General features: G+C 44.3%; 1 protein-coding gene and 1 long non-coding RNA gene across 2 annotated transcripts; both read left to right on the forward strand.

The window, feature by feature from the left end:
* The first annotated feature begins 72,950 nt into the window (after window positions 1-72,950).
* Window positions 72,951-90,384, forward strand: LOC145390679 (uncharacterized). Its single transcript, XM_080265471.1, has 2 exons — window positions 72,951-73,533; window positions 89,954-90,384. The coding sequence occupies exons 1-2, from the start codon at window positions 72,951-72,953 to the stop codon at window positions 90,382-90,384; spliced, it is 1,014 nt and encodes a 337-aa protein (XP_080121597.1).
* Window positions 90,385-110,598: 20,214 nt separating this feature from the next.
* Window positions 110,599-113,836, forward strand: LOC145390618 (uncharacterized). Its single transcript, XR_013895697.1, has 2 exons — window positions 110,599-110,646; window positions 113,428-113,836. It is a non-coding gene; the product is annotated as an uncharacterized LOC145390618 (long non-coding RNA).
* Window positions 113,837-123,201: the final 9,365 nt, after the last annotated feature.

A 123,201-nucleotide genomic window follows, 5' to 3' on the forward strand; every position in this document is an offset into this window, starting at 1 on the left:
AAAAAGTACCCATAATAGAGTCATCCTGATTACAAAGCAATATACAGTACATTTTACATTAAAACTATACTGTACATGCAGCATTCTGTATGTTCAGTGCAATACAGTATAACTACTGCATATATTGTACAGTATACTGGGTAATCTGCAGTTTTTTCAAGTTTTTCTTTATCAAAGTCAAAGACAGATGGATGTTATCTTGTGCACTGAAGACAGATGGATGCCATCTTCTGCGCTGAAGACAGATGGATGCCATCTTGTGGTGCACCAAAGACAGATGCCATCTTGTGCACTGAAGACAGTCAGATGCCATCTTGTGGTGTACCGAAGACAGATGGATGCCATCTTGTGGTGCACCAAAGACAGATGAATGCCATCTTGTGGTGCACCGAAGACAGAGCGATGTCATCTTGTGGTGTGCTGAAGACAGACAGATATCATCTTGTCTATCAATGTATCTTATGTCAGATACCTTAATCCCATAAGGGGTGGCCACAAACAAATCACCTCCATTTCACCCTGTCCTCTGCCATTTTCCTGCCCTCCTCCCAATTCACACTCTCCTCTCTCATATACCTCTCCACTCCATCCCTCCAACTCCATCCTTGGCCTTCCCCCTCCTTCTCACCCCCTCCATCTCACTCACATATACTCTCCTCATTAGTCTCTTGCTCTCCATTCTCTCCACATGGCCAAACCACCTCAATTTATTTCTCCTAATGCTTTTTATCTTGTCCACATCCACACCACAGTGCTCCTTCGCTTCTTCATTTGTCAGTCTGTCTCTCCATGTAACTCCATGTGCTCCTCTGAAGTAACTCATTTCCACCACTCTCATCCTTCACTTGCTGTCGTCCCTTCAACAAGGTCCAAGCTTCGCTTTGATCCATTAGAGTTGGAATCACAATACTACCATGCAGTGACTGTTTTACTGCTATGATCTTCCCTATTTCTTATCACTGCTTTCAAAGAGCCAACAACCTTCCTTTCCTGTTGAACCCTTTCATGCACTTCATCCTCCAAACTTCCATCCTTATTCGTCACACTACCCAAGTACTTTTGCTTTCACACTTTCCATTTCCTCATCATCCAACCTCACTATGCATTCAGTGACCTCATTTTTCTCAAAGGCCATAACTTTACTCTTCCCTGCATTCACCTTTAGCTCTGTTTCTTACATACTCTCTCAAACTCATTTGCCACACCTTGCAGTTCCCCTTCATCTTCACTTAGCAGTACACAGTAGTATCATCTGCAAGCAACAGCATAGGCAGTTTCCAGTTGCTGCCCTCTCTCATTAGGGCTGCTCCAACATCGACTACCCTAACTTGTATCCCTCTTACAGCCTCATCCATATACAGATTGAACAACCATGGAAACATGACACATCCCTGTTTCAATGTAGCATTCAGATAGATTAAATTCACTCAGTTCACCATTCACACACACTGCAGCCTTAGCATCCTCATACACACTCCTCATGGCATTCATCATCTTCCAGTTGACTCTATATATTCTTAATATTTTCCACATTCCTTGTCTCTCCTCTCTATCATAAACTTTCTCCAAATACATGAAGGCCACAATTTCTTTCCTCTCTTTAGAATCTTTTCTGCTAAAGACGTAAGGATGAATACCTGACCTGCACAACCTCTTCCCTTCCTTAAACCTCCCTGTTCTTCTCCAACTTATTCCTCTGTTTTTTCACTGACTCTGTCAATAAATATCCTACCATACATTTTTCCTATTACACAAAAAAGACAGATTCGCTTGTGATTATCACACACCTCTTTTTCCCTTTTTCCTTGGTCTATCTATCTATCTATTGCCAGACACCTCAATCCCATTTGGGGTGGCCACAAACAAATCGCCTCCACGTCGCCCTGTCCCCCGCCATTTCACTGCCCTGCTCCCAACTCACACCCCCCTCTCTCATATACCTCTCCACCCCATCCCTCCATCTCATCCTCGGCCTCCCCCTCCCTCTTCCCCCCTCCACCTCACTCACATACACTCTCTTCATCATTCTCTCACCCTCCATCCTCTCCACATGGCCAAACCACCTCAACGTGTTCCTCATAACGCTTCCTGCCACATCCACATCCACACCACAACACTCCGTTATATCCTCATTCATCAGCCTGTCTCTCCATGTGACTCCACAGGCTCCTCTTAAATAACTCATTTCCACTGCTCTCACTCTTGACTTGTGTCCTTCCAACAACGTCCAAGCTTCACTTCCATACGTTAGAGTTGGTATCACAATACTGTCATGTAGTAACTTTTTCACTTCCATGCTCACTTCCCTGTTTCTTATCACTGCTTTCATAGAACCAGCAACCTTTCTTCCCTGCTGTACCCTTTCAAGCACTTCACCCTCCAAACCTCCATCCATACTCATCACACTACCCAAGTACTTAAACGTACTCACATTTTCCAATTCCTCACCATCCAACCTTGCTGTACATTCACTGACTTCACCCTCTCTCAAAGACCATCACTTTACTCTTCCCTACATTCACCTTTAGATTGTTTCATACACACTCTCCCGAACTCATCCACCAAGCCTTGCAGCTCCCCTTCGTCTTCACTCAACAACACAGTATCATCTGCAAACAACGGTACAGGGAGTTTCCAAACACTATCCTCTCTCACCAGGGCCACTCCAACATCCTCTACTCTACCTTGTACCTCTTTTATTACCCCATCCATGTACAGATTGAACAACCATGGAGACATGACACATGCCTGTTTCAACCCAACCTTCAAAGAGAAAAATTCACTTAGTTCACCATTCACACGCACTGCAGCCTTAGCACCATCATACATACCCTCCACAGCATTCAACAACTTCCCATCTACTCCATATATTCTTAATACTTTCCACAATCCTTGTCTATCCACCCTGTCATATGCTTTCTCCAAATCCATGAAAGCCGCATACAACTTCTTTCCCTTCTCTAGAAACTTTTCCACTAAAGATCTAAGAATGAATATCTGATCTACACAACCTCTTCCCATCCTAAAGCCTCCCTGTTCTTCTCCAATTAATTCCTCTGTTCTTTCTCTAACTCTGTCAATAAGTATCCTACCATACACTTTTCCTATTATACTAAGAAGACAGATGCCCCTATGATTACCTCACACTTCTTTTTCCCCTTTTCCTTTGTGCAAGGGAATAATTATACCTGACTTCCAATCCTCCGTGACTCTACCTTCCTCCCAGGCCAATCTACACATCTTCCACATCCATTCTACTACTACAGTATCTCTTCCCCATGCTTCAGCATTTCACCACACACTCCATCGTTTCCTGGGGCTTTCCCCAATTTAACTTTCTTCATTGCTTCCACAACTTCTATCCTACTGATTTCTTCCTGTCTTCTCACCTCCCTCCTTCTCCCAGCCATTCCCCAGCCACTTATACTCGCATTACTTCCATCCTGTATGTTCAACAATTCCTTAAAGTGTTCTCTCCATCTGCCCACTTTTTCTCCCTTCTCCACTAGTAATCTACCATTATTATCTTTCACTCCCCTGCTAACTTCACTTCCACCCTGTCTTACTCTCTTCACCTCTTTCCAGAACATTTTCTTACAGTCCCCCCACTTTACACTCAAATTCCATCCAAATTCCTCAACCACTCTCTTCTTACTCTCTCTTACTAATCTGTTCACCTCTGTATTTCTACATATAACTCTCTCTTCCGCCTCTCAACTTCTTCCATGCCCCTATGGGGACTCAACCTTCCACTCAGGCCAATCTGCACATCTTCCATATCCATTCTGCTACTTTTCCTCACCCATGCTTCAACATTTCACCACACGCTTCATCAGTTCCTGGGGCTTTCCCCATTTTTCTTCATTGCTTCCATTACTTCCATCTTACTGATATCTTCCTCCCTTCCCATCTCCCTCCTTCTTCCAGCATTCCCCTGCCACTTATACTCACATTACAGTACAGTACTTTCATTCTCTGTGTTTAACAGTTACCTAAACTGTTCTCTCCATCTGCTATTTTTTTCTCCCTTCTCCACTGTCAGTCTGCCATTTTTATTTTTCACTCCCTCTCTAACTTCTTTATCACCCTGTCTAACTCTCCTATGGTGCGCAGAAAACGGACACCATCTTTTGTGGTATGCCGAAGACAGATGGATGTTATCTTCTGGTGCTTCAAAGACAGATGGACGACATCATTGTGGTGTGCCTAAGACAGATGGGTGCCATCTTGTGGTGTGCAGAAGTCAAAAGAACACCATTTTGTGGTATGCTGAAGAGAGATGGGCGCATTCTTAGACTGCCATTCTTGGCAAGAAATTACCCTTATCAGTTTGGCAAAAGGATTGAAAAAAGGCAGAATATAAGAGAGAAGCAGAGGAATGATCGGATGAATAAAATTTGGAGCAGATGAAGGAGGTGGAGGGTGTGTGCAAGATATTCACAGAAGAAATCCGTGCAGCATGTGAGGTTGTGTGTGGGGTGAAGAGAAAACGAAAGTGGGTGCAAGAAACAATGTGATGGAATGAAGAAAGTGAGACAAGCTGTGGTGCAAAAGAAGAAAGCATATAGTGAGTGGATGGGAAGCAGAGGCATGTAGGAAGTTCAGAGATGGAAAAAAGAGAGTTGTATGTGGAGAAGAAGAGAGAGGTGAAAAGATTAGTAAGAGAAAGTAAGAAGAAAGTGGATGAGGAATTTGGAAGAAGGTTGGGTATAAAGTGGAGGAGATGTAAAAAAATGTTCTGGAAGGAGGTAAGGAGAATCAGATAGGGTGATAAAGAAGTTGGTTGGGGAATGAAAGATAAAAATGGTAGACTGATAGTGGAAAAGGGAGAAAAAATGAGCAGATGGAGAGAACACTTTATGGAACTGTTAAGCATAGAGAATGAAGCTAATGCGAGAATCAGTGGCTGTGGAATGGCTGCGAGGAGGGTGGTGAGAAGAAAGAGATCAGTAGGATGGAAGCTGTGGAACCAATGAAGAAAGTCAAAATGGTGAAAGCCCCAGGAATTAATGGAGTGTGTGGTGAGATGCACGAGGGAGAGATAGTAGTAGAATGGATAGGGAAGATCTGCAGATTGGTCTGGGAGGTAGAGTCCCAGTTGAATGGAAATCACATATACAGTAATTATTTCCCTGTACAAAGGAAAAAGGGAAAAAGAAGTGTGTGGTAATCATAGAGGCATTTGTCTTCTTATTGTAATTGGAAAAGCATATGATAGGATACTTATTGACCGAGTTAGGGAAATAGCAGAAGAATTAGTTGGAGAAAAGCGGGGAGGTTTTACGAAGGGAGGAGGTGTAGATCAGGTATTCATCCTTAGGTCTGTAGTGGAAAAGCTTCTAGAGAAGGAAAAGAAGTTGTATGTGGCCTTTGTGGATCTGGAGAAAGCTTATGGCAGAGTGGATAGACGAGGAATACGGAAAATACTAAGAATATAATTATGGAGTAAATGGGAAGTTTTTGAATGTTATGAAGTGTATATATGAGGGTGCTAAGGCTGCAGTGGATGTGGATAGTGAACTGAATGAATTTTTCTATCTGAATGTTGGATTGACACATGTTTCATATCTCTGTGGTTGTTCAGTCTAAGTGGATGGGGTTATAAAAGAGATACAGGGTAGAGCAGTGGATGCTGGAGTGGCCCTAATGAGAGAGGGTAGCGTTTGGAAACTTCCTGTATTGTTGTTTGCTGGTGATACTGTATAATTATATGAAGACAAAGGGGAATTGCAAGGCTTGATGAATGAGTTTGGGAGAGTGCATAAGAAATGCAGTCTAAAGGTGAATCTAGGGAAGAGTAAAGTTAAGGCCTTCAAGAGAAATGAAGACACTGAATGTGCAATGAGGTTGGATGATGAGGAAATGGAAAGTGTGAGTACATTTAATTACATGGGTAGTGTGATGAGCAAGGATGGAAGTTTGGAAGATGAAGTGCCTGAAAGGGTACAACAAGGAAGAAAAGTTGCTGGTTCTTTGAAAACTGATAAGAAATAGGGAAGTGAGCATGGAAGCAAAAAAGTCACTGCATGATAGTTTTGTGATACCAACTCTAACATATGGAAGTGAAGCTTGGCCCTTGTTGGAAGGACGCAAGAGTGAGAGCAGTGGAAGTGTGTTGTATGAGAGGAGCATGTGGAGTTACATGGAGAGAGAGACTGACAAGTGAGGAAGTGAAGGAGCATTGTGGTTTGGATGTGGATGAGATAGAAAGCATTAGGAGAAATACATTGAGGGAGTTTGGCCATGTGGAGAGGATGGAGAGTGAGAGACTAAAGGCAGCGTTACAATGGACCAAAAGTGGCTATCATGCGAGCAGCTTTTGTAAGGCAAAACGATTAGCAGAGTTGAGTTATCACACTCGTGTGTTTTTGTGATCCGAAATGGCTAACAGTGTTGTCTGCCTTGGCACCTCATGGTCATGTGTAACCAAACTACCACTGAGTACCCACTCCCTTTTCCTCAGTTTCTGCAGAGCCACAAGGCAGCCTACTAGAGTTTTCCTTGCTGCTGGATTCATATCGAACAGTGGTTACAATCGGATTTCCACTTATTGTTTGGAAACGAAGCAGATAGCCTCCCGGGGCTGGCCACCAGAGTGTCCGAATACTGATTGAAATACCGGCCGTGGCAACTTAGGGCACCACTACACCCCCAGGAGGAGACTACGGAGGGGTATATGGCGTGCGCGCCATGTCCATGCAATATGGACATAAGTCCCACTGGGCCACGCGTCCCAATTCCTCAGAGTGCGCTTAGCGCGACCACCCCAGTCGGAGTGCACTACCTTTCGACTGAGCTAGCCCTCGCCAGGAACAGGGTGGAGCTGAAAATACAGCTCCAAGCAGCACCCCAGCGACAGCCGGTAGCCATGCAAACCAAGAGACGGCCTGTAGCCGCTCTGATTACAAGGAGATGGCCTGTAGCCGCTCTGATTACAAGGAGATGGCCTGTAGCCGCTCCAATAAAAAGGCGACGGCCTGTAGCCACGCCCTTGTGACGGCCGGTAGCCGCACACAAAAAAGGCAACGACCTGTAGCCGTGCCCCCCAAAAGGAGACGACCTGTAGCTACTCCGACAGGTGCTGCTCAAACTCCCTGCAGAACCTGTGATGGCGTGAAGCCGCACGTAGGGAGAGAACGGTACACCCCCTCTCCTGCAGTTGCCTTGGAGGGCATGACACCGGCGACGGCCTGTAGCTGCCCCAGTAGACAGGAGACGGCCTGTAGCCACTCTTCGTCTACACATCGCTCTCCATACAGGACTTCAGCGACGACCTGTAGCCGCGCCTACAGTCAAGCAATGACCCGTAGCCGCGCTTCATCTGGGGTCCCATCAGGGAGTCAGCCCCTGGTGATGGTTGGCAGCCGCACTGACAGCGAAGGGACAGCCTGTAGTTGCCCTCTGTCTGGTCTGTTGCTCAAGGGACCTCGGCGACGGCCAGTAGCCACGCCAGGGAGGGAAACCACCAAAGTCCCTCACCCCCTGTGACTCCACAACGTGAGGGCGACCTGCAATCAGCCCTGCCTACCGGTGGGGGTGCAGGTCATATCTCTGTCCACCCGGACTGAGGCAACTCCCAGGGGGAGGAATCCCACCCCGAGGACTGGTGGAGAGGCCTGGTGTTATCCCCAGGGTTATTCTCCATCCAGTTGGCCCCCGAGGAGGACCCCCACCTGACAGACTCCTGCCGGGAGCAACGCCACAGCCTCACCCTAACGTTGGTGCAACAGGAGGGAGACCGCAGCCAATGGACCCTTGAGAGCGCCCCCAGAACCCTGGGGTGAGACCTCTCCCCTCCCCAACGAAGGCGATGCCCTTTCCCCATCAGGCGCCTACGGGAGCGCCTCCAAAGCCTGTTTGGCCCTAGCCCTGAGGGCCAGACCCCAGTCCCCAGCCCCGACAGTGAGGCACCCTTCTCCATGCCCAACAATAGCCCTAGATGAGAGACAGTGCCCCTGCGAATTGTCACTTGGCCGTGGAACAAAGAGACTCCTGAAGGGACTCCACCTACTCCAGGCCGACAACTTAGAGTCCCCAGGCCTTCCCCCTTCCCCTCTGCCTGACCGATGATTGTGATACATAGTTCCCACAGACAGTGAGTGAGAGGCAAAGACTGTGCAGTGCAGATAAGCAGTGAATTCCAGTGCCAGTGATAAAGATGCTTGACAGTGCATACCCACCTTGTGCAGAATGAGATGCAAAACTCGGTGTTATAATAATAACTCTTGTGACAGTGCATATCCACCTTGTGTAAACCGAGAGGTAAAATCCAGTGACAATATATATACATCCTAAAACCAAGAAACGGCATCGGTGTGAGAATGAGGACTCTTGAACCATCCCGTGCACAGTAATACCTATATTTTACCCTCTCACTGTGAAACGAGCCTCACATACAAGGACTGTGAAAATTGTTTATTACCACTTTACCCAGACTGAGCCCATTGTCTATCTTGTATCCTGCGCGATACACGAAACCCATCTCCTAGCCTGTGTATTAACTTATTTAGCATATCGTGTGAATTGTCTTCCCGTTCTGTAGCAGAGAATTTGTTAACATATGTGTAAGGTTGTTGCCCTGTGTTTTTATGCCCTCTTCCTCTCATACTGTGTCTGAGCTCCGGTCTAGAAAGGGAACCCAGCTGCACCCTAAGCATTCTTAGGGCAGGAAGCTGACTTAAAAAATAACACTGGTGGACAGCGGTGGTTCTTGACCTGGGCATACACAGAGAGGAGCCAACAGGGAAATCGGTAAAATGGCAACGAAACTGCATGGACAATTACCCAAATTCGACCCAGAACAGTATGATATCCACACATACTGTATCTATCAATAGTTAAGCCGCTGCTGGATATTGGGTTAATGGACAATAGGCAGAAAATAATTGTCACCCTACCACTCCTGGGCAATGCAGCGGTCGACATTGCACCCAAAGTCATCCCTGCGCTAACATGGGCGAACGGCGAACTTTACAAAGTAATTCAAGCCATACCATCGCTAGGAAGGGTAGTGGCATTGTCACGGCTGGATGGTTTATATAATGCTGGGTGTTTTAGGGTCGGCTTCCCGTCCCTCTAACGCCTAGTGTGTGGCTGGGTTCTCCTTTCAAGACGAGAGCTTAGACAAATAAGAGAGAGGCAGGACACAAAAACTCAAGGCAACAACCTTACACGTGTATTGCTAAATTCTACAGTGGAACAGGTAGATGTCACAAGAGTAATTAAACTGAACAATTATAATCCTTAGGCCTAGATTATGGGTGTTAGTATCACGCAGGTTACTACTTGGGACAAGATCGGGTAAAGTGAATAGCACTACTGTATAATCAGGAGCCCTAGGGCAGTGAGGCCAAACACTATTACTTGGAGAAGTCTAGGTTTTGTCAATTGGGTGGAGTTCGTGGCACTGTTTTCACTGTTGGCAGTCTAACTGGTTTGTCCGTCGTGTAATTAATTATTGTTCTTACACTGGGCCTCCGGATTCTCTTAATGTGAGACTATATCACTATATGGTAGTGTGTTCACTTAGACAGATATTGATTCCACTCCCCTGCCGTATTCACTGTCTCACTGTTATCTTATTTATTCCACCTTACTACTGATGCTTTTCTCACTGACTTCCCATATTCTGATAATTCACCGTTCTGCCCTTGCTTCACTATATCACTGACACTGCTTTCACTGTCACTCCTGTCACTCACTTTCGGGACTGGGCGTAATGATGGTCAGGTCAAGGATGGCGGGAATGACCGAGCCTCACTACTGACGGGGCTGAGTTCCTCCAAGGGCTTCCATATTCAGGGGCCACGGGATCACGCGTAGGGGTGTCCTCTCTCGTCCGGGGCTGCTGGTGGTGAAGGGTCCCGCTCTCTCGAGGCTTGGGGTGGGAGTCGGGCCCTCTGGGCTGGGGTCGAACAGCTGCCTGAACCTCTCACTCAGGCTCCTGACGGAGGACGAGGGTCTCCGGCGTTGGGGTGTAGGGATGTCCCGCCCAGGGGTCCTGGGGGCAGTCTGGAGGTCCTGTGGGCTGCGGTCTCCGGTGGTCAGGGACGCCATCAGGAGTGGGCTGCGGCATCAGCCTATACCGGGGTCCATCAGGCGAGTCCTCTCAGGAACTGGCTGTAGTGAGAAGAGCCCAGTGGTGGTCACAGGGCCTCTCCAGTAGTCCTCCAGGCTGGGGTCTCCCTCTGGATCATAGTCTTATGGGTAGGAGTCAGTACCTGACAGAGGAGCAGCTACCGGCCATCTCCTGCTGTAGGGCCCGGCTACTGCCCGTGGCCTTCTAGGGGAGCAGCTACCGGCCATCGCTAAGGCCCGGCTACTGGCCATGGCCTGGGAGAGGGAGAGGCTATGGGGCTGGCTCAAGGGCACCTTCAGAGCGGCTACTGGCAATCTCCTGACGAAGGCGGGAGCGACTACTGGCTGTCTCCTTATTACCTTTGGAGCGACTACCGGCCGTCTCCTGCAGGAGGGTCGAGCGGTTACAGGCTGTCTCTGTTAGGGCACCTTCAGAGCAGCTACTGTCCATCTCCTTATTACCTCCAGAGCAGCTACCAGTCGTCTCCTGTAGGAGGGTCAAGTGGCTACAGGCCGTCTCTTTAAGGGCACCTTCAGAGCGGCTACCGGCCGTTTCCTGCAGGAGGGTCGAGCGGCTACAGGCTGTCTCTGTTAGGGCACCTTCAGAGCGGCTACTGTCTGTCTCCTTATTACCTCCAGAGCAGCTACCAGCTGTCTCCTGTAGGAGGGTCGAGTGGCTACAGGCCGTCTCTTTAAGGGCACCTTTAGAGCGGCTACCAGCCATCTCCTTATTACCTCCAGAGTGGCTACCGGCCGTCTCCTGTAGGAAGGTCAAGCGACTACAGGCTGTCTCTTTAACCTGTCGCGTGCCAATGCTGTTTTAAAACGGTCTGACATAATGCTGTGGCCAGTGCCAGTGCCGTTTTAAAATGGTCTAAAATAAAAAACATCACTGTGACTGCATTTTTCAAGATTCGCTGGTAAAAATTGGCATGCATGTAAGGTGACTGTTCCTCTACCATCCTTCAGGCTGTCAAGGCCATACACTCACTCCCCCTCTCATGCTGGCTCTGTCTCACTCTGCCTGTGTGCCTCACCCAGTGCTGTACATAGTGAAGGCATTTTGTAAATATTTTCATGTAAGTGTAAGTTGTAAATATTTTCTTGTAAGTGTAAGGACTATATAGTGAAGTCAAGTTGTAAATACCTTCTTGTAAGTGCCAGGACTGTATGTAATGAAATCAGGTTGTACCTGTCTTCATGTAAGTGTAAGATAATGCATTCTATCTATCTATCTATTGCCAGATGCCTCAATCCCGTTTGGGGTGGCCACAAACAAATCACCTCCACATAGCCCTGTCCCCCGCCATTTCACTGCCCTGCTCCCAACTCACACCCCCCTCACTCATATACCTCTCCACCCCATCCCTCCATCTCATCCTTGGCCTCCCCCTTCCTCTTCCCCCCTCCACCTCACTCACATACACTCTCTTCGTCAGTCTCTCACCCTCCATCCTCTCCACATGGCCAAACCACCTCAACGTGTTCCTCATAATGCTTCCTATCACATCCACATCCACACCACAACGCTCCTTTATATCCTCATTCGTCAGCCTGTCTCTCCATGTGACTCCACGGGCTCCTCTTAAATAACTCATTTCCACTGCTTTCACTCTTGACTTGTGTCCTTCCAACAACGTCCAAGCTTCACTTCCATACATAAGAGTTGGTATCACAATACTGTCATGTAGTAACTTTTTCACTTCCATGCTCACTTCCCTGTTTCTTATCACTGCTTTCCAGTGCTGGGCAGGTGTGCAAACACTTGCGCAAAGAGCAATTGCACACCCTTGCGCTCCGGTGATATCGTTTGCACATTGCGCACCTCACGAGACCATGCGCAATTTTGCTCCTGTGCACATGAAAAGGCAGGTGCGCAATCGCAAACTTAGTTTTGCTTGCACAACTAAATTTGCGCTTCCGCACCTGCCTTGTGCACCTGCCCTGTGGATTGCACACTGCGCAATCCAAGGGGCACGTGGTCTTCCAGGGGACACGTGGTGGGAGCTTCCCGCATGGCTGGACAAGGGATGGGGGAGGCTTGTTTCTTATCCTTGGGCCGGGGCGGGTCTTGAGGGTGGGTTGGTGCTTGGTGAGGGGAGGTGGGAGGGAAGGGGGTAGTAGCATTAATATGCTTCAACAGATAATGTATTTTTAATATTTTTAAATTATTATTAGTAAATGATAATAAATATACATTATTTATCAAGATTAGCATATGCAATTCCTTACAAAAACCATTAAAACATATTATTGAAATCAAATATCCGCAAAAGTAGATGAGACCTACCCCCATTTCCCCCCAAAGTCAGTAGGTCTCATAAAAAATTGCGTGAAAATTTCTATAGCTAAATTATGCCATTTCTGATGGTATCTGGCAATTCAACTATGCCCCGCGTGTTGAGTCCTACAAACTGTGGAGCTCAGTGTGCCCTCAGGCAGCGCCAGGGGAGGTTAATTGCCGCTGGTCCTGACCCACCCTGACCCTGATTTTTTCGTTCTCGCATTGCTGTCGCCCCTCCATGGTTCCAGTGGTGCAAGATGGTTGGCAAACAGTGTTCTGACGTTGAAAAAGCAAGGATTTTGACTCTGAGAGAGGAAAATGTGAGCATAAGGGAGATTTGTCGGCGTACTGGCCGGAGTAAAGCAACCGTAATGCGTCTGCTTGCAGCGGCTCGTGACTTGCCTCCCACCACCATCCCCCAGTTTAAGAAACGCACTGGACGCCGAAGGAAGACCACCCTGCTAACAGACAGACTCCTGAAGCTAGCTGTGACTAGGAACCCACGTCTGACTGCAAAAGAATTGAAATCAATGTATCCCCAGCTTCTCCAGGACGTTGCTATCAGAACCATTCAACACCGCCTAAAACACCACCTGGGCATTCCATCACGCGTTGCAGCTCGCAAGCCTCTCTTGACTGATAATATGCGACGCAAACGCCTTCGTTTTGCTAGGCAACACAAGGACTGGACCACAGAGCAGTGGCGAAAAGTCCTGTTTAGTGATGAAAGCAGTTTCCAGATCATCACAACACACCGAACACGTGTCAGGAGGCCGGTGCAGAGGAACAGGTACGACCCACGCTACACTCTCAAGACAGTTAAACACAGTGCTTCAGTGATGATGTGGGGGTGTTTTAGTGGGTGTAAGGGGCTGGTTCAATTTATTTCCTACCAAAACATGTCACCATGAATGCAGAACGCTATGAAAAAGTTCTGCATGATCTGATGCTACCTGTTTATGATGAACATGATGTCAGTGTGTTCATGCATGATGGAGCTCCCTGCCACACCGCTAAACGAGTGGGTAGATTTTTACTGAGTAATGATGTTGAAGTGATGAGTTGGCCTGGGAATAGCCCAGACCTCAACCCAATTGAAAATGCGTGGAAAGTGATGAAATACAAAGTGCGTGAAAAGCAGGTGTCCTCCCTACCTCGCCTCATGGAGGTGATACGCGAAGTGTGGGACACACAGATGGATCTAGAATATTTTCAATCACTCGCCGACAGCATGCCAAAGAGAATGAAGGATGTGCTGAAGGCAAAGGGAGAAATGACAGCCTATTAGGGTGAGTTTTTGTTTGGTTTGCCTTTTATTTCTATTTTTTATTAATATTTTTTGTCAGGCTGCAGGCATTTTAAAGGGCTAAGTCAAGTAGGTCTCATCTACTTCTGCACCCACTGTAATAATTCGTCCCTCTTCTCTCTCTTATTCTCCATTCTTTCCTTCCCCTCTCTCTTATTCTCCATTCTCTCCCTCCTCTGTCGGAGAGAGACAGAGAGAGTTGATGATACAGTAATCACGTGATCTTTGCCAATGCCTTGGTAAATAAAGGCTGTTTTTCCCGGACAATGACTTACTGTGCCTCAGTCACCGCGGGTGGTGGGCAGGTTGCTACTTTAGTAAGTTATTTAATTATACCAATATATATTTTACAATAATTCCCACAAATATATGCAAATGATTTGTGCCTGCGCTTTGCGACATTGCACAAGCTAAGTATTAGATTGCGCACTTGCACAAATTACTAATTATAGAAAATAATAATAAAAAATAAAAAGTAAGTAGGTATGCTGTTTTATTTAAATATCTCAATATTTTTTGGTAATTCCCAAAAATATATGCAAATCATTTGCGCTTGCGCTTTGCGACATTGCACAAGCTAAATATTTGTCAGATTGCGCATTTGCGCTTGCGCAAGGTCCTTCTTCATTTGCGCTGCCCACCACTGCTGCATTCAAAGAGCCAGCAACCTTTCTTCCCTGCTGTACCCTTTCAAGCACTTCACCCTCCAAACCTCCATCCTTACTCATCACACTACCCAAGTACTTAAATGTACTCACATTTTCCAATTCCTCACCATCCAACCTCGCTGTACATTCACTGACTTCACCTCTCTCAAAGACCATCACTTTACTCTTCCCTACATTTACATTTAGATTCCGTTTCTTACACACACTCCCAAACTCATCCACCAAGCCTTGCAGCTCCCTTTCGTCTTCACTCAACAACACAGGATCATCTGCAAACAACAGTACAGGGAGTTTCCAATCACTATCCTCTCTCACCTGGGCCACTCCAACATTCACAACCCAGTGAGAAAGACACGCAAATTGTGATAGATGCTGAAGTAATAAGTGATCAGAAAAGTGTACTGAACATTGCTATACCTTCCCAGCATAAATACCTGAGTGTACGTGACATAGAAAACGGCTTTCTCTCACATACGTGGTGAGTGTGTGAGAGCAGCTATACCTGTACACGAGTATGCAGGACTCAATAAAACCGATTTCCGACCCTCGGTGAGCATTTTAATGGCGAAATTCGTTGTTTGCACGTCAAAATCTATTATTTTAGCCAAAAAAAAAAAAAAAAAGGTCGAAAAATGGCCGGCACTGGGGTGACCCAGAGGGCTAGAAATAGCCGGCACGTGGCGGGTTAAGGGCACCTTCAGAGCAGCTTCTGGCCGTCTCCTGACAAAGGCAGGAGCAGCTACCGGTCGTCTCCTTATTACCTCCGGAGCGGCTGCAGGCCATCTCCTGTAGGAGGGTTGAGCGGCTACCGGCCATTGCAGGGGTGCTGACTGGAGCTAGAGTACTAGCCCCACCCCATGGTTGTCGGTTGTTGGCTCGCCCAGAAGGTAGTCTCTTTTTTCCTGCTATGGTGGCGGCAGGCAAGTTCCGGGTCATAGGAGCGTGCATCCCGGGCAGACTTATGTCCCTGTCACCCGGAGTCAATTCTCGCTCTATTCACCCCTCCGTAGGCTCCTTCTGGGGGTGTTGGGCTGTCACCCGTAAGACTATTCAGCAATTTACCAGCATCTTCTGGGAAAAAGTCACGTCCCTGTGACTGGAGGTTGTAAACTTTTGTGTTGTGGGTGTGGTAGACTGGCTGCAGGGGTTGGAGGAGGGCGTGCCAGGCGGTGGTGGTGGGGTTTTCATCCAGCTGAGCATCACAGGTGGTGAAGAGGGTGGATGGGTTGATGGAGGAGAGGAGGAGTCGTAGGAGGTGGAGGGGTCCACGGACTCGGTGTTTACATCTGAAGGGCAGCGCCTATATGGCTCGGCAAATCTTCACGTCAGTGGGTCTTGTCTCCCTTGGAGAGCTGCGCTGAAGGCAGGAAACTGCTGGGGTACGCTGGGTTTTGCTACGGGGTAATGCAATGTGGTGTCTCTGGGGAGTGTAGGTGGAGGGGATTTGTGCCTGGTGTAGCATGTTAAGGAAGTGAGGGCGGTTCGGTGGTGAGCTGGTTGGCGTGAAGGTTGGGGCGTATTGGGCAGGTGGGCGGGATAGGTGGGCGGAGCGTGTAATGGTAATTTTGAGTGTGGGCGGTTTGTTGGGTGTGTGGTGTGGGCTAGGTTTGGTTGTGTGTGGTGGTGAGGTTGATAGTGTGTGTGGGGGTGGGGTTGATAGTGTGTGTGGGGGTGGGGGCGAGGTGGCAGCGCTGGATGTGGGGGATGGGGGAGGGCGGCGGTGAGGGGGTGGGAGGAAGGTCGGGCATTTGCGGTGCTGGTGAGTTGGTAGGTGAGGTGCGATGTGGAGTGACGGATGGTTGAGTGGGTGGAGACAAGGGGGGGGGAGTTAGGTAGAGAAGGCGAGGGTGAGATGTAGCAGTCATAGGAGTTAGGGGTAGAGTTGGTGGCAGTGAGGTTGGGGTTGGGGAGGTGGTAGTGTGTCTTGCTGGTGGGCATGAAAGTCGACCAGAGCAGTTGATGGCGGGTTTTAGGGTGGGGGTGGGTGGTGAGGTGGGTGTGTGGCCCTTTGGCTGCGTGTGGTGTGGCGGTTGAGGTGGTGCGCCAGGGTGGGGTAGTTGCGGGCAGCGCTCCGGTGGTAGGCGTGGGCAAGGCGGTGGGGCTTGAGGTGGGTGGTGTGTGAGGGTGCTCTGGTACTGGCGGTTGGTAGCGGAGGTGAGGTGGCATTAGGCGTGGAGGGCGAAGGGGCTGGAGGTGAGGTGGTGGGAGGCTGGGTGTGGAAAAGAATTCGTGGCAGTGGTGTTGTGAGGTATTGGTGGTGAGAAGGGAGTGCGGTCTTGTGGTGCCATCCTGGTGTTTGGTGGTGGGGTGGCTTGGGTGGTGGCAGGGTTCTGTGCTCGCAGTGTGGGGTGGGTGGTGGGTGCGAAGCAAGGGGATGGTGTGGGGTGGGCGGTGGGTGCAAAGCCAGAGAATGATGTGAGTGTGAGGGCGGTGGTGGGCAGTGTGCAGTGCTGGAACCGTGGTAACTTGGTTGGAAGTGGTTGTATTGGCGGCGGTGGTGGGGTGGCAGGAACTGAGGAATGGGGTGTGGCGGGTTGTGTGTGTTGTCGGGGGCGAGGTAAGGCGGGGTGAGGTATGGGCGGTGAGGCATCTGGTGAGGTTATTGGGGATGAGTTGGGGGTCCGTGGGGATGGTGAGGTTGAGGGTGGGGTAGGGAAGGTGAACGAGAAAGAGGAGGTGGGTGAGGGTGGGTCAGAGAAAGAGGTGGGTAAAAGAGAAGAGATAGAGGGAAGAATGTGGAAGGAAACGTGCTGTTTCCCCCTGTCGTAGACTGGGGGGGGGGGATGTGAGGCGGCCCCCGCTAGGATGGGGGTGTGTGGGGGAGGTGGTGAGCGCCTTCTGTGCTTTTTTTCCTTCAGTTTTTGTTTCCCCTAAGCTCGGGGCAATTGGATTATGGTGGGGCGGCTTGTAGGCGCCCTCGGTTCGTTCTGCTGCGCCAGGCAGCTTTTAGCTGCTTGCGGATGTCATGAATGGGGCATTCTTGGCTGCAAGCAGAAAATTCCCATGGGTCAATCGCGATAATGTCCGTGGGAAACTGATCGATTGCGCCGATGTGTTGAGAGGTGGAATGGATGGCTAGAAGGCGCCTCGTTACTTGGATATCTTTATCCAGGTCTCCCGTAGGGTCGTGCATAATAAAATGTTTTTTGATGAAACTGGGGAGGATCCTGATAAGTGTGTGAAACATGAGTTGTTCCCGGGTTTCGTTATCTGTCTCCCGGTAGGCAGTGGTGACCAGGCGCCTGGCCTGGATTAGTGTCATCTAAGTTACCATCAAAAGTTAGGCTATTCAACTGGGATACAGATACCACTTTGCCTAGTGATAGGGTGATGGCCTGAATCAGAGTTTTGTGAAATTCTGCCAGGTGAGCCCTGGGACGATCTTGGGTGCGATATTGGCTGCCGCTTTACCCAGTAGCGGGAGTGTAACCGCGAATTTTTGCTTGCCATCTTTGAACCCGATGTCTAGCAAAAGTTTAATAATTGCCAGGTATGTGTGAACATCATACTATTCTGGGTCGAATTTAGGCAATTGCACATGAGGTTTGGTTGCCATTTTGCTGGTATTTCCTGATTACCACTCTCGTATGCCCGGGTCAAGAACCACCGCTGTCCACCAATGTAATGCTGGGTGTTTTAGGGTCAACTTCCCATCCTTCTAACGCCTAGTGTGTAGCTGGGTTCTCTTTTCTAAACCAGAGCTTAGACAAATAAGAGAGAGGCAAGACACAAAAACTCAAGGCAACAACCTTAAACGTGTATTGCTAAATTCTACAGTGAAATAGGTAGATGTCACAAGAGTATTTATACTGAACAATTATAATCCTTAGGCCTAGATTATGGGTGTTAGTATCACGCAGGATACTACTTGGGACAAGATCGGGTAAAGTGAATAGCACTACTGTATAATCAGGAGCCCTAGGGCAGTGAGGCCAAACGCTATTACTTGAGGAAGTCTAGGTTTTGTCAATTGGGTGGAGTTCGTGGCACTGTTTTCACTGTTGGCAGTCTAACTGGTTTGTCCGTCATGTCGTTAATTGTTGTTCTTACACTGGGGCCTCCGTATTCTCTTAATGTGAGGCTATGTCATTGTATGGTAGTGTGTTCACTTAGACAGACATTGATTCCATTGCCCTGCCGTATTCACTGTCTCACTGTTAATTTATTTATTCCACCTTACTACTGATGCTTTTCTCACTGAGTTCCCATACTTTGATAATTCACTGTTCTGCCCTTGCTTCACTATATCACTGACACTGTGCTTTCACTGTCACTCACTTTCGGGACTGGGCTTAATGACGGTCAGGTACAAGGGTGGAGGGAACGACCAAGCCTCACTGTTGACGGTGCTGAATTCTGCCAGGGGCCTCTGCATTCAGGGTCCACGGGATCACGTGTAGGGGTGTCCTCTCTCGTCCGGGGCTGCTGGTGGTGAAGGGTCCTGCTCAGGTCTGGCCCTCTGGGTTGAGGCCGAACAGCTGCCTGAACCTCTCACTCAGACTCCTGATGGAGGACGAGGGTCTCCAGTGTCGGGGTGTAGGGATGTCCCGCTTGGGGGTCCTGGTGGCAGTCTGGAGGTCCCGTGGGCTGCGGTCTCCAGTGGTCGGGGACGCCGTCAGGATTGGGCTGCGGCATTGGCCTACGCCAGAGTCCATCAGGCAAGTCCTCTCAGGAACCGGCTGTAATGAGAAGAGCCCGGTGGTGGTCACAGGGCCTCTCCAGTAGTCCTCCAGGCTGGGGTTTCCCTCTGGATCGTAGTCTCATGGGTAGGAGTCAGCACCTGAAGGAGGAGTGGCTACCGGCTGTCTCCTGCAGTAGGGCCCAGCTACTGGCCGTGGCCTGGGGGAGGGAGTGGCTACAGGCCAACTTGAGGGCACCTTCGGAGTGGCTACCGGCCATCTCCTGATGAAGGTGGAAGCCGCTACCGGCTGTCTCCTTATTACCTCCAGAGCTGCTGCAGGCCATCTCCTGTAGAAGGGCTGAGCGGCTACCAGCCGTCTCGGGTGCTGACTGGAGCTAGAGTAATAGCCCACCCCGTGGTTGTTGGTGGTCGGCTCGCCCGGAAGGTAGTCTCTTTCCTGCTATGGTGGCAGCGGGCGAGTTCCGGGTCATAGGGGCACGCGGTCCGGGCGGACTTATGTCCCTGTCACCCGGAGTCAAGTCACACTCTATTCACCCCTCTGTAGGCTCCTTCTGGGGATATTGGGCTGTCCCCTGTAAGACTATTCAGCATTTTAGTTTAACTTACGACGGAAGCTTGGACACTCTTATCCAGGCTATGCGGCTCGTCACCGCCACGTACCCGGAAGCAGACACAGGAACCCGGGAACTGCTTATGTTTAACATACTCCTCAGGATCCTCCCCAGTTTCATCAAAGAACATTTTATAATACATGACCCAACAGGAGACCTGGATAAAGGTATCCATATAATGAGGTGCCTTCTAGCCATCCACTCCACCCCTCAACACATCGGCACAATTAATCAATTCCCCACAAATATCATCGCTATTAACCTGTAGGAATTTTCTGCTTGCAGCAATGGATGCCCTATCCATGACATCCGTGAGTAGCTAAAAGCTGCCCAGCGTGGGAAAACAACCCAAGGGTGCCTACAAGCCTCCTGATCATATGACGAAGATGCCGAGGAGGGAAACAGAGCCTGATGAAAAAGACACAGAGCTCGGTACAGATGGCGCCCCACACCGTCCCCGCACCTTCCCATACTGATGGGGGCCACCTCACAAAAACATCGTCCCCCAGTCTACGACAGGGGGAAATGTCATGTTTTATTTCAATCTTCTCCCACAATATCTTCTGTCTTTCCTTCCCCTATTCCTAACCGTCCCACCTCACGCACGACTTTCTCCACTACCATCGCCTCCTCCCTTCCTGTCCTCCCTCAACACAAAGCCTGCCTCCCCCTAAACAGGCCCCCCTAGAACCCATACCTTATCCTCCCCTAACCTACTTCCAAAAACCATCTCCTGTTTACGGCCTCCCACTTATCACCCCGCACCACCCACCTCACACGCTGCCTCCCGGCCATGCCACATCCGCTCTCCCACCCAGCACATTTCACCACCACTCACCTTCCCCACGAACACAACTAACTCATACGCCTGCTCTGCCACACCCTCCTCCCCCTCACTTTCACCCATCTCTCTTTCCTCGGTCACCTCCCCTACCCCACCCTTAACCTCACCACCCCCACAGACCGCCAACTCATCTCCAATAACCTCACCAGACGCCTCATTGCCCACCACCACGTCACCGCCACAGGACCAACCACACAACCAAGAGATTCCCCACCCAACCACGGGCACCTCACCACACCTCCAACACCACACACCACCTGCCACACCCTGCACCTCAGCTCCTGCCATCCCACCACTGCCACCAATACAACCACCCTACCCAGGGGCCCCAGATCCACCCCCAGCCACTCCACCACGTTTCCAGCACTGCAGACCACCTGCCACCACCCCCATACCCGCACCATCCCCTCGCCCACCGCCCACCCCACACCATGAGCACAGCCCCCTGCCGCCACCTGCGCCACTCCATCACCAAACATCTGGACAACAACACAAGGTCGCACTTCCCACTCACCACCGGCTCCTTCACCGTCCACACCTCACGCCACCTCACATCCCATCTCACCGCCACCACAACTCCCTTCCCCCAGCCAACCCCCCACTCCCTCACCATCACCTCCCTCGACCCCCGCACCTCACACCAACTCACTTGCTACCCCGCCACCACCACGCCGCCTGAGCATGCCAAGACCACCCACAACTGACACACACCCACACGCCCACACTTCCCCCTCACCACCCACACCTCACGCCACCACGCCCGCCGCCTCACCACCACCGATGATTTATTCCCACAGCCAGCCCCCCACCACCTCACCTCCAGTCCCTTCACCTTCCACACCTCACACCACCTCACCACTGCCTCAAATTCATCCCCCCAGCCAGCCCCTACCACCTCATCCGCAGCCCCTTCACCCCACACACCTCACACCACCTCACCCGCCATCTCACCATCACCACCCACCCCCAGCACCAGAGTGCCCTTGCACCCCCACACACCACCCCCTGCCGCCTCCACCCCCACGTCAACTTCCCCCGTCATTGTCCCACGTTCCCCCATCACCACCAGGCCCACACCTCAAACACCATCACCCAACACCACCCACCCTACCCCAACACCCTGGACAGCCACAGCACCACGAGGCCGCACTCCCACCTCGCTACCCATGCCCACCTTGAAAATCACCACCACTCGCTTTGGTCGCCTCTCATGCCCTTCCATCAGATACACCACCATCCCCTCCACGGTTGCCAGCATTCGGCTGAGACCCACAGGAGAGCAACCTCCTACAGCCATGAGGATACGGAGCGCAACCTGGGCACCGACCTTCGGGAGGATGCACCGCATCCGCGGGCCCCATCACCTCCTCCAACTCCTTCACACTGCCTCCCAACCCTCCACCTCACCTGCATCCCTCACCACGATGAAAACTTGGTGACTATACAGTGGACCACCCTCCTCAAACATCTGACTCCAGCCCACAACACCAGCACCACCAAAACCTATTACCTCCAGTCATGGGGACGTGACTTTTCCCACCATGACGGTGGTGAAATAGTAACAGCTGAGGGCATCACAACACCCTCAGGAGGTGACAAAGGAGGGGTAAGTAGGGCACGTGCAACGTCCGTGCTATATGGACGTAAGTCCAATAAAGCTGCGTATCCCTATTCCCTGGAATGCACCCGGCATGAACACCTCTGTCCGGGTGCAATAAACTCACACCAGACCAGCCTGCATCAGGATTGGGGTGGAGCTGAAAACCCAGCTCCAAGCAGCACCCCAGCGACAGCCTGTAGCTGCTCCAAGTGCTGCTGAACCCCCCTGCAGAACCTGTGATGGCCTGCAGCCGCACGTGGGGAGGGAACGGTACGCCCCCTCTCCTTCTGCAGTTGCCTCAAAGGGCATGACACCAGTGACGGCCTGTAGCCGCTCCTCGCCTACACGTGGCCCTTCATACGGGACTCCAGCAACGGCCTGTAGCTGTGCCCATAGACAAGCAATTGCCTGTAGCCGTGCTTTGTCTGCTGTCCCATCAGGAAGTCGGGCCCCAGTGACGGCTGGTAGCTGCACCGACAGGGAAGGGACAGCCTGTAGCCGTCCTCCTCCTGTTGCCCAAGGGACCTCGGTGACGGCCTGTAGCCATGCCAGGGAGGGACGCTACAAAAGTCCCTCACCCCCTGTGACTTTACAACATAAGGGCGACCTACATTCAGCCCTGCCCACTGGTGCTGGTGTAGGTTGTCCCTCCACCCACCAGGATCATGGGAACCTCCAGGAGGAGAACTTCCAACTCAAGGACTGATGGAGAGGCCCTGTGTTGTCCTTGGGGTTGTACTCCATACAGTCAGTGCCAGGGGAAGACCCACGCCTAACGGACTCCTGTCGGGAGTGACATTGCAGCCCTACCCTGACAGCAGAGCAGCAGGAAGGAGACCGCAGCTGATGGACCCTCAACGACAACTCCAGGACCCCGGGGTGAGACTTCTCCCCGCCCCAATGAAGGCAACGCCCTTCCCCCACCAGGCGCCTGCGGGAGCACCTACAGAGACTGTTTGGCCCTAACCCTGACGGCCAGACCCCAGTCCCTAGCCCCGATAGTGAGGGGCCCTTCACCACGCCCATTCATAGTCCACGACAAGAGGCGACGCCCCTGCAAGTTGTCCCGTGGCATTGGGACGAAGGGACTCCTGAAGGGACTCCGCCAATGCCAGGCCAACACTTGTAAGTCCCCAGGCTTCCCTTCCCCCTTGCCCACTGACCAGTGATGGTGACACATAAAGTCAACAGAGCGGAAGTGAGAAACGAGACACAGAGACTGTGCGTATCAACTCAGTGCAAGTGAGAGGTAAAGTTCAGTGCCAGAATAAAAACTCTTGTGTCAGTACATAACCACTTTGTGTAAATAGGAGGTAAAGTTCAGTGTCGGAATAAGGACTCTTGTGACAGTGCATGTCCACCTTGTGCAAAGCGAGAGGTAAAACTCAGTCTCTGACTAAGAACTCTTGTGACAGTGTATATCCATTCTATACAAGTGGGAGACTAAGTCAGTGACGGAATAAGGACTCTTGATCTACTCTGTGCCCATTAAAAACCATACCTCACCCTCTCACTGTTAAACAGGGCACAAATGTAAGGACTGTGAAACTGTGTATCACCCATTTACCCAAATCGAGTATACTGTCCGTCTTGTATTCTGCGCATTACACACAACCCATTTCCCATCCTGTGTATTGACTTTGTATAGGGTATCTTGTGGATTGTCTGCCCGTTCTGTAGCTAAGAATTTGCTAATATACGTGTAAGGCTGTTGCTCTGTGTTTTTTTGCCCTAGCTGTTCCTCTCATACTGTGTCTAAGTTCCGGTCAAGAAAGGGAACCCAGCTACTGGAACACCTTAGGCGTTATTAGGACGGGAAGCCGACCTAAAAACGCCTAGCATAACAGTTAGTATATTTGTATTGATTAGGTTTGGTCACTGGCCGTTGTGTATACCGTTGTACCAATCTTTGTATCTTGTTCTGTGTTTTGTTATGCTAGGCGTTTCTGGGTCGGCTTCCCGTCCTAAGAACGCCTAGGGTGTAGTTGGGTTCCCTTTCTAGACCGGAGCTTAGATACAGTATGAGAGGAAGAGGGCATAAAAACACAGGGCAACAACTTTACACGTATATTGACAAATTCTTTGCTATGAAACAGGAAGACAGATTACACAATATGCTAAACAAAATTAGTACATAGGCTGGCAGGTGGGTTTCAAGTATCACACAGGATACTAGATAGACAGGAGTCTTAGTCTGTGTAAGAAGGCAATAGACAACTTTCACAGTCCCTGCACAGGAGGCTAGTTTCCAGTGGGAAGGCAAAATATAGGTTTTACTAGTTCAGGGATATGTACTCTGGCACTGACTCTAGTTCCGGTGTCACAATGGTTATATGTGTAGTGTCACTTATTTCGGTTTGTTGATTCATACAGGGTGGATGTGCACTGTCACAGAGTTATAATATTGATGCAGAGTTTTGCCTCTCGTCTTGCTCAGAATGAATATGCACTGTCTCAGGTATTTTTCCTCACTTTACTGGATCTCACTATTCACTTACATAGCACAGTCAGTGCCTCTCACTGTTGGTTTGTGGGAGCCATGTATCGCCGTCACTGTTAGGTAATGTTACTGGTTGGGCAAAGGGGAAGGGGGAGGCCTGGGGACTCACAGTCATCAGTCTAGGGTAGGTGGAGTCCCATCAGGAGTCCATTCATCCCGCGGCCAGGGGACCACTCGCAGGGGCGTTGTCTCTTGTCGAGGGTTTGGGCTGGACGTGGTAAAGGGACCCTCACTGTCTGGGCTGGCGACTGGGGTTTGGCCCTTAGGACTCTGGCCAAACAGATTCTGGAAGCACTCCCTCAGGCGCCTGGTGGAGGAAGGGTGTCGCCTTCATTGAGGAGGGATGAGGTCTCGTCCTGGGGTCCTGGGGGCGCCCTCAGAGACCCAGGTTGCCACCACACCTCCACGAGGAGACTACAGAGGGGTAGACAGAGCGCGCAGCATGTCCAGTCAATACGGACACAAGTTCACCCAGGCCGCGCACCCCTATTCCCCGGAGTGCAGCCAACGAGACCACCCCAGTCCGAGTGCACTACCTTTCGGGCAAGCTAGCCCTCACCAGGATCAGGGTGGAGCCCACCCTTCAGCTCCAGGCAGCACCCCAGCGACGGCCCAAAGCCATGCAAACCAAGAGACGGCCCATAGCCGCTCTGCTAATAAGGTGATGGCCCATAGCCACTCCAACCAAAAGGCCATGGCCTATAGCCGGGCCCCAGTGACGGCCAAAAACCACACTCAAAAAAGGCCATGGCCAGACTGGCAAAGAGGAGACGGCCCATAGCCGCTCCATCAGGTGCTGCCTATGCCCCCTGCAGAGCCTGTGATGACCCAAAGCCAGATAAGGGGAGAGACAGGTATACCCCTTTCCTTCTCCAGTTGCCTCGGAAGGTACGACAAAGGCGACGGCCCATAGCTGAGCCCACAGGCAGGGGATGGCCCATAGCCGCTCCTAGTCTGCATGTCGCCCTCCATACAGGACTTTGGCGACGGCCTATTGCTGCGCCGACAACCAAGCGACAGCCCATAGCCGCACTTTGTCTGTGTTCCTGTCACAGAGTTGCGCCCCGCTGACAGCCCAAAGCTGTACCGATAGCGAAGGGATGGCCCATAGCTGCCTTCCGTCTGTTTCCCAAGGGAACCCAGTGACAGGCCATGGCCGCACCGGGGAGGGACACCTAAGTCTCTCGCCCCCTGTGACTCCGCAGTGCTCAGGCGACCTGCAGTCAGCCCTGCCTACCGGCAGGAGCACAGGCCACCCCTCTGTTCACCCAGACCAAGGCAACCTCGAAGAGGAGGACTTCCACCGCAAGGACTATTGGAAAGGACTGGTGCTATCTCCAGGGCTCTTCTCCATCCAGTCGGCCCCCAAGGAGGACCTCCACCTGACGGACTCCAGCCGGGTGCGATGCTGTAGCCCCAACTTGACGGCAACTCCACGGGAAGGAGACCGCAGCCAACGGGCCTCTGCAGGCACCCCCAGGACCCCGGGGTGAGACCTCACCCCTCCCCGACGAAGGCGACGCCCTTCCTCCACCAGGCGCCTGAGGGAGTGCTTCCAGGACCTGGTTGGCCAGAGTCCTAAGGGCCAGACCCCAGTCGCCAGCCCCGACAGTGAGGGGCCCTTTACCACTTCCAGCCCAAACCCTTGACGAGAGACAACGCCCCTGCGAGTGGTCCCGTAGCTGTGGGACTCCTGAAGGGACTCTGCCTACCCCAGGCCGACGACTGTGAGTCCCCATGCCTCCCCCCTTCCCCTTTGCCCGATCAGTGACATTACCTAACAGTGACAGTGATACATGGCTCTTATAGACTGACAGTGAGAGGCCAGGACTGTGCAGTGTAAGTGAATAGTGGGATTCAGTCAAGTAAGGAAAAACACCTGAAACAGTGCATATCTGTTCAGCGTAAGGCAAGAGGCAAAAACTCTGTGTCGCTATTACAACTCTGTATCAGTGTACATCCACCCTGTGTGAATCAAGAAACCGAAATAACATCACGCATATAACCATCATGAAACAGGAACCAGAGTCAGTGTCAGAGTAAATTCCCCTGAACTAGTAAAACCTATATTTTGCCTTCCCACTGGAAACGAGCCTCTTGTGCAGGGACTGTAAAAGTTGTGTATTGCTACCACCCCGACCCAGACTATCCTGTGCGATACTCCAAACCCACCTACCAGCCTACAGTATTTATTAATTTTGATTAGCATATTGTGTAAACTGTCTTCCTGTTCCATAGCAAAGAATTTGTCTTATATGCACGCCTCTGCTGCCAGACCCCCCACCCCGCTAAGGAGTTGCAGCCCCACCCCCACTCCAGGAGGACACCACGGCGAGCCAGGTGAGTGCGGGACTGGCCCAGAGCAAGACGGGCGCCGGGGCGCCCCTACCTTGTGTCCCTCTTCCCCGCGCTGGGGCGCCCCTACCTTGTGTCCCTCTTCTCCGTGCCGGGGCGCCCCTACCTTGTGTCCCTCTTCTCCTCAACCGACCCAACTGCGACATTGCAGGAATGCGACACTACTTCTTGGCCGAAGCAGCCCTCACCAGGATCGGGGTGGGACTGCTCCAGATACAGTCCCAGGCAACACCGCGGTAACGGCCACTGTACATACCGGGGAGGGAACGGCCACTGTATGTCCCTCAGCTGCAGCCACATCTGGAGACTGCCTCGGTGTGCTAGCTATTGAGCACACACCGACAGGCAAAGGCAGGAGGAGTGGAACCGCAACGACGGCCACTGTATGTGTCGGGGAGGGAACGGCCACTGTACGTCCCTCGTCCACCTTCTCCTCCTCCTACGGGAGTAGCCCCACGTTAATGGCCACTGTAGGTACTGGGGAGGGAACAGCCACTGTACGTCCCTCAGCTACTTCCCGTTGGGCAGGCAGACTCACAGCAATGGCCACTGTATGTGCTGGGGAGGGAAAGGCCACTGTACATCCCTCATCTGCCTCTTCCCCCTTCGGGAGCAGCGCTGCGGTAACGGCCACTGTACGTACCGGGGAAGGAACGGCCACTGTACGTCCTTCTGCTGCTGCCCTTAGAGACTGTGGAACCGCAACAACGGCCATTGTACGTGTTGGGGAAGGGACGGCCACTGTACACCCTTCATCTGCAGTCTCGAGGGTTCTTGCAGAGGGTAAGGCCCCTTGCGTGGCCAGCTCACTACCTCTCGGCTGCGTGGGACGCCCTTCTCTCTCTCCCTCCAGGTTTGGTTCCCCAGAGGTGCTGCCATTCCAGGAGTGGTGGTGAGGCCCTGTCCCCGAAGGCCGGGTTCCTGCCTTACGGCCTGTCCCTGGACGACCCTGGCCCCTGACGGATGCCCCGCAAGAGAGGTGCCGCAGCCAGCCCCTGACGGCACCCCACCCTGTAGGCAACCATAGCACCAGGCCTCCCAGGGCCAGTCTGCGGACCCCAAGGAAGGACCGCTCAGGCCTCACTCCTCATCGGCCCTCTGCCCGGAGTAAGAAGCAGCAGGCCCGACTCCTGACACTGTTCAGCCCCAGTCCCGAGGGCCACTTACCAGGTTGAGGCCCCCAGGCGGAAGGGCCTCCCTGCACCCCAGACCGGACACGCGCCCGGGCGGTGACGCCCCCGAGAGCTGTGCCGTGCCTCCTACAGGATAGTTCTCCCGAGGGGCCCCCTCCCACTCCCGGGCGCCACCTCTGTTAACCCCGGGCATAAGCAGTCCAGTGACGACACCTTCCACCTCCCGAGTCGTGTCAGAGACTTAGTGAAAGTGACAGCTGGTGAATGTGAACAGTAAGACAGAAACAATACACTAGAAAGTGACGATCAGTGAATATGAACAGTGAGACAGAAACTACACCAGAAGGGAAGGTGAACAGTGAGACAAAAGTAATATACCAAGATTCCTACCCTAACTGACCCAAAGTAGTGTGTCTATACCTAAGCCCTACGGAACCAGGGAAATGTATCAGTGGCGGCCCGAGACTAAGAACAGTCCATAGAGACAGAACATGTAAAGTGTCGCCGCGGCTAAGTGACATTCCCGCGCGCCGTGACTCAGGTGCAGACATTGCGCCTTATGTGATATGTATGGGTAGTACTGATTAACCTGGCGCTTTACTCCATCCATATGTAGCGTACCCTGACGTTTGTATTAAATGGCAATTGTGCGTTAACTCTAACGCCTATACTGTGCCCTTGTGACCTGACATATATATGTGCATTGAAGGAAGTTGTATAATCTGTCACTTTGCCCCTTCCATATTCAGCGTATCCTTGTTTATGTACTGTAAGGAGTTTAGATTAAGACAATAGATGTGTTAAGATATACTGCCGAGTTTTTATGCCCTGTTCCTTTGTGAGTGTTCTACTTCCGGTCTAGAAAGAGGACCCCGCTCAGTCGCTGGTGTCTTTGGGAAGAGAGGTCAGACTAAAAACACCCAGCAGAACATTGTCAATACACGTGTAAGGTTGCTGCCCTGTGTGTTTATGCCCTGTTCCTTTCCGATCTAGAAAGGGAACCCAGCTACACTCGAGGCGTTCCTGGGACGGGAAGCCGACCCTACACAAACATGGAAAAAAAAAAAAAAAAAAAAAAAAAAATCTTTTATGAATGTTGTGTACTGGACGTAGTTGCTGTTATCTAGTTCACAGCAAGATGTTTTAGGCACTGTGATAATGTATTATTTGTGCGAGAATTTTGGGTGGGTCAAGCATACAGCGGCCTCCCAGCATAGAGTGACCCTATGACCTCCCCCCCCCCAGTTCCTACGTCACTGTTGAATGTATCATCAAATTAAATTTGTTCATCAGAGATACAGTGCTTAAAATATCATTCATAATTATTGACTATACAAAATTTAGGGTTTGGTGGGAGATTAGTGGTAATACGTGGGGTTTTAGCGTTTTTTTTTTTCCTTGTTTTCTGCTACATTCAAGCGAGTCAGGAATTCAGGATAATTTGGTATGAGAAGTTGTGAACACTGGCTGCCAGGTTGAAGGAGAGAGGGCGCAAGAGGTTTGAAGTGAAGCATTGTTTAGTTTTACTGATTGTCAACATATTCTGCTTTAACAAGCGTAGATCATTTTATGCGTAGTTGAACAGAGGCTTCTGCTATACCTGTATGAAAACTACGATGATTATATTGGAAATGAACGCCACGTGAACTCAGACATGTTCTATCTATCTAGCTATTGCCAGACTCAGTCATGTTATGATGTGAAATTTGTGCGTTGGTACCAAAGTCGAATATGGAAGTCATTGTGAACATACGTTTTACCTCAGGCATCGGAAGCACGTTACCAGATTCAGTTCCCTCTTATAATCGTATATTTTTCTGGTTATTCTTGGGGTGGTAAGTGAACATTTCACGTTAAATTTCTTTACTTATTGTTTTTAGCCATATTCCTTATGCATCCAACATGGTCTCGGTCGCATATTTCCGTTCTGTATGGATAGTCTAACCACAGGGAACCCTCAGCCAGGAGGACACTCGCCCAGTCGTTTCAAAACTAACCATGGGTTCTCGATTTTTTTTTTTTTTTTTTTTTACGTGTCCGACTCTGGGCAAAGGCTCAGGGCCTATTTCTTGGGGGCAGTCACCTATCCCAAGGCCCAGTAGTCCTCCTACACCTCCACATGTCACCACTTCGGTGCTAACACCCACCGTCCAGATTGAATACATGCTAGGGCTGTCTCATACAGGACTGGTGTATTGGTATTAGCGGGGGTATTTTTACGACATGTCGGCGGGTCATCTGGTAGATCAGGAAAGTCTGCCTTTTAGGAAATTCAAATCCTTAAACTGTTCCCTGCCCCAGCCGGGATTCGATCCTGGGTCCATTAGGACTGCAGGCTGCCCCTCTACCGATTCAGCCACCGCAGTGTCTTCTGTCATCCACTCACTTGATGTAGTGCTGCCTACTTCTTCCTTAGCCTTTATCATTATTTTTCTGTGCCTGCCCTCTTCTCTTCCTATTTCCCCCATCTTTCATGTCACTTTTTATTGTTTTTTTTCCTTTACAGGTGGCTTTACATTGAGTGACAAGCCAAATGATTTCCTGTAAGCCAAGAAACCAATTGCAATGCTGGGTGGTAACCATATAATCAAACCATACGTGCTTCCTACGTATCAGCAAGTGGGTTGGTGGAGGGTTAGTGCCCCTTTCCGTAAAACAAATAACTCAAATCGAATGGCCACCCCTTACAGGATTATGGAGTCTGGCAGTAGATAGATATTTGTTTTGCTGGCCAAATTAGCATAAGAACCTAGTTTAACCTAACCATACCTAGCCTAACCTATCCCACTAGTCTCAAGCTGATTGGCTGAGGTGGCTGGCTGTGGTATTGACTCTGAGACTAATACCGGTACCTACCGATCGGAAATATGCATCCATTCACCACTTAGTACCGTACCATTTTCTATCCCGATATTTTCATCTTCCCTAACCATACCAAACAAGTAAGTTTTAGCAGTCCACACGACACATGACAAAAAGGGGAAAAATAAGTGAGCAGAGAAAATTAATATTTTTTACCACAATTAAAATAGTCAGGAAAAATACAGAAAACCTGGAGAAATAGTAGTTGAATTGGTAAGGCCCTTCTGCTGCTTAAAATAAAATGTGCATTTCCCAAAATCATTAATTTTTAGGAGAGGACGTAATCTGACTTAAGCTTTTATTTTTTCATGGACAATTTATTAATTGCACTGAAAGTCAATGGAAATATCACAGGTTTGAACAATACCAGTTACCAAGGACCAAGTTGACGCTTTTAGGTTAAGTTAGGTCCAGTTGGAAGTTTGTTTTAACTTGATCCATTATTTTTTATTTATTTATTTATTTTTGAGTGAAACTGTATAAGAGTTCCCTTGCATAGAACTTACAGTTTTGTATATGTGTGGCTTAGTTTAAGCAACAAAATGACTTTACCAGATTGATCCTTATTTCTGCATCGTGCGTTCTGTATTTTACTGATTATCACTTGATGGGCTTTATCATTCTGTTTCTGTTGTCTGCCCTCTGCTCTCCCTAATTCTCCCATCTTTCATGTCACTTTTTACTCTTCCCTCTTCAGGTGGCTTTACATTGAATAATGCCTAATGGTTTCCCATAAACCAGGAAACCATTTACACAGCTGGGTGGTAAATATATAACCAACTCACACATGTTCCCTATGCGTTAACAAGTGGGTTGGTGGAGGGTTAGTGCCCCTTCCTGTAAAACACCTAACTCAAAGTCAAGTGGCCACCTATTAACCCCAAAAGTACGGTACTAAGCTTGACGATCGAAATTTTTTCACAATTTCTTAACCCGCCCTGTGCCGGTGCCGTTTTAAAATGGCATTATGCAACTGCGCCCTCAGTGCCAGTGCCGTTTTAAAACGTGATTTTTTTTCCAAAAATAATGGAGAGAACAATTTTCAAACTAGGCTCGCAAAAATTGGTGAGGATGTACGTCAACTCTTCCACCACCTTGCCACAGGTGCTCAGGCCTATAGACCCATGTGCTGAGTGATCGCCCTTGCTCAGCCTCACTCTGCTTGTACCACTCATAATGTACAATCATGTCTCGCCGTGGTCTCTCTGACAAGGAGATTCAAGAGCTCATGAAGGTGCCCTACAGTGGCAAAAGCGACATTGATGACGACGTTCGAGATAAGGATTACATGCAACCGGAAGATCAAAGTACTAGTGAGGAGAATATACCCACACCAAGGAAATACAGGTACCGTAAACTGGGGTGAATTCGGACGATTTTTTCATTTTTTTATGCCATGTAATCTAGTTTTTAATTTAATCCAAGATCTTAAGTATTGTATGTGGGGCTGGTCCACTAGAGTATCGAATCATAGCAGTAAAAAATTTAAAATGTTTCATATATAATTATAGCAAATATAGTAATGAGTGTCCGAATTTGTATTCAGACTTTGGTGAATTCGGACACACTGTATAAATTCGTACATAAATAGAAAATGAATGCAGATGACTACCCTGGGTTCCCAGTTTAGTCTCGGCTGTATATGGAGCCATTTCGGACGTTCTGGGGCTTTTAACCCCTTAAACGCAGCTGTGTACAGTCGATCCCCCCCGAGTGGCGGGGTTGTATCGCGGTCTGAGTACCTGTAGGAAAATATTCGCCAAAAATCAGAGATTAACCCTAGAACATTATACTTGGTATGGCAGATAGTACTTACATTCAGCTTTCTCCAGAGACAGGTGTTGAGCCTTCGTGGACTACCCAAGGACTTGTGGAGACTTGCAAAGTTGGGTAACCAAATCTTCACTTTCACACCTCCAGCAACCCGGTTTCCCCTCTACCACAGCCTCATTCTGTCACAGTAAACTTTATACTACAACATAAAGGTAGTTAGGAATCCGTATTTGTACAATAAGCACTGAAAATAAAGCTAAAATCAACGGAGCGTACGGCCGACATGCACTGTGGCGGCGGTCTTCCCGTCACTCAACAAACATTTCCATTTTCATAGCCAAAAACATGTATACTACATTATTTTCAATCATATTACTTCCCAAAAGCTCACCACGGCGCGCTTTTTATTCTGCCTTACGTCCGCCACTTTATTCTCGTTCCTGTCGGCCGCTTGCACTGACTGGGAAGAGCTAGAACTCGCCATAATCTCACTTTGAAAGCCTGCAGTAAACTGACGCTAAACAGGGGCAAACCGTGAGAAAAAAAGCTAGTGTTACAACTGGGGAAACAAGCGTTTCCTAGTAGCATAAACTGCTTGTGAGAGGAGATCGCAGATTTACAGTTCTGAGCGCTCAGAACGCTGCCATGTATCACAGCCAGGCTGGCCGGGCCGTGGTGGGGGGGGGACGGGGGGAAAACGCGATATTTGGCAACAACTGAGGTCAGTAGTACAAAGGTAAAGTATGCTAGTTGTAGCTAGAGGGTGGTGGTACTGATAGACAATACCAGCTGGAGCCTGCTTGCCCGCGGTTATTCAAAATTTACTCAAATCGCAAACGCGACGATCCGCGTTTAAGGGGTTAAAAAACATGTTCTTTCAGTACAAAAATAATGTCACTCCCTGACAAAATAAGCTGATGACTATAATGAGATACAAACACAACAGCAATTTGATTTTTTTCCTTGGTTTTAATAAAACATATTAGAACACATGTAGATAATATAAATCTAGCTACAAACCGTAGTACAGTAATCCCGCATTTTTTGCGGATTTTTTGTCTACGGTTTTGCCCTCTCGCGGATTTTCTTAGCATTAATAAGTTCAACAAAAATATCCTTGAATATACAGAAAAAAAAAAAAATTGAAATTCCCGCAGCTTAACTCACGCCACCCTCTGTCCCTTTCCCGTGGCCCCTCTGCCAGTGTTACCATATCTAGCATAATTTTATTCTTTTAGCATAATTTTGATCAAATTTTCGAGTCTGGAATATTTTTTAGCATATTAGAAGTTTTAGAATCATTCTAGCATAATTTAGAATGGAATGGAATATTTTTAGAATAATTTTATAAAAGCTACAAATCAGAGAGAGAGAGAGAGAGAGAGACGAATAAGGTAAGATGTTTGAATAGTTGGTTACTTTCAGTTTGGGCTTGGTTGGGTTGGATTAGGTTAGGTTAGATTAGGTTAGGTTGGGTTAGGTTGGATTAGGTTAGGTTAGGTTAGGTTGGATTAGGCTAGGTTAGGTTAGGTTGGATTAGGCTAGGTTAGGTTAGGTTGGATTAGGTTAGGTTAGGTTTTAGGTTAGGTTAGGATAAGTTTGAGCTTTGTACTTTACCCATGAAACCTAGGTTTTTCCGATGGATTTTGGTATGATTCATTCGATTTTCAGCTTCATTTCAGTCGGAAATGACCATTTTCTGTTTCCCCCCCTCCCTATAACCCCCGATTCCCCAAAGATCCCTCATTATTTCAGGGGGATGGGGGGGGGTCATATCTCAAAATCTGGTTATTTCCGACGGAAATGATGCTCAAAATCGAACGAATCACATCAGAATCCATCAGAAAAACGTAAGTTTCGTGGGAAAAAGCAGTATGGGTAGATACCGATATTTATCCTCTTACTGTATGTAGGTTCATTTTAATATTTTCATAGTAAACAATACATAATTAATATGTTGCATGAATAGGTATAGAATTTTATCATTTAGCTTCAAGTTAGCATAATTCATTTTTTACTTGGAACAAATATGCTCAATCTAGCATAATTTTTTCATTGCCCTAGCATAATTTCGTTGTTTGGATATGGCAACACTGCTCTCTGCCCCGCATTCTTCAGTCAACGCCTGCCTGCCTTAAGTGGCTGTTGTGGTTGTAACCACACTTTGATATGAGCCTCTTGCCTCCCACTTGCTTTCCACATGGCCCCAGGACGTAAGCCAGCCTCACCAAAGGCTAATAATACAATTAGTAAGAACTCCAGAGTGACAAAACGATCAAGTTATGACCTTAGCAGAGAAAATTGTGTTACTGGACAAGCTAAGAAACGACCGTGCGAGTGTTTGCTATCACCAGTTAATGCATCTTTTTATTTTGTACTGTTTTGTTAATAAATGTGTAGATAATTGTGTATTACAGTACGGTGTTTACGTTTTTCCTTCATAATGGAGTATGTGCTTTCAATCTTGTAAGAAGGTATTTCGGGATGAGTATGGAGGTTTCGGGACAATTCGCAGTCACAACAAACACAAAACAATTTGCCTTCATTAATGAAGATAGCTATGGGTGACGCTAGAATATAATTCAAAGGCGACTACAACGAGGAAGAAACAAGTTAATTATTGACTAAAGGAGCAACTAATAAATAATATCCAGAACCTACGCTACTGAACATAGACTTTGCTGGATCCCCCTGAAATATAGTTATTAAAGTATTGATTAATTAATAATAAGTATATTGATGAAAGTATTGATTAGTATATTTATAGAATGGCGGGGAATCGTCTAGGGTGCGAATTGTTCTGAAGGGGAATCGTCCATGTTTTGACGGGGAATTGTCTGACGGCGAATTGTCTCGCAGTCAGTATGGACATGGAGCATGTGATTGGTAGCATGGTGGACACAAGTGCAAGTTTTCAATTGTTAATAGAGTATTCGCGGAATTGATTTTTCGCGGGGGTTACAAGAATGTAACTACCGCGAAATATGCGGGATTACTGTACTGTATATACTTAACAATCATTTCTGACTAATAAAATCGTTTTTGGAAGACTAATGGAAAATTAGTTAAAGGTGATTTTTAGCATGATTATTTGGCTTTACCAATTTTTTAATTGCTTTTTTCGGTGCGATAAGGACCTTGATCTCCAGTTCCTTTCTTAAATGTTCGAGTCATTGGGTGACCTTGCTTAAACAGGTAGTACCATAAAGGCTCAAGAGTATACCTGTAAATGACACACATGAACCCAGTTACACACAATATCCACATCTGGCAAATTATAGGCAATTGTACGATGTAAAATGTGTTATTTTTTCATTCATACTCCCCCTGTCCGAATTGACTCCAATTTGCAATAAAATTTTTAAAATTTCATTAAATGCCCAATTAAGAGATTAATTGAGAAGATAATGCCAATTACTTTGCATTTTCACACTACTCATGAAAATACATCTGGGCATTGAAGATTTTCCTGCATATATTCATTAATATTTCTGCCAAAGAAAGTTTGCCAATGTTACAGATTTTATTCTTTTTATATCTGTTTGCTTTTTAGTATACATTTCTTATGTGTCACGTGATATATTAAATATCTTTCTACATAAAAGTACAGTAAAGAATTACAAACACTTGGGTGCAAACAGATTTCTAGTATGTTTATTCATTAATTGTTAATTAACTTAAATAACTTTTTATTGCAATAATATCCGAATTCGCCCCGAGTCCAAATTCACCCCAGTTTATGGTATGTGGGGTATGCTAGCACCCGAGGGATGAGGCCATCAGCACGTCATGGCCTAGCCCTACGTGATGAGGAGGAGGATTCAGATGAGAATGGTGAGGCTTCTAGTATTCCTGGGTGGCTGGGGAAGCCGAGGATTTCCCCAAGTAGGGTTGGAAGTGTTAGGAGGAAGAGAAGGAGATTTGGGAATATTCCACTGGCTGGGGACGCGGTTGAGTCATCTCGCCTGCGCTATCCCTCGCACCCACATGACCTAGCCCGCTGTAGCACCTCAGGACAAAGTGTTCCCCCATTCCCTGCACCCAGCACATCCACAGAAAGTGTTCCCCAATTGCCCACACCCAGCACATCTCATGAAAGTGTTCCTCCTCTTGCTACATTTCCCAGCACATCGAGGGAAAGTGTTCCCCTATCCCCCACACTTCCCAGCACCTCCAGTGAGACTTTTCCCTCCTTCCCCACACTTCCCTATGCTTCCCCACGGCCCTTGGATGAGGGAGGTGATGATGGTGATGAGGAACTGATGTGGGAGTGACTTTGTTCCAGAAGTACACCCATTCACATACGAGCATGTTGCTGGGTTTACTGTACCTGAACTAACCCCAACTTCAAGTAGGCTGGATTTCTTCATAAATTTCTTTGATGTGGACTTTGTATTGAGAATTGTTGCCCTAACTAATGCCTTTGTTGTCTTTGAGTGTGCAGGGGCGTTTTCGATCACCTACGTGAGAAATTTTGTACCTCCTTTTCTCCCTACAGAAACCTCGTCATAGACGAGAGTCTTGTGCTATGGAGAGGTAATAGTGCCTTCAGGCAATATATCCCCAGCAAAAGGCACAGGTTTGGTTTCAAAATCGTCGTGATGTGCCACTGTAAGACTGGGTATGTGCAGGACATAGTCCTGTACACAGGTGTTCAGACAGACATCGTCGAATATCGCACCTTGGGACTGTCTGGAGCTGTGGTGAAGACGATGATCGATGAGTACCTTCATCATGGGCACGTCCTGTACCTGGACAACTGGTACACAAGCCCCCTTCTGGCCAGGTACCTTCACCTTCAGGAGACAGGTCTGTGTGGCACTGTGAAAAGAGCCGCAAGCACATGGTGAAGGTGGGGAGGAAGCTGCAAAGGAAGGAGGTTGTATTTTACAAGGCCAATAAATCCTTGCAACAGCCTGATATCACAACAGAGAAGTCTTCCTCCTCTTGTTTGTACACAAGCCACTCGTTCACCGCACCAACAGCATCGACTACAAGACAGAAGGGCGACGCCATGTCTGGAAACCAGAACCTGTCCTGACCTACAATGTGAATATGCGACAGGTAGGTCAGTAGGACGCAATGATTTCCAGCGTGGATTGTGCCAGGCCTACGATGATGTGGTACAAGAAACTATTCTTCCACCTCCTGGATATCACAGTCCTAAATGCTCACCTGCTTCACGCTCAGGTAACCGGCGTAAAGGAGACCTTTGAGGGCTATATTTGTGAGCTGGTGCAGGAAATACTGGGGGAATACTCAGAGGAAAGCACTGCCGCTCGCCACTGCCACACTGCTGCAACACCTATCCGCCTTACCGGTTGCCACTTCCCCACGATCATCCCTCCCAGTGAGACTCGTTAGAATTCGCAGCCACTCACTCAATGTAGTGCTGCTCTCGGGTGTCTGCCCTGTCCTCTCCTCCATCCTTCTTTCCTTCCATCTTCTATCTTTCTTTCCTTCATTCTTTCCTGGTCTTTCTGCCTACGGGTGACTTTACACTCCATCTTCTGTCTTTCATTCCTTCATTGTTTCCTCTTCCTTCTCCCCATGGGTGACTCTACACTGAGTGACAAGCCAAATGGTTTCCTGTACACCGGGAAGCTATTTACGCTGGGTGGTAACCATATAACCAAATTTTGGCGCCTGGTGGTTTAGTGGGTAATTATTGTGCTCCAATCGGATTGAGCCGGTGAAGGTTTATTTTTAAGGGGTGGATGGGGTTTATTGCTCATGTAATGCCTGTCAGGGATGAGTGAGGTTAGTCACTTTCATCTTAAATGTCAGGACCAACTGCCTAGCCCTGGGCTCCTACAGTCCTCATGGGGCAACATAGGATTGGATGATGGATAGATGGATAGGTGTCATGGCACAAATAGCACCGCAAGACCGCTTACTCAGCGGAAGGACTCTAGGTATATGTGTGCACAATGCAACCTTGGTCTGTGCATCTATCTGTGCTTTGAGGAGTATCACAGTCTTCAAAACTATTGAGTAAGACAGTGAAAGACTTGTAAATATTTTCTCATAAGTGTAAGGACTGTATGTAGTGAAGTAACGATGTTATTGTAAGTGTAAGACGATGTATTCACAGTGAGACACTCAGAAATAATCTTGCAGTGTCTGTGCATACTGAAGGCATGTTGTAAATAATTTACCGTAAGTGTAAGTGCAGTGCATGGTGAAATAAAGTTGTACGTAAGTTACCGTAAATGTAAGACAATGGATGCACAGTGAGAGAGATAGGTGACAGGTGTTGCAGTACTAAGTGATTTATATGGGAAAAAAAAAGATGTTTTCTGTATGAAATCCAGTGAAACAAAAAAATTTATGCGTATGAAGTGAATTGGAAAGTGTAAAAAACATTCCTAGACCTTCCCAGAGTAATGTTGGCCAGATTACCTAAGTTTACCTTCATAGAAAATGAGGTTTTCTCTCACCTTTGCTGCTGCTGTTCTGGGAAACCACACCTGAGGGGCAGACTGGGGACTTCCAGAAAACGCACTTATAGCCTCTGGTGAGTCTTTTAATGATCATATTCGTTTTTTTCACATCAAACTCTATCATATTAGCCTTAGAAAAAAAAAAAAAAAAAAAAAAATCAAAAATTGGCTGGCACTGGCGTGCCATTTCATGTTTGGAGTGTCCGGCATGCGGCGGGTTAAATGGACAAGGAATGTCAATTGTGCAACTTCACAAAAATCTGGCTGCAGCTTGTTCCACCCTGGCTGTGGCATAGATAGCTTCTGACCAAGCAGAAGTAAGTGTTAGACATGTGGGAGGGAGGATCCAGGTCTGTACGCAGGTGGTGGGGGGGTGTACCCTGCACCCCCCTCTCGCCACATCCCTCTACCCACTATGTTGCTACTGCCCTACCTCCCTCTGTTCTTACCACCCCTACCACACTCTACTCATGTGTCCTCCACCCCTCCGAGGTGGATACCCCCCCATGTCTTCCCCCCCATTCATCTGGGGGGAGGGTATTTCCCCCAACCCTCCCTCCACATCCCTGTACTCCACTGGGGCCCTTCCTTTGTGTCTTGTGGTGGTCTCCACCCATCCCTCCATCCTTGTACACACCCTCCTGGCCCTATCACCCCCTTCATCTAGCAAGGAGTATCTTTACTTCCTCGGCCTCAAATATTTTGCTTAATTTTTATGTTTTATGGCGCATGTTTTCAATCATTACCTGTACTTGATATGAGTCTTTGCATACAGATATGCACATCACAATTACTTTGTTCTATTTGTTTGTTTTTTGGGGAGGTGGAGAGAAAATCATTGTTACCTGTCTACTTTACCTGCCTATGGATATAAGCTAAATGTGTACCTGTCAAAGATTATAGTGTAGTTTCTTCATTCTTATGTATTTCTTTGTGCATTTTGTGTCTAAACGTATGGTAATGCTCCATATCACGTACAGTATTTATAGTTTGAGCTGTACCTGCGGGAAAAGTTAGTAAAAACATTTTAGGTTATTTTGCTGTTACAAATAATGATAGTTATTTATATTTGCACCTTTTTTTTCAGACATACATAAATATTTCTATCTATCTATAGCCTGACGCCCTAATCCCGCAAAGGGTGGCCATAGACAAAATGCCTCCAAGTTGCTCTGTCACCCACCATTTGACTACCTTCCCCCAACTCACCTCCCCCTCCCTCATGTACCTCTCAACTCCATCCCTCCACCTCATCCTCGGTCAACCCTTCCCTCTCCCTCCCTCCACCTCACCTACATACACCTTCTTAGTCAGTCTTTCATTCTCCATTCTCTTCCCATGTCCAAACCACCTCAGTGTATTTCTCCTAATCTTCTCAACCACATCCAGATCCACCCCACAACGTTCCTTCACTTCTTCATTCGTCAACCTGTCCCTCCACGTCACTCCACATGCTCTTCTCAAGTAACTCATTTCCACTGCTCTCACTCTTGACTTGTTCCCCTCTTGCAAGGTCCATGCCTCCCTTCCATACGTCAGGGTAGGGATCACAATACTATCATGCAGTGACTTCTTAACTTCCATTTCTCGTCACTGCTTTCAGTGTACCAACAACCTTCCTTCCCTGCTGTACCCATTCACGCACTTCATCCCCCAAAGTTCCATCCTTACTCATCACACTACCCAAGTACTTGAATGCACTCACATTCTCCATATCCTCACCATCCAACCTCACTGCACACTCTGTGACTTCATTCCTCTCAAACACCATAACTTTACTTTTGTTTACATTAACTTTCAGATTCCTCCTCCTCCACATTGTCCCAAATTCATTCACCAAACCTTGCAACTCCCATTCATCTTCACTCAACAATATTGTATCATCAGCAAACAGCAACACCGGAAGCTTCCAAATCTCACCCTCATTCATTAGAGCCACCCCCACATCCACTGCCCTACCCTGCACCTCCTTTACAACCCACTCGAAAAAGAAATTTTATTTTTCCGAGCTAGATTTGACAGCTCAGAGGGGAGGGAAGGGGGGACGGGAATGGGGGGAGGGGAGGGAAGGTTAGGTGAGAGGAAGGGAGGGAAGAGTAGGAGAGGGGAGGGGAGGGGAGGGAAGGAGAGGGAGGGGATGGGTGGTATGGGGAGGGGAGAGGAGGGAAGGGTAATTTTTACTATGTCGTTTTTTGTGGGGTTTGTGACCATTTTATTTTTTTCTAAGGACTTTACAATGGTTTATATCATCCATACACACCAAAAAATGTTGATTTTTGTGTTTCTTGTGGGATCAAAATGGGTGCGAGCGGCATATTTTCTTTCTCGCCCAGGACGCAACGAGTAGCTGTTATCGAATTTGACGCGCCATAGCTCAGTAACTATTGGGTCTAGGAGGATGGGGTTTGCATTTTCAGGTGTTTAAATGCAAGCTCTATAAATTGGGCATAAAACTTTTAACCTTTGAGAAAGTAGAATAATAGGCTTGTTTTTGTGTCCTGGAAGGTACTCGAGGCTGGAGAATTGCATACCAGAGGGGTTAAAGGATTGTGGCATCGGGCTAGAGATAATTATACTGTAGATAGATTTTTTTATTGTAAGTGAGGTACATAATTGTTATGTGATGATTTTGATCCTGTAATTTTTATTCATGTCTTAGAACTTTGATTTCCTATAATTTTTATTCATGATTTTTTTTTTTTTTTTTTTTTAAATCTAACATACTGTTGTTTCTTGAATGTAACGGAGGAATGAATTTTGGTTCCAAATTGACCCATTGCCCAGTGTAGGATGCCACTGCTTGTCATCAAACCTAACTTTGTGCCCTTGAGTAACATGTTATTTTTGCTGAATTTGGGTGTCATGAATGACTTATACAATATTTTGTAACATAGCTGAATTATATTTTCACAGAATCGGTGTCATAAACGAATTTATAGTTATGAAAGATACCCCCTCTGATAAAATTTTTTAGCATTTATGAATGGGAGCTCCTACACTCTGTCCTTCATTTGATTTTCCATTTCAGCATGTTTGGTTAAGTTACCATTAGTTAGATTGGGTTAGGTCTGGTAATGTTGAGTTAGACAGTTATTTTGGGTTCGAATAGGTTATGTTTTAGATGTAACTGCAGGAGAGTTCCTTTGAATTAAAGTTATTATAATTTTTTTTTTTTTTAGTAAACTAACCATAACATACCAGTAATTAGGGGGGCAGGGTGGCTTATTGGTAGAGCGCGTGACTCAAGACCAAAGGGCCGAGAGTTCGCACCCCATCCAGGTAGCTTCCTTGCTGGGAGAGGTAGCATTCTCCTGTCACCTAGCGGGGCTATATGATCTATCAAGGTCTAGCTCAGGGAATTCATTTCCCCTTTAAAAAAAGAAAGAAGTACCAGTAATTATCAGTATAGTAGCTAGCTTTAAAAAGGTGAAGGAAATGCATAGTTTTGAAGATAGTAACTGGCGCTCACCATCCACTCACTCGATGTAGTGCTGCCCTTGGGTGTCTGCCCTTTCCTCTCCTCCATCTGTCTTTCCTTCGATCTTCTTCTGTCTTTCTTTCATTCTCTTCTCTTCCTTCTGCCTGTGGGTGACTCTACAATAAATGACAAGCCAAATGGTTTCCTGTACACCAGGATACCATTTACTATCCTGGGTGGTAACCATATAACCAAATTTTGGCACCTGGTGGTTTAGTGGGTAATTATGGCACTCCAATCGGATTGCGCTGGTGGAGGTTTATATCCAAGGAGTGGTTGGGGTTTATTGCTCATGTAATGCCACTCAGTGATGAATGAGGCTGGTTACTCTAATCTTAAATGTCAGGACCAACTTGCCTAGCCCCAGGCTTCTATGCTCTTCATGGGGCAACGTAGGATTGGATGATGATGAACTATAAAACCACCAGTTTTATATGCAAACAATGGCAAGTAGCCACCCATCATATCAAACTTCTAAGTTGATTCAGCTCCATAGTCAGTGTCACTAATCATTCATCCCTACTAACCCAACCTAATATAACCTAACCAAACATATCAACGACCTAATCCAATCAAACCTAATTTGGTAATCCTAAAGGGGATGTAGACCACCTTTTAAAGATTTGTTTTTACTTTCCTTTGAACTCATTCAGTGACTTGTAGAGGTGTACAGAAGTGCATTTTTGAGTATGAAGAGGATCTGTCAAGAAACAAGGAAAATGTAAAAATACAGGGTGGGGCCGAAACACCCGATGATTTTTAAACTTATTATTAAACCAGTGTGTTATTAAAAACAATAATGTTATAGGCCCAGAAAGATTCAGAGATGTATGGAGTTTAAGTTGATGTGTTAGCTAGTTTTGGAAATAATGCCCACAAAATGGCATCTCTCATTTTCCACACATTGTTGCATTCTACCTAGAAGGGAACACATCACCCATTGTAGGATGTTCTGTGGAATGTCTTATGTGGCCATACTGCTTCAGTATGCAGATGTTGGCTGGACTTGTTAGATATCCCCAGAGGAAGAAATCAGGTGCTGAAAGTTTCAGCTGAACGAGTGGGCCAGTTGATGTCACCAAACTGTGAGATGCGGCGTCTGGGGAACATCTGTTGTAGTGTGCATGCAACTTCAAGCTGTGAGAGCTGTGGTTGCATCTTGTTGAAACCAAAGCTTACATCTTTCATGCAGTGGAATATCATCAATAAATCCACATAAGAAATCAGCCAGCATTGCACTGTATTGCTCACTATTGACAGTCACATTTACACTGTCCTCATTTTGGAAAAAGAATGGCCCAGTAACTCTGTTGGATGTCATACCACACCAAACTGTGACCTATGCACTGTAGAGTGGTTTATAGTAAAGCTCGTAAGGTTTGTTCTCAGTTATGCTTGTTTACAAACCCACTCAGATGAAAGTGAGCTTCATCTGACATCAAGAGAAAATCAAGTGTAGCTGAATCATCATTCACCATCTCTAAAAATATATTGCAAAACTATATTCTTGCTGCTTTATCTCCCTTGCTCAGTTCATGGACAACCTGAATTTTGTATGGATGAGTTTTAAATCACAATGCAGGATCCGACATAGGCTCGGAGAACTAATCCCAAGTACCAGGGAATGGCATTGAGTTGATCTTGCTGGGCTTCTGTGGACGGGGTCTTGGACATGGATCACATTCTCGTGTGTACGAACTGATTGACAGCAGTCAGGAGGATTTAAGTCTCGCACAGAACCACCTTCACATCGTTTCCTTACCCACAAGAACACAGTGTACCGAGAAGGTGAGATTCGTGTGTTATGATGTCTCCGAAATGCCCGCTGTGTAGCTGTTGCTGAGTTTGCTTTGATGAATGTTTCTGCCGCAACAACATTTTCCTGTACAGACCAGTGATCCATGCTGACTAAACTCCAAGTAGTGAACTGTGAGATCGTCAACACGCCACCAGCAAACCAAACCTGTAATGGAAGCAACAATATTTTACTAACCGTCAAGTGTTCCTGCCCCATTCTGTATAATAAATAGGTTAGGATAAGTTTGTTTAGGTTAGCATAAAATTAGTTAAGTTAGGATAAATAAGGCTGGGTTATGAAAATTTGCATTAGGTTTGGATAGAAAGGCATGATAAGAGTAATTTCATTCAAAAAGGACGTTCTAAGATGGCTTCTGTCAGTCCATTCGCACACCACAAGATGGTGTCTGTTTGTAAACAAATATACTCGCTAGCCAGTCACTTTATGCCTTCTTCTTTCGTTCCACAGCTTGTTCCACCATGCTGTCCCTTGCACACCCCTGCATCTCCTCCTCACTCCACAAACCACCTCACACGCTGCGTCTATCTCTTCTGTGAATATCTTACTTACATCTTCCACCTCTTCCATCTGCTCTAACTCATACCTTCCCCAATCCACTATGCTCTTATACTCTACAATTTTCTCATTATCTTGCAACTTCACTCTTCTCACTGGGGCTGTTTCCTCCTGTCTTCCCCTTCGTCCCTTCACCCATTTTCTTTGCGCCTTACCTTGGTCATCACTAAGTGATGGTTCAAGATTCCATTCCCCACCCTCTACACACTCTTGCATCCAACACTTGCCTTCTCATTCGCTCATCCACACACACATAGTCTATCATTGCCTTTCGTTCAACAAGTTCACCATCCATCCTCCTCGTGGCTCTCCATGTATACCTGTGGATCATCTTATGCCGAAAGTAGGTGTTAGCTATTGCTAACCTCTTACCAGCACAGATGTCCACCAAAGGACTACCATTCCCATCTACTTCAGTTGGCACACCCTATTGACCAACCACTCCATCCACTCATACATTCCCAACTTTGCCATTCATGTCTCCAATCAAAAACACTCTCTTGCTCCTCTCAAACTTGTCCATACATGCTTCTACAGATGCCCAAAACTCATCTTTCACTCTTGCCACTCGGTCCTCTGTCGGCGCATACACATAAACAGTCACCCATGCATGTATACCTGCTCTCATCCTCATCCATACAGTTCTTGCACCCACTGTTCCATACTCTCTTATATTCTCCTTCCACTTATTGCTTATCATCAGACATACTCCCTCTCTTGCCCTCTCACTCTCATTAACTCCCACACATATTACTAAACCGTATTCCCATTCTCTCACCTTTCACCTTTCCATTTAGTTTCAAGCAACCCACATACATCCACTCTTGCATCCTCAAGCACCTGAACACTCTCTCTCTCTCTTTCACTTCAACATTCACTCCTCTCACATTCCAAGACCCCACCCTCAGAATGTCCTTGGTCCGTTCCTTAGTCGTCAGCATGTGGTCCGTCCTGGTCCAAGGTGCTTTATTCGCTTGTTTAGTTATTTCTCTTTACGGGATGGGGCACTAACCCACCACCAACCCTTTTAGTTGCCTCATACGACAAGCAGGGATACTGGTGGAGTATACATAAAAATTTTTGGAAAAAAAAGAAAAAAAGAAAAGAAAAACATCCTACCTTTACACCACTGTATGTACAGTACCCTTCCTAATTTTGGTTCTGTTTTCCAGTCATTCTGCCATATTAAGACATCAAAACACACATAGGATTATCCATATTAATGCTGAACACCAAGCAAACATATGAAGAAAAAACACTGAAAACCAAAAACACCCAACCTATACACTACTGTATGTACAGCATCCCTCCTAATTTTGGCAATGTTTTCTGGTCATTCTACCATATTGAGACATTAAAACACACATAGAATTATCCATGTTAATGCTAAACATCAAGAAAACAATGCATAACCAACAAAACTCCACAAAAAACTGACAACAGTTTGAAAATCTATTGTCTGTGACAAGTGATTGCTCCTGAGGCTCAAAAAAGAAAAGAAAAAAAAATGCACGGCTAAATATGCCACCGGAAATTGGTTATATTGATATAAATGGTATTCTGTCATCTTCGTTTGTGTTTACACTATAAGGTAAGCTAATAAAAACTCATAAAATTGGTAAGTAAAAGTACAGAAATGCAGCGAGCATAAAGTGTTCAGGATTATAATTTACCTTCATATAATTTCCCACCATCTTAGTGCAAAATTTTGCCAGGACCTTCCAAGAGTAAAGCATATATCTATAGTAGATGCAGAATTTCATGAGCTTTCTCACGGGTTTTGTAGAATTTCGATATGACCAATAGTAGTCAGATCACGAAGGACTTTGAAAACTCATGAGTCAGTGTTATCACCATGGAGGAGGGTAAGGACTGAGGGAGTGAGGGGGGAGCCTGGAGGGTATGGAGGAGGAACTGGATGGGGGATGTAGCGAGTTTGTGGGCAGGATTCTCCTCTTTCTGTCAACAGGCGGATGGATGCTTTTACCGTACATTTACTCATGGCTTGCTGTCTGATAGACACTGAGCGCTCATGCAGAAACACAATTCATCTCCCTCTTCTGTCAACAGGCAGACAGATGCTTTTACCATACATTTACTCATGGCTTGCTGTCTGTTAGACACTGAGCGGCCATGCGGAAACGCAACTCACCATGATCAGGGGACTTTGGACATTCGGTAGAGAGGCAGGTGGCCACTGTCGCCGAACATTTACTCATGACCTGTGGTCTGTTTTCAGTGGTGGTGGTGGTTGGGAAAGACAACCCGGTGGCCGTGCAATATTGGATATTGGGTGGGTATGCATACGGACGTTTTGACACCGCGTGCGGGTTATGGTCATATTACTTGGATACTGGAGTTCGTTGAGAGTGATAGGACGAGCGCGTGACGTTGACCATTAAGTACAGGGGTGGACGGACATTTTAGCTCTAGTTGTGGGTTACGGACTACTTCCCCCTCACAGCTTGAGCCCGGCGGCCATGACACCGAATGTTTGAATGTATCTGCTAGACGGCCAAATTTCTTGGGGACTTTTATGTCCAGATAATAGCAAGGAAATTCAGATGATCATTTAATGAAGCCAAGGTCCAGCATCTGGATAATGAGCACATTTGGATACTGAGTGTCTGGATAAATGAGGGACTACTGGATATGTACACAGCAACTTATTGTGCTCTCGTGTTCTGGAACTTGATTCTTCTGAATTCTTTACTCTCTGGCTTCAGCTTTCCAGTCATTCCCTGACTAAATATATCTGTGCTGTTTACTTATTCCCTAATTCTACTGACTATGAAAAATTCCTTGACTGTCTTCTACAATGGAACACATCCTATCCATTTCTCCTTTCTCTGATATCTCCATTCTAGGAGATTTCAACATTCACCACCACCTTTGGCTCTCCTCTCCTTTCACTGATCCTCCTGGTGAACAAGTCTAAGTTTTTTCTATCCTTAATGACTTATTGCAGCTTGTACAACACCCTACCCGTATCCCTGACTGTCTTGGAGAGAGTTTCAGCATACTTCACCACTTCCTTACAACTAATCCTTCTGCTTATGCTGTTAATCTTTCCTCTCAGTTGGGCTCTTCCGATCATAACCTTATTACAGTACCTTAACCTGCTCGAGAAAGACCTGTGGACCCTCCAAAGAAATGTCGGTTGTAGCACTTTGGAGCAGCTGATTGAAAGACCCTCAGGCAGTACTGTACTTCTTTGATTTTCCCTGGAATGATTATTGCTTCCATGGTCGGGAGCCATCTGAGTGTGCCTTGTGCACTACGGAGGTTATTCTCTTGGGCATGGAAACGTGCATTCCCTTCTTATATCCTTTGACTAATGCAAAAAAAGCCTTGGTTTAATCATGCTTGTTTTAATGTTGTCCACAACAAGGAGGGGGCCTATAAAAGGTACCGGAGCTGACCCACCCCTGAATCACATCTTTTTTATGTTTCCGCCTGGAATTGTGCTAAGTCTGTTCTTCACTCTGCTAAAAGTAATTTAATCCATACTAAATGCTCTCAACTCTCCAATTCAAATTCTTCCTGCTCCTTCTAGCACCTTGCCAAAAACCTTTCTAACAACTTTATCTCATCATCGTTTCCTCCTCTCTTTACTCTGATGGCTCTGTAGCTATTTCTTCCACTGATAAAGCAGATCTCTTCTCAGACTTTCTCCTGCAATTCCACCTTAGATGATTCTGGTGCTGTTCCTCCATGACTTCCTCCGTGTGACTTCCTCATGGCTTAAATCAAAACTTCATTAGCTGATGTATTTTCTTCCATCACTGGCTTCAGTACTAGCAGGGCATATGGGCCTGATGGGGACCCTCCTGTTGTCCTCAAGAACTGTACTTCTGTACTTACACCCTGCCCAGGTAAAGACTTTCATCTTTGTCTATCAACTTGTACCTTTCCTTCTTGCTGAACGTTTGCCCTCATTCAGCCTGTCCCAAAGAAGGGTGACCATTCCCAACCATCTAACCATTGCCCAGTTGCTTTAACATCCTGTGTCTTAAAAATATTGAGTCTTTTCTTAGAAAAATTTTAAAGCATCTTTCATTTCACAGCCTTCTTTCTGATCATCAGTATGGGTTCTGTCAGAGGTGCTCCACTGGCAGTCGTCTCACCTGTCTCTCAGACTTCTGGTCATCCTCCTATCGGGACTTTGGTGAAAGCTTTGCCATTGCAATTGACATCTCAGAGGCTTTTGATTGAGTCTGGCATAAACTGCCCTTTTACGCTTTATATCCTATCTGTGCCTTCATTCATAGCTTCCTTTCTGGTCATTCTATAGCTGCTGTTGTAGACAGCCACTGTTCTTCTTTTAGATCTATCAACAATGGTGTTCCTCAGGGCTTTGTCCTATCACCAACTCTCTTCCTTTTATTCATCAATGACCTTGTAAGCTGTTCATCTAACCCTATCCACTCATATGCTGATGATTCTACCTTTGCCCTTTCCATTCTTTTCTTGCAGCATCCTTCTCAGCTGTTACTTCAACAAACAGAGGATGAGGCTATGGCACACGTAATGTCTGACTTAGTTCTTATCTCTGACTGGGGTAAAAGTAATCTTCTTGTTTTTAATGCATCAAAGACTCAGTTCTGACACCTATCAACTCGACAAAATCTTCCACAGGAGTACCCACTAATGTTTAATAATATCCAGATCAATCCTGCATAATTTTTAACCCCTAAAACGCAGGGCGTCGCGTTTGCGACGCTCGCCGAAAAGGACATAACGGCGGATCGTCGCATTTGCGATTTGAGTTAATTTTGAATAAACGCGGGTAAGGACGTTCCAGCTGGTATTGTCTATCAATACCACCACCCTTTAGCTACAATTAGCATACTTTACTTTTGTACTACTGACCTCTGTTGTTGTCAAGTATCGCGTTTCCCCCCCCCCCCACGGCCCTGCCAGCCTGGCTGTGATACATGGCAGCGCTCTGACTGCTCAGAACTGTAAATCTGCACTCTCCTCTCACAAGCAGTTTATGCTAATAGGAAACGCTTGTTTCCCCAGTTGTCACACTAGCTTTTTTTCGCAGAGTTTGCCCCTGTTTAGCGTCAGTTTACCGCAGGCTTTCAAAGTGACATTATGGCAAGTTCTAGCTCTTCCGAGTCAGTGTGAGCAGTCGACAGGAACGAGAATAAAGTGACGGGCGTAAGGCAGAATAAAAAGCGTGCTGCGGTGATCTTCTGGGAAGTAATATGATTGAAAATAATGTAGTATACGTGTTTTTAGCCGTGAAAATAGAAATGTTTGTTGAGTGACGGGAAGACCGCCGCCGCGCTGCATGTCGGCCGTACGCTTCGTTGATTTTAGCCTTATTTTCAGTGCTTATTGTACAAATACGGATTCCAAACTACCTGTATGTTGTAGTATAAAGTTTACTGTGACAGAATGAGGCTGTGGTAGAGGGGAAACTGGGTTGCTGGAGGTGTGAAAGTGAAGATTTTGTTACCCAACTTTGCAAGTCTCCACAAGTCCTTGGGTAGTCCACGAAGGCTCAACACCGGTCTCTGGAGAAAGCTGAATGTAAGTACTATCTGGCATACCAAGTATAATGTTCTAGGGTTAATCTCTGATTTTTGGCTAAGATTTTCCTACAGGTACTCGGACCGCGATCGAATGCCGCCACCTGGGGGGGGGGTCGGCTGTCCATTGGCCGCGTATTAGGGGTTAAACATACTTGGGGTTTAATTCTCTGCTCCCAAGAGATTAGTTGTGCTGAGCTGACTGTGTACATTCTTTACCCCTGCACAGTTGTTGACTTCATACACGGGTTTTATTTGCCCCTGTGCTGAGCACAACTCTTGTGTTGGGAGGCTTCCCACACACAGCTTTTCTCAACTAGGTGGAGTCAAAGGCTTTTCATTTCATTAACTCTCCTTCTCTTACTGGCTGTCATCAACCTGTCTCTTCGCCGCATTGTTGCATCTTCATCTTTTTCCTGTCGCTACTTCAGTGGTCACTGCTCATCTGAGCTGTCTGCTTGCATCCCTCCACTTCTACAATGGGCCCATAGGACCCATCTAGCAACAAACTCTTATCCCTTGTCTGTCCAGCTTTTTAATGCTGGAGTTAACCATTACTCCTAGTTCTTAATTAATGGAGCAGGTCAACTCTGGAATTGACTCCCTCTGTCTGTATTTCCTACTTCCTATGATCTCCAGTCTTTCAGATGCTGTGTGTCCAGGCATCTCGAAATGAACGGATCTTGAAATTGGCTCTCTGTTGTATTGTTTTCCTTTTTTCTTGGAAGGAACGATTCCTTCTTCCTTGTATGAACAAGGTAAATAAATAAAAATCCTCTTTAATTTAACCTAACCTAACAAACTAGAATATCTTGGGGATGAGTGATATATCCATTCCCCTCTGTGGGAAATCACTGCCTATGTCACTAATCCTAACATCGTGCTCTTCATTAACTTTACTCTCACAGAAGTTGGATGTCATGAATGAGCTATGCAAACAAATGATATTTCTGCAGAATCTGTCATAAGTGAATTTACAGTTATAGTATGAAAAATAACTCATCATGAAATTTTCAAAATTTGATAATGGAAGCTCTCCTGCAGTTTATCCATATTTTGCTTGGCAAGACAGTTATTTTGGTTAGGTTAGGTTGTTTAGCCTAGGTAAAGCTAGGCTATGAATATGTATTGTTAGGTTAGTAATGATTTCCTGTAAACCAGGAAAGCATTCACAGCGCTGGGTGGTAACCGTATAACCAACCAACACGCGTTCCCTACGTGACAACAAGTTGGCTGGCGGATGATTAGTCCCCCTCTCCAGTACACAACTAACTAAAAATACGAACAAGAAGCCTTGGACCAGGACTGACCAAATGGTGACTAAGGACTGAACAAAGGGCATGGTATGGATAGCTACATGGAATGTAAGGGGTGCAAATGATGAGGTGAAAGTAAGATAGATTGTCCAGATGCTTGAGGTTGCAAAAGTGGATGTATGTGGATTAACTGAAACTAAATGGAGAGATAAGAGAATGGGAGTATGGATAGGGTATATGCGTGGGAGTAGGTGAAAATGAGAGGGCAAAGGAAGGAGTGTGTATTGTTATGAGTAACAGATGGAAGGAGAATATAAGAGAGTATAGATCAGTTGGCTCAAGGATTGTGTGGGCAAGATTGAAAGTTGGACTATAAATGTGGGCAATTGTGTGCATGTATGCCCCAACGCAAGATTGTTCAAGCAGAGTGAGAGAAGAGTTCTGGACAAATGTGGAAAAGTTTGAAAGGAATGAGAGAGTGTTTTTGATTGGAGATATGAATGGAGAAGTAGGGAATGTGAAGATGGATAGAGTAGTTGGTGAGTGGGGTGTGCCTGCAGAGATGGATGAGAATGGTAGTGCTTTAGTGGACTTTTGTGCCGGGAGGGGGTTGGTGATTGCCAGTACCTTCTTCAGGCACAATATGATCCATAGGTATATGTGGTGAGTGATAAGGGTGGGTGGTGAACTGAGCGAACAGAAGGCAATGACTGATTATGTGTGTGTGTGGATGAAGAATGAGAAAGTGTGGACGGTATTAGATGCAACAGTATATAGAGGTTGGGGGAGTGGACTTTTGGATCACCACTTAGTGGTAGTCAGAATCAAAGTCCAAATGAAATGGAGAAATGAAGCAGAGAAGGACAGGAGGAAGTAATTCATACAAGGAGGGTGGAAAGGTTGCAAGAGGATGGATAAAAGACAAAATATAAGAGGGAAGTGGAGGAGCAATTGGGTAAATATGGATTGGAGCAGATGGGGGACATGGAAGATGTGTGCAAGATATTCACAGAAGAAATCTGCACAGCATGTGAGGTGGTGTGTGGGGTGAAGAGAAGACGAAAGGGGGTGCAGGGAACAGCATGGTGGAATGAAGAGGTGAGAGAGGCTCTGGCACAAAAGAAGAAAACATATAGTGAGTGGATGAGAAAGAAGGGTAGGGAAAAAGTTGAGAGACAGAAGAGAGAGTTATATGTAGAGAGGTGAAAAGATTAGTAAGAGAGTAAGAAGAGAGTGGATGAGGAATTTGGAAAGAACTTGAGTGTAAAGTGGAAGGAATGTAAGAAAATGTTCTGGAAAGAGGTAAAGAGAGTTAGACAGGTTGCCAAAGAAGTTAGTTGGGGAGTGAAAGATAAAAAGGGTATATCACTAATGGAGAAGGAAGAAAAAGTGAGCAGATGGAGAGAACACTTTAAGGAATTGTTGAACATAGACAATGAAAGTAATGCAAGTATAAGTGGCTGGGGAATGGCTGGGAGAAGGAGGGATGTGAGAAGAGAGGAAATAGTCATTAGGATGGAAGTCATGGATGCAGTAAAGAAAGTTAAAATAGGTAAAACCCCAGGAATTGATGGAGTGTGTGGTGAAATGCTGAAGTATGAGGGAGAGATAGTAGTGGAATGGATGTGGAAGATGTGCAGATTGGCCTGGGAGGAAGGTAGAGTCCTGAAGATTGGAAAATAGGTATAATTATTCCCCAGTACAAAGGAAAAGGGGAAAGAGAAGTGTGTGGTAATCACAGGGGCATTCGTCTTCTTAGTGTAATAAGAAAAGTATATGGTAGGATACTTATTGATAGAGTTAGGGAAATAACAGAGGAATTAGTTGGAGAACAGGGAGGCTTTAGGAAGGGAAGAGGTTGTGTAGGTCAGATGTTCATTCGTAGATCTTTAGTGGAAAAGTTTCTAGAGAAGGGAAAGAAGTTGTATGCAGCCTTCATGGATTTGCAGAAAGCATATGACAGGGTGGATAGACAAGAGTTGTGGAAAGTATTAGGAATATATGAAGTAGATGGGAAGTTGTTGAAGGCCATGAAGAGATGTATGAGAGTGCAAAGGCTGCAATGCATGTGGATAGTGAACTGAGTTAAATTTTTTTATTTGAAGGTTGGATTGAAACAGGGATGTGTCATGGCTCCATGGTTGTTCAATCTGTATATGGATGGGGTTATAAAAGAGATACAAGGTAAAGCAGTGGATGTTGGAGCGGCCCTAGTGAGAGAGGGCAATGTTTGGAAACTCTCTGTACTCATGTTTGCAGATGGTACTGTGTTGTTAAGTGAAGATGAAGGGGAGCTGCAAGGCTTGGTGGATGAGTTTGTGAGAGTGTGTAAGAAACGGAATCTAAAGGTGAATGTAGGGAAGAGTAAAGTGATGGTGTTTGAGGAAGGTGAAGTCAGTGAATGTACAGTGAGGTTGGATGATGAGGAAATGGAAAATGTGAGTACTTTTAAGTACTTGGGGAGTGTGATGAGTCAGGATGGAAGTTTGGAGGGTGAAGTGCTTGAAAGGGTACAACAAGGAAGAAAGGTTGCTGGCTCCTTGAAAGCAGTGATAAGAAACAGGGAAGTGAAAAAGTTACTACATGTCAGTATTGTGATACCAACTCTAACGTATGGAAGTGAAGCTTGGACCTTGTTGGGGGGACAGAAGTCAAGAGTGAGAGCAGTGAAATGAGTTATTTGAGAGGAGCATGTGGAGTCACAGGGATAGACAGTCCGACAAATGAGGAAGTGAAGGAGTGTTGTGGTGTGGATGTGGATGTGATAGGAAGCGTTAGGAGAAACACAATGAGGTGGTTTGGCCATGTGGAGAGAGAGAGAGAGAGAGAGAGAGAGACTGATGAGGAGAATGTATGTGAGTGAGGTGGAGGGGGGGGAGAGGGAGGGGGAGGCCGAGGATGAGATTGAGGGATGGAGTGGAGAGGTATATGAGACAGGGGGGGTGTGAGCTGGAAACAGGGCAATGAAATGGCAGGGGACAGGGTGACATGGAGGCAATTTGTTTGTGGCCATCCCTTACGGGATTAAGGCGTCTGGCAATGGATAGATAGATAGGTTAATAATAAATTTTGGTACAATTGAGTAAGCTTGAGAAAGTGTGCCATTATGCCAAAGAAACAGACAGTAGTAAGTCAGAATGTACAGGTAAGCCCTTAATTCACACGAACTTTTTTCATGCGATTTCAGTTATCCACGAATTTTTCATACAATAATTAAAATATAAAATTATAGTATTCAAATAAATAATTTTAATATACAAGAGAAATAAATAAAATATAAAAATGCCTACCTGCTGCCTGTGTGCATACATATGTGTGTGTGTGTGTGTGTGTGGGAGGTCGGTCTACCATGCACTTTGAATCCAACGGTTGAAATATGCGTGACTTGCGAATCGTTATTTGTGGCTTATTTTTCTGCCTTCCAGTGATTGCTTGCCTTATCTGCCAACATGGGGCCTAAGCATAGTGCTAGTGATGCATGTGGTAACACACCAAAACGGACTAGTAAAGTGATGTTGCTGACAGAGAAAGTTAAAGTGTTGGACAAACTTAATGGAGGAATGTTGGCGACAATTCTCCGTCAGGACGATTCCCCGTCATTTATTTACATACCAGTTTATTTAGCAAGTACAGTACACTAGTTTTTTACTTATATGAGTTATAAAATCCCCCTGAAAATTAGTTACTAAAGTATTAATTAATCAATAATAAGTATATTTATAGAATGACAGGAAATCGTCCATGTTTTGATGGTGAATTGACTTCTTGGTGAATTGTCTTGGAACCGTGTGTTTGGGGTGAGTCAACTGTTCTTACAATAAAGAAGGCAGAATGTAGCATACGGGAGGCAGTGAGGGCTAGTGTACCAGACTGTGCTGAAGTGTCTCCACCTACGCCTGTGAACTGGCTGGGAACCGTATGTTTGGGGTGAATGAGTCAACTGTTTGGACAATAAAGAAGGCAGAATGTAGCATATGGGAGGAATGAGGGCTTGTGCACCAGACTGTTGAAGTGTCTCCACCTATGCCTATGCTTGTCAGGTTTCTGTGTTAATTTTCTTACAATTTTGTTGTTTTTCATACTTTATGCTAGTTTATAAGGTGTATGTAGTGTATAAACAGTATTATTCAGATGTAATATACTTAGTAGACATGCATAATTATGTGCACACAAGGGCAGAACATATATGCGTAGTTACCACATACGCGAAGGGTCTGGGAACGTACCGGTAACCCTCGCTTGAATTAAGGGCTTACCTGTATATTGATAAAAAGAATGATGAAAAAAAGGAGGATTTTTTTTTTCCTTTGTTTTATCCATCTTTTGTCATATTTTATTTTTTCCGATTTCTTTAAGGCATTTCAGTCAGTTTTGCGACCAGATTGCAAATTACTCCTACTCCTTCATGGGCATGAAGTCATATAAAAAATAAAATAATCAATATCGAAGTGGATGAGAATGGAACGGGGAGAAATGGCTAAATTGTCAACAATGGATGGGAGTACAGATGAGATTAGGAGTGCTGACTAGTGTTGGACATTGGCAGTACTGATAGATGATACAAGCCACCACTTGAAAGCCCGGTGAATTCAAAATAACACAGAATCACAAAAGTGATGCCCCGTGGTGTGATCCCTTGCTCCCAAGCGTCACGAAAGTGACGCCCTGCGGTTAAGGGGTTAACCCCTAAAACGCAACCATGGACAGCCGACCCCCCTCCGGGTGGCGGGGTTGGATCGCGGTCTGAGTACCTGTAGGAAAATATTAGCCAAAAATCAGAGATTAACCCTAAAACATTATACTTGGTATGGCAGATAGTACTTACATTCAGCTTTCTCCAGAGACAGGTGTTTAGCCTTCGTGGACTACCCAAGGACTTGTGGAGACTTGCAAAGTTGGGTAACAAAATTTCACTTTCACACCTCCAGCAACCTGGTTTCCCTTCTACCACAGCCTCATTCTGTCACAGTAAACTTTATACTACAACATACAGGTAGTTTGGAATCCGTATTTGTACAATAAGCACTGAAAATAAGGCTAAAATCAACGAAGCGTAAGGCCGACATGCAGCGCGGCGGCGGTCTTACCGTCACTCAACAAACATTTCCATTTTCACAGCTAAAAACACATATACTACATTATTTTCAATCATAGTACTTCTCAAAAGACCACCGCGGCGCGGTTTTATTCTGCCTTATGCCTGTCACTTTACTCTCGTTCCTGTCGGCCGCTCGCACTGACTCGGAAGAGCTAGAACTCGCCATAATGTCACTTTGAAAGCCTGCGGTAAACTGACGCTAAACAGGGGCAAACTCTGCGAAAAAAAGCTAGTGTGACAACTGGGGAAACAAGCGTTTCCTATTAGCATAAACTGCTTGTGAGAGGAGAGTGCAGATTTACAGTTCTGAGCAGTCAGTGCGCTGCCATATATCACAGCCAGGCTGGCCGGGCCGTTGTGGGGGGGGGGAGGGGGGAAAAAAACGTGATACTTGGCAACAACGGAGGTCAGTAGTACAAAGGTCAAGTATGCTAATTGTAGCTAAAGGGTGGTGATACTGATAGACAGTACCAGCTGGAACATCCTTGCCCGCATTTATTCAAAATCAACTCAAATCGCAAACACGACGATCCCCCGTTATGTCCTTTTTGGCGATCGTCGCAAAAGCGACGCTCCGGGTTTAAAGGGTTAAGGGCTGGACAGAACTGAGGGCCATTGCTTCGTAACCAGAGTTCATGAAGATTTCTTAGGCAGAAAAATATTTTACCCTGGAGCCAATGCCAGTGGCTCGCAGGAACCAGACAGTGGAGAGAGGAAATTAACTAAATGAAAGTAAAATTCAGAGGGTTTGGACAGACAAAGTAGAAGGGAAAGAAAGAGAGCAAAAAGAATGTAGATAAAAGTGTCCCTTTTAGTCGCCTCTTACGATAAGCAGGGAATACTGGGGAAGTATTCTATTCCCCCTTCCCCCTTCCCTAGGGGGGTGCTGCCCAAAAGTTTCAGTAATTTGAATAGAGGGATCCAACCGTTTGCAGTTTTGCCTTTTGCCACTAGGAAGAGTCAGCAGCACCCGTTGCACGTCAGTGTGGCCCCGGCCATGTCTGTGAGCGGACGTGTTGTTGAGCTATGCCTACTATTGTAATGTGGTGTGTAGGTGGTTTGATGGTTTTGCTGTGGTGGACTTCGTGGAACAAAGAACCTGCATCAAGTTCTGCTTTAAGATGACGACTGCAGAAACCTACCGGTTGCCTCAGCAAGCCTTTGGTGATAAAGCCACATCCCAAAGCAGAACATTTCTCTGGTACAAGCGGTTCAAGGAAAGACAAATGTCCGTCGAAGACGATGACCGTTCTGGATGACCGCCAACGGCAACAACACCAGAAAACGTCGGAAATGTTCGTCACGCTGTCATTGCAGATCATAGACAAACTATCCATGATGATTGTGATATCGTTGGACTGTCATACGGGAGCTTTCAACACACATTTTGTTGGACGTGTTGGGCATGAGACACAGCACTGCAAATTTGTGCGAAGACTGCTGAATGACGAGCAGAAGGCACATAGCGTTGCAGTTTGCAGGGAGCTCAAGAATCTGGTCAGAGATAATGCCACCTTCATCTCCAGGGTCATAACTGGTGATGAATCATAGGTTTATGGTTATGACCCAGAGACAAAGCAGCAGTCATTACAATGGAAGTCTCCCAATTCACTGATGCTGAAAAAAGCACCTCAAGTTCGCAGCAATGTCAAGTCGATTTTGATAATTTTCTTTGATATCCAAGGAATTCATCCCACCTGGTCAGTCTGTCAGCGGAAAGTTTTACTGTGAAGTTTTGCAGCATCTAAGGGAGAACATCCACTGCCAATGTCCAGAACAGTGGAATAACAAGGACTGGGTCCTGCATCATGACAACACCCCCACTCACACACCAATTGTTGTCCGGCAGGTCCTGGTTTCCACTAACACAATAGTCATTCCCCACCCACCCTGTTCGCCTGACCTTGCCCCCTGCTACTTCTTCCTGTTCCCCAAGCTGAAATTATGACTGAAAAGGCGTCGATTTGACTCGATTGAGGAGATCCAGACAGAATCGCAGGAGGTGCTTAAGACCATCATGCCTGAAGCCTTCCAGGGATGCATGGACTCATGGAAAAAACACTGGGACCACTGTATACATGCCCAAGGGGACTACTTCGAAGGTGACAGTGAGAACTAGGAGGTAAGGTAATTTATTTTCCTACAGTACACTCAACCCTTGATTTCCCGGACTAAAAAGGGGAGAGACCAGTCTGGGATACCCAAAAATCCAGGAATCACAAACGTCCAGCCCCACATACCATTCACCGGACTATTACCATACTTTGTCCTAATTCTCCAATATTGTCCGGCAATTATTCCAATATTCTAGAGCATTCTGGAGTGTAGGCTATGTATACCAACATAACTAACACAGTTTCATTCATTCATTCATTCATTGCCAGACGCCATGTATCCCAGACGGGGTGGCCAAGGGCTTAGAGTTAATTGTTTTACAGGGAGGGGCACTAATCCTCCACCAACCCCACTTGACACGTAGGGATGCCAACAGCATCTGGTGTTCCCAGGCGGTCACCCATCCAAGTACTAACCAGACCCAACTAACACAGTACATAAAATAATAACACTGACACAGTAACAATAATAATAACTGACAATAGTGGTATTTTGCTAGTTACAACCCTGAGAATGGTTGGTTAGACAGTTGTTGATGAGAATGTGGAGGGTATGATAGAAGATCAGAAAGCTGAGGAAAAAAATGAAAATGAAAAAGGAATGGAGCACCACAAGGTGAGCTAACCACTCGTCAGCCGAGTGAGATACAACATGCATTCATTGAATGTGATCTTGATCTTGGACCGAATCGGCAGTTTTAATTGGAAAATATTTTAATCTTTATCACCATATAGGTTTGCGCAGCTAATTATTTGAAAATCAGTCAAAAATTTGTGCTTAATTTAATTATTAATATGTAATCAGGATTCAGGGTGAAAACTTCTTAAAGTTAGCTTAAGTGTTTGCCTCTAGCCTAACAACTTGCCTTGACGGACTTGTGTTTTGTATAAATATCGATTTACAATGCAGGTTCAACTTGTTGTACTCAAATATTTATGCAAAATAGAAGTCTGTCAAGGTGTGATGACGATCTGAAAGGGAAATATCTGGTAACATGGCGCATTTTAGCTCTGAAACCTAATTATTAAATTGTTATGTACAGTACAATTTTTTTTAATGGATTTCAGATATTTAGGTGTGTATGAGCCACTGTGGTGAAAAAAATTAAAATATTTTCTAGTGAAAAGTTCCAATTCGATATTTAGTCGCACGGAGTCTGGTGAGCTAAGTGAGTAGGATTGGATCCCATTGACTTTGTTCATAAGAAATATATATTTTTTTAATACTTATGAATTTTATTGAGTCCAAGCCTTCCTTAAATTACACTGTGTTATACAATAAACTATTTATAGTGGCATTTGAGAAAGGTAAGAGGCAAATGGGATATTGCCACAAGTTAGAACTGGTGGGGTGAAGCAGGTTGATGGCCAAGATGCATTTTATGTATGAAAATATCTTCCTGTGTGTGTTACAAATGGCCTTTATCGAGTCAAAACCTTGCTATATTATACTGTGTTGTGCAGCAGACTGGATATTTTTTATTTTTTTTATTTGTTTTATAAATAACAGAATGGAGGAAGGAAAAACAAATGAGTAAAAAAAAAAATAATCCATACACCAGATTACTGGTGTCCTCTGTTCATAAAATATCTGTAACAGTTAGACTTGAACAGTTGTGAGTTGAAATTTGGAGGGAAACATATCTGGGGTAGCGAGTTCCAGAGAGATGCAGTTCGGGGAATGAAAGAATTCTGATAGGCAGAAGTTCTGCAATATGGCTGAGTGACATTCCAGTCATGAGCGCTACCAGATGCCCGTGTAGCACGAGGGAAGGCATGGAGAGGTGGCACCATGGACGCAACTTCGTCTGAGCATTTGCCAAAAAAATATCTGTAAAATAATGCAAGGGAGGCAACATTCCTTCTTACTTGCAGGGGAGGTAGTTTTATATGTAATGGCAGGGTTGTTAATGATTCTAACAGCTTTGTTCTGAACTTTGTCTAGTTGTCTTAATGCAACCTCTCCACAACCATTCCACAAGGGTGAGCAATATTCAAGCTGAGAGCGCACATGACTCTTATAAATTATAGCTAACTGCTCATCGGCGAAGAATTTACGGACTCTGTACAATAATCCAAGTTTCTTTGAGGCGGTTTTAGCAAGTGATCTGACATGAGAGGTCCAGCTGAGGGCACTGTTAAGTGAGACGCCAAGGATTTCAATACTTTTGGAGATGGGAATATTAGTAGCAGTGAAGGTACTGTACGAATCTGGCAATCTCTGTCTATTAGTAAACTATATACACTATTTAGTTTAACTAACATTAAAAGAGACAAGGTTGTTTTGTCCCCATTCACTGATTGTAGATAGATCTTGATTTATGGAGATGGCTGTACTGAGTTGAGAGGTAGAGATATTCGACTTTGTAAATGGATGTCTGAGTGTGAATGAACTATGTAGAGTCATCTGCATATCAGTGAATGAGATTGTGGGTGACAGATAAGAGATCATTAATATGAACCAGAAATTGGGTTGGCACCAGGACTAATCCCTGCTGCACGCCGGGGTTAATTGAGTGGAAATTGGAATGTACATCATCTACTATTACTCTTATTTTCCTGTCACTAAGATATGAAGAAATCAAGGGAACAAAAGACGTTAGTCCATAGCAAGGGAGTTTGGACAGTAGGGAACGGTGCCATACTCTGTTGAAAGCTTTAGAGATATCAAGAGCTACTGCATGAGTTTCTCCAAAAAGATCAATTGATTGATGGATGGTATGAGTTAAGAGATTGAGTATGTCCATGGTGGATCTTTCGTGGTGAAAACCATATTATTTATCACTAATTAAGTAGTTGGATTCAAGATGTTTAACAATGTGCTTATTAATTAAAGTTTCAAATACCAACCCATACGTGCTTCCTACGTGTCAACAAGTGGGTTGGTGGAGGGTTAGTGCCCCTCCCCGTAAAACAAATAACTCAAAGTCTAATGGCCACCCCTTGTGGGATTATGGCGTCTGGCAATATAGAGAGAGAGAAATACCTTACCAAGAGATGATGTGACAGCAATTGGTCTGTAATTGGAGGGGTCAGGCGAACTTCCTTTCTTCGGAACTGGGTGGATATTGGCTTCTTTCCATGAATTTGGGAATAAAGAAGTACGTATGCATAGTTTTATATGAGACAATAGGACTTTTGAGGATCCTGGACTTGTATGGGCTTTTGTCCGGGATTTGATAATATTGTCTGGCCTCAGCCCCTGTCCAGGAAATCCGAAAACCGGGAAATAGGGGTATGGGAAATTGAGTGTATTCAAATTACTGGAACTTTTGGGTAGCATCTCATGTAATACTGTACTGTACATTGATAAACATGTCTTTTATTTACCTAATTGTGGTGAATGTAGCTGAAGTGGTGAGGTAGTCTGAACTGGTTCTGGCTTTATCAAACTTTTCCAATATATAAGAATTTAGTCTGGTAGCTCCTTGATTCTGATAAAAGTGGTTTCAAGTCAGTTGAAGTCTGCTATATTGAGGTTTTACTACTGTAATACTATTATGAAAAATCATCCATATATGAGCATTCTGCATTGCCCGCAGAATAAAAATGGAAATTAAAATTTCTGGTGGTATGTAGTATCTGTGCATTACTGTGAGTGCTCCTGTTACTATTATCCATGGATTGTGCAATTGCCTTATTTCATCCCACTCCGTGGTGCACAAAAAATGAAGGAAAAAAAATATATTTTTTTTTACTTTACGTAAAACAAATAACTCAAATGGCCACCCCTTATGGGATTATGGCATCTGGCAATAGATAGATAGATAGATAGTTTTTGTTTATTATAAACTTGAAGATAAACATCCAGGGCATCATCCGGTTAAAAAAAAAAAAAAAAGCTCTTTCTCTGTTTTTGCTTAGGGCCATGCGTATGTTTACATACGAGAGTAGTGAAAAAATGAGAAAAAATTTAATAAATGTTCTGTTTTGTCTTTGTTTACTATAAAACTTGAAGATAAACATCCAGGGCATCATCTGGTGAAAAGAAAAAAAAATTCTCTCTCTCTCTTTCTCTCCGTCTTTGCATAGCGCCATGCGTAAGTTTGTGTAGGGGTCGAGTTGCTTAAGGTGATGCACGGCCAGCACAGCCTTTGCTGTGGCTTGCAGCATGATACCCCCCAGCCTGAGCTGTGGCTCGCAATCCATGGGTTAAGCAGACTCATCAACCACAGACAAACAGTCACCACTGCAGGGCCATACCCTGCAGTGACATGAGAAAAAGATGGGAAAAAACGGCTACACGAGAATAATGCAGTGGGCACGCAAAACATAATGGTAAAATGGAATAAAACTTTGTACAGTACAGTAAGCTAGAATAAAATCGACGTCAACATTCACGAGTCGACCTTCCCACATTAGTCTTACCCAGGATCTCCTGCTTCTCCAGGATCAGCACTACCCTATTCCTTTTCCCAGGTGGAGGGGCCATCATCACACACACCCTAGGAAGAGGCATGCAAGGAATATCAAGGCCTGAAGTAGGTAGGGAACAGTTACAAATGCCACCACGTGCGCCGCCATAACAACTGTCCGAGAGGAGCTGTTCACTAAATGATCAGTGCACTTGAGCTGAAGATGATCAAGGGGGTCTCTGGCAGATGCTGGGTGACCTACCCAACCAGACACAGCGGCGCCACTGGATTATTCCTGACCGGCTGGATGAAGATATTTGCACGGCCATAAAATTCACCCAGACGCAAGCGTTTTGTCTGGACAAAATGGAAAACTGTACGAATAATGGTTTCGAACAGCCAAATCACAGTGTCCTGGTAATGGATTGTCTGGGTAATGGCTATCTGGATAATGGAGGGATTACTGTATTCTTCCATATTCATAACCAAGCCGTGCAGTGCCCTTTTGTCTTCACTTAACAATACATTATTGTCTGCAATAACAGAACAGGAAGTTTCCAAATGCTGCCCTCTCTCATTAGATCTGCTCCAACATTCTCCGCCCTACCTTGTATCTGCTGTATAATTCCAGCCGTATACAGATTGAACAACCATGGAGACATGACATATCCCTGTTTCAATCTTACATTCAGATAGAAAAATTCAATCAGTTCACCATCTACATGCACTGGAGCCTTAATGTCCTCATACATACTCTTCATGGCTTTCAGCAGCTTCCCATTACTCCATGATTATATGCATAATATTTTCCACTTTCCTTGTCTATCCACTCTGTTGTGTGCTTTCTCAAAATCCGTGAAAACTGCATACAACTCCTTTCCTTTTTCAAGAAACTTTTCCACTAAAGACCATAGGTTGAATTTCTGATCTGCACAACCTCTTCCCATCCTGAAACCTCTCTGTTCTTCTCCACAAATTCCTCTGTTATTTCCCAACCTCTGTCAGTAAGTATTCTGTCACATACAGGTGGTCCCTCTTTTACAAACGATTGACTTACGAATTTTCGACATATACTTTCAGTACAGTATTCAATAAGTTACATGAGTTATTTAACACTTTATTATAAAATAGGCTTTGTGTTAATGATTTGGCCCAACTGTTGGCTAATGTAAATGCTCTAAGCACATTTAAAAGGCTTGGTAGACTTGACTAGGCTATGATGTTCAGTTAGTTAGGTGTATTAAATGTACAGTAATCCCTGTACTATCCAATGTAATAGAGCCAAAGGCTTGTCCAGGAAGTGGGTTTGTCTGGATAGTGGGCCCCTGCCTCCTGGACTGGTACTTATGGACCCTAACCGAGCCTAACTTTGAAAGCCACCTAAATAACTCCCTACCTGACATGCATAGCACCTATTTAAGACCCTATTCACACCAATAATGGACATAAAGCAAAATAAATGAAAAGGAACAAGAGAATGAGGAATTAGAAGTGAGTATGGAAAATATTTAGCAGTGTACAGGGTACTTACAGCACGTCAGTGGCTGCTGCCTCTATGGCTCTGGCAGTGGTGAAAATGCTCTTGAAGCACGTACAGTAATCCAGTGTTGTCTATCTATCTATCTATTGCCAGATGGCACAGTCCCGTAAGGGGTAGCCATTTGACTTTGAGTTATTTGTTTTACGGGGAGGGGCACTAACCCTTCACCAACCCACTTGTTGACACTTAGGGAGCACGTATGGTTTGGTTATATGGTTACCACCCAGCGTTGTAAAAGGTTTCTTGGCTTACAGGAAACCATTTGGCTTGTCACTCATTGTAAAGCCACCTGTAAAGGAAAGAAAAGCAATAAGAAGTGACAGGAAAGATGGGAGAAATATGTAGAGAGGAGGGCAGGCACAGAAAAAGAATGATAAAGGCTAAGGAAGAAGTAGGCAGCACTCCATCAAGTGAGTGGATGATGGTCATCACCACCTACCACCAAAACCCTAATATCTGCCAAACTATAACAGCCAGAGAAAAAATTAAAGATACATAAGACTCTCTTCCTCTTTCAAATGAAAGTATCCCCACATCCCTAGGTGGTCCCATTGATGAGTAAGGATAAGTTAAAGTTCAAAGGGTAGTGGGAAGATGCTTGCGGCTATACCCATCAACCACTGTGAGTTATGATTGTTTAACACTGCACATTCTGTTCTTAATTGCGCCACACCAGTTTCAACTGCCACTTTGCACTCCACGCTTAATCCTTTGCACTCTAAATTCTAATTTCTTAACACTGCATAACACTGTAAATACCCATGTGGTCTAGTGGTGAGGTATTTGCAGTTTATTCACAAAACGAGCACGTGTGGCATCCATTGCGATGAACATCAACTCACGATGGTTATGCGGTAACTGGTGAGGGGGAGGATGGAAAGGGTGAAGGGGCTGTGAATAAACACAGCTGTTCGGCACTGCGCGCCAATTTCAAATTGTGGGTTGGAAAAAATTCAGATTTTGGGGGGATTTTCATCTTTTTTGGGCCATTTTTGGGTTCCGAAGGTCCAGGCCCTCAATGTCTGGTAAGTGAGGAGCCCGGATAATGGGCGTCCGGATATTACAGGGATTATTGTATTTTTTACTTATGACCAGTTCCACTTATGCATGATTATCACAAACTACTTCTTCCCTTTTTCATTTGTACAGGGGAATAATTATACCTGACTTCCAGTCCAATCCTCTGGGACTCAACCTTCCTCCCAGACCAATCTGTACATCTTCCTTATCCATTCTATTACAGTAAACATTGTTATATGTCGTCACATTATCTGGCCCAATGCAATATCTGGCACAGCCATCTTGGCTCTATTCAAGCAATATCTGGTGATTTTTCTGCAACAATCAGCGCTGAAACAGGACATGACCGGCAGTCTAATGCAAAATCCGGTTGTTGAGGTGTCCCATCCGGCTTGTAAGCGGTAGCCAACCAGCGCCAGGGGAAATCCCGAAACTCAGGAGCCACTGAAAACACTTGTTATGCACCAGCCATCAGCATTCGTTGTGAGTGTGGCTTCTCTGGCTAGCCAAGAATACATTTAAAGCGTGATTATCGAGGTTCGGATTGTCTAGGTTTCGGCATATCCGTATTGTGATCGAATGGTTCAGTGGTATGGTAGTACATAAATTTATCTGTATGATACCTCCAGTTTAAACAGCAAGCATCTGGTTGCTTGCAAGTGAGCCACGGATAAATGAGTGTGAGTCTACCCCCCCCCTGCACCTCCTGCTCACAACTTGATCACAAGGGTGGCAGGGTGGATTTTAGTTAGGCGACTGATAACTTAACCTATCTTAACCTAACCCAGCCTAACTACAGTACCTAATAATTTAACCTAACCTAACCAAACTTCTATCTATCTATCTATCTATATAGCCCGACGCCCTAATCCCGCAAAGGGTGGCCGCAGACAAAACGCCTCCAAGTCACTCTGTCACCCACCATTTGACTACCCTCCCCCCAACTCACCCCCCCTCCCTCATATACCTCTCAACTCCATCCCTCCACCTCATCCTCGGTCAACCCCTCCCTCTCCCTCCCTCCACCTCACCTACATACACCCTCTTAGTCAGTCTTTCATTCTCCATCCTCTCCACATGTCCAAACCACCTCAGTGTATTTCTCCTAATCTTTTCAACCACATCCACATCTACCCCACAACGTTCCTTCACTTCTTCATTCATCAACCTGTCCCTCCACGTCACTCCACATGCTCCTCTCAAGTAACTCATTTCCACTGCTCGCACTCTTGACTTGTTCCCCTCTAGCAAGGTCCACGCCTCTCTTCCATACGTCAGGGTAGGGATCACAATACCATCATGCAGTGACTTCTTAACTTCCATACTCACCTCCCTATTTCTCATCACTGCTTTCAGTGTGCCAACAACCTTCCTTCCCTGCTGTACCCTTTCACGTACTTCATCCCCCAAAGTTCCATCTTTACTCATCACACTACCCAAGTACTTGAATGCACTCACATTCTCCATATCCTCACCATCCAACCTCACTGCACACTCTGTGACTTCATTCCTCTCAAACACCATAACTTTACTTTTGTTTACATTAACTTTCATCTTCCTCCTCCTACACACTGTCCCAAATTCATTCACCAAACCTTGCAACTCCCATTCATCTTCACTCAACAATACTGTATCATTAGCAAACAGCAACACCGGAAGCTTCCAAATCTCACCCTCATTCATTAGGGCCACCCCCACATCCACTGCCCTACCTTGTACCTCCTTTACAACCCCATCCATATATATATTAAACAGCCATGGAGACATTACACACCCCTGTTTCGGTCCCACATTGAGATCAAAGAACTCACTCAGCTCACCATCCACTCGCACCGTAGCCCTAGCTCCCTCGTACATACTCTTCACAGCACTCAACAATTTCCCCTCCACTCCATATATTCTTAATACCTTCCACATACCTTTCCTATCTATTCTGTCATAAGCTTTCTCCAAGTCTATGAAGGCAGCGTACACTTTCCTTCCCTTCTCTAGATACTTCTCCACTAAACATCTTAGAACAAATATCTGATCTACACACCCTTTTCCCTTCCTAAATCCCCCTTGTTCTTCTCCAACTAGCTCCTCTGTCATATGCCTAACCCTATCAATGAGTATTCTACCATATATTTTACCAGTCACACTAAGAAGGCAAATACCCCTATGGTTACCACATACTTCTCTCTCCCCTTTTCCTTTGTACAGAGGAACAATTATACCTGATTTCCAGTCCTCTGGAACCCTTCCCTCTTCCCAAGCCAATCTACACAACTTCCATATCCACTCCACAACAATCTCACCCCCATACCTAAGCATTTCACCACACACTCCATCAATTCCTGGGGCCTTTCCCAGCTTAATCTTCTTCATCGCTTCCACTACTTCCGACCTACTGATCTCTTCCTCCCTCCTCTCATCTCTTCTTCTCCCAGCCATTCCCCAACCACTTATACTCACACTGCTCTCACTCTCTACATTCAACAAATCCTCAAAGTGCTCCTTCCATCTCCTCAATTTCTCTCTCTTCTCCACCAACAATCTATTATTCCTATCTTTCACTCCCCTACTATTTCCCCTTTCACACTGCCTTACTTTCTTTACCTCCTTCCAAAACAATTTCTTACTCTCCCTCCATTTCACACTCAGATTCCTCCCAAACTCTTCATCCACTTTCTTCTTACTCTCCTTCACCAGTCTCTTAACCTCCCTTCTCCTGCTCACATATACCTCTCTCTTCTCTCTCTCATCTTCTCCCCTACCTCTACTCGCCAACCATTCATCATATGCCTTCTTCTTTTGTTCCACAGCTCGTTTCACCTCATCATTCCACCATGCTGTCCCTTGCACACCCTTGCATCTCCTCCTCACTCCACAAACCGCCTCACACGCTGCGCTTATCTCTTCCGTGAATATCTTACAAACGTCTTCCACCCCTTCCATCTGCTCTAGCTCATACCTTCCCAATCTTTCTTCCACTATGCTCTTATACTCTGTCCTCTTCTCACTATCTTGCAATTTCTCCACTCTTTTCACAGGATCTGCTTCCTCCTGTCTTCCCCTTCGCCTCCTGAACCACTTTCTTTGCAGCTCTACCTTGGCCATCACTAAGTGATGGTCCGAGACTCCATTCCCCCACCCTCTCCACACCCTTGCATCCAACACTTGTCTTCTCATTCGCTCATCCACACACACGTAGTCTATCATTGCCTTTCGTTCAACAAGTTCACCATCCATCCTCCTCATTACTCTCCATGTATACCGGTGGATCATCTTATGACGAAAGTAGGTGTTGGCTATTGCCAACCCCTTACCAGCACAGATGTCCACCAAAGCACTACCATTCCCATCTACTTCAGCTGGCACACCCCACTGACCAACCACTCCATCCACTCGTACATTCCCAACTTTGCTATTCATGTCTCCAATCAACAGCACTCTCTCGCTCCTCTCAAACTTGTCCATACATGCTTCTACTCTCGCCCAAAACTCATCTTTCACTCTTGCCACTCGATCCTCTGTTGGAGCATACACACATACAATCGCCCATGCTTGTATACCTACTTTCATCCTCACCCATACAATCCTTGCACCCACTGTTCCATACTCTCTTATATTCTCCTCCCACTTCTTGCTTATCATCAGACATACTCCCTCTCTTGCCCTCTCATTCTCACTGACTCCCGCACATATACCTACACCGTATTCCCATTCTCTCATCCTTTCACCTTTCCATTCAGTTTTAGTCAATCCACATATATCCACTTTTGCATCCTCAAGCACCTGGACAATCTCTCTCTCTCTTTCACTTCCATTCAGGAAATTGGGAAATGAAATCCATCTTTGTGTACATTGAGTTTCTTCCATTGTGCTGGAAACAATTGTAGGTATGACTTAAGGAACATGACGATAGTAACGGAGGAAATTTTTCAGCAAGAAAAAGTAATCAACGATACTTAAAATAATCAGAAAAATACAGAAATACATTTACAGGTAAACAAATTAGTCTAACAATACTTGTGTTTTGTTTCTGTTGGATTTATCGTGATTTAGGACGATTCGGGCACCCCATTATAATTGGGCTATCTCCGTACAGCTGTACTCTCATTCTTGCCTATGGATGTTGTAGAGTCAAGACGTGTCTGTGCACTCCTGCTCTTCTCACTGTGCGGTTGCAAAACCCTGGTGCATTGACAAAATCTGTGGTGTTCAATGTTCAAGCTACTATACTCTTTTGTGTTGAAAAGCTAATGGCTGGTCACTGCTCATGTCGTAGTGCTCTGTTGTTATTGTTAAACTGTGGTACCCTTGTGCTGTACTGTGTACTCTACCATTTATGAGTGCAAACCCCCCTGTGGTGTTTCTTCCTATCGATGCCAGCACTTGGTGAACACTGTGCATACAGTGATACACTGTGTACAGTACTGTAGTACTGTACTGTATCATTACTGTATTGTTTTTTATGCATAATTTTTGTCTTCTACTCATGGTAAAATTTTTGGGATTGAGGGTTGAGATGGATAGAATCACAATATCTGGCTCTGAGCTGAATGTTGCACTAGATATGCAGTATCCGGCATTTCACTCTAACTGGCATAGGGCTTACAGTGGATAATTGAGAGTTTACTCTACTATCCCTTTCTCATGCCTCAGCATTTCACCACACACTCCATCATTTTCAGGGATTTTCCCCATTTTGAGTTTCTTTATTGCTTCCTCAATTTCGGTCTTGCTGATCTCTTCCACCTTTCTCATCTCCCTCCTTCCCCCAGCCATTTATACTCACATTACTTTCATTCTTTTTGTTCAACAATTCCTTAAGGTGTTCACTCCATCTGCTTATCTTTTCTTCCTTCTCCACTAACATTCTGCCACATTTATCTTTTACTCTTCTACTACCTTCTTCATCACCCTGGCAAATTGTCTTTACCTCCTTCCAGAACATTTTCTTACATTCCCTTCATTTTACACTCAAATTCCTTCCAAACTCGTCATCCACTCTCTTTTTACTCTCATATACTAGTTTATTCACCTCTCTCTTCTTCTTTATGTATAACTCTCTTCCGTCTCTCAACTTCCTCCATGCCTCTGCTTCCCATCCATTCACTATATGCTTCCTTCTTTTGTGCCACAGTTTGTCTCACCTCTTCATTCCACCATGCTGTTCCTTGCACCCCCTTTCGTCTTCTCATTTCCCCACACTCCACCTCACACGCTGCACAAATTTCTTTTGTGAATACCTTGGACTCACCTTCCACCTCACCCATCTGCTACATATCATATTGACCCCTGTCACTTCTTCGTGTGTATTATATACTGCCTTTTTTCATCCTCTTGCAACCATCCTACCTTCTTTATATGAGCTGCTTCCTCCTGTCATTCTCCCTATTTATCCAAAACATTTGTACCATGACTTTCATCACCACCAAATGGTGGTAAGAAAGTCCATTCCCCTAACCTTTCTATGCTCTTGCATCCAACACATAGCTTCTTATTCTCTCATCCAGACACACATAATCAGTCATTGTTTCTGTTCATTCAGTTCACCACCCATCCTTCTCATTCATTCATTCATTCATTGCTAGACGCCATGTATCCCAGACGGGGTGGCCAATGGCTTAGAGTTAATGTTTTACAGGGAGGGGCACTAATCCTCCACCAACCCCACTTGACACGTAGGGATGCCAACAGCATCTGGTGTTCCCAGGCGGTCACCCATCCAAGTACTAACCAGACCCAACGTTGCTTATTCTCATCACTCGTCATTTATACCTGGGGATTATTTTGTGCCTGAAGAGGGGTATTGGCCATCACCAATCCCCTCCTGCACAAATTTCCACAAGAGCACCACCATTCCAACTACTGCAGGCACACTCCTCTCACCAACTACTCCATCCATGTTCCCGGGCCTTCCTTAGGGACTCGGTGCTGTTCGGCCAGACTGCCTAGGGAACAACAGCTACTACTAATACCACTACTTCATCCACCTTCATATTCCTTACTTTCTTTCTCATATCTCAAATAAAAAACGCTCTCACTCCTTTCAAATTTTCCAGACATGTTTCCAAATTTGCCCAGAGCTCTTCTTCCACTCTGCTGACATGGTTTTCTGTTGGTGCATGTACACACACAGTTGCCCATGTTTTTATTCCTACTTTCAATCAGCCACACAATCTATAAACCAACTGATCCATAGTCTCTTATATTCTCCTTCCATCTCTTGCACACAACAATACATTCACCCTCTTATGCTCCTTCATTGTCACCTACTGACGCACATATACCAAATCCACATTCCCACTCTCTCACACTTCTACCTCTCCATTTAGGCTCAATCATTCCACCTATGTCCACATTTGCATCTTCATGCACCTGGACAATCTCTTTCTCTTCATCATCAGTTTTGCTTCATACGGGTTAGGTTTCAAACCCTTGTACCCATTCCATCTCTCCACTTCCTGAACCTTTCCTCTGCCTCCTTCTCATTCCCCACAATCAACACTTAATTCATCAGCAGTCAACATTTCCCATTCGAGTCCAGTTGCTATGCGTTATTATTGTTTTATTGTGTGTGTGTGTGTGTGTGTGTGTGTGCACCTTAATGTCAAGGTTTGAGTGGATTTTTTATCTTTTTTTTTTTTTTCTTCTTTCCTGCAGAGACAGCTTCTGGTGCAGCCTAACCTGTTGGTACCCCAAAGTCACTGTTAAGACATTAAAGAGTCAAGGAAGTGAAGTGCAGTAAAATGAACTTCTGTATTTAAAGTGAAAGCCAAAACTACATTAGTGAAATCAGCACAGTATTTGCCAGTAAGTAGGTACAGTGATAACAGAGAACAAGACATTACCAAAAATAAAGTAGAAAAGCCTTAAAAAGTAAAACTGAGTTAAGAACTGTATATACTTGTACAGTGATAGGTTATGGACGGCGGCACTGTGGAGATAAGCGCAGAAGTGAAGATAAGAATTCCATGGTAGTATTAAACTCATCAGTTTATTTTAAAATTGTGAACACTGAACCCTGTAAGATTTATTAAATCAAAGTGCACTGCTATAAGAGCCATTACCTGCAAAATCTGAACAAAGATGAGTTCCCAGCCTGCAAAAATGATCAAGTTTGGCAGAGATGAGAAGGACCAAATTGTTATTAAAGACCTTAATGCTGGGAGAATGGAGATTAAAGCAGAGAAAAGTGACATGGACTGGAATGAGAAGAAAGACATGGATGCAAGCAAGCACCAGCCTTCTCAGTTGGAGAGTGTGAAACAAGAGGTGAAGGAGGAGGACATTGAGGAGACTGAACAGTTTGTGTTTTTTGAGTGTGAAAGGGTTCAAACCCTACAATTAGAAAATGGTGGAGAACACGCTGTCATGGAAAATTCAAGGCTAAAGGAAGAAGACTTTAAGGATACTGTTGATCTTAAATATGAAAATGAATTTTTCTATGAAGAAGAAGTTAGTGGAAATATAATAATTCGTGAAAGACATAATGACAGGTTAATAATAGGCACAGATGAGAAAATAAAGCAGGTGAAGAAAGCAGGGAGCAAGCATAAAAGTGATAGCCCTCAAAATGGAGATTGTAAGAGAACAAAGCATCAAAAGGACCAAGAGAAAGACAAAGTATGTGAGAGCAGACCATCACAAACACAGTCATTAGCAGGAAAAGGTAAGAAATTTTTATGCTGTATCTGCACACTGACTAAAATTTGTCCACCTTATCTTGGCATTAATGTCCTATAACAGCCAACTTTCTGTAGTTCAGTGTCCGAATAAACACGATACAGCTCTGTATCCTGTCCATACCACTTCATCATGACCAGCATTATATTTCAGTTCAAACACGTGTTATATCTTGACTTCAAGGTAGAGAGATGCCAGTTTTAGGCCAAGTAAAACTAGATAGAGTTTATTAAAGCTTGACGTGACCTTATTACTTCTCTGTTTCCTTTAAGTTGTACCACTGGACACTTCACAGTAATTCCTGAAACTTGCCCATATTCTGGTCCATAATGAAAGTTCCCTTTCTACTTCTGTGTAAAGTATGTCTTTATTGTATTGTACCAAATAAGTAGATCATGCAGTCAAGTTTTTCAGCCATGGATAAGGCATGAACCATATAAATAAAGTCAAAATTAGCATAGGTATATACTGTATTCTTAAGGAAAAATTACATTACAGCCAACCTCCAGTTTATGGTGTGTGTGTGTGTGTGTGTGTGTGTGTGTGTGTGTGTGTGTGTGTGTGTGTGTGTGTGTGCAAAGCAGTGCACCCTACGCATGATGCCTGAAGTGGCTGTTTTATTGTCAGCGTCATAATGCATTAATTTCCTGCTGCACGGTGTTGATAGTTATATACTTTTAACCTGTCACATCCCGAGCTATTTCACACCTGTGACACCCCCCAATCCCGAGGTATTTTTGATTTTTTTTTTTTTTTTTTTTTTTTTTGGCTAAAACCTCCGCTTTTGGTGAGAAACATCGAAAATTCATAGAGAAATCGCTCACCTGAGTTTTAAAATGCGCGATCCAGGTAGCAGTACCTCCTTACTGGGTTTTCTAACAGGCTGGCTCCAAAGAAAACAAGTTCTGTGGGAGGGTAACTATTTCACACCACTTATAAACGGTATTTATTTATTTACTTGGTACGAATTTATATGTAGTACGAGAGTATATTGGTTTTCAAACAGTATTATAGGCATTATAAGCATTGTTTCACTCACTAACTCATCACCATACCTGACCTTTTTTTGCCACATTACCTGATCATTTCTGACTGTTTCTTCCTCTATTGCTATGTAAACTTTGTCTTCCCATTGTCATCGATTGGGGAATCACTCTGGCCCTGAATGTCTTTATTGGCCAGGTCACTGGTAACAGGTGAATTTGCCGAGACAATGGCGTGCAGGGGGGGGGGGGAGGTTATGCGGTGTAAGGCATTGTCCCTGCTTGGCATCTTGTAGAGGAATAGAGGAAGGTGTCCCGTGTATACATATGAAAAATCACGCGCGAAAATAGAAAACAGTGCAAATTATGAACCTTGCAATTGCGCAACGTACCAGTACGTTGTCAGGACTGGCAAATGCAAAATGTTGCAATGTACCCATACGTCGACGGGACGCCTTGGGTTAACATTCTAGTGTTCTGTGTTTGTATTAGTAGTGGGACCAAGAGTGTTAAGCATGATATCAGCTTGAGATGTAAATGCCAGTTATGAATGACGGGTGGATTGGAGGGTTTGGTATGGGTATGGGAGAGGGTAGTGGGTTGGGTCGGGGTATGGGGGAAGGTCGGGGGTTGGGTAGGGGTATGGGGGAGGGTTGGGGGTTGGGTAGGGGTATGGGGGAGGGTTGGGGGTTGGGTAGGGGTAATGGGGAGGGTAGGGAGCTGGGATAGTGGCAGGTGGAGCTCGTTTTGTCCCCCTCTCCCCTTTTCCCTGGGTATGCAGGGGTAGGAAGGGGACACCCCTGGGCAGATATTAGTGATTGTGAGTGGACTGGGAGTAACGGTTAACTCTTGCATTAGAGAGTTGAACAGAAAAGGGATGAGAGTTTGTTGCTAGACGGGTGCTATGCACCTGTCGTAGAGGTGGAGGGAGCAAGCAGACAGGTCAGAGGAGCAGTGACCATGAAGTAGCAATAGAAAAGAGATAAAGATGCAACAGTGCGGTGAAGAGACAGAGGTTGAAGGAACCCAGTAAGAGGAGGAGAGTTAATGAGATGAAAAGCCTTTGACTCCACCTTATTGAGAAGAGCTGTATGTGGGGAGCCTCCCCACACGTTAAGAGTTTTACTCTACACAGGGGCGAATAAAACCCATGCATAAAGTCAACAGCTGTGCAGGGGTAAAGAAGATATGGAGTTGGCTTAGCACACCCAGTCTCTTGGAAGCAGATTTATAAGAGATGCAATACGATTTTTCCAAGATAAGCCCCGAGTGAATGAAACCCCAAGTATGGTACAATATAGGGGTGGATCAGTCAGAAAGATTGCTGGAATATAAGTTGGTATAAGTTGTTTTGGCAGGGTAGGATAGATGAATATGGGGATGTGGGTGTGTTGGTTAGGGAGAAATGGGTGGAATAAGTCATGAATGTTATGAGAGTAAGTGATAGGATAATGGTAGTGAAAATTTTGTTCAGTGGGGTGATGTTTGCAATCATATCAACATATGCTGCACAGGCAGACTAAGGGTGAGGCAGAGAAGGATAGATTTGGGGATGACTTAATACGCATAGTAAGTGGTTTTAGGGATGATGAGATTGTATAATTAGGGAGGGATTTAAATGGTCATATAGGTGAAGCAGCTCAAGATATGAAGGAATACATTGGGGATGTGCATGTGGTACGAGAAATGAGGAAGGGGAAAGGATACTCAAGTTTGGAGATGCAGTGAACATATTTGTGTGCAACATACATTTTAGGGAAAGAGAGAGTAGGTTGCTTACGTATGAGTCTTGGGGAAATAGCAGTCAGATAAACTATTTCCTGGTCAGGAGGGCTGATAGGAGGTTAGTGAGGGATGTTAAAGTTATAGGGAGCAAGGAGTGTGTGCAGCAACATAAGTTATTGATATGTGACATGGTGCATAACCGTTTCTTGTCGGGTGACATGTCAACATGCCACTGAGGAAATATCTGTAGCTGTCGGGTGTCATGTATACGTTTTCTGGACCGTAGATATTTGCGTGCCAGCACTGGGGCCCCAATAGTGGTTCAATATCAGGAGATGGCAAGACTGAGGTGTTGCCATCATGGGAGGACTTATTTTATTGTCTATTATTTTTGTCACACGAAAAGTATATCAAGGCATTCCATACGAGATGTTTTGCTGCCGCGGCATCTTACTTGGATCTGATGGAAGCAATGTCTGATGACTCAGATTATGTTGTCAGTTGAGAGTGAGAGTGAAAATGAAAGTCCTATATAAAAAAAAAAAAAAAAAAAAAAAAGCTTGGAGTTCATCATTATATTGAGTGGCATATGTCTGGCAGTGGAGGAGCTCCAACACCACAGGTTTTCACAGCTCACAACACAGGTAATTATTATTATTATTATTTTTTTATATTATGTTAGACATCATTTTACTCAGGAAGTTAGGCTGTGGTCTATATTTTGGTGTGGAATATTTCATCAAAACAATTATTTATAAACCTTTTCCAATGATGTCACAGAATCACGTGACTTTTGTTTACAACTCCATAGTGGACGTCAGACTTCTTGCAGTAATGGCTGTCCAGACAGGGCTGTCCGAGATGGAGCTGTCAGAAATATGCTGAAATCTTGATTGGTGCCATCAAGAACTATACAGGAAGAAGATAAAGTGTTTGGGGCTGGATCCATACACCATATCCAGGGAGAATATCACTAGTTTCAAGGATTGGTTACCAAAATCAGATCTCGGGTACAGCGATCTCAACCATTATTTCGTAAACACCCCATCAAAGTTCACGGAGGCATCCCTCAAGGCAAATAGACATATCATATTGCATATGTGTAATATAGGTGGCTGGATTTGACGTACAGTACACATTAATTGTCTTTGATAAGTGGGGCCAAGGGGGAGATTGGGAATCTAGTATGTGATGAATGGAATAGGTTACCCAGCAATGTAGTTACTGTCCCCTCTTCAGAAAGTTTCAAAAATGGGCTGAATAAGCATATAACAGGTATAGGTTTCTTATATAAATTGTCATTCTTGTAGTCACATGTCTTTGAGAGCAGACTAACTTGAGCCTGCTTGGGCTATTGTAGGCAGAGTGGATTATTCACACTCTTGTGGAAGCTGCCAAACATGGGCTGTTGTAGGCAAGGTAGATTAGTCACACTCTTGTGGTAGCTGTCTTTCATGGGTCTATTGGCCTACTGCAGTTATCCTCGCTTCTCAGTCTTTAAGTTAGGACCCAGGTTATTGATGCGTTGCTGGTGTTATTCAGGGGCAGCCTTGCATTTATTCAGTATGTGCCATCAAAGCGTCACAGATTTGGCCTCAAATTCTTTGTGCTTTGTGACTGTAAAACTGGATATGTGCTGGATGTAATAGTTTACTCGGCAACAGATGTTGATATACCTAGCAATGATCCTCATGGATTCTCTGCATCAGTAGTGAAAGTGCTGATGGAAAGGTATTTCAACAAGCACCACATCTGTATACCGACAATTATTACACAGCCCCGGCGTTGACAAAGTATTTGCTTGACCATGGTACTGGGTCCAGTGGAACTGTTAGGGCCAACAGAAAGATTTTCCCAGTATTTCTGGCAAATACTGAGAAAGGAACCCTTCTGACAAAGAAATGTGGGAACATGTTAGCCCTTCTCTGGTATGACAAGAGATGGGTTAACATGTTGTCTACAGTTCATAAGGCTGTGCTGGAGAAAACTGGTAAAACAGACTACAGGACCAGGGAACCCGTGGTAAAGCCAGTTGCAGTCAACGATTACATTATCAACATACGGCTGGTTGATAAATCGGATATGTAAATTGGTGACGTAGATTGCCTACGTAAGTCCTGCAGGTGGTGCAAGAAGGCATTCTTACACCTTCTTGATATCGCTGTCCTGAACAGTTTCATACTGTTCAAGGAACTTGTAGGGAAACCTCTCTCTCTACAAGAGTTTGAGAGAGAGCTGGCAAGTGAACCCCTTGAGCAATATACAACTGCTCAGGTGACAGGAGCTAGGTGGGGGACAGCAGCACCAGTGGACAGGCTCAGCTGTGCTGAGTATTTCTGTCGGCACAAGTTGTGGAGATCGGGAGAATAGCAGCAGGTCGTCTGGCATACATGCGTTGCCACGTCTGCCACACAACCAAACGCCGTTCCCCAGCACAAAAAGAGACCTCGTACCAATGTGCAGAATGCAAGGTCCCCTTATGCCCCAAATGCTTCTCATAGTATCACTCCGAGCGTGAGCACTGAGCCTGTGTGTGGGGAAGTGTGTACGGTAATGCACATAAATGAGTGAAAAGTGTGATATTATGAGTGAAGTATAGTAAGTGCTAAGATGTAAGTCATTTATAATAAGTTCTGCAAGTGCATATAAGTGATTTATAGTAAGTGCAGTACAGAAATTGATACTGTGTATTGGATATTGGTTAGAAAACTATTGGAAATACTTTCCATTTGCCTATGTGTTACCCGAAAGAAAACCACTTGTGAGTGGGCCACAAAGAGCAATACCTGCTTGGCTGTACCTAAATTATTTCACTTAGTACTCAGGGAGATTGTGCCAAATATGAGCATCAATGTATCTGTGATGTGAAGTACAAGTAATGTAAGTTGTGTAAAACATTTATATGATTTTCACTATAACCTTGATTAGTACAAAACAGTCTGATTTACAGTACAAATAATTACCTCATACTCTACGATAATGCGTGGATGAGCAACAGCATTTACTTGTCAAAGTGTAATTAACCATAATTGTGATGTACAGTTCAGTTCTAAGTGTCTTAGTAAAGGAGAAATATTCCTTATGGAAGACATGAGTACAGAAAAACGACGAGATATTTCCTTTCCCACACACCTATGGGGCATAAAGGCATGATGGAGCGGGTGGTAAATCCTTGGGTGAGCCACATGAACCGGGTGATGACTCATTTTCACGGCGGTGAGTAAGGAGTAGAAAAAATGAGTGGATTCTTCCGCATTCCATCCAAGGACGCATGGTCAGTGTTACAATCACCACTACAGGCAGTGCTGCCAATGCTAGCCGGCTGGGCCAAGGCCACTGCCAATGGCACGCGCTCGGAGCCGCGTGCCAAAACATGAAAAACCACTCGTCTTCAACTCATCCTTACTTATCAGTGGGACCACCTAGAGACCTCGGGATACCATCATTGGAAAGAGGAAGAGTTGGTGAGTCTTATGAACTTTGATTCTCTAGCTATTACAGTTTCTCAGATACAGTAGAACCTCGGTCCTCGAACACAATCCGTTCTGGAAGGCTGTTCCAGGACCGAATTGGTCGAGGACCGAACTAATTTTCCTCATAAGAAATAATGTAAATCATTTTAATCCGGTCCAAGACCCCAGATGCTTACCTATTTAAGTTTCAGCACTGGTACCAGTGCTTTCCTTTACGAGGTGACTGTATATTTCTCTTGCCTTTTCACAAATTATATACTCACTAACACTGTCTCCTGCTAACTGTTTCTCATTGATGAAGATAAGCAATAATTTTTCCACTTCTTCAATTATTTTCGGCACTACTTTCCTCTTTTCACTGCCAGTAGCCGTACTGGATGAACTTGCTTTCTTTGGAGCCATTATTAGGGGCTAATACTGCACTGAATCAAGAAAAATGTGAAGCACAGCAGGATGACCACGTTGACAAACAACAAAGGTGGACGCGTGACTGTCGGTCGGCCAGCTTCCCTTCGTTTGGCTACGTTCAGGTTGGTCGAGGTCCAATATTTTGGTCGACCTCTGGAGCAAAAATTTCTTGAATTTTTGGTTGAGGTCCGATTTGTTCGACATGTGAGACGTTCGAGGACCGAGGTTCCACTGTATAAGGGTTTGAAGTAAGGGTATTTTTCCCAAAATATCGGAAATTGCCCATAGGGAGGAGTGTGCAGTGGCCGGGAACCCCCCGGTGGCTGAGGGTTAAAGGAAATGAAATGTCTCCGAGAGTGTATAACCACATTATACTCCTCCATGGACTCAAGGTCTAATAACCCATCAGGTGGCAGAGGGAAGTCCTCAACCACATAGAATGTAGCAGGTAATACAGGAGATCATTTACCTGCCCTCAGTGTCAATGGTACCTGGCCTACAATCTTCATTTTTCTCCTGTCACACCTGTGAAAATCACATCGGGTGCTGATAACGTTCAATTTGTATGAGGCATCAGATGTCTGGGTCTTTCTAGCGCATTACTAGAAATAATGTTTGCACATGCCCTGGTGTCAACTATCAAAGACACCTGGCCCTTCCCTATAATCCAAGGAATGGACAGTAGATCCACTTTTTTTATAGCTACCACACATTCATCGATGGGTTGTATGATTCTTTGAGTTACTTCTGCGTGCAGCTCTGAGCCTTCCCCGAATTAGCCTTGTTACTCAGTTGTTCCCTATTGGCAAGAACAATGGGGGAATAGTCCGATGAATGAGGACACTGCCTGTGTGTGACACACCATCTTTGTACCTCTGGCTTTGTAGCCTTGGCTTGGTAAGGCTGTGGTGGACTAGTACAGTAAGACCTCACTATAACGGACTAATTGGGGCCCAAACCTTTCCGAAAAATGCGAAATTCCGCTAAAAGCGACATCTGGACTTCCCCCTGCTAATCCAGACTTTTTCCGATATATCAGACATTAGTCTGGATTGCATGAACAGTTTTTAAACTGTTTTGACCACCATTGTGGTACTGTACTGTGTTATAACTTCACTACATTAATCAGATGGTGTAATACAGTAATCTCTCCACTATCCGACGTAATAGAGCCAAAGCACGTCTGGAAAGTGGTCCTGTCTGAATAGTGGGCACCAGCCTCCTGGATTGGTACTTATAGACTCTAACCCAGCCTGACTTTGAAAGCCACCTAAATAACTCCCTACTGGACATGCATAGCACCTATTTAAACCTATTTAAGACCCTATTCACACCAATAATGGACATAAAGCATGAAATAAATGAAAAGAAACCAAAGAATGAGGAATTAGAAGTGACTGTACCTCAGCCAGGGTACTTACATCACGTTTGTGGCTGCCTTTCTAAGGTTTTGGCAGTGGTGAAAATGCTCTTGAAGCACGTACAGTACAGGTAACTTGCACGGAACACGATCTCACGGAACGCGCTCGCAATTATACACGGTAAGGGCTGGGATACATATAAGACAACGTAAGATTAGAAACCATTATGAAAACTACAAATTAACGCAGGAGAGGCCTTTGAAAGATCAAATCCTCGAACGTCACCGCAGCGCGCGGTTTGTTTTGATTACGTGACGATCTAGGCGGGAAATTATTCAGTGAGTGAGACATTCCCGAGTGTCACGAATCAATTCGCGACATTTCCCTTTTGTGAGAAGCCACGAACTATTAGTGGAAAACTCACTGTTTTTCGTTCAGTTAACCGCTCATTCGGACGGAAGCTTTGTCAAATCAGTTTTTCATTGTCATACGTGATCGTCTCTGTGTGAGACATTAGCGCTTCCGATGAGCGATTGTTTTGGGCGCGTTTCGCTCACTCGACCGTTAGAAAATACGGCTTAGTGCTCCGCCTTTCTTTCCCACGATCTGAAGTGAGTCTTGTGTTTGCTGTGACGGAGAAAGGTTCTGTGCTCAGAAGTGGAGAGGTCAGCTAGCACCCCAAGCTCCACTAGTACAGTTAATCCCAGTACTCCCACCCCCCACTCCTCGGGTGATACATAGTATTCATCGACTGGTATTTCCTTTGTGTATTTCCTAGTTTTAAGAGTTTAGTTAAGGTGTTTTTCCTAGGCGTAAGTATTTAGCTATTGCGTGAGTGAGTGAGTGCGTCTCATTTAATTGATTTGAATTGTAACGTTAAATTTATTTTTTGTGATTAATAAATTTAACAGTTCCTTTCTTGAGCTTAATGTAAGTAAACTCTTGTTTCATTTCTCCATAATTAAGCTTATTTCCCATATAGCTCCTAGCTTGCATAAACGTTTGCTTTCATAACTGGTACTTAGACCAGTCTTGTTGTATTAATTTAAAATCCGTTGTGCCAGGAGTTAATGCATCAGCAAGAACCTGATGTTATTATTATTAGTATTAGTTATTTATTGTCAGGGGTGATGTAACTTTCTCCAGAGGCTAACAGTACAGTAATTCAGCAATTGTGAGTAATTAGTCTCTGCTGTGTACTGTTGAGAAAGTTTATAAATTCTCGTTCTCAGAGAATCGTGCTAAGCCAGCGTATAGTAATCGTTGCTTGATGTAGCAAGACAATCATTGTCTCTGCTCTTCAATATTATTGAATATTATTATCAATTTAAATAATATTTAAGCATTTTCAAAATTACCGTGATAATATAAAAACCCCGTGACACCGAGTACAGTAGCACAGTATTTGTAAGTTAAATATTTACAGTACTATACTGTTCTGGTAAGTTTATGTTCAACTTAAAGTACTATTAAATAACGTTAAAGCAAGAAATAAAGTCTTATAACCAGTTTACCTGATAGGCGTCAGAATATTGCCTTTTTTATTCAGAATATTGCCTTTTTTATTTGTTCGTTCTCGTATGTACTGTACTTGTAAGCACTTAAATAAAGTTAAATCATTAAATAAAGCCTTGTAACCAGTTAACCCGAATTATATGATTACCCATGATCAGCGTCGGAATTTGCCTTTTTTGTTTGTTCGTTAAACTCTTACTGTACTGCTTTTCTACAGTACTGTATTTGTAAGTTAAATATTTACTGTTCTGGTATGTACTTGTAAGCAATTAAAGCATTAAATAAAGCCTTGTAACCAGTTAACCTGATTTATATGATTACCCATGATCGGCGTCGGAATATTGCCTTTTTTGTTTGTTCGTTAAAGACTTATAACAAGAGAAAAATACATTTTTGTCTTGGTATCTTTACCTATTTGCTCAGGTTTGCTGTAATGGTTTGGATCATTTGATGCAGTGCAGCTTGTAGAAAACTGTGAAAACTTTCAGGAAGTGAACGAAAATCTGGGACATGAGACTGACCTTGACTTCACCCTCTCATGTATCATCTGTTAGTTCACCACCAGCTATCGTGATGAGTGGATGTACGATTTTTTCGCTCGTGGCCATGCCTAACCACACATAGTTACACCCATTATCTCGACCCAGACAAAAAATACAATCTTTTTCCTCCCTTGCAAAACACGAACAACCACCTTGTTTACGAGACAGCAATATATATTGCGAAAATAAGGTAAAATGATAAAGATGAACGTAAAATGATCGAGAAAGATGAACATGTTATGACGGAAGAAGTACGTTTTCCCTGTCTGTAAACGTATTTATTTCTGCTTTGTATCTGTATTCGTAATAATTAGACTTATTGTTAGTTCTGAAACTGCATTACGATTCTATTTTTAGCCATTCTCGTGGTGTGGGAGCTGGAAGTTGTGACACAACTTTCTTATTGCTAATCGGACTGACCCTCCACTTTATTCTTCCGTGGCAGAGTCTAGCCTTGGAGGACGTGCAGTTTTCTCATTTAGGACTGAAAATTCAACTCTTTCGTTCCCTTTTCCAAGCATGGGCACAACGATAACGTAAAAAATAACTTGAAACTACCATAAACATATATCAAAAAGGTGAAAATATATTCATAACATTTTTTTTTTCCAGCCATTCCTAACAGATTATGCACTGAAATCATTCGATATCACAGTACTGCATTTCTAAGTTAAATATGTACTGTTCTGGTATGTACTTGTAAGTTAAAGCACTGGTACCAGTTAACCTGATTTATATGATTACCTATGATCGGCATCGGAATGTTTCCTTGTGTTTACGTACAGTATTTGTGTGTTGAAGTTTTGCTCTGGAGTACTGTATTTGTGAGTTATAACATTAAATAAACCTTCTAACCATTTAAAGTGCTTTCTAGTGATTACCAGTGACAGATAACAGCAAAACAACACATTTGGGGGGTCTAGGGAGCAAAATACGAAGTAGTTTAAATATACGCGATTTCGCACCTAACACGGCACGGTAGGAACGAAACCCACATGTTCCGTGCGAGTTACCTGTAATCCAGTGTTGTGCTGCACTTAATTCTTTGCACCGTGCGTTATAATTGTGTAACACTGCACATTGTTCTTAACTGCACCACTGCAGTTCTAAATGCCAGATAAACTGCCAATTTCCACTCCACAGTTGATCCTTTGCACTCTAAGTTCAAATTTCTTAACACTGCACAACACTGTAAATTCTCATGTGGTCTAGAGGCGAGGTATTGCAGTATATTCACTGTTTATTCACAAAAAACGAGCACGTGTGGCTTCCACACTTGCGATAAGCATCTACTGTATTCACAGTCGAAGTTTTTTTTTTTTTTTTTTTTTTTTATGTGTCCGACTCTGGGCATAGGCTTCACAGCCTGCTATCAAGGCCCAGCAGTCCTCCTACATACCATACACCTCTACATGTCACCACTTCGGCGCTAACACCCACCGTCCATATTGAATACATGCTAGGGCTATTTCATACAGGACTGGTGTATTGGTATTAGCGGGGGTATTTTTACGACATGTCGGCGGGTCTTCTGGTAGATTAGTAAAGCCTGATTTAATGAAATTCAAATCCTTAAACTGTTCCCTGCCCCAGCCGGGATTCGAACCTGGGTCCGTTAAGACTGCAGGCCACCTCTTTACCGATTGAGCCACCGCCTCCCCCAGTTAGGGAGTAACTGTTGATGTCGGAGAAACAGAGTTGCCAGATCGCAACGGCCACATTACCAATCTCCTCAACTTTCATTACCAAATTTAACTTTTCATTATCAAATCGTAAAGCTAGCATTTATTCTTCACTAATTATATATACAAGTGGAAATACATGTAATCACTCTCCTTATACTTAACAGCATGTTGATTATTTTCACGCTATGTAGGGTAGCAGATTAATCAGAGAGAGCAAACAATCCACCTTCTCCATGCTGTATCCTCATACATGTGAAAAATCTGTTTGGTAATGCATTATTCTGATTCATTACCAAACGAATTTTTCATTACCAAATTGGCCCACATTTTGCATTGAAAAATAACAAACGGCAACCTTGACAGGGAAGGGGGGAGGGGGGGAAGGAAGGGGTGAAGGGGCCATGGTGTAAGGAGCTGTTTGGTGCCGTGCAGCAATTTCAAATTACGGGTGGGAAAAAATTAGGATTTTTTTGGTATTTTATTTTTTTGGCCATTTTTTGGTTCCGATGGTCCAGGCCCACAATGTCTGGTAAGTGTGGATGTCCGGAAAGTGGGCGTCCAGAAAGTAGAGGGATTACTTTATAATAATATTGTACTGTACACTGATAAAGATGTCTAGTATTTACCTTATTGTGGTGAACATAGATGTAGTGGTCAGGCAGTCCTGACTGCTTCTGGCTTTATTGGACTTTTTCCGATGTATAGGAATTCAGTCCGGTAGCTTCTCGAGTCCGATAAAAGTGAATTCCGGTCTATCGAAGCCCGTTCTGTCGAGGTTTTACTGTACTTGGTTGTTTGTTGCCTGACTGCTTTTCAGTACTAGACTCAGATGTGGCAGTCGGGTTGGCCTTGGCTGCCTGGTGTGCCATCTTTTTACCTGCCAACACTTTTTATCTATATGACCAGCCTTCTTGCACACAGTACAGAATTTATCAACAGGGTTTTGTTACTCTGTGTGCAAGACTAAGACAGTTTTACCGCCCATTTCCTCTGCCTTCACCTTTAACTTGAAGTTTAAGTCATGAAGGGCTATTGCAGGAGGTCTTTTCGTCTTCCTAAGTACCTTATCCTGCCTAGCACGGGCCAACCCACCCCTGAATCACATCATCTTTACTTTTCTGCCCGGAATTGTGCTAAGTCTGTTCTTCGCTCTGCAAAAAATAATTTCACGCGTACTAAATGCTCTCAACTCTCCAACTCTAATTCTTCCCGCTCCTTCTGGCACCTTGGCAAAAACCTTTCTAACAACTTTACCTCATCATCCTTCCCTCCTCTTTTCTACTCTGATGGTTCTGTAGCTATTTCTTCTACTGATAAAGCAGATCTCTTCACACAGACTTTCTCCTCCAATTCCACCTTAGACGATTCCGGTGCTGTTCATCTATCACTTCCTGCCTCTGACTATCCTCATGGCTGACATTAAAATTTCTTCAGCTGATGTATTTTCTGTCATCACTGGCCTCAATACTAACAAGGCATGTGGGCCTGATGGAGTCCCTCCTGTTGTACTCAAGAACTGTGCTTCTGTGCTTACACCCTGCCCAGGCAAACTCTTTTTTTCTTTGTCTGTCAACTTGTACCTTTCATTCTTGCTGGAAGTTTGCTCTCATTCAGCCAGTCCCAAAGAAGGGTGACCACTCCCAACCCTCCAACTATCGTCCAATTGCTTTAACGTCCTGTATTTCAAAAGTTTTCGAGTCAATTCTCAATTTAAAAATTTTAAGGCATCTTTCCTATCACAGCCTTCTTTCTGATCGTCACTACAGGTTCCGTCTGGGACACTCCACTGGCGATCTTCTCACCATCCTTTCAGACTCCTGGTCATCCTCCTTTCGGGACTTTGGCGAAAGCTTTGCCATTGCACTTGACATCTCAAAGGCTTTCGATTGAGTCTGGCATAAATTTTTAATTTCCAAATTACCCTCTTACAGTTTCTATCCTTCTATCTGTGCCTTCATCGCTAGCTTCCTTTCTGGTCGTTCTATAGCCGCTGTTGTAGACGGCCATCGTTCTTCTCCTAGATCTATCAACAGTGGTGTTCCTTAGGGCTCTGTCCTATCACCGACTCTCTTCCTTTTATTCATCAATGACCTTCTAAGCTGTACATCTAACCCTATCCATTCATATGCTGATGACTCCACCCTTCACCTTTCCATTTGGTTCCCGCAACGCCCATCTCAGCAGTTACTTCAACAAACAAGGGATGAGGCTATGGCACACCTAATGTCTGACTTGGCTCGTACCTCTGACTGGGGTAAAAATAATCTTGTTTTTAATGCATCTAAGACTCAGTTCTTACACCTATCAACCCGTCAAAATCTTCCACAGGTATACCCACTAATGTTTAATAATATTCAGCTTAATCCTGCATCATCCTTGAACATGCTTGGGGTTTCATTTACTCGGGTCTTATCTTGGAAAGATCATATTACATCTCTTGTAAAATCTGCTTCCAAGAGATTGGGTGTGCTAAGCCGACTCCGTTCTTTCTTTACCCCCTGCGCAATTGTTGACTCTATACAGGGGTTTTATCTGCTCCTGTGTGGAGTACAACTCTCATGTGTGGGGAGGCTCCCCACATACAGCTCTTCTCAATAGGGTGGAGTCAAAGGCTTTTCATCTAATTAACTCTCCTCCTCTTACTGACTCCCTTCAACCTCTGTCTCTTCGCCGCACTGTTGCATCTTTATCTCTTTTCTATTGCTACTTTAATGGTCACTGCTCCTCTGAACTGTCTGCATGCATTCCTCCACCTCTACGACGGGCGCGTAGCACCCGTCTAGCAGCAAACTCTCATCCCTTTTCTGTCCATCTCTCTAATACAAGAGTTAACCATTACTCCCAGTCCTTCATTTATGCAACAGGTCAACTCTGGAACTGTCTCCCTCTGTCTGTATTTCCTGCTGCCTATGATCTCCAGTCTTTCAAACGCAGTGTGTCCAGGCGTCTCGAAATGAATGGATCTTGAATTTGGCTCTCTCTTGTATTTTGTTTTTCTCTTGGAGGGAACTCTTACTGCGGGCTCATGGCGTTTGGTTCCTTCTTCCTCGCATTTAAAAAAAAAAAAAAAAAGCAAGTACTGGAGGTATTCTAGGAGTTCAGTTACTCTCTCAAAAGACAGTCCCCCAGCCATGTCTCCCCAGCCTTAATTTGGCAAGGCTTTTTTAGCTTCTGCATAACACGTGCCTGCCTTCATGAGAGCTTGGCCTTCAGTTCAGTTTGGATACTGCTGCTCCCAATTTACTAACCTAAACACCCCAGTGTCTGATACATGTCACTTTCAAAATTATTGATTAGGGCTTCCTCAGACGTCTCATATTCCTGAGCAATAGGACCGGTTTGGAACAGAGAGGCCTCAAGCAACTCGGCTGCTTGGGAATTTGGCTTAATATATGCTTCGACGTGCCAAGTCTTCTCTTCATCACTAGCAAGCTTCAGCCTATGTATCTGAGCCTCACAGTCTCTCAGGAACCTATATATGTCATTTCATCCTCCCCAGTAAACTGCATAGTCAGTTGTGGTGTAGGTAACACCTTCATACAGTCAAACGGCCAATTCCACAAGGCCTCTAGTTGTGGTAAGCCCCATCACCATCCCCACCTAGTTATCGGGCCAACCCAACCATCCATTTCAATTCCACAAGAGCCATAGTGATGGTATAGCCCTCCGCTAGCATGGTATTGTCTGACACCAACAGCGCGCTCCAAAGTCGCATCGGTTGGTAGCCCTGGAGGTGAAATGTTTACCACCCTGAGTAGGTCCAAGCAGGACGAACATAAACAAAGCACAGCTGGCGGCCTGACTTTGCTCACGTGAATATGGAGGATCACAACAAAGAGAAGTCTCCCCCATTAAGTTACGACCAGAAATTAACTCTGGTCAAATTAATAAAAGCTAAGCCAGTAATCCTGGATAAAAGTGGGGACTTTACAGCCACCACCAAGAAGAAATTGGTGTGGGACTCTGTGATGCAGGGCTTCAATTCAGCATATCCCCTGCTGCAGCCGAGGATGACCACACAGCTACAACGTGCATGGGAGTACATAAGAACAAAGTCAGTTAGAATCTATTTTTGTGTTGAAAGTATAATAGGCAGATAATAACAGGGCATAATGTAGAGGTAAATAATTATTGCCATTTCTTAATTTTGGTGTTTTTTTTTTTGTTCCAGTTAATAGTTTTTTTTTAGTTCATTTGAGTATTTTGAGGCCTCATTTGTTGTGCCAATGAATAATAACCGTAATATGACTATAGTTACCTCCTAACCCTGTGGGAGCTCTTGATTGCCACCTAACCAAAATAATCTAACCTAACCTAACCATCCCTAACCAAACCAAACCTAACCTAACGAACCCTAACCTAACCTGACTTAACCTAACCTAACTGTAATAAAAAATATTAATTAAAAATAGAAATATTCATTTGCACACGAAAAAAAAACATACAGGCATACACTATATGATAGCACCAATCCATTGGGTATGGTAAGATTGTCCGTTAAAGAAACGGCAATAAAGTTAATAAATACCAGTGTAGGTATGCTAGCTTATAGATACAGGATGATACAAGCACAGGACCATTTGAAATACTGGTGTGCTTTGTTGGTAAATCTACCTGCTTAGGAGTCAAAGCAACGAAAAAAGACCTGCTCCAACCTGGATGCAGTGCTTATGAAGTGGAAATGATGGCACCAATGCAATATGTCTAATTTCAGAGTGGATGCCTGATGATGATGATCCCAATATCACACAAGTGGACTGGATAGAGGAGCAGACAGACATGCCAGTCCAGATGAGCTCCTGCAAACCTGGTCCATCTTCATCATCATCATTATCAGGGGCATCAACAAGCACCGAGACACCAACACCTGAACCAGCAGTACCTAAAACTCGCTCCCCGCGGATCTTAAATGGCAATAGCAGGAAACGTAAGCGAGAGGCAAGTTTTCCTGAGTCCAGAAAGGATGAACTGTATAAATCATTGAGAACTGGCCAGGAAGAAGTAAATCAGGAAATAGTGACACAAGTGAGAAATGCAGGAGAGGCATTTGTAGAGGTGTGTAATGAATTAAAAGAGGTCCTAGGGCTAGTTAAGACATTTTTAAAAGAGAAATTAGAAAAAACTGATGGAAATACTACAGAATAAATAAAAGTTTACTCCTGAAACAGATATTTCAGTTGTATCCCAAATATATACAGTACTATACTTTCAGTTATCATAATATACACATGATAAGAATATCTTTTTTCAACAGTACTGATATCGGCTATATACAGTATTATGTATGAAACTAAAATGCTCTCTTCTCTCGGTTTGGCTTCCCGTCCCGAGGGGTGCAGAGCAAGTGGTTAGGTTCGTTTCTCAACTGGAGTTAGGAGGATGAATGCAAACACTGGGAGACCGTACTACAATTTGTATTGGTTAGAATTGCAACAGTGGAGTGCAGTACACTGCTACAAAAACAACAACCATTCCACTCTATTAATAATGAAAATAAAAATTTCTCTTAAAAAAAAAAATCTTGAAACATGACAGCCTGTAGTGATAAAAGTTAGCAAAAGGCTGAAACATGAACACAGTTACAGTATTAAAAGTCGCATGAAGACATGTCCAGCACTTGGTGTTAAGAAAAGTGTACTGAAAAAGTTCAATATACTGAATAATTATGAAAAATTACTGATGATATGTCATCATACTAAATACTTACATAATGTTAGTGAAGATATATAAAAGTACTGAATAATTAAGACATGCTATCATCAGCCAGGTCTGCTTTACTATATATTCTATTCCTTTTACCTATTATTTACCCTGGGTCCCTGGAACCACTGCTCAATTACTCTGTTTCTCACTAGTACCCCAGCCTCCGCTTGTTCTCCATTGTTGCCCTCTCTCCTGCCTTCCAACTCCTCTACCTGCAATGGTTCTTCAGGTTCTGGTAGCTGCACCCTTCTGATGATGGCAATGTTATGCAGCACAGCACAAGCCATAATTATTGCCCGTGTTGTTGAAAGTTTTGTGCGGATTGGGATGCTTAAAATGGCAAATCTCCTTTTAAGCACCCCAAAAGCACGTTCCACAACATTTCTAGTTTTTGCATGAGCAGCATTGTACCACCTCTGTTCTTCACGTAGATTGCCTGTATCTGGAACTGGGGTTAGTAAATACAGCCTGCAAGGGTATCCACTGTCTCCTAACAAATACCCTCTATATCCCCCTCCTTCTAGCCTGGCACACAACCTTGAAGAATCAAAAATTCTTACATCATGTGTACTACCTGGCCAACTAGCAACAATGTTGACAAATTTCAAATCTGCATCACAAGCACCCTGAACATTTATAGAATCCTTTACAGCACCTGTAATACTCTGCCGCAGGGCCTCCTACACCGATAATATGGACATGGGTTCCATCCACACAAGCAAGAACCCCTGGTAGATGAGCTATCTGAAAGAACTTCTGGCTGTACACATGCTCAGTGGCTGGGGTTGGAAAGGTGATGTAGTCCGGTGCCAGCTATGCGCTCAGCCTTGATATTCGTGCAACACTTCTACGGGCAGAAGAAGTTGCCATAGTTAGCAAGTCTGCCAGACAAATCTAAAAACTGCCAGTAGCCAGGTACCTCAGTGTCACAAGAACTTGTAGGTGCAGGGGTATACTCCAGTCTAAAAAGGAGAGAACAGAATGGGTAGGTAGTACATTTAACACAGGAACCATTGACAGTATATAGCTGCCTGAAGAAGTTTTGTAGACTAGTATAACTAAATGTATTTTGCCAGAACAAATTGAAAAGTTGAATGCTAAACATTAAATAGTAATGAATTAAATAATTATGAGACTAAGATGACAGTTGTGGATGTTATACTGGTATAGTTCATGCTTATGCACATTACTACAGTAACCTCTACCTAAAATGTTCTGGTGTATAATTTGGGATGCACTTAAGATTTTCAAGAAGCTTAGCATTCCAGCAGTAATGGGTTACATTTGTGGTTACAACTGTGAACAAAACATCCTATAATAACACACACAATAAATAAAAAGAGTGAAATATACCTTTTCCAGGTTGAGATCTTGGTGCACGAGGTCTTATTTCCTCAATAAGATTGGGTACGCAATCTTTGGGAACTCTAAACCGTTTGATGAATTCATCATCACTGACAGATGTAAAAGGATCACTCCTATCTCTCAGGACAACCCTTGGTACTCTCACTTCTATTTCTTCCAACTGTTCAAGTTGCCGGAGTTGAAGATTTTGTATAGCCAACATCGTGATCTGTAAGAAAAGGTTAGGTTAGGTTAGGAAATGAATGTCAAAATCAACCAAAAATCATTAAAAAAAAAAAAAAAAAAATAGGAAAAACAATATTTTCACCTCAATTATGTGGCTTAACCTATCTAAGCTAACCTAACATGGCAATCATTTCCAGCGGAAGAACCATAGGAAAAATATATTCACCATCCATTACGGTATGAGAAAGGTGCATTAATATAGATTTACTGATAATGCTAGTCCAACTATTATAATACACTTGTCAAACATGCTCATAGCTACAATTTGTGTGGCACATTACCAGTAGCTACCAAATTTGGCTTAGGTCTTAAGTCCCATTGTCATCTGTGGGGTTTATACACCGTGTATCCCATTTTCGAAACCTAACCTAACCTATTTTAGATACAAAAGCTGCTTATAGGCTCTCTCCATAAATATCAATTTCCACAAGAAATTTTTTTTTCATTCATTGCCAGACGCCATGTATCCCAGACGGGGTGGGCAAGGGCTTAGAATTAATTGTTTTACAGGGAGGGGCACTAATCCTCCACCAACCCCACTTGACACGTAGGGATGCCAACAGCATCTGGTGTTCCCAGGCGGTTATTCTGGAAGTTCACAGGGACGAGCAATCTCCTTGAAATATGTTTTTCTGATGGTTTTTAATGGGCTTTGAACGATTCTGGTATTCATTTCCATTGCAAATTATTTTTATTTTACTCTTAGGTTAGGTTAGGTTGAAATCAAGTTATTTATATAGCTTTTGATGTGTTCTGAATTATTCTGACCTTCATTTTTATTGCAAATCACTACTTTTTTGTGATTTTCCTCACCCAAAACCCCTGGTTGCAACCCCTCCCCCATTATTGTTGGGGAAGGGGGGTGTTGGATATCTCAACAAGTGCCGTACTGATTTAGGTAGAAATGAAGGTCAGATTCGTTCAAAACATATCAGAATCCATTGGAAAACACCTTGGTTTTACCTAATAAGTCCCTACAAAAATACCAAATTTGTGGTACCAGTACTGTGTATACCGGTAAGAAAAACCAGTTCTTAGGTTCAGGAGCAGTGTTCTATGCGACTACAGCTGTAATTTCCCTATGCAACCTGTAGTATAATACTAGATAACAAGTAAACAATTCACACTTACCGACTATTGGGGTCAGAATAATTCCAGTGATTTTCCCAACTTTGTTGGTCCGCCGAGGTTTGTTGTTGTTGGTGGTGGCAATTTCTGAGTAGTTGTTGATGTTCTCCTAAAACACAGAGAAGGACGTAGCAAATGAACAACGTCTGTTTACCTACATTTTTTTTTTTTTTTTTTTTTTCGCTGCAGTTACACAACAAGAAAATACTTTTTACATATTTCAAAACAATATGAAATAAAATTCTGTTCCACGATGCACTGTTGGGGGTAGGTAGACATCCCCAGAATTCCATCCCTAAAGTTTCAATATTGTGGTAAGGGCTGGTACCAAACCGAATGCTGTGAGGTGGGCAAAATGTCTTGTGGAACGCAAATGTTCGGGATGGAAGCGTCTTGGTGTTAGGGATCCCCGATACAAGGGCTTGTGGAAATGGCGGTGAATTTAACCCTTAGCCGCCGGGGGGTTCTCGGCCGCCGCACACTCCTCCCTATGGGCAATTTCCGAGATTTTGGGAAAAATATCCTTATTTCAAACCCTTATATCTGACAAACTATAATAGCTAGAGATTCAAATAAAATTTTATAAGACTCACCAACTCTTCCTCTTTCCAATGAAGGTATCCTGAGGTCACTAGGTGGTCCCGTCGATGAGTAAGGATGAGTTGAAGAAGAGTGATTTTTCATGTTTTGGCATGCGGCTCTGAGCGCGCGCCACTGACAGTGGCCTTGGCCCAGCAGGCTAGCGTTGGCAGCACTGCCTGTAGTGGTGATTGTAACACTGACCGTGCATCCTTGGATGGAATGAGAAAGATTCCACTCGTTTTTTTTTCTACTCCTTACTCACCGCCGTGAAAATGAGTCATCACCCGGTTCATGTGGCTCACCCAAGGATTTACTGCCCGCTGCATTATGCCTCTATGCCCCGTAGGTGTGTGGGAAAGGAAATATCTAATTTTTTCTGTACTTACTTTTTCCCTAAGGAATATTTCTCCTTTACTTTGTTTTTCTGTTCTCACGTCTGTAAAGAATCATATTTCTCTTTTACTGTGACACTTAGAACTGCACTGTACATCACGATTACGTGTAATTACACTTTGACAAGTAAATGTTGTCGCTTTTTCATGCATTACCGTAGAGTATGAGGTAATTATTTGTACTGTAAATCAGACTGCTTTGTACTAATCAGGGTTATAGTGAAAAGCATATAAATGTTTCACACAACTAATATTATTTGTACTTCACATCACAGATACACTAATGCGCATATTTGGCACAATCTCCCTGAGTATTGAGTGAAATAATGTCGGTATAGCCAAGCAGGTCGCTCACAAGTGGTTTTCTTTCAGGTAACACATAGGCCAACGCAAAGTATTTCCAATAGTTTTCTAACCAATATCCAATACACAGTATCAATTTCTGTACTGCACTTACTATAAATCACTTATATGGTAGATTACTAGTGGAGAAGGGAGAAAAAGTGAGCAGATGGAGAGAACACTTTAAGGAATTGTTGAACGTAGAGGATGGAAGTAATGCGAGTATAAGTGGCTGGGGAATGGCTGGGAGAAGGAGGGAGGTGAGAAGACAGGAAGAAATCAGTAGGATAGAAGTTGTGGAAGCAATGAAGAAAGTTAAATCGGGGAATGCCCCAGGAATTGATGGAGTGTGTGGTGAAATGCTGAAGCATGGGGGAGAGATAGTAGTAGAATGGATGTGGAAGATGTGCAGATTGGCCTGGGAGGAAGGTAGAGTCCCAGAGGATTGGAAGTCAGGTATAATTATTCCCTTGTACAAAGGAAAAGGGGAAAAAGAAGTGTGTGGTAACCATAGGGGCATTTGTCTTCTTAGTATAATAGGAAAAGTGTATGGTAGGATACTTATTGACAGAGTTAGAGAAAGAACAGAGAAATTAGTTGGAGAAGAACAGGGAGGCTTTAGGAAGGGAAGAGGTTGTGTAGATCAGATATTCATTCTCAGATCTTTAGTGGAAAAGTTTCTAGAGAAGGGAAAGAAGTTGTATGCGGCATTCATGGATTTGGAGAAAGCATATGACAGGGTGGATAGACAAGGATTGTGGAAAGTGTTAAGAATATATGGAGTAGATGGAAAGTTGTTGAATGCTGTGAAGAGTATGTACGATGGTGCGAAGGCTGCAGTGCGTGTGGATGGTGAACTAAGTGAATTTTTCTCTTTGAAGGTTGGGTTGAAACAGGGATGTGTCATGTCTCCATGGTTGTTCAATATTTACATGGATGGGGTAATAAAAGAGGTACAAAGTAGGGTAGTGGATGTTGGAGTGGCCATGGTGAGAGAGGATAGTGTTTGGAAACTCCCTGTAATGTTGTTTGCAGATGATACTGTGTTGTTGAGTGAAGACGAAGGAGAGCTGTAAGGCTTGGTGGATGAGTTTGGGAGAGTGTGTAAGAAACGGAATCTAAAAGTGAATGTAGGGAAGAGTAAAGTGATGGTCTTTGAGAGAGGTGAAGTCAGTGAATGTACAGCGAGATTGGATGGTGAGGAATTGGAAAATGTGAGTACGTTTAAGTACTTGGGTAGTGTGATGAGTAAGGATGGAGGTTTGGAGGGTGAAGTGCTTGAAAGGGTACAGCAGGGAAGAAAGGTTGCCGGTTCTTTGAAAGCAGTGATAAGAAACAGGGAAGTGAGCATGGAAGTGAAAAAGTTACTACATGACAGTATTGTGATACCAACTCTAACGTACGGAAGTGAAGCTTGGACGATGTTGGAAGGACACAAGTCAAGAGTGAGAGCAGTGGAAATGAGTTATTTAAGAGGAGCCTGTGGAGTCACATGGAGAGACAGGCTGACGAATGAGGATATAAAGGAGCGTTGTGGTGTTGATGTGGATGTGATAGGAAGCGTTATGAGGAACACACTGAGGTGGTTTGGCCATGTGGAGAGGATGGAGGGTGAAAGACTGACGAAGAGAGTGTATGTGAGTGAGGTGGAGGGGGAAAGAGGGAGGGGGAGGCCGAGGATGAGATGGAGGGATGGGGTGGAGAGGTATATGAGAGAGGGGGGTGTGAGCTGGGAGCAGGGGAGTGAAATGGTGGGGGACAGGGCGACTTGGAGGCGATTTGTTTGTGGCCACCCCAAACGGGATTGAGGCGTCTGGCAATAGATAGATAGATAGACTTATATGCACTTGTAGAACTTATTATAAATGACTTACATCTTAGCACTTACTATACTTCACTCATAATATCACACTTTTCACTCATTTATGAAAATTCACAAACTTGTGCATTGCTGTACACACTTCCCCACACATTGGCTCAGTACTCACGCTCGGAATGATACTGTGAGAAGCATTTGGGGCATAGGGGGACCTTGCATTCTGCACATTGGTACGAGGTCTCTTTTTGTGCTTGGGGACGGCGTTTGGTTGTGTGGTAGACGTGGCACCGCCTGTATGCCAGACGACCTGCTGCTATTCTCCCGATCTCCACAATCTTGTGCCGACAGAAATACTCAGCACAACTGAGCCTGTCCACTGGAGCCGCTGTCCCCTGCCTAGCACCTGTCACCTGAGCAGTTGAATATTGCTCAAGGAGTTTGCATGCCAGCTCTCTCTCAAACTCTTGTAGAGAGAGAGGTTTCCTGACAAGCTCCTTGAACAGTATGAAACTGTTCAGGACAGCGATATCAAGAAGGTGCAAGAATGCCTTCTTGTACCACCTGCAGGACTTACGTAGGCAATGTACCTCACCAATTTGCATGTCCGATTTATCAACCAGCCGCATGTTGATATTGTAATCGTTGACAGCATCTGGCTTTACCACGGGTTCCCTGGTCCTGTAGTCTGTTTTACCAGTTTTCTCCAGCACAGCCTTATGAACTGTAGACAACATGTTAACCCGTCTCTTGTCATGCCAGAGAAGGGCTAACATGTTCCCACATTTCTTTGTCAGAAGGGTTTCTTTCTCAGTATTTGCCAGAAATACTGGGAAAATCTTTCTGTTGGCCCTAACAGTTCCACTGGACCCAGTACCATGGTCAAGCAAATACTTTATCAATGCCGGGGCTGTGTAATAATTGTTGGTATACAGAATGTGGTGCTTGTTGAAATACCTTTCCATCAGCACTTTCACTACTGATGCAGAGGATCCATGAGGATCGTTGCTAGGTATATCAACATCTGTTGCCGAGTAAATTATTACATCCAGCACATATCCAGTTTTACAGTCACAAAGCACAAAGAATTTGAGGCCAAATCTGTGATGCATTGATGACACATACTGAATAAATGCAAGCCTGCCCCTGAATAACACCAGCGACTCGTCAATAACCACTTTCTGGAACGGACAGAAAACCCCTGGGGAATGACTCAGCATTGTAAGAATTGGTCTTATTTTCCATAACCTGTCGTTCAAAGCAGGCCCGTAATTTCAATTGAAGTGTAGGAACCTCAGGATTGCCAGGTACCTATCACGGACCATGTGCTTCCCAAAGACAGATGTGCCGACGAGTTCATCCACCAACCCGTAGTTGTGGAGTGTATGTTTTTTTACGTGTGCCATCAGCATGGTCAGGGCGAGCCACACAAACATCTCCCCCACCTCAACAGGTATCCATTCACGCATGTGTGTGCTCTCGCTTGCAGGTACAGAGATAGCTCGATCATCTGGGCTATATGGTGTGAAGGGGTGCCTGAATAATCTGAAAGCATGATTAATCCGGTCAAAACAAAACACATGTACAGTACTCTACTGTTAGATTCATTTATTAATGGAATACTTTACTATTTGTATCAGTACTCTGCCTTTCATACATACACACAAGAATGAAGAAAAGAATAAGCAAACAAAAAAACCTATTTCTTCACTCCAAATCTGGGTCATCCACCTCGGGTGAACACGAACGAAGCACTGCCTCATCAACGGGAGAACATGTAGGTGGCGAATCAGCAGCTGTGGACTGGTATGTATTTGAGACACCTGAAGGGCCAGGTTCAGGGGAAGAAGCTGCTACAGTACTGGGAGGAGAACCAGTGGGAGTAGCAGTACGTGGACGGAAGAACTGCAAAATCCTTAAAAAACACACACACACACACACACACACACACACACACACACACACACACACACATATTACAGTAGCTGCCTTTGATGTGTGCATTCTTGTAATTAATGAATGCTGAAACAATAAAGAAAATTGTGAAACTTCGTGATGTAATAAAAAAATAAAAGAACGCATCATTGTAACGTTACCGAGTCTGACGAAGTCCTGTGCCCCTGTGCTGCCATTGTATGATGCAATCTCTCAGCTCCCAAATGGTGTTGTAGCACCGAGAAAACTCGGCATCGTCTTCCATCCCATCCAGGAAACTGAGGAGGACATCAGCAGCTTCACGTGCCTGCGAAAGACGAGGCCTAGGGACGCTGGCTGCATCATCATCGCCATCGTCATCATCACCATCTCTCCACTGCACAGACTCGGCAATCTCTTCGTCTGTCATAATTTCGAACCCAGGATCTCCTTCATCAGCTTCCAACCATTCCATAATTTCATCAGCTGTTGCTTCTTCTCTCCCACGTTTTAAAGCTGCCTGGTATGGCTCAAACCCGTCAAAATCTTGGACGGCTTCCTCGTTTTGCAACAGTTTGGACCAGGCATTGGCAAGCGTCGTCTGTTTCACATCATCCCAAGCCTTGGCCCGGTTAAATATGGCAGACTTCAGAGAATAATTTTTACACTTTGACAGCGTCCTTTGCCCTCTGGTATCCTCATCCTCGTCATCAACCACAATCATGACCTAAGAAAATACATGCAGACGAAAAAGAAAGAAAAATAAGGATGTGCCAGATCTCCGCAAGGAACTGTCGTACCTTTAGGTTCGGTTGCGAGATTTCACTTTCGTATTTTTTCTTCGCAATCAAGTTTTACTTCGTAAACCTCTTCTATAAATTTTATTTCATTAACCTCTTCAATAAATTCTACTTCTCTTGGGTAGTCAGAGTAAGTTGGTTAAGTCCACTGGACACAAAACAACCTTGCCTGATCTTAACAATCTCGTCACATGATAGCCAGCATAAAAAATAAAAAAAAGAGGTTTAGGTTAGGTTAGGCTGAACTGGGTTAGGTTAGGTTAGGTTAGGGTTTAGGGTGGATTAATTTATTAGGTACAGTTAAGCTATGTTAGGTTAGGTTTAGTTAAACACTTAGATTTGACCTTCCATTCCACCATTACTAATATTTCCGATCAGATTATTGTCATAGTCATATTACGTGTATGGTTATACATTTGCGCAACAAATGAGGCCTCAAAACACTCAAATGAACTAAAAACAACCATGAATGGAAGAAAAAACACCAAAAATAGGAAACAGCAGTAAGGGAAATATTTGCCCAGTTTGTATCATCACATGCCCGTACCAATGATTGTCTCTTACTCAACGTACTCAAAAGTGGTTTTCGTTTCCCAGCTGGATGCTAGGTTAAGTTTGGTTAAATTATTAGGTATGGTTAAGCTAGGTGGTTAGAACACTTAGGTTAGGAGTCACTTCCAACATTAAGCTTACGAGTCAAACGAGTTGATGGGGAAACAGATTTTACATGAAATGTTTTACAGCCTCAGAAAAAATAATTAAAATATAATAGACTGTCAGGAAGAACTGATTTGGAAAGGTGCTTTTACTGCCTCTGATAAAGCGTATGTTTGCCAAAAGAAAAGCTTTTCTTGCACTAAAGGAATTATTGACACATACAATGAATTAAAACTTACCTCCTCAAGGAATCGTCGTCGGTAGTCACTTGGCTGCACATATGATGCCTTGATCCATAGGCTGGATAGCTGATGTTGTGTTGGGAGGCAGCATGATGCACCTGATTTGTCCATCATCGCTCACGAGTTCAGAAACACTAGGATGAGCAGGGGCGTTACCAAGCAGAACTACTCGTACACGAGCTGGTGCTATATTCAGGACTTCCTGTTGAAACTTTCGCACCTCAGGGATGAAATTAAAAAACCAGTACTTAAAAATCGCTGAGGTGAACTAGGCTTTCTTGGAGAAGTCATACAGAAGAGGTAATTTATCCATGCAGGTGCGGAGACAGCGTGGGTGACGAGCCTTGCCAACCACGAGCAGCTTGAACCGGTGCAGACCATTGGCACTTGCACAACACAACACAGACACATGATCTTTGGAGATTTTGTGCCCAGGAACAGACTCTTCATGGCGCTGTGCAAGTGTATTCAGGGGCAGTGACCGGTAGAATAAGCCAGTCTCGTCAGCGTTGTACACCTGGGAGAGAAGAAGACCCTCGTCTTGTATAAGCTTCAGCAGTTTCTCCCGAAACGTCTGAATTTGTGATGTATCTGCATCCAGAGACTCGCCAAACACATGTCGGTTTACCATTGCATGCCTTGCCTTGAATCGAGAAAGCCAACCTTCAGATGCCTTGAAACCCTGAATGCCGATATGGTTTGCTAGCTTCTCTGCAGCTGACTTAATCTCAGCACCTCGTACCATAACGCCGACACTCCATTGCTGAACAAACCACTTATACTCTGCTTCCTCCAGACGATCATCCACTGGAATTTTCATGGTTTTTCTGGCAGCCGAAGACCCACTAACTTTACTGTCAATGGCTATCTTACCAGAGAATTCCATGAGTTTAGCCTTGGACTTTCGAATATCAGAAACAGTTTGTTTGCCTGTTCCGTAAAACTCTGAGCAGCGCTTGATACTCCGGCCAGATTAAAGTTTTTTAATCATTTCCAGCTTCTGTTGCAGCATCAGGAGAGTTCTTTTCCTCTTTGTTGGTGGTGGAGCCATGGATATAATGATGAAGGGCATCGCCAGCATCACAAATATAAAAATAAACAACGGCCATAGTGGTAGATCAGCAGGGGTAACAAGTGAACTTGCCATGGTGAATGTCGCACACGTGAGTGACCGAGTCAGACAAGGTAGGTCGTGAGCGGGTGGCGTGGGTAGGGGGTAGACTCACGCTTGTTTACTCGTAGCTCGCTCGCTAGCAGTCGCAGTGCTTTCTGTTTAAACTGGAGCTGTCGTACGGATAATTTTATGAATTATTGTACCACTGAATCATTCAGTTATGGCCCGAATATTCCGAAAGCTGGATAATCCAAGTCTGGATAATCGAGCTTTCACTGTACTTCCAGCCGACGCATGCACATGGCCTGGTGGAAATTGATTTCATCCACCAGGTACTGCATTATTGCTGTCATGAAAATAGCCTTGAATAGACTGCTAATAATCCAGGGCCTGGGGGGAAGCGCATCCTCCTGCACACCTGCACCCTCCTCATCAAATGCCGGCACAGATGGCTCAATGCCGGCACCATCCTCCCACACAAATGTATCCACTCTAACCACACGTGGTAGAGCAGGCTGTCTGGCAGTTGCACCGCATTTTTCCATCACTCATGCACATCCACAGGCAGGGGGGGGAGGAGAGGGAGAGGGAGAGGAAGAGGTGGGGGAGTAAGCGGGTGATGACTCACCTGACGCGGAACTTTCCATTGAAGACACTTGGCACTGCGTATCACCACGTGGCTCCCATCTAGGCAATACTACTCCTGAAGGGCCTGATTGAGGCGATTCTGCCCTTGCAGTGGTAGGCTGAGGTGTGGGGGAGCGGTGGAGAAAGATACATTGGCGAGCAGGTGGGGAGAGTGTGGAGGAAATGGTGCTGCGGCGTATTTTCTGCAGATGTCCGCCAGGTCCATGGCTACTTTACCAATCTCCTGGGTCACCTTGCACCTCCTCGTCACCAAAATCATCGCTCTTGTAGGCTGTCCCTTCCTCCTGAAGAAGTCAGAGAGCCCTCTCGGGCGTCGGAGAGTGAGTAGGGGCTGGAGGGCAAGAGAGCTCGCTCTCCACATGATAGCTTTCTTTACCCTCTGACGATGTACTTTCACTCAGTGTCCTAGATGACACAGTTTTGTCTAGGGCACGTCCTATGGCACTATCACTAAGGGCATGACTTTAGCGGGGGTCGATGAAGCGATCGGCCCTTCACGCGGTGGAACGGAATTGGACGACGTTGAGGAGGATGACATGGCTCCTCTTGCTACCACTGCAGAGTACTAACTGAACCGCGCAACCGCAGGGTACCTGTGGGTCCTACCTGCCCCGTAGGTATCGCAGAAAATGTTCCCGCGCTTAAACAGTGGCAGGAAGGTGAGTGTTTTATAGTAAGTCAACCGGCGGCCCTGCGGGCCCTGATCCCTGTCGTGCATACATGTCAACCGGCGGATCAGGGTTAAGGGTGATTGAGCTGTGAGAAGTCCTTAAGATTGCCCAACCGGCACTACAGGAGGTAAAGCTTGAGGTAAACTAGCAGTTTTAAGGTTAGTGGTTGCCATAGGTACATGCCACACAGGAGGAGGATTAGTAACCTGGGTTTGCATGCCAACACTGTTAGTATTCAGGTCCCAAAGTTTAGCATAAGGAGCATTAGGAAATAAATGGTATTGCCCTTGCTGTCCAAAAGTTTGTGGGGTACTAAACATGTTTGAGGTGTAAGTGTGTACATTAGTGGTTTAATTAATATCAGAGATTAGTGGACCTTGTTTACTAGTTAGAGTGTCCAAGGGTACTGTTGCAGCATGTTCGTCAGCGTTCAGTCTCCTCTGCACTAGGTGTGCCTTCATCAGTAAGACTAGTGGCCATTTTGGATGTAACTTGACGGTCAGGCACTGTTTGATAGGTACGACCAGAATGCAAGTGCAAAGTGTTCAAGTCCTCTTCACAATGCAGTTGCATAGAACTGTCCTGGCTAGCTTCAAGATTCCCAAGGTTCCTTTCACTTATATAATCTAAAACTTCAATACTTTTGTCCAGCGTCTCTGTCTACTCACGTAATTCCAAGTCTGATTTGGACAAATCTAATTCACTAGACTCCAATTCTGACTGTTCTAGAGCAACAGCTCCTTCCTCAGTTGTTGGTAATTTTGTATCTCCTTTAATCTTTTGTCCCCACTTCTTCAACTTATCCATCTAATCCCTGTCAGCAACTGTTCCCATCCCAGTCACAGAAAATTTAGACTGACACAGATAGATTAGTTATGGCTTAGCAATAGAGAACAGGACACAGAGGTACATAGAAAACAACAATTTAAAAGGGGGGACCGAGAAAACCTTATTTTTCACACATTTCCTATCTACCATGTGCTGATGGAGAGTGTATGTCTTGTGGAATAATATGCATGTACACTAACTAATAGTGAAACCAGAATATGATGAGCCCTGAGGTGTGGCAGGTAAGACGTGCATATGCCAAACGTTTAAACTTTCAACTTTACGTTGTCGAATGTTAAGATATTAACAACTTTATATTAGCCTGAAATACTCCTTATATAATTTATTAAAAAAAACTTCATAGTAACAATTTATTTTCTTTATAAAAATATAAACAACGACCCTGTACAACATGTGACAACATTGTTTAGACCACGCTGCCACGTTTCTGGTGACCTACGTTTTTGGGTCAATCACGGCCACCCATCTACCACCCACCATGGACGATACATCTCCCAGTCGCTCTCGTGTTCTCCACAGCCAAGCTAAGGAGGTTATCTTTAATGTAAATAGATATTTCCTTCAAGAAAAGACAAATAGAGGACCCTTATTAGATCCCTCGATCTCTTGCTAGTACGTTGGATACCGGGTGGTTTTGTTTTGGTAAAGATGTGGCAGCGCTGTACTTAATCCCCTTCTCCACCCCAGAGCTCGTTATATTCTGGTTTGACTATAGGTGTATTTAGATGACGCTGAAATCCAGGTAGATCTGTACTGCAACTCCACTCACCCGCCAGGTCTCGTCCCTCGAGCCACATGCAGATGTTACCTCCTCACTTGTCTCGAGGTGACTGCCCATGCTGCCTTGCCTCCCACTCGCACCTCACCAGGGTTGCCAGACGCCCTCAGATGACACCACTCCTCTCTGCGCTGGCCTTGATCTCTCCCTCGCACAGAGAGTCGCCGAGTTCTCGTTTGGAGACAGATAATCTGAAAGAATGAGCTCACTGCTCCGATTTTCCCTGCTTTCTCTGTTTTATCTTTTATCTCACTCTGCAATTAGTCCCCTTGCACAAGTGGAATTATGATTTTCTGTCATTCACCTAAAATTATGATATAACACGAGCAGTTCCAAGGGATTTCACCTCACATGAGTGTCCCTTTTGGCACCTTTTCGTATCCCAGCACTGGACCACCATTTTTAGTGTACCAGCTCGTTTAGACTGCATTGAGTTTTTCAGCTGGTCACTAATTCCTGCGGCTGAGTTCCTGCGCCACAGATGCCGCCGAGAATGGAGGTGGTAAGCCTGTGAGTCAGGAGTAAGGTAGCGTGCAGGTGAATCAGAAGAAAACTGGAGCAGATGTGTTTCTCCCCCTTTATTATACCACAGAATAAAGATTACAGCTGTGACAAGAGAGAGCGTCCCCCTCTCGTGAATGCTAAGAGTGATCTGCTGCTCTTACTGCCCAGCCCCTGAGAACCAGGACAGATCAGCGATATTCAGAGATGCCGTATCTCTCATACATAGAGAGATATGTACTTGAATAGGCGTGAGTTCCAACTCTACCATGCACATCATACATCTCAGTAAGGCAGTATTAATTGCAATTAGTGAACACATCCCCAAGACTTAAACCTACGCAGAATTTATATCCTTCTCTCACCTTCCTTCACTCTCACTATGTACATCCGAAAATGCTAGTGACCGCACGTCTGGCCTCTCATGTCTTCCCACATCACACTTAGAGTGAAGTTGTAACTGGATCTTCATCTCAACACTACAATACATTTTCTCTAAATATGAATAAACACACTTGTGTATAATATGCATAAGTAGCATGAGACATAACTCCATGTGGAAATGGTGTCAGCACCATAACACTCCCAGTTGCTAGACAGCAGTGTCTACCCTCTCCTCTCAGTATCACATCCTCACTGTCAGCTGTGTTTGCCTTGCAGCATCAGCAGTTAAAAATACATACTTCACTGACCAGAAGTTACTAAAAACAGACATTCATCTCAAAACATATCGAGTATGGTGAAAACATCCCTTAGTAACACTGCTGCCTCCCAGTCACTAGACAACTGTCTCTACCCTCTTCTCCTAGTATCACTTCCTTACTGTCAGCTGTTTTCCTTGCAGCATCAACAATTAAAAATGCATACTTCTCTGATCAGAATTTGCTAAAAACAGACATCCATAACACATTTGAGTACTGTGAAAACATCCATTTTTGTGCCTTAGTAACACTGCTGCCTCCTAGTTAGCATGCTATGGTACACACACACACACACACGCACACGTACACATGTACACGCCACATGCAACATTCACTCACCTCTGAAACATTTACATCAGTCAGTTTTGGAGTACCCAGTGGCTTTATTCTTTGCCAAAAATATCAAAATGTATTTGGTTGTACAGTATCAGTACTAGCACAAATAAATATCATCACTTAAAGGCATTGAACATCCAAAGCAATTTATTCATCTAAATATCAAGGTCAGTGCAGGACTAAAGGTGTACAGCACAACTGATCCTAAGTCATCTTTATCACCTACAACTGATATTCATTTCATATTACTGACATGGTGAAAATTTCACTCGTCTTCAAATCCTGAAAATTCATCACTACTAGATATATCGCCAAGCCCTGAAGCATCACTGGAAGTGTCATCATCACTGTCTGTTTCACTGTCACTCATACAGTAAATAATCCTCAGTACCATCCATTGAATTGCTTATACCACATTTTTTGAAAGATTTGACAATAACTTCAGTTTTAATGTCCTGCCATGATTTCAGCACCCATTCACACATTTGAGATATTGATGGATATTTCATCCTTCCAGCTGGTGTCACTTCGTGGGTCCCCTCCGCTATCTATTTATTCCATGCCTCTTGCATCTTATTTTTGATTGGCTTGTTGATGCTGACGTGTAGAGGTTCTAACTGTGCAGTAAGGCCACCAGGAATTACAGCCAGGTTTATGTTAAACGTCTTTGCTAGTCATTTGGTGTTTTCTGTCCTGTGTTCACTGAATTGGTCCCACACTAGCAGGGCATTTTTTCTCAGGAGGCCACCAAGACGCTTTGACCACACTTTCCTGAACCACACCTTAACTCCTTCTTCGTCCATCCATCCCTTTTGTTGTGCAGTAACATGAATTCCATTGGGCAGTTTTTCTTTCGGCAGGGTTTTCTGCTGGAAAATTAGCAGTGGCGTTAGTTTTGTTCCATCAGCGCAGCATGATAAAACTGCCGTATAATAAGTTTTTGCATGCCCAGTCATTTTAACGGTCACTAATTTCGCACCTTTCACACTTACACTTTTATTTGATGGAACATCAGAAGTCAGAGGAACTTCATCCATATTCCCAATCTGACAAAGTTCATAATTTTTCTGTTTTGTAGCGTTTTTTATAAATTTATGGAAACATAATAATTTCTCCTTATATTCAGCTGGCATTTTCTGAGCCAGTTTTGTTCTTGTTCTCAGGCTTAGCCCATTTTGTTTCATGAAACGCATACACCACGATGGAGTTCCTTTAAATTCATGCAATCCTCTTTCTGCTGCCAGTCATCTTGCTTCTATGAGTATCATTTTTGTCGACACTGCTGTACCCATATTTCAAAGGTCCAGTGTCCACCTCCTCAAGTTTTCCTCCAAATCTGGCCATTTTGGAGGCACTTTATGGAGGTTGTGTTTTTGTTTGCTCTCTGAAGTTGTTGTTCTTGCTTCCTCCACATTCAGACCATTTATTCAGTAGATGAGGGTCCATATTTCCTTTCTGCTGCTCGATTCCCATGCTCTTTAGCATATCACACCACTTGTAATTAAAATTCTTTGGTGTAGCAGTGTCTCTTCATTACACCTGCCATGGTTCTGGACCGATGTGACTCCTGTGATTGCCTGCTGGTAAATGAACATAGTCTGACACTCAAAGTTATGAAAGCAAATTTTGTGGAATTGGGAAGTTCCCAGGCTGCAGGTACCACATCCCAGAGCACACAAAATTGGTCTTAGAAACTGGGTGGGGGGAGATTAAAACGTCGCTGGTTGGTGATTTTTTCCCCCTGTATTCTCCTGAATGTGAAATTTCTAAGGGGGCTGGTTTTATTCGATTAAGCATAAAATACAGTAACTTTAACATCATGGCAGTTGATGCTGGCAGAGCTGCAGGTTATTAATCCCTCCCATCCGGCAGATATCATTGTGAAAGCTCCCCACAGCCGGGCATTCCCAATAGAAATTGGCAAAATCCTCTAACTTTAACCCTGGAACACGTCCCCTATTTTTTATGATGGCAACACGTACGGGGGTAATATTTTACCCCAATTTCAGAAAAAAAAAAAAAAAAGTTCTCAATTTTTATTAAACGTAAAGGTGTCATTTGAAAGTATACCGGTAATGATTGAACTTTAATTTCCATCTCTAAATAAAACCAAAAAAGAAAATGTGATATTAAATGGGAAACTTAAAAATAAAATTCCATAACTGACCAAAATTGTACACGCTTACATACGGGGGTGAAATTTTACCGCAGTGCACTCTAACGCCCACACTCACAGCACCAAGCACATACCTCTCACCCACAGGGCAAACACCAAACTGAAGCTGGTCTCTCTATGGCAGCAGTGCCACCAGGAGAGGAGAGGTTGCAGACCAGAATTGTACACGCTTATGTACAGAGGTGAAATCTTAATGCACTCCTAACACCCACACTAATAGTCACAGCACCAAGCACATACCTCTCACCCACAGAGCAAACACCAAACTGAAGCTATAGCCCTACCAAGCCTGGGCCCTTATTCAAAACATTCCTAGGAAATTCCTAAGAACTGCTCTCAGCTGGGACTACGTCTTGGGAATCGATTCATAAACACTACCTAGGACGTACATGGCAATTCCTACGCAGGAATTTTCCCAAGTCCCAGACTTAGGAAAAGTGCTAACTGTAGCAATATTTTTTTTTGAAAATGCAGTTTTTGGCCAAGATAGAGAGAGATATTATTTAGTAAAATTCTTTAGGTCATAAAATGATTATAGAAATAATACAGGTGGATTTCTTGATGGATGTAAGTATCTGTTTTCCAGTTACATTTTCTTTTTTCTGTGGATGCTAGACTATCGTGTATTGTAAACATACAGGCGGTGCAGGAACGTTAAACTTTGTTTGGCAACATCTTCAATAAAGAAATGGAGACAATGGACACAAGCTTCAACAGCACAACTAGTGGCACTTGTACATCAAGGAAGCCTAATTGGACAAGGGACGAGGCCTTACTGCTCATGCAGTTGATTGAGGTGAAGAAGAATGTCCTCAAGGCCAAGCTTGGAAGGACAGTCTCCAAGCAAGCAAAAAATATGGCATGGGAGAGTGTGGCCTTCGGGGTCAACGCAGCATACCCCAGCACAAAGAGGACGGCTAAGGAGTGCCAGAAGAAATACCTAAGCATTAAGGCAAAAGAGAGGAAGACCATCAGCACTCTTACCAAGGATTATTGTGGAACAGGTAAGTTCAAGGTTAATAGGTGTTACTGTTTGCTTTTGGTCATTTTGCAGTTTCTTTAACCATGGAAGTAGAAAATGTAGATTTGTCTTAACCTAACTAACCATACCTAGGCTAGCTTGGTTCCTTGGTTAGGTTAAAACAAATTTTCATTTTCATATTCCATGGATGTATGAAACTGCAACTAACCCAGCCTAGGGGAGGTGGTGGCTCGATCAGTAGAGAAGTGGCCTTCAGTCCTACCGGACCCAGGTTCAAATCCCCGCTGGGGTAGGGAACAGTTTGAGGATTTGAATTTCACTAAATCAGACTTTACTGATCTACCAGAAGACCCACCGACCTGTCATAAAAATATCCCCACTAATACCAATACACCAGTCCTGGATGAGACAGCCCTAGGATGTATTCAATATGGATGGTGGGCGTTAGTGCCGAAGTGGTGACAGAGGTGAATGGCATGTAGGAGGACTACTGGGCCTTAGTAGCAGGCTGAGAAGCCTATGCCCAGAGTCATGGGGGGGGGGGAGAAAAAGAAGGATGTTCCTAGGTTAGATTAGGGTAGGTTAAAACAAATTTTCATTTTCAAATTCAACGGTTGCCCTAGACTGCACAGTGACCTCTCTTTTGTACAGTCACAACACATATCTCAAAGTGCAAACTCTTACTCTTTGGTATGTACTGTTAAATGTAAGTTTCATTCTGATTTTACTTCAAATTTTCTTAAGTGCTGGTATTCATTTTTAAGTAGTACGATCATAAAAAGTGTATAACATAATGCTGTCTCGATTCCGTATGGCCAAATTCTTGTACCAAGCATCCTTGGCTGTACAAAAGTAGTTATTGTTGAGCTCTATGAAAAATGTACTTTATACTTGCATTAGTTTAATGAAAAAAAAGTACTTTCTAAATATGGCCAGTAAATTAAATTTTCAGTGATATTTTACTGTAGTTATAAGGTTTTTACTGTATATAAGCAAAAAATGTTGTCTATTTATTCACCAGCTTTTTCCAGCTTGAGTAACCTACATTTTTTTTTTTTTTTTTTTTTTTTTTTTTTTTAAAGCTTTTCCTGCCTGTCGTTTTGCCTACTGCATTTCCATAAGCATGAGCCAATGAAACAGACATGAACAACCCGAGTTTCCTCAGAAAAAATGCAAAACCTACGTGTAGCTTTTATGTGTCATCCTTAGGGAAAATTTTTTTACAGTAATAGTATCCTAGCACTCCGGTGTACTGTCTCAGTGCTGATAAATCCAAGGTATTAGAGGGAATTGTATTGGACTTTTTTTTTTTTTTTTTTTTTTTTTTTTTTTAGGTGGTGGTGGACCAAAAGGACCACAGCTTGATCCTGTTCAGGAAAAATTGCTGGATGTCCTTGGCAAGACCAACATGACTTTTATCGGGACTGGAGAGAGTGAAGACTGGGAAACCGTGCCAGGGACTCGGATGCTTCATGTTGATGAGAGGTTTGTTGTATTTTTTACTGTTTTGTATGTATCTTAACAAAATATATTGAATATACATATAGTACAATAGCAGCAAGACCTTGACAGTATGTGCTTAATATGGATGGTTGTATACTTTGTTGGTTTTGCAGGATTATTTAGCATATAGTCAGTGGCTTACCTAGAATTGTCTTTTACATTTCTTGCATAATTTCATAATCTTTATTTCGTATTAGAGCCTACATTGTAACCTGTCATTCTACTTTAGTTATGTGACTGATTTTTCAGTTATTGTTCTGTATGTTGCTGAGAAACTTTGAGGGGAAAAAAAAAAAAAAAAAAAAAAAGAGCTAAATATACGCATCTGTTATATATAGTTGGTCATGATCCATGGTTCTTTGAACTAGGTCCAAAGAAAGTCTTTGTTAGCCAAGGATATACTGTGTGTATATATATATATATATATATATATATATATATATATATATATATATATGGAATATATACATGGAATATAATTCAGAAAAGGAAAGAGGCTAAGTTAAGAAGTGAAGAACAACATGTTGATGGCCAGGTAGTTGAGGTACTTAGAGCAAATTACAGGAGTTTACATTCTGAAGTAAAAAGACTCGTTAGACGTGATAAGAGGAGACTATATGATGAAAAGGCGACAGAGACAGAAATTAAATTAAGTAAAAATGACGGTCAGAGCACAAGAGCAGCATATCAGGCCATAAAGGAGTTAACTGGGACTGAAAAGAGAAGGAAGGAAATACCTGTACGAGATAGAAATGGTAATTTGATGACTAAAGATTTGGATATAAAAGGAAGATGGAAAGAGCACTTTGAATCTGTTCTAAATAGACCAATCCCAGCTGAAGAGGACATTTTGCCAGCCGAGAGAGATTTGCAGATAGAAACAGGGGATATAACTTTGGAAGAGGTAGCAAAATCTATAAAGGAGTTAAAGAATTTTAAGGCTCCAGGTGAGGATGGAATATTCCCTGAAATGCTTAAGGTGGAAAATGACGAGTTGATGAATGCGCTTTTGAAACTTTTTAATGTGGCTTGGGATGATGGTGGAATTCCAGAAGAGTGGAAAAATGGAGTGATTATAAAAATACCAAAAAAGGGAGATTTAAGTGTGTGTGGCAATTGGAGGGGGATAACTTTGACACCTGTAGTTGCAAAAGTCTTTTCCAAAATCTTGTTGAACAGAATAGAGCCAGTAATTGATAAAATTTTAAGAGAAGAACAAGCGGGATTTAGAAAGGGTCGAGGTTGTAATGATCAGATTTTTATTGTAAGGCATCTAATGCAACAAGCTAATGAGATGAAAATACCACTTAACATGTGTTTTGTGGATTTTGAAAAGGCGTTTGATAGTGTTTCACGTAGAGCTATGTTGAAAATTATGAGATTCTATGGTATACCAGAAAAGTTTGTAAATATTATTAGAAGCCTGCATGAAGGTACTTTTTGTAAGGTAATGGTGGGTGGTTCTTTGAGTGATCCATTTCAAGTTAGGTCAGGAGTGATTCAAGGAGGAGTTCTTTCGCCATTGTTGTTTGTTTTGGTTATGGATTATGTTATGAAAAAGGTTGTAAGGAGAACAGGTGCAGGAATTAACTGGAAAGAAAATAAGAAGCTGATGGATTTGGACTATGCTGATGATATTGTACTGATTTGCAGAAGTATTTACGAGATGCAGAGGGTGCTCGATTGTCTGGTGGAGGAAGGAGAAAAAGTGGGATTGGTAATAAATTGTGGAAAGGCTGAAATTATTAATATGAATGTGGAGAACCAAATCGATTGTGTAATTGGGAATAATGTGGTGAAGAATGTAGAAAACTTTAAATATCTGGGAACGATTGTATCATCTAATGGATCATTAAACAATGAAATTGAGGAGAGGATTAGACAGGCTTGGCGAGCTGTTGGAATGTTGAAATCTGTTTGGCATAATAATATGCTTTCGGTACATACTAAAGTGAAAATTTATAAGTCCATGGTTAGACCCATTTTAATTTACGGGCATGAGTCTTGGTACAGTACAATTGCAACAGATCAGAAAGTATTAGGATTTGAGAATAAAATACTGAGAAGGATTCTTGGGGTAAAGTGGCAAGACAGAGTTACAAATGAAAGAGTAAGGGATATTACGAGAGTGGAACCAGTTAATGAATATGTGAGATTGTCTCGCTGGAAGTGGCTGGGGCACATATACAGAAAAGAAGGTTGTTTAATACAGGATGTGCCAGAGTGGATAGCTAGAGGAAGAAGAGGTAGAGGTAGGCCGAGGGAAACCTGGTTGAGGACAGCGAAAAAAGAAGCAGGAGAGGAGTGTTGGTGGGACCTGAAGGAGATGGCAAGAGACAAATATTGGTGGAGAGAGTTCATTGAGACCCTATGCATCCCGTGGAGTGCCACAGGAAATGATTAATTGACTGATATATATATATATATATATATATATATATATATATATATATATATATATATATATATATATATATATATATAATACACACACACACACACACACACACACAGTATATAAACCTCTTTCACATTTGTGTTTCTATGAGCTGAGGAATTAGTCATACTAACAATTTAATTTTTATTTAGACAGTACCTGGCAATTATAACAAACTGCAAATACATCTATGTAGTTTTACCAAAATTTGAAGTGTACTAGGGAAAATTTGCACTGGCTGTTACCAAATCATCACGAAACACTTTGGATTCATTATAATTGTCCCTAATAAAAAACAAAGCTAATAAGAATTCTATTTCTTCCAGAGCCGACGGGCCGTTGGAGGCTGGAGCGGCAGTCACTGCTGTTGATGGGGGGGCAGAAGACAATTCTGTGCTGCACCAATCTGCGTTGCAACAATCTGCGTCCGCAGCTTCCTTCAGGGATGCTGCAGCCCATGACCAGTGCTGCTTGGCTTCAGCTGTCACAAGCAGAAATGGAGAGCTTGGTAAAAAAATCTCAGTACGATGCCAATCTAGCGGAAAGAGATTATTGGCTGTATATGCGGGAGTTAAAAAGACTGGACCACCACTGGCCTACTTGATCTAACCAAGCCTAGAGAGAATCTCCTTTATTTATTACTCTGGATTAGAGCTGTTTTTTAATATGATGTTTGTTGCTTCAGTAACTCTAAGGCTGAACTCCTGTGATAGTGATGTAGTTACTGTGATACAAAAGTGCATTAATAAATATGAATGAGAGTATTGTATGCCTTTTCTACCCATGAACTAATATGAATGAAAGTTAACAGTGGAAAAGGAAAAGCATGCCTACCAGTAATACTATCAGATTGGGAAAAAAGGTTTAAACAGGGTACAGCTCAAAAATGAACATTACTGACAAGGCTTTGTCAGTAAGTATTTTTACCACTGGTAATATGTATATTCATGTAAAAATTCTCAAAACTAGGCATTAATTTGTGCTATGTGTGAAACTATGATGAATACAAGAGTATAATGGAGTGCAAAATTGGAGTATGATAAGCAACAAAGTGGGACTTTTGGATCAACTGGCACTGCATTAGACTTCCTGTTAAAGAAGGAGATTGGATCAAGTGCAATAATTGTGTACAATTGATAATGAATATTAAAAAAATAAAACCTTATCTAGTCTTGTCCAGCATGAGGCTTTACTGATAACATATATACTACAGTATTTACCTGAAGTGAGTGTTGGCAAAATTATCCCTGAACACAAGTCCAGCATGGGGCATGTTTTCTGGAGTTTAGATGATGGCCATGTCAGCAGCATCATTCTGCATTCCATCTGCATTGTTACCATCATCATAACCAGGTAACTGAATGTTTCTGTCCTTGCAGATGTTGTGTAGCATGGCACAAACACAAATGATTTTGCACACCTTGAGGGGTGGGGTAACTCGGATTTCCCCATGCAATACGTGAAAACATCGCTTTAGTTGACCAATCCCTCTCTCGACCACACATCTTGTCTTTCTGTGTGCTCTGAAAATAGTGAATGAATTCAGTACATTGTAGTAGTTCAAGCTAATGAGTACAAAGACAAGCTGAAAACTGAAATACACCATTTCTGTTTAGTAGCTACCTAACATTAAACAACGGGAACACAAACTGTTTTTCCATCTCTGTACCGCAGATCCATTCCTTAGGTACCATTACAGAAGTACACTGACAATGCAGTACAATACAACAATGTACTGTACTGTATGTAAACAAATAAAATACTAGCTTGGTTAACTCCCTCACAAAGCTTCACAAAGTGAACATTAAGAACTAATAAACTAAGGTACAGTCCTGAAAAATATACAGTATATATATATATATATATATATATATATATATATATATATATATATATATATAAAATGGCAGTACCACAAGTATATATAAAAATTAGGTTAGGTTAGGTTAGGGTTGGGTTGGGTTAGGTTAGTTTAGGTTAGCTTAGATTCGGTTTGGTTAGGTTATATTTTTGAAGGCAAGTTAATTTTTTTGGTATTTTTTGATGTGATCTGATTGATTCTGGACCTTAATTATACTGCAAATGCATTGTTTTGATGTTCCCCAACCCCAAAACCCTTGTTTCCCAAAGGTCCTACAAGTTTGTGGGGAGGGTGGGGGAACTCAGAAAGTAGTGGTTTTCCTTAAAAATCAGTTTCAAAATCAATCGAATCACATAAAAAAACACCACAGAAAAACTACTTTTCATTAACCCTTTAAATGCAGATCGTCGCGTTTGCGATGCTCGGCAAAAAGGACATAACGGCGGAGCGTCGCGTTTGCGATTCTAGTAAATTTTGAATAACCGCGGGCAGGCAGGCTCCAGCTGGTATTGTCTATCAGTACCACCACCCTTTAGCTACTTTTAGCACACTTGACCTTTGTACCACTGACCTCCGTTGTTGCCAAGTATCGCGTTTTTCCCCCGTCCCCTCCCCACCACGGCCCCTGCCAGCCTGGCTGTGATACATGGCAGCGCTCTGAGTGCTCAGAACTGTAAATCTACGCTCTCCTCTCACAAGCAGTTTATGCTAATAGGAAACGCTTGTTTCCCCAGTTGTAACACTAGCTTTTTTTCTCACGGTTTGCCCCTGTTTAGCGTCAGTTTACCGCAGGCTTTCAAAGTGACGTTATGGTGAGTTCTAGCTCTTCCAAGTCAGTGCAAGCGGCCGACAGGAACGAGAATAAAGTGGCGGGCGTAAGGCAGAATAAAAAGCGCGCCGTGGTGATCTTTTGGGAAGTAATATGATTGAAAATAATGTAGTATACATGTTTTTAGCTGTGAAAATGGAAATGTTTGTTGAGTGACGGGAAGACCGCCGCCGCACTGCATGTCGGCCGTATGCTCCGTTGATTTTAGCCTTATTTTCAGTGCTTATTGTACAAATACGGATTCCTAACTACCTTTACGTTGTAATATAAAGTTTACTGTGACGGAATGAGGCTGTGGTAGAGGGGAAACCGGGTTGTTGGAGGTGTGAAAGTGAAGATTTGGTTCCCCAACTTTGCAAGTCTCCACAAGTCCTTGGGTAGTCCATGAAGGCTCAACACCTGTCTCTGGAGAAAGCTGAATGTAAGTACCATATGCCATACCAAGTATAATGTTCTAGGGTTAATCTCTGATTTTTGGCTAATATTTTCCTACAGGTATTCAGACCGCGATACAACCCCGCCACTCGGGGAGACGCGACTGTTCACAACCGCGTTTAAGGGGTTAAAAAACTTCCTGAGAACCTTAGAACTAATTAAGTATGGTACAGTCCTGATTAATATACAGTATATATATATATATATATATATATATATATATATATATATATATGTGTGTGTGTGTGTGTGAAATGGCAGTCATAGTACCACCAGTATATATATATATATATATATATATATATATATATATATATATATATAAAAAGGTTAGGTTAGGTTTGGGTTGGGTTGGGTTAGGTTAGGAAAAATTTTTGAAGGGAAATAAGTTTTTCTGGTATTTTTTGATGTGATTTGATTGATTCCGGACCTTGTTTATACTGCAAATGCATCGTTTTGATGTTCTCCAGGTCAAAAACTCCTATTTCCCATAGCTCCCACAAGTTTGTGGGAAGGGTGGGGGAACTCAGTGGTTTGCCCTAAAAATGAATTTCAAAAAACACCACAGAAAAACTACACCCCATGAAAAAGTGCCTGAGAACCTCTTTCTGCATATTAACCAACAACTTACCTGTTGTAATTGATTTGTGCCCCTGGCTGTGGTTGGAGGTAAGGAGTTAGAAGCCAAGGCTTGCAGGGATATCCACTGTCTCCTAGAAGAATGCACCCCGGTGGAACCTCTCGGTTTTCAAATATTCCTTTAAGTCCACTTTCACTGAGTATCCTAGCATCATGCACTGACCCTGGCCACTTGGCCAAACAGTTAATAATTCTGTACTTGGCATCAAAAACAACTTGTACATTAATGCTATGATACCTCTTTCTGTTCACATATTCTTCTTCAAACTCTTTTGGGGCTATTATTCTCACATGTGTCCCATCAATTGCTCCAACCACCCCGGGGAAGCCAGCAATCTTCATAAATTCGATTTTTTTCCTCTGTAGTTCTTGGGGGTCTGTGGGGAACTTCAAGAATCTACACATTATTTCACGTCTGTAGAACGCATTTAATGTCTGTGAGATAACTCTGCTGACTGTAGGCTGTGAGAGTCCCAAATCATCACTGCTGCATAGTTGCATTTTACCTGTGGCCAAATATCTCAACAAAATGATCACTTTCATCTCCGGGGTAAGTGCCTGGTTCCTCTCAGATGGACTTTGCAGGACATCTCTTACCAAGTCATTAACAAAAATAATTCCTGCACGATCCAAACGGTATCTGCCTATCAGTTCTGCATCACTTAATTCATTCAACACGTCCCTACGTGGGCGAAAAGTTCTCTGCTGAAGCCTCGGAGCTTGTTGTTGTTCAGCCATTTTCAGGTCCTAGGAATATTCCTAAGTCACAAGTCACCTCCCTGGCTACACCTAAAATCTCCATGTCTGAGGACCAGTCCTAGGACGTGGGAGTGCTAATAAACAAGTCCTGGGACTTGGGATCAGTTCCTACGACTTGCGACTAGTTCCTAGGTCCCAGGACCTTTTATGCATACGGGCCCGTCTCTCTATAGGCGTTTTTTGTAGCACCTCGGAAAGTCAAAAGGGTTTGGGTTTCCACTGTTGGAGTTTACAGAACGCTAAGCAATAGCACAGCCAGACGAACGAGCACTGTGAGCCCTGGAAGAACTGTCGTACATAGCCAGTCTGCAAGGAAATGAGATGACAACTTTTTCATAATGACATTTTATGCTCCTAAGATAAATGTAGGAGCATTACTTGCAATTTTCGTTCCATTCCGAAGCAGAAATTAAGGCCAGTAGAAACCATTTACTCTCCTACTCTTTTCAAGTAAGCCCAACCTCGCGGTGGATTTGTAAACTTGTTTCAATGGCTGCAGTTCCTGCCATAAGACGTATGATAAACTGGAAAATTTTGGGATCCAAGCACATTTCACGGTTTGGAAATGCATCTATATCCCTCAAAAAACACATAACATGAAAATACTTATGACTGACCGAGACGTTACGTAAGAATTTTGTAATTTTGTACTTTCGTTGGAACGAAGCCAAAACCACAGTTAATTCATTGGACGCTTCGGCCATTTTGGGGCTGGAGGTGCGAGCTGGTGCGAGGCAGAACATTTAAATTGATTGATTTTCATAATAAAGGACATTGTTAGAATTCCTTATTGTCATATAGTCATTAACATGATTATTTATTATGCATTATAATATAAAAAATGAATAGTTATCTTCTGATAATGCGAATTAAACACTATGCTAAACTCCCTAACTGGCTACACTCCGCTACACAACACGCTGATTGGTAGTTTGGGTATGCACCACTGCAGAGGCAAACTCCTCGGTGAGGAGTTTGACTTTCCAACAGCGGAATCTCAAACCCCTTTGCTTTCCGAGGTGCTACAAAAAACGCCTTATGTCACATAGAATGCCACGTGATCAAAGTTGGTGTGGGGTAAAATTTTGCCCTTGGACGTGTTTTAGGGTTAAATCTTCATATCTCTGTTAATACTTAACCAGTTGCAACAAATAAGGTGTCATATTACTCAACAATCCTTTGACTTCAGGTTGATGGCATCAGATGGTCCGTGAAGTGCAAATAATGAGTGTGAGTGAGTGGTGAATGAGCGCAATTTTTAGTGTTTTTTTGCTGGTGTCCGTGTGCGTGGTGGAGGTTCGGTTACACATCAGTGGCTTACACTGGCCCACCACACTTATATCACTTTGGTGACACTTCCAGGACACCAAAATACACTACAAACACTGTTTCCGTGAATATTTTTCCATAATCGTTTGTATTGGGTGAGTGAAAGCCGGTCACAGTAGCAGCAACCTTGAACTCATGCTGCTTGTCTTCCTCCTTACAGACAGACAGACACACACACACACTCTCTCTCTCTCTCTCACACACACACACACACACACACACACACACACACACACACACACACACACACACACACACACACACGGAAATGTATGTTTGGCCAGGATTGTTGCTCGATTGGCTAGGATTGTTGCTCGATTCTGGCATTGATGATCGAGTAGAAGTCTGGGTATTGCAACTCCTAGAAATAATACTATTACTAGAAATAATACTATTACTACTAGAAGTACAAGTACAACTACCACTACAGCAATTACTACTACTACTACAAGTACTACTACCACTACCACAAGTACTACTATTACAACTACCACATCTACTACTATTACTACTACACCTACTACACAAACTACCATTACTGCTACCACTACAAGTACTGAAAAAAAAAAAGAATGTGAACCAAGTACCGGTAGTCATTTACGTACTGCCCACAAACAGAAATACTTACCACTGTGACTTTCTCTTTCCTTTGAGTTATAATTTTTCATCATAATTATGTATAAGCAAATGTTTCCCAAATAAAATAAGGCTGCGAGTTTATCATGAAACATACTTTCCGTCTCCATTATTCACATAAATATATGCAGAGCAGTGAAATCATATTATCTGTTTCAACAAAAAACAACATACCGGTACAAAACTAACTTATTCATAATACCCAGACTCCTACCACTCTGTCTTTGCGTGGAAATCAAAGAAACAGTCGGTACACAGTGCAACCTCACATTCAGCACACCACCATATCGTCATATGGCGTTTCTGTGGTTGGCGCAATGAATTGGCACAAACTTAGCAACGCTGGAAGGCTTTTTTTGCCTGCAGGTGTGCGAGGTAATATTTCCATGAAATGCCTGCTGAGGTAGTCCCTGCACTGCAGGTGGTCAGGCAGTTGCTGTATACTGTGCCTACGTTTCACGGAAGAAATTAACTGTCCAAACCTCTCCAGAAGGCCGTAAATCACATCCTTCTAGAACTTTCTGAGGGATGTGCTGGTCTGTGTAACCTCCTTGTACAGAATGAAGGCATTCAGTACACAGATGTCCAGTACATGTAGAATGCCTTCTTATACCACTTCCAGCACCTCCTCAGATGGTTGATTGCGCCAATCTGCGTATCTGATTTATCGACGAGTCGCATGTTCACGTTATAGTCCAGAACAGCATCAGGCATGAAGACTGTCTGCCTCGTTCTTCTATCGACCTTGCCTGTGTCAATCAACTTACCTTTGTGGACCTTGGAGAGGGCATTCACCTTTCTCTTATCATGCCGGTGAATTGCCAGGAGTTTACATGATTGCAAGGTCCTGCACTCCCCCTTCATGGTGCCTTTGGGAAAGGATGGCCAGTGCTTCCTCTTTGCACGGACAGTGCCACACGATCCAAATTGGAGTTCTTGCAGGTACTTTGCAAGACTTGGTGCCATGTAATAATTATCAGTGTAAAGGATATGGTTGCCACTGCAGTACCTGTCCATTTAGTTTCTTGACCACAGAGCCAGAGAAACCATGGGGGTCGTCCTTCAACAACACCACATCACTCGCTGTATACACAATGAAATCAAGCATGTACCCAGTCTTGCAATCACACAAGACAAAGAACTTTATTCTGAAACGATGTCTTTTAGATGGAATGTACTGAATGAAGGCAAGACGTCCCCTGAACAAAACAAGCAACTCGTTGATAACAGCCTTCTGAAATGGCCTGAAAAATGATAAAAAATTTCTACTTCATCATCTCTAGAATTGAGGAAATTTTCCACAGCCTGTCATTTGAATTTTTTTTTTTTTTTTTTTTTACGTGTCCGACTCAGGGCAAAGGCTTCAGGGCTTATTTCTTAGGGGCAATGACCTATCCCAAGGCCCAGTAGTCCTACACCTTCACATGTCACCACTTCGATGCTAACACCAACCATCCATATTGAATACATGCTAGGGCTGTCTCATCCAGGACTGGTGTATTGGTATTAGCGGGGGTATTTTTACGACATGTTGGCGGGTCATCTGGTAGATCAGGAAACTCTGCTTTTTAGGAAATTCAAATCCTTAAACTGTTCCCTGCCCCAGCCGGGATTCGATCCTGGGTCCATTAGGACTACAGGCCGCCTCTCTACCGATTCAGCCACAACCTCCCCCATATTGGTGGAAAAATGTAAATGCCTCAAGATGTCAAGCTATCGGTCACGTGGCATATACTTATTAAATACTGGCGTCACAGCAATATCGTCCACAAGCCAGTAATCATAGATGTTATGTTTCATAACATGAGGCATCAACATTGTCAAGGCTAGCCAAACATACATTTCACTAACGCTCGTTGCGGTCCATTCCTTCATTTTCGCACTCTCGTGCGAGGTTTCAGCCCAGTTGCACAGAAATCCCTGAAACTGTTCACTTTCACAATGAACTCCATCACTGCTGTTGTAAAAAAAAAGCAAGGAAGAAGTCCACTGCAGAAGAAGCTCTGTTGCAGGGAAATCCTGGCTGCACACCTGCATTTGTGTCGTCAAAAACAGGTATTTCAGGCTGAAACCCTGTCCCTTCCTCCCACACAAAGGTTTCAAACCTACCAGTCCGTGGTTCCTGCCTTGCCTGCAGTGCACGTGACCTGCCCTGTGCTCTGCCACAGCCCCTAGCATGGCGGTGTGGTGGCAATTCCGCCGACTCACCACTAGAAGAGGCAAGTGATGCTGGGGACGGTGATCGTGGTGGTGATGGTGTTGATAAAAGGCATCAGCGGGCACTTGCCTGCCAGCATGCACCTGCACCAACATAGCCAGATTGGGCCAGGTTGTGAAGTGGCACGTGGTGAGGCTCATAGTGATACAGGCCGATGTGGTGAGGCCTGTAATAATGCAGGCCAGTGTGGTGAGGCATATGGTGAGGCCTGAAGTGAGGCAGGTCGGCGTGGTGATGCAAAGGATGAGGCAGGTTGGCGTGGTGAGGCACGTGGTGAGGCAGGTCGGCGTGGTAAGGCACGTGGTGAGGCCGGAAGTGAGGCAGGTCGGCATGGTGATGCACGTGGTGAGGCCTGAAATGAGGCAGGTCGGCGTGGTGATGCACGTGGTGAGGCAGGTCGGCATGGTGAGGCCTGGAGTGATGCAGGCTGGCGTGGTGATGCAAGTGGTGATGAAGTGATGCAGGCCGTGTAGGTGAATGTGGTGGTGATGGTGTATGGGTGGAAAATTCCACCTTACGCCGTTCTCCTGCCTGGCGGCTCAGCCTGCGGCGTTTTTTCCTCCCGCCAGCCTCCTCGCTTCCTTCACTCTCTACCTCCTCTGCCACTTTCTCCACTGTGCATATATCACCCTCTGCAGGATCATCAACTACATCTGATCATCATCAGAAAAGGCTGATGATCTGCAGTGGGAAAATATCGCCGCACAGTGGCGAATTCACAGTCTCCTCCTCTGACGCGTGTGTTTCCATACTCAACATGGCTAAGTCTGGTTCTTCAAAGGAGTCACTTTCCACACTCACAATTGGCAATAATGGTACATCTAACTCCCTTTCTGTTGCACTATCACCAAGGCCTTTCCTCCGAGGGCCTTTGGACTTCATAGGAATGGAAGTCGGAGGGCGTGGACGGTCAGCCGAGGGTCGGGACACAGGAATATATTTATGCGTAGGCCTATCCGTCATGGAGGTACACAGGCAACTGGAGCGTGACTGGGATGTGTGTGGGGGGTTGCCAACAGGTGCAGGTGGTGAAAATAATCAGCTGAGTATTCAGACAATGGCGTGAATTACTAGATCATATATACATGATCCCTGGACAGCCCTGGGAGGACATGTATACATGTCATCCAGACGGGATGGGTTAATCTTCTTCCACTTTATATGACTTTATCCGGTAGGGGATTATATACGTAGCTGGAACTTAATCTTTCACACCTCTGCGATAGGTCAAGACTCGGCCAGAAGAAGAGGCATTAGCAATAGCAGATCCTTTTCACACATAAGTGCAAATTTTCAATGATAGGAAATTATGTGCTTAGATGGGACTTCATTATTAACAACCTTATCTATAGAGCATAGGTTGTTTCCAGGAAAGAAATGAACAGGACCTGCAG

The sequence above is a fragment of the Coenobita brevimanus genome, chromosome 15 (assembly GCF_032717465.1).
Source record: "Coenobita brevimanus isolate Jiangsu-jjx chromosome 15, ASM3271746v2, whole genome shotgun sequence".
Taxonomy (NCBI): domain Eukaryota; kingdom Metazoa; phylum Arthropoda; class Malacostraca; order Decapoda; family Coenobitidae; genus Coenobita; species Coenobita brevimanus.

Coding starts and splice junctions, on each gene's coding strand:
- LOC145390679 (XM_080265471.1), top strand. CDS start 72,951: ATGAGTTCCCAGCCTGCAAAAATGATCAAGTTTGGCAGAGATGAGAAG. Junction 73,534..89,953: donor ACAGTCATTAGCAGGAAAAG/GTAAGAAATTTT, acceptor GTCTAATTTCAG/AGTGGATGCCTGATGATGAT.